The 144,179-nt window shown below is 37.4% G+C and overlaps 5 protein-coding genes, 1 long non-coding RNA gene, 1 other non-coding gene and 1 pseudogene across 16 annotated transcripts; 4 read left to right on the top strand and 4 right to left on the bottom strand.

Moving 5' to 3' along the window:
* The first annotated feature begins 7,699 nt into the window (after nt 1-7,699).
* On the top strand, nt 7,700-7,789 carry LOC125202893 (small nucleolar RNA Z247; annotated as a pseudogene).
* A 31,383-nt stretch (nt 7,790-39,172) lies between these two features.
* Nucleotides 39,173-39,279, bottom strand: LOC148932508 (small nucleolar RNA R71). The gene has a single exon (XR_016136082.1). It is a non-coding gene; the product is annotated as a small nucleolar RNA R71 (small nucleolar RNA).
* Nucleotides 39,280-57,395: 18,116 nt separating this feature from the next.
* On the top strand, nt 57,396-58,605 carry LOC125196124 (uncharacterized). The gene is made up of 3 exons (XM_048094506.1): nt 57,396-58,010; nt 58,092-58,209; nt 58,475-58,605. Exons 1-3 carry the CDS (start codon nt 57,396-57,398, stop codon nt 58,603-58,605), a joined length of 864 nt encoding a protein of 287 aa, XP_047950463.1.
* A 3,695-nt stretch (nt 58,606-62,300) lies between these two features.
* On the top strand, nt 62,301-67,211 carry LOC125201071 (sugar transporter ERD6-like 6). The gene is made up of 18 exons (XM_048098968.2): nt 62,301-62,780; nt 63,398-63,460; nt 63,543-63,632; nt 63,704-63,763; nt 63,850-63,915; nt 64,007-64,072; nt 64,151-64,226; nt 64,465-64,529; nt 64,626-64,718; nt 64,844-64,924; nt 65,032-65,116; nt 65,433-65,479; nt 65,548-65,610; nt 65,681-65,740; nt 65,847-65,912; nt 66,004-66,063; nt 66,278-66,392; nt 66,845-67,211. The coding sequence occupies exons 1-18, from the start codon at nt 62,586-62,588 to the stop codon at nt 66,955-66,957; spliced, it is 1,464 nt and encodes a 487-aa protein (XP_047954925.1). The 5' UTR covers nt 62,301-62,585; the 3' UTR covers nt 66,958-67,211.
* Nucleotides 67,212-74,802: 7,591 nt separating this feature from the next.
* Nucleotides 74,803-78,170, top strand: LOC125201796 (putative LRR receptor-like serine/threonine-protein kinase At2g16250). Its single transcript, XM_048100051.2, has 3 exons — nt 74,803-76,812; nt 76,881-77,011; nt 77,406-78,170. Exons 1-3 carry the CDS (start codon nt 75,083-75,085, stop codon nt 77,999-78,001), a joined length of 2,457 nt encoding a protein of 818 aa, XP_047956008.1. The 5' UTR covers nt 74,803-75,082; the 3' UTR covers nt 78,002-78,170.
* A 643-nt stretch (nt 78,171-78,813) lies between these two features.
* On the bottom strand, nt 78,814-91,570 carry LOC125201797 (HAD-superfamily hydrolase, subfamily IG, 5'-nucleotidase). 5 transcript variants are annotated; one of them, XM_048100053.2, is made up of 17 exons: nt 91,105-91,569; nt 89,210-89,514; nt 88,837-88,914; nt 88,492-88,706; nt 87,150-87,242; nt 84,391-84,474; nt 83,724-83,840; nt 83,219-83,324; nt 83,068-83,127; nt 82,885-82,938; nt 82,287-82,344; nt 81,700-81,776; nt 80,601-80,671; nt 80,037-80,097; nt 79,457-79,516; nt 79,309-79,389; nt 78,814-79,233 (listed from the first exon to the last, which is right to left on the bottom strand). In XM_048100053.2, the coding sequence occupies exons 1-17, from the start codon at nt 91,253-91,255 to the stop codon at nt 79,111-79,113; spliced, it is 1,794 nt and encodes a 597-aa protein (XP_047956010.1). In that variant the 5' UTR covers nt 91,256-91,569; the 3' UTR covers nt 78,814-79,110. The 5 variants fall into 5 exon arrangements, 3 of the variants coding, with proteins under 3 accessions (XP_047956010.1, XP_047956012.1, XP_047956013.1); XM_048100055.2 differs by having other exon boundaries at nt 79,309-79,371; nt 91,105-91,567; XM_048100056.2 differs by having other exon boundaries at nt 91,081-91,222.
* A 3,320-nt stretch (nt 91,571-94,890) lies between these two features.
* On the bottom strand, nt 94,891-101,364 carry LOC148932507 (uncharacterized). Of its 5 annotated transcripts, none has more exons than XR_016135950.1 (8): nt 100,849-101,364; nt 100,119-100,180; nt 99,498-99,577; nt 99,313-99,380; nt 99,118-99,186; nt 98,940-99,027; nt 95,629-95,811; nt 94,891-95,135 (listed from the first exon to the last, which is right to left on the bottom strand). It is a non-coding gene; the product is annotated as an uncharacterized LOC148932507 (long non-coding RNA). The 5 variants fall into 5 exon arrangements; XR_016135951.1 differs by having other exon boundaries at nt 99,313-99,375; XR_016135947.1 differs by lacking the exon at nt 100,119-100,180 and having other exon boundaries at nt 100,849-101,363.
* A 25,749-nt stretch (nt 101,365-127,113) lies between these two features.
* LOC125201416 (S-adenosyl-L-methionine-dependent methyltransferases superfamily protein) lies at nt 127,114-133,867 on the bottom strand. Of its 2 annotated transcripts, XM_048099509.2 has the most exons (9): nt 132,896-133,867; nt 132,668-132,817; nt 132,081-132,351; nt 131,885-131,980; nt 131,364-131,538; nt 129,377-129,619; nt 128,952-129,146; nt 127,511-127,745; nt 127,114-127,410 (listed from the first exon to the last, which is right to left on the bottom strand). In XM_048099509.2, the coding sequence occupies exons 1-8, from the start codon at nt 133,718-133,720 to the stop codon at nt 127,547-127,549; spliced, it is 2,154 nt and encodes a 717-aa protein (XP_047955466.1). In that variant the 5' UTR covers nt 133,721-133,867; the 3' UTR covers nt 127,114-127,410; nt 127,511-127,546. The 2 variants fall into 2 exon arrangements, with proteins under 2 accessions (XP_047955466.1, XP_047955465.1); XM_048099508.2 differs by having other exon boundaries at nt 127,114-127,745.
* Between the last annotated feature and the right edge of the window lie 10,312 nt (nt 133,868-144,179).

Genomic DNA, 144,179 nt, shown 5'->3' with positions numbered 1-144,179 from the left:
AAAAGCAAAGAGAGCCATGCAACTTATTAAATAAGTACAACTATTCTTACAACGAGGATTGTAAGGAAAGACGATTTCCAGCAAGAAGGATCCCTTGTCTCTCCTCCTCCTCCTCAACAACCGCCCGATCCTTGGTTCTCTCCCTCACTCTCTGTTCATACACTCTCTCTCCAAACACCGTAGACTTGCATCCATCTTCACCAAATATCACCCTCACAACTTCCTTCAACTCATCCCTTTCAAAAGCATATCTCGCCGCCCATCGCATTACCTTCCCCGACGTCGTCTTCGGAACACTCCGGCTCCTCGCAAGAACCACCACGCCCACTTCCACCCTCTCCTCTTCCCAAACCGTACTCCGAATCCCTTCACACACACTCACCAAAGCATTATTTTCTAGCTCGGGCTTGAGCACCTCAGCCACGAGCATCACCACTCCCTGATGCTCGAACGCTGCGAGGCACCCCGGCCTCAGCAGCCTCGGGCAACTACCGTACGCAGCCTTCTCCACGTAATGGGGATGCACCGCGCCCTTGATCACGTCGGAGCACCTCCCCATGACGTAGAGATACCTCTCCTTTCCGGCGACTACTCCCCTGTCGCTGGTCCGGACGTAGCAGCCGGCTACTCTGTCCCGTAGCCGGCTGTTAAAGACCTCCCGCGTCAGCGACGGGTGGTCGAGGTACCCGAGGGCGGTTCCCGGGGAAGAAATCCATATCTCGCCTTCCACGCCGTCGTCGACGGGCTCGTGAGTTTCCTCATCCACCACCATGATTTCGATGTCTTCCTCTAGCACTTCTTCTCTTGAAGTAGGCAGCTTCGCGCTAGGCAGCAGATTCTTGTGAATTGGGAAACCGCCGCTGCCGCCGCTCCTCCACGCCGTCGAAACAAAGGTGCAATTCTCCGCCAAGCCATAAGATGGAGATATGCACGATGGATTGAGCCCCAATGGCAAGAAAACTCGGACGAATTCGTCGATGGAAGGCTTGATTATTGGCTCGTTGATAATGATTAGGTTTTTGAGGGTTTCAAGGTGGAGGCCGGAGGTCCCACCGCCGCGCCGGACGACGAGAGGCAGCGCGAAGGAGGGGACGGGGGTGCAAGTGGCCTTATACTCGGTGATCATCTCCAGCCACATCCTAGGGCGGGTGACGAACGCGCTGGGTGATGTCAGCACGCACGTCGCCCCGGATACAATAGTCAACAGAAGAAACATTAACCCGCAGTCATGGTACTGAGGCAGCCACGACGCGATCATGCTATTCGGGTGAAGGTCGTATGACCGCCTCGCCGCCCGGACGTTGTGGGCGGCCGCGCCTGCCGTCACGAGGACGGGTTTTGGGATGCCAGTGGCTCCCGAGGTGTACTGAATTAAGTACACCTCGTTCACTCTGCATCCCTCATATCCCGACGTCTCGTGATGCTCACTTTGTTCCGTCAAATCCTCAGTCGCGATCCATCTGAGTTGTTCCAGAAGCTTCGACAGGCGGGTACTGGCGCATGAAGAGTATTCTCCTGTATTGACAGAGACGGACACAGAAAATAATTAATAAAGGGAGTACTTAAAAATATATTCTATGTTATTTATAGGAGCTCTTGCATAATAAGTTACGCAAAATTGAATAAATTTAAAGATTTTATAAAATTTAAAAAAAACAAAAAAAAAACAAAGGTGGTATGGGGCTAAAGCCCCCTTACCTGCAGCGCGGATATAACTGCGCGTGGCTAAGGCGGCGCAAGGCTTCGTTTGGGAGAGAACCCTCACAAGGAGGTGGTGGTTGTGATTGTTTGCTAATGAGAGGTGGGGAGGGGTGACAGGGACCGCGATAAGCCCGGCTCGTTGGCAAGCGAAGATGATCTCCACCAGCTCGAGGCCCGGCTCGCAGAGTATGACCACAGTATCGCCCTTGTGCAAAGATTGTGATAACGACGATGAAATGGAATGCACAGCAGAGTTGAGCTGCGCGTAGGTTAAGAAGGAGGGGCCCTGCGCCCCGTCTTCGGCCCAAATGAAGGCGGGCTTGTGGCGGAAGGCGGGGAGGCGGGCCCATATTTGGAGGTACATATCCACCACGGGCTGGTCCGGGAAACTGGGATCATAATTTTCATAACTCATGATTTTTTGATCTTGTGTGTGTGATTTAGTAGATAATATTGTGGATATAAATATGATAAACCACGTGAGCAGGATTGGGACTGTATCGGTATCCTACACGTAGATGGATACAAAAATTGTGAGTGTGACTAAAAAATATTCCATGGATATCCCAAATTTTGAGATTAAAAACATAGAACAGCTGGTGTTAATACATGGATTATGCTTCGTTATTTACTATGTTGATGAAAGGGTCCAATCCTCGCGAATATCCCACGTACATTTCTAAACTCAAACCCACAATGAAGATCATAATCGCATATTTATGTCTCAATTTAATTTTTATCTTTCGACGACTGGCTACGATATAATAATCGCATATTTATGTGTCAATTTAATTTTAAACATCAAAATAAGTTGTTTATGTATGGAGTATCAAATATAAAAATTTTCGTTCCCAACTTGTGAGTGATAACAAAGTATAGAATAAATGTAACTAAAAATTTATCACTTATTTTTACTTTTTTCTTTCTCTAAAAATTTATCATTTTTCACTTTTACTATATTTGCAGTGGACTCCACATTTCATTAACTCATTCTCACTCATATTTTATTGTAAAATTAATATATAAAAATAGAAACACATTCCACTAACTTTTTCAACACACTTTCTATTACTTTTTCCGTTCCCTTATAGTTGAGTTGAGTCATTTTTTCATTTTGGAAAAGTTCCCTAATATTCTCTCGTACTTTATTATTTCTATTTTATTCTGTCTGCTTTATTAACTTTTTACTTTATTCTCTCTACTTTTTTCCCTTTCTTAGTTTTTTATCTATTTATTTAACACGATCAACATCTCTTTCTTAACCTCTGTGCCGAAAAGTTTCGCTTTAATTATGAAGGAACGGATGGAATAAATTTCTTAAAATTTTTGCCAGATTAAATGGTACTAACAAATTACTATTTGGGACAAAGGATGTGTTATATTAGAAAGTTAAAATGCGTGGATGTGGAGTTCCGAATAGAAGCTTAACAAAATTAAAATAAGTCGCATACGAGTATGAACAGAAATTTGTGAGTCAAATGTATTATTCCCTCCGTCCCACAAAAGATGTCACACTTGTGAAACGGCACGGGATTTTAAGAGGTTTTGTTTTGTGTATTAAATGGAGAGAGAAAATATAAATTTTATATTCATGTGAGAGAGAACTTTTTCCAAAAAGGGAAATGTGACATATTTTGTGGTGGGACAAACTAAAAAGGAAAGTGTGACATCTTTTGTGGGACAGAGAGAGTATAAAATATATCTCAGTAATTATACAAGCTTTTTTTTTTTAAAGCTTTTTAAGCCACAAAAACTTCGGATGTTCACCATTACCAAATCATACATGCTTTTTTAGCCCAAAAAATTATCGGCCCAAAGGACTGTTTTTGAGCGGGCTTTTTTTGTTCCATTTTTCTCGGGCCTTTATTTTCCAGACCCAATAACGGATCTGAGAAATATAACTCATTAATGGGTTGGAACTACCCGACATGGATTAACAATGGCTGAAATAATTCTATTGATCTCAAATTAGGTTAGAACTAGATCAAGGGTTTCTCATATACACGCGTTGCGGAAACAGAAAAAAATATCAAAAGAGGCTGTGATTTCTAAACTTTATTCCAAAGCAATATTTTTGGGTATTATAGTTTGCTTCTAAGGACTTTTATACAATAATTTACATTAAACTTAGATTAATTTCAAAAATTATCGAAGCAAAATGTTTAAAAAATATTTTTATTGAGAGCTTTAGCCTCACCCTAATTCTACATGGGTCCGCCCTTGCTTGAAACAACTTTTATTATACAAACCTCTACAAACCTCAGCATGATCTCCAATGAAATAAAATCCTAATCCAAGTGTGTCAAAAGATAGACAAAGCATAAATTATTGGACAATTATTTCTAAGTCAGTGTAGGCATATTTATAGTGTGGAGAAGGCTAAGAAATAGTAGGAATCGAGCATATCTTTAATATGGAAAATATTGGGCTTCAAAAGGAAAAATTTTCACAAAGATCCCTCAAATTCCTACAACTTTTTAATTCACTTTCTATTATATTTTTTAAAATTCATGGCGTATCAAAGTTAGACACATATTGAAGTTGCAGGAGTATTAGGTAAGTTTTTTCAATTTTTAGTTGTTCTTGAAAAATAGTCATTAGGTAAGTTTTTTAATTTAATGAGGTGGTCTCATTTTCTACTATATCATTTTTTATTATCTCTCTTTTACTTTTGTATATTTTACTCCCTCCATCCTTTATAATTTGTCATCATTTATCTTGACACGGGTTTTAAAAAATATAAAAAAAGGTGAGTTGAAATAGTGGCATATGAGTCCTATTTTTATATACTCCCTCCGTTCCATAAAAAATAACTCACTTTCCTTCTTAGTATGTCCCAATCAAAATGACTCATTAATAAAAATGGAAACACCTTTTATCTCTACTTTATTTTCTCTCTCTTACTTTACGTTCTCCACTTACCACAAAAAATAAAGTTGCATAAAATCTCATGTTACTCAAGGAATGGGTCATCTTTCTTGAAACGGAGGAAATATTAGTTTTATAATAAAATGTGAGTGAAAATAAATCACTACTCCCTCCGTTCCATAGTAATGGAGATATTTCTTTTCAGCACGGAGATTACGAAAAATTGTGTTAGGTGAGTTAAGTAAAGGGAGAATAAAGTGGAAAATAAAAAAGGTAGAGAGATGAAGAGAGGAAAAAGTAAGAGAGAGTAAAGTAGGTGTGGAAAAATGTGTTGACTTTTACTAAAAAGGGAAATGTCTCTATTACTATGGAACGTACCAAAATGGCAAAATGACTCTATTACTATAGAACAGAGGGGGTATAAAATTAAAAACGTGAAAAGAGAAATTTTTAGGAACGGATAAAAATGAAAATAAATGACAAATTTTCGTGGACGAATGGAGTATTAAAACTCGTGTATCCACTATCAAGTATTTTTGTGAGCGGTTTGTTGGCGAAGTATTATATTTGTCGTGGACAAAAATATCGTCCTTTTGTTAAATACTCCCTCCGTTGCAAGGAAGATGACTCTTTGACATGAGATTTTATGCATTTTAATTTTAAAGTGTTTAAGTAAGAGAGATAAAAGATTGTGGGTGTTTCAAAGTATGAGAGATTCAAAAAGTAAGAGAGAAAAGATTGTTGGATGTTTAAAAGTAGGAGAGACGAATAAAGTAAGAAATGAAAAGTATAATTGAGTATTTTAAATAGTACCTAAAATAAAAAATAGTTACCTTAGTGGGGATGGATGAAAAATGAAGATTGAGTCATCTTCAGTGAAACGAAGGGAATACAATAAACACAAAAATATCGTCCTTTTATCGAATACAACAAAGTCACTGGCCTCATATATTACTATTTAAAACCTTGCTTGACTTGGTTTCCGAATTTTGCTATCATGTCCCCAATCGGTCGGAGAGAAGAAGGTTAATTTGTTGATTTTGGGTTTAGATATATTGTTCACTACAATCAATATTAGGTTAAGGTTGCTGATTACAACTATGGAATACAAATGGACAATTCCTCTTCAACCTTCAAGGACCTATTTAAATAAATAAACAAAGCCTAGACTCCTACTCCCTCCGTTTCATTAAACATGCAACATTTAAAAATCGACACAAATTTTTATATAGTGTTATTTTATGAGTTAGTGAAGGGAGAATAAAGTACGAGAGATAATAAATAAAGATAAAGATATTTCTATTTTAGAAAAAATTTCATTTTTAATATGACAACCTAAAAGAAAAAATATTTCATTTTTAATCGAATAGATGGAGTACCATGGCAAAATGAATATACATAAAAGCTAGTAGTATTAAATAAAGGAGGGATAGCGAAAAGACATATACGAATAAATTAAATAGAAAACAAACTAATATAATTTACTTAAGTCTTTGGATCAGCTTGATGATCGATATCATATGTGCACTTCATTTCATTTTCTAAGCATCTTCCAATATCTAAAATCAATTAATGCCGAACTTGGATGATTATTTATAGATGAAACGGATGGTCCAAATTCTATTTTTAAGTACCTTTCAACATTTACTTCACAAATAGTCCTTTGTCTGTTCCAAGAAATTAATTTAAAGTAATAATCAGTTAAAGACTAAAGAGTGAATTCAATCTAATGCAAACAAGAACTAAAAAACATAAATAGACGAAATTGGATTTATCGTTTTCTCTTTTATATTGTAGGAATTCCTAAAACAAGCTTTTATTTTTTTGGTTAGGCAAAACTCAATTCTACCTATGGGGAAACACATGGGAGTCACAGGGATTTACTCCTTTCAAGTTAAAGAATTCTCCCACTTATACTAATGTTATTGAATATTTATAATTATGTCTAAATTATTGTCCAAAATAGTTATCGGAACAAATTAAAGAAAAAAAACATACTCAAATATGAAATAAACAATAGAGCCGGGAAAAAAATATTGAACTATAGTAATAATCCTTTTCACTTATTTATCATTAATGTACAATTACGAGTGATAAACTAGGACAGCATAAAAACTTGATAATTGAGGACTACAAATAGAATATTTTCATTTAGTTAATCATTACGGTAATGAATTTTATGTGGATAAAACATCAAATTGCTGATTACTCTTTCCTCCATTCTATCATTAAATGACTTATTTTGAATTGAAATAAATTTTTAAAAATTGATTAGATTTTATGAAAAAGTGGATAAAGAAACTACGCATTGTTAGCATTCCATGCTTAAGCATTCAAAAGGAGTTGAGGATAACAAAGAGTCTCCCAAGGATAATGAAGTGTCCAACATTTAATTTGTAACTCTTTAGAAGTTAAATGTTTTATGACTCTTCAATTGAATGCATCTAATGTTCCTAGGCCTATATATTTGGATGCTCAGTTGTACAAATTCGATCGAGTTAAATGAATAGATTGCACCTTCTGTTTTTCAATATAGTTTCTTTTATGGTATCAAGAGCCATAAAATAACCTTTTCCTTTTTTATCTTCTGCTTTCTTTTTCCTGCATCTCTTGAAATGTCAGACAGTGAAATTTCTAACAATGTACCACCACACACAACACCTCGACAGAATGCAGTGGTGTCGGTTCACCGTCACAATCATCCCATCTCTTTCAAACTTTCTGATTCAAACTATCTCATCTGGAGGCAGCAAATTATGACCACCATTCGTGGTTATGGCCCTGAGTCCTCCTTATCGGAGATCAACAGATCCCGGAGCAACATATCACAGTAGAAGGTTCAACTGAGACAACTGTCAACCCGGAATTCCTTCTCTGGACTCACCAGGACCAGCTGTTATCGGCGTGGATCCAGTCATCTCTTACTGAGAGCACCATGGTGCAGATTGTGGGTCTGACTTCAAGTAAAGAAATATGGCAAACCATCGAAGCCAACTTTGGAAGTCAATCCAAAGCGAAAGTGTTACAGTACAAGTTGCAGCTTCAAACTCTAAAAAAGGACACTCTCTCTATGCGTGATTATCTCGACAAAGTCAAGATGTGTTGTGATCTTCTAGGATCAGCTGGATGCAGAGTCTTAGATGAAGATCAAATCCTCCATATTCTTGCAGGTCTAGGCAAAGAATATGATCCAATTGTTGTGACCATTACCTCAAAGGCCGACTCATGGAGTGTGCAGGACATGAGTACGCTCCTTCTCTCCTTCGAGTCCAGGCTCGAATCAACAAACAACTCCTCTATCAATCTTGATGGATCTCAACCATCGGCAAATATTGCTCAGGCCCCTAGTCAAAGGCGCGGGAATTTTTCTAACCACCATCGAGGTGGATTTGCAGGATATAGAAGAATTGAAGGTGGAAGAGGGACTGGTTACCGTGGTGGAAGAGGGGGCCGAGGAAGGAGCTGGGGATTGGTGCCCCTTGCACAGTGGAAGACATGCATAAACAAATAAATCATGCATCCAGATCTATTTGATTGATTATGGGATAAATTAACCACATGTTAAACAATCAACTGCATACAAGAACGCACATAAATCATGCTTAAGGAATTAAAACCCTAATTCATGATATTCTACGGTTTAGGATTACCGAACAGATTTTCCCAAGAATCGACAATTGCTTGCGCCTTCTCCACACGAAGATCGTCGTACTCAACCAGAAATCTTCTAATCTGTATCGCGAACTCAGAATCTGACATTTGGGTGGGCAAAACTTGTCAGAATCGAAAAGGGTTTCACTAAATAGAAGACAGAATTCCCAACAGAAGGGAAAGGAAAATTCCGTCTGCTCTGGAGAGAGGGAGCACGAAATTAATTATGAAAATTCATTAAATTAGTCTTCTATTTAGTCTCCTTTATATAGAGTTATGATGGGCCAGATTAGGGATCTATGGAGGTTGGATTTTGGCCAAACCTGTTGGACTTTTACTAATTAAATTGAGTCACAATTTAATACAAGTCCAAATAGAATATTATTATCATCCACTATAGTATAATAATATTGACTGCCCATCTAATCCCAAATTACGAGTAATCCAAACTTTACCTCTTTAATTTATTATTTCTCGTGTTTAAGATATAAATATCCATTAATTAATTTAAGTCTGCTATTTGACTTTAATTAATTAATATCTTTTTTCCAAGAGTTTTATAGTTCAAAATCTTTATTTATTATTCTGGAATAAATTCCAACCGGCCGGATTTCTAAAAAATAAAACCTTTTTCGAACACCTCTTGAGGATATTATCAAACTGGACTCACCCAGCACACGATTCATTGCAATAACAATACTAGCACCTCTAGACATTGATCACCACTACCCAAGATATCAGGATTCTTGGATTGCAAAAATCCGCACCATTTGATAAATCAAAGTAGTGCATAATCAATATCGTATGCTTAATGTTATATCAACAATGATTAAGAAATAACAATCACCAAGACCTCGTCTTTCGGTAAATAGCAAGAAAGACTTATCTCAACTGTTAGATCCTTCAGTGCTATACACACCAGTGTCGTTTATTTCCTAAGGTAAGGAAACATGCGGATTGACACTGCAACCTTTCACGATAAGTAGCCAAAGCCTATCTAGGTTGTGAAATTTTATTTCTCTTCTACAAAGGACCGATTGCGTCACCTTCTGTGAACATCGTTCACGACCAGTCTACTATTGAGAAGAATCAGACTTATTTGCTTCTTATACATTTAAATGTTTGAGAAACATCTTATAAATGTACAAGCAAACATCAATGCGATAAAATTACTTCTTCTCGCCTTGGGTTAAAAGTGGATTGTAGAATATATTGAATACAAGCAATTCTATCCGTGCAACATGCTCGAAATATGCTTTTCAGTATATCAATCCTAACAATCTCCGCTTATACTCAAAATCATGCTTTCGAGTATACCCATTGTCAAAACTCTTCCACTTATACTCTACGCAGGTCTCGGACCATGATATATCGAACTACCGTACTTTTCACCCCATCTGTAAAACATGTTGCCATATAGGCATTTTGTGAATAATTCTGCCAGGTTGTTCTCTGATGATATCTTGGTAACCATAATGTCTCGCTGCGCACTTAAATCCTTAATTAATTTCATACTTCCTCTCTATGTGATTGCGTAGCCTTATCAAATCGTGTTTCCCTTGAGTTAGACACATGACTAGAGTAACCATAATAAAATATAATACTCATAGGCATACTCGGAATCACGGTCAAAGCTATTAGGAAGGTACTGAGATGAACAACTACCTTAGTAGTTTCCAATGAAACCACGCTTGTAATTTTCATGATAGAGTCTATGATTTGATCACACTCCTTCATATCTCAGTTCAACTCCTAAAGTAAACACATAGTCAGAGGATGACTCGATCACCGATCAATATAAAATCGAGTCGATGTAACCTAATGGACATAACATGGATGTATGGTAAACTAGATCATACCGTTTAGTCTTCTTCAAGTACTATAGTATATTCTTTACCAATCCAATGTCCTTGGACATGGTTAATATGTATCAAGCTTCTATGCCAACGACAAAGCTAATATCTAACTTAATACACCTCATAGCATACATGAAACTTCCAATCACGGAACTTGTCTCATTTTTCTTGATCTCATTCAGTGTCGAAAAACACTTGACTAGAGACAAGATAATTCCATCTAGGGAAGTAAAAACTTTTCTTGGAATTTTCAATGCTAAAGGGTCTAAGTATGATGTAGATGTAGGATTCTTTAAGAAAACTTAACATTCTTTTTCTAGCAATCTAATAACTTAGATGCTAAGAATTAAATCCATCCTCATTAAACTGGGTAGACGACCAGTTTCCTACGCTAGATAACCCTCTGAGTTGTTTATCAACTTTTATAGATGTCATCATCGTAGAGTACCAAGAATACCAAATATAGTGCACTTTCAACTTTCTTGTACTTGTAGCACATAACCATTAAGATGCTCCATGTAGATGATCTCCTCAAGAATTCTACTTAAAGAAAATTGTCTTGACAATCATAATACATACATCCTAATATATGTAAGCTACAATAGACAATATGATACAGATCGACTTAGGCAGAATTGCAGGCGAGAATATGATTCTCTCTAGGTGTAACCCTTTAGCCATTATTCTAGCCTTTTAAGATCCATGCTTACACTTGCAGATCCACAAGCTCCCACTGGCTAAAATAGTCTATGGGTAGTATCGCAAGTCTTGCAAACATTCTTGCCTATCTTAGATTATTATTCAGAATCTATCATCTTATCAAGAATGATTATCTGAATGAGTCAATGCATCCTTGTAGTTACATGGATTAGATTCAAGTCGATCTAAAACTGAGTCTAAAGACTCTTAGATCCATGAACTTGTTATGTTCGCAAGGAACGCTCCTACTACGACATGACTCTTATAATCTTAGGTACAAATGTTGATTTTCTAAGTGCATAAGTATCTAATGGTATGACTTCTTGGTTAAGATGGAAAATAGATATTTTCATTATCTTGAGAATTATCATGATTGTTAGGCTTGTAGTTCTTCTCATAATCTTCATCAAATAATCTAGTATTCGTGTAAACAAACACCTATCTTGCCGTGAAGATTATAGAACCTGTACCTTTTCTATCAATTGGGACAATCTTAAAACATACCTTAGTACACAACTCCAATTAATTGGATACCTTTTCCAAAACATGTGTTGGAATAACTCCACACCTTGAGATGTGCTGGACTAGACTTACCTCTAGTCCATAACTCGTGTGTTGTAGAAGGTACTGATGTTATGGTAGTTTCTTTAAGATATAACTCGTTGTTTCCAGCGTATATCCCATCAATAATAAGGTGTTATTGAGTGAAAATGTTTCCATATCGAACTTGTCTTAGAGAGACTTCGATATCTTCTTATATGACCATCACATTCTTTAGCAGAACGCTTGGAGTAATCCACTAGAACTCCCACTACTGATCTTAACTCATCGCTCGTCTCCTATGGTGTAGACCATTGAGACTTGCTAGTCTTTCTATGTTGCATATTTATAAGTATTCTGAATCCCTTGAACCACCAAAGGATCCTTACTTATAGTGCATCAACCAGACTTACTTGACTTTCGAGCTATTTAACAAGCAAGTTGTTAAAATCTCGATAGTCACTTGAGTTAGAAAAAATCAGTTTGAACAATTACTAAGTACTTTCTTGGCCTTATGTCTAAGTGCCATAAATACTTTATCATTCATTGTATAAGAAGTTGAACTATTGTTCGAAACTCAATCTTGTTGCATTTATATTGTTTAGATACTATGATGTATAATTTGTTTTTCTATGGTACTATGATAGATATTTGAATCACATTTCTTAATAATGCACGCATTATAAAATGACATCGAACATCGCTTAATCGTAAACAAGTTTAGAAACTGAAACCGAATTCTTTCTAAACTAAACTGTACCAATAAAACAAAACTCAAACATCAAAACAAAACAATTAAGTGGGCATAAATATATAGCTCCCACTACAACAACTGCCCAACTGGATTAAGATCTCTCCTTTAGAAGTTGCATTGTTATCCAAATTTTGTGAAGCTGATTTTCTAATATTATCGCCACCTACAAAGTAGGGACAATAATCCTACGAAAACAGTAAGTTCATAAGGGCGGACTTCTCACATAATAAATAGAATGAACTAGAAAGTGGTTCCCAATATTATTGCCACCTGCAAAGTGGGGACAATAATCCTAAGGAACTGCGAGTTTCAGGGTTCAATCAGAATTTATGAGATAGCTTGGTTTTGTTATCAGCACATGAACATTGTTATGGGAGTGTGTTGTAGAAATAAAATTCTGTAATGCTAAATCTGATGGTCGTGCTTAGGCAGCATTAGGCGTGTTGACCTCCAAAGGAGGAAGATATTGATGCGTCGGTGTTGTGACCAGTAAAATTGTCAAAGTTTTAATGCGTATTAACCTCCTGTAATACCCGCTCATTTTCTTTTGAGTTAAGTTGTAAAGGTTCACCAACTTGAAAATTTTCGTCACTCTCTTCTTATGATGAAATAAATAAGAACTCGTTAATTTGTGTTACTTAAGTGCCGATTAGATGCAAAATAAAAATATGTTCGATACACATCTAACGAAGAAGAATGTGAAGAATTTACTTTCTAGCTAAGAAAGTGCAACTACTTTCCAAATTACACTTTAGCTTACTTAATTAAATACATGTGGGTTTAAGAAAAAGGAAATTTGAATGCTAAGTACAAATTATACAAGTATGGGCCTAGAGCTTGGAAGAGGGATTTTTTTTTTAGTGCAGCTTCCCTTTCTCGGCCCTTCTGATTTTAACACGAGCCATCACCTCTGCGAACACCTGTAACATGAAAACCAAGAGCAATCAAAGAAAAAAATTTATAAACCTGCAAGTATGGAGACTAACTATCTCCTAAGTAGAGAAAAGTGAGCAACAACCTTTCAAATATAGACTCAACACTTGCCAAAAGAGGCAAGAACAGCTGCAACTTTTGACACCTCAACAAACCCCTGCAAAAAGGAGAAGAAAGACAACAAATGGCATGAATGCATAGTCCTTATGTCCTTAGAATACCACCAATTCTCAGTTAAAGAGTGCTGCATAAGAATCACTAAAGGTGAGATTTTCTGCCAGATAACAACAAATGATACAGCAGCCATTTAAGGCTCAAGAGTACACCAAAGCTCGGCCTATAAAGGCCCCTCCACACCACACACCAACTCCTTTCACCCACACTTCAAAATTTAGCAAAAACAGAGAGTTAGAGGGTAGAGCAAGTAGTGAGCAGCAGCAAGTCAGCCACTCCTTCAACTTTCAGAGGTAATACATCTCCACCCTTTCCTCCCAACCATTTTTCATGCCATCATATAGAGTCACCACAACTTAGGAATCACAATCAATATAAAACAAGCACGATAGGCTGCCCTTATGCTATAGTTTTGTGGCAAGTTCTTTTAAGGGTTAAGCTCTTTCCAGTGAACAAACAAATAAATCCCAACAAGTTCAAGAAATCCCCATTTATCACAATATAGAGCTTCTGCCACAAACTCAATTAATGGACTCAATAATCAAACTCCCACAAGATCAAAGCTTGAACATCACCAATAGTCAAGAATCGATTTTTACATAGGTTGCTAAATAAACCCCGACTTGAGCTAAGCAAAGGAAGACAGCAAAACTTAGCTTATAGAGAAGAACCGGAGGAAGGGAAAGGCGACGCCTTCTCCCTAACCGGGACAGTAACGGCTGTTCCACCGCGTCGGGAAGCGGCGAGGCCTCAACCGTGCGGCGACGGCGGAACTGACTGGCGCGACGGGGATGCCGAGAACTCCTCCGCGATTTCAACGGAGAGCGGCGGAGGAGCACAGGCGACAACCCCGCCTTACGGAGTGTCTGACTGCGACGGCGGTGCTGCCTCGCTGAGCTCACGTATGCAACGACACCGGCTGTCACTGGTCCAGGGCCGGCTTCGGGCGGCGGTGCTGTGTGGCAGCTGAGAGATCGAGCTCATAATCCGGCGAGAGGCGTCGACGGTGACGGTGAGAATGAGGCGATACCGCCGAGAGAGAGAGGAGGGAGAATGGATTAGGGTTGTGTGTGTTGAATTGGGGATTTTGTGTTTTGTTGAGAGAGAGACACCGATGGTTTAGGGAAGGGAGTAATTGGGCTTCATTTTTTTGTTGTTGGGCCTCTTGTTTTATTTTTTGTGTTTGGGCTGGTGATAAGTAATAAGTTGGGCCACCAATTAATTAAAGTATGGACTAAGAGTTTAATTAAATCATGGGCTCTCCTACGTTATGAATTTAATAATTAATAGTCCGTAAATTAATTCCACGAGGAAAAGTCTAATTTTTCCGGAATATAGTATAAGTGCTCTGATGTTTAAAATTTAAGAAAAATACGATACGCTAACGATGAAAAGACCTCGAGCTTATTTTAGTGTGCTCAAATAATGGCATAGGAGGTAACACCCTCTAGTTAAGCAATTGTCTAATTTAATTAAATCTACTGATTTAATTAATATTCAAGAATTCTAGAACTCTTCTAGAAATTTTTTTTTAGAGGAAGAATAAAATGATCACGCACTTAGGATGCATTCATGTCTAAGCTTAACGGATATCTCAAAACCTAATTAAGTATCATTTTTTTTAGGGACGTCTTCGAACGTCATCTAAGACCAAGTTAAGGAATTTTAGGAAGGAGCTTTAGCTTTTGAGGTGGGCATTCTTTTAAAATGTGATTTCAGTCTGAAAATGTGATTCTTTGCTCAAGTATGTTGTCATGCCATGTTTTGTTTTATGATTACCTATCTGCTTGGCTATGCCAATTTATGTTAAATCGAATTCGGGTCCCAGTAGGGCCGCAAACCCTACTCGGACTAGTGTACACATAAGGGGACCGTGAGCTAACAAAAGGGGTTGGCCGGTCCAGTGACCGTCGTGGAATGTGGCCACATTCCCGGTTCACACAAGGTTCAGATATGGTATATCTATGTTACGAGATTGCGCAATCAAATCTTTACTAAAGGAAAAGTATTTTAGTGACCCGGGTCTTTTAAGTAAAACCCCGTGATCACTCAACGGTGGCATTGACAATTAAAGATAGAACCATTTTTGGCAATGTGCCCACTGAGTATATCAAATACTCAGCCCTGCATGTTATTTTCAAATGTGCAGGTTGAACGTGGACGAGCAGGCGAAGGTGTTGGGACAAGTATATTAAATAAGTAGTTAGGTAACCCAAAGTAGCATGTCTTCATACGTGCTATTTTGTCTTGGACTCTTCCGCTGCAAAACCTAGAATATTGTACTAGCAAGCTTTGAACTTAGTCTTGTTACTCTGATCACGTTTTGACTATGTACCCATATGCCTTTGATACTTTTGATTTGAGTGATTTCATCCTTTTTATGTTGTCCCTTGATGTTTGAGATTTGTTTAGTCACGAAATAGCTACGCTCACTAGCACTAGGGAGTTGTGGTCGTGACAGAGTGGTATCAGAGCAACTTTCTTTCGCTCTGGACCCAAGAACCTTCTTTTCAAGCCTTAGTCGAGAATGATAGTACTAGACTAGGATAGTACTAAAATGGAAAGCTTAAAAGGACCCAACACCTCGACTCGTCACGTTCAACTGCAGCAATGAGGTAAGAAAGAAGTTTTTACCAGAAAAATTTCCAGTTATTCATGAAAGAACTTGAAAAAAGAAAAAAGAAAAATGATTTCTTTTTGAAGATATTGTGAAAATATCCAGGGTTTTCAAGGAAAAGCATGTAAATTCCATTTTTCCTATGAACCATGGAATTTCAAGTTTAAATTGTTAAGCATAAGGATGTCTTTGAGACAAATGCTAAAGTATTATCAGTTACACATGCTCGATTATGTGAAGTATGATGATAGATTAAGGAACTTTTTAGGAAGTTACGGAATGACTAACGCATGCGAACATAGAATGCCTAAGAAGTACGTTAGACTAAACGCTCTTGAACAGAGTTGTAAGTTGATGACTTCCTTACCGCTTTTCTAAGCGATAAAATGAACGAGTATATGCAAGTTAGGGCAAACCCCTAATTTTGTTTTAAGAATGAGGAAATATAGATGAATGTGTCTAAAAGTGGACCCCACACCTTTTCCTCTACCCTATCTCTTGACGAGACCACGATCCATGATGTTGTAATTGGAACAATTCCAAATGTACAAGAATGAACCTAACAATTTATAAATAACCCATCTATTCTTAGATGGTAGCGATCAGACGAGATACGAGAAACTACCTATGGCACATGGGCGTCTGTTGAACGTTTTAAATGATGGGAACAACATGAAGTTCCCTTTGTCTTCATGAACTCAATCATAATCAAAATGAGCGTACCCTTGATCCAGTAAAGGAGGTGTATCCTTACACGAAAAGATATCGTACTTACGATCAAATTAAGTGATCCAGTCTTGCATAGCAAGTCAAGGAGGCTACGTGATCTAGAAACAATGCTTATAGCACGCTGTGAAGCACGATGGAGAGTGCAATGTTTTACTAGAATGAACGTCCTGACTTATCGAGATCATTATGAAAATATGACCTTCAACGACAGCTATTAGTTGTAACACCAGGAATCCTAGCTTGGAATCTATGGTTTCCTAGAACGCTCTGATCATGTTCAAGCTCCGAAAGAACAAACAAGAAAGTGTCACATAAGTGGAACAGATGATTATGATCAACAGTACTTACTTGGATTCCCATCGATTTCTTTCTATGAACCTCCTCAATGAAAATGCCCTCGTCTACTTTAGACCTTAGATTGACTTGGATTTATGCAACTAATGCCTCATTTTTTTTTTCCTACGAAAGTTGTGACTCTCTTTCAATTTGTTGGCTATAGTAGTTGAGCTCATTGTTCAGAAAATGTAAGGTGTTGACTTCATAAGCTCCGGTCATAAACCTTCGACTCTAAAGTTGCTTACGGCCATGCCCTCCAGAATAATCTCATTTTGAACATCCTGAACAAGGGTGTCCTGCCGTCTTTTTAAGACTTTTGATTGACTCACGTTTTTGCAAGTAATAAGTCACTATCATTTTATTTATTTATTTATTTTAACGAAAATGGTGACTTACATTCAAATCTTAAATTCGAAAGACTTATATGTTCTCAAGCATCTTTGTTGTTTGTTGTCCCCCGTATGACCCACCATTGATAAAATCGATATCCCAGATTCTTTAACTCTCACGGTATAACTTCACCCTTAAGTTGCTGATTTTTCAGACATTTCTTCTCAGAGAATGGCACAATAAGTGGAACTTTTGTTCACCTCCTTATTTGGCAACCATATTGTGACTATTTCGTTCTTATATGAGTGAATTTTTCTTGTCCAGTTCCACTACATGCATTGTTTCTAGCTCAAGATTTCTTTCTGAAACACTAAGTTAAGGCTAATGTATTGCATTTTTCCTTGATGGTAGTTGACTTTTCCAAAAATATTTCTTTCACTTTGGTCGCTACCTGTGAATCCATTGATGTATTTCCATGATTTCCACATTATAATGTTGGTGAACCATGATCAACGTTAATCCATGGAAATTGTTTACATTTCTAAACCCTCTTGCGACTAATCATCTGAGGTCTTGACATGTTGAAATCATCATCCTTGATGTCCGGATCTAGTCAATTTGAACGGACAATTTAACCATCTTATTTGACAAGCCTACTATGGAAATTGAGAGTTCATACAGTATCATCTTATTCTCATGACCTACCTCATGTTTTTTCAAGTTCCCATAAGAATTGAATTCACAAATTCGATGGGTTTAAGTATTTGAAACCATTTGAACCTTGAAGTTCTTTGAATGGATACGATAAGTTCAATTGAACTTAGTACTTGCCTTCAAAATCAATTGTCACGATTTGAGGTCGAAAATTCACAACAGTCGAGCAAGAGATGTTATTCTTATCCCTTTGGATATTCTATAGTCCTTTCAATAAAAGAAATTTGCAGTCATGCTTCTTCTAGGTGACATCAGTACCTATCCAAGTTAAGACTGTTTGATTAATCATCGAGTTCTTAGTACAAGGCAATCACGAAGGGCATAGTTGTTTGGACTTTTCGCACTTGTGTGACGCCGGTCACGAGCTGCTATGGGATGGATCGTTACGCTATATACATAGAATGTAGGCCAAAAAAAGAGAAATGTAAAGGAATCTTATATACGTACAGACCTAATGACTTTTCGTTGCACAAGACTTATTTATCTATGTGATTAATCGTTTGGGGCACAAATAACAAAGTGAACTAGGAGAGCCACGAGGAAATGGAGATCAAGATCATCGTTAGGTAACGAAATCTAGTGAAAATATGAACACTCTCACAGATTACGTTTTAATGAACGGATGTCTTCGACAGGAGGAAAATCGTCTGAGATATGGCGCAATAAAACCAACGAATGAAGGAACGATCGGGAAAACGAAAACATACTTCAAATGAGAATAAGAAGCAACAACTTGCCCCAAAACCATCGCAGAATGGCGGTAGAGAAGCCGATCTCAATAAGAAGGTTGAGTACCGACCTAAGGCCCATCCCCGCGCTAAGTGGTCAAGAAACCACCGTGGAAAGTGCATAGTTAGGACACATAGGTGCCTTAATTGTGGCAGATGCGGACATTTCTCCAGGGAATGCTGTACAAGAATACTAGGACAGGAGGGAGGCAGGACTATTAAGGGCAGCGTCCGTAGTTGCGGGCACTTCAAGCTGAGCCAAGAAGAAAGACAGTCCTAATCACTATATCACCAGCGGCAGCTACGCCAGAGGTTTTCCACTCAGACTATAGTTACTGCACCGAGGCAGAAGCAGCCTAAGATTGAGCAGGGAACCAAGAGCAAGACAATTTAGCAAGTATGGGAACTCTCCTCAACATACCTATTGTCATTCTTTCATGTCAGCACCTTGCGTGGATACTTTAGAATTGCCTACTGATGAAATCGAACATAAGATGAGGGTGTTCTCACCCATAGAAGGCCTTAAAGATACCTCACGAACTTGCTCGAACGTAGAATTCACTATGGGAAACCTTAAGTTAGTGGCTCACAATTTACATGTAATGTTGATGTGGAACGTCGACATCATATTGGGAATGGATTAGTTAGCCGAGAACTACGCTACCATTCTTTGTAAGGAAAGGCAGATCTCTGTGCAATACCCAGAGAAAGAACCCACAATCTTTCACGGAATATCCGTGAGGCGACGAAAGTCCATAGTTTCTGCGCTACAAGCGGCCACTATGATAAGGAAAGGATGCTCTGCATACCTCGTTTATCTGAATGGAGAAGAGAAAGAGGACCGTAAGATTGAGGATGTAGAAGTGGTACGAGAATTCTCAGATGTCTTTTCGGACGCACTACCAGGATTGCCGCCAGACAGGCAATTAGAATTCACAATCGATCTCGAACCAGGATCGGCCTCGGTATCGAAGGCACCATACAGAATGACGCCTAAAGAGTTAGAAGAACTCAAGATACAGCTACAGGAATTAATAGACCTGGGTTTCATCCGACCCAGTGTGTCACCATGGGGCGCACCAGTGCTCTTCGTGAAGAAGAAGGACGGAACATTGAGAATGTGTATCGACTACCGAGAGTTGAACAAACTGACACTCAAGAACAAGTACCCTCTACCGAGGATTGACGACCTGTTTGACCAACTTCGAGGGGCTGGTGTATTCTCGAAAATGGATTTGAGATCAAGTTATCACCAACTGAAAGTCCGACATGACGATGTACCCAAGACAGCTTTCCGCACCAGATACGGCCATTACGAATTCACTGTGATGCCTTTTGGGCTCACAAATGCCCCGGCAGTGTTCATGGACTTAATGAACCGCGTGTTCCACCCATACTTGGACAAGTTCGTCCTAGTCTTTATAGATGATGTACTCATCTACTCGAAGAACGAGAAGGAACACGAGGAACATCTGAGAACCACTTTAGAGACGTTGAGAGCCGAAAAGCTCTATGCTAAGTTTAGCAAGTGTGAGTTCTGGCTCAACGAGGTGAATTTCCTCGGACACATAGTAACGGCAGATGGGATCCGAGTGGACCCTGCAAAGGTGGAGGCAGTACAACGTTGGCAGTCACCGACAACACCGAGTGAAATTCGAAGTTTCTTAGGTTTGGCTGGATATTATCGGAGGTTCATTGAAGGATTTTCTAAAATAGCCAGACCATTGACTCAGCAGCTCAAGAAAGGAGTTAAGGTCAACTGGACGCCGGAGTGCGAAGCAAGCTTCCAATTATTAAAAGAAAAATTGACCACCGCACCAGTCTTAGCCGTGCCAGCACCAGGAGCAGGCTATGTAGTGTACACCGATGCTTCAAAGGTCGGACTTGGATGCGTATTGATGCAAGATGGCAAGGTGATTGCATACGCATCACGCCAACTTAGGCCACACGAGCTGAATTACCCCACTCATGATCTGGAACTAGCAGCAGTGGTACATGCCTTGAAGATTTGGAGACATCACCTCTACGGAGTTCGATGTGAGATTTTCACGGACCACAAGAGCCTTAAGTACTTCTTTGAGCAGAAAGATTTGAACATGCGACAACGCAGATGGCTCGAATTAGTCAAGGATTATGACTGCGATATAAATTACCACCCAGGCAAGGCTAATGTAGTGGCAGATGCCTTGAGCAGGAAGACCATTCCCCAAGTGGCCACTTTCCTCACACAGAATGAAGAACTTATACGAGAATTTTCCAAGATGCGGCTAGAAATAGTAGGCGCACCAGAGACGGTAGAAAGTAGGATCGCCACTCTAAAGGTTGAGCCAGACTTAAGAGCCAGAATCGTTGAGGCTCAAAGGAGTGATGAAGCATTAGAGAAAATTCGACTTAAGGTGAGGACGGGAAAAGAGGTGAGTTACCGCGAAGAAGCGGATAACGCCCTCACTTTTGAAGGGAGATTATGCGTGCCCAATGATGAGGCTCTCAGGAATGAGATCATGAGCGAAGCTCACGAAACACCCTATACTGCCCACCCAGGAGGTACGAAAATGTATCAAGATATGAAGAAACAGTTTTGGTGGGATGGCATGAAGAGGAGCATAGCGTCGTTTGTAGAAAGGTGCTTAGCATGCCAACAAGTGAAGGCTCTACATCAACGACCCTATGGGAAATTGCAACCCCTAGAAATTCCCGAGTGGAAATGGGAACACATTGCAATGGATTTCGTGACAGGATTGCCAAAGTCACAACGAGGGAATACTGCTATTTGGGTGATTATAGATCGCCTCACCAAAAGCGCCCACTTTGTACCAGTTCGTATCACTTACGGATCGGACAAGTTAGCACAGATCTATGTGCAAGAGATCATACGATTACATGGAATACCAGTGACGATCACATCAGACCGTGATCCGAAATTTACTTCTAGATTTTGGATAAGCCTGCAGCAAGAGCTAGGCACCAGGTTGAATTTCAGTACGGCATTCCATCCACAGACTGATGGGCAGTCTGAGAGGACAATCCAAACCTTAGAAGATATGTTGAGGGCCGTAGTGCTCGACCGCGGAGGAAAATGGGAGCCAGTACTGCCACTTATAGAGTTTGCTTACAACAACAGTTATCAGGCAACTATAAACATGGCCCCATATGAAGCACTGTATGGGAGGAAATGTAGATCACCACTTTACTGGGATGAAGTCGGTGAGAGAAAGTCGCTCGGACCGGACTCTGTAGAGGAAATGATAGAGATCGTCCGCCAGATCCGGGAGAGAATCAAGGAAGCTCAAGATAGACAGAAGTCTTACGCGGATGCGCGCCGAACCGATCTGCAGTTCAAGGCGGGAGACAAAGTTTTTCTGAAAGTATCCCCGTCTACAGGGATTACAAGATTCGGCATCAGGGGCAAGCTAAGACCACGTTTCATCGGACCCTACGAAATTCTAGAAGAAGTGGGTCCTGTGGCGTACAGATTGGCACTCCCACCGAGTTTCGGGAACGTGCACAATGTTTTTCACGTGTCTCAATTGAGGAAATATGTGTTCGACCCAAAACACATAGTCCACCAGGAGGAAATGGTTTTGGAGCCGGACTTGAGCTATGAAGAGAAGCCAGAGGCAATCTTGGAAAGGAAGGTCAAGGAATTGAGAAACAAATCTATTGTAACGGTGAAAGTTCTATGGAAGCATCATAGTCACGAGAAGCTACGTGGGAATTGGAAGACAAGATGAAAGAAAAGTACCCAGAACTGTTTGAGTAACATAAGCAAAATTTCGGGACGAAATTTTTGTTAAGGAGGGTGGAATGTAATACCCGCTCGTTTTCTTTTGAGTTAAGTTGTAAAGGTTCACCAACTTGAAAATTTTCGTCACTCGCTTCTTATGATGAAATAAATAAGAACTCGTTAATTTGTGTTACTTAAGTGCCGATTAGATGCAAAATAAAAATATGTTCGATACACATCTAACGAAGAAGAATGTGAAGAATTTACTTTCTAGCTAAGAAAGTGCGACTACTTTCCAAATTACACTTTAGCTTACTTAATTAAATACATGTGGGTTTAAGAAAAAGGAAATTTGAATGCTAAGTACAAATTATACAAGTATGGGCCTAGAGCTTGGAAGAGGGATTTTTTTTTTAGTGCAGCTTCCCTTTCTCGGCCCTTCTGATTTTAACACGAGCCATCACCTCTGCGAACACCTGTAACATGAAAACCAAGAGCAATCAAAGAAAAAAATTTATAAACCTGCAAGTATGGAGACTAACTATCTCCTAAGTAGAGAAAAGTGAGCAACAACCTTTCAAATATAGACTCAACACTTGCCAAAAGAGGCAAGAACAGCTGCAACTTTTGACACCTCAACAAACCCCTGCAAAAAGGAGAAGAAAGACAACAAATGGCATGAATGCATAGTCCTTATGTCCTTAGAATACCACCAATTCTCAGTTAAAGAGTGCTGCATAAGAATCACTAAAGGTGAGATTTTCTGCCAGATAACAACAAATGATACAGCAGCCATTTAAGGCTCAAGAGTACACCAAAGCTCGGCCTATAAAGGCCCCTCCACACCACACACCAACTCCTTTCACCCACACTTCAAAATTTAGCAAAAACAGAGAGTTAGAGGGTAGAGCAAGTAGTGAGCAGCAGCAAGTCAGCCACTCCTTCAACTTTCAGAGGTAATACATCTCCACCCTTTCCTCCCAACCATTTTTCATGCCATCATATAGAGTCACCACAACTTAGGAATCACAATCAATATAAAACAAGCACGATAGGCTGCCCTTATGCTATAGTTTTGTGGCAAGTTCTTTTAAGGGTTAAGCTCTTTCCAGTGAACAAACAAATAAATCCCAACAAGTTCAAGAAATCCCCATTTATCACAATATAGAGCTTCTGCCACAAACTCAATTAATGGACTCAATAATCAAACTCCCACAAGATCAAAGCTTGAACATCACCAATAGTCAAGAATCGATTTTTACATAGGTTGCTAAATAAACCCCGACTTGAGCTAAGCAAAGGAAGACAGCAAAACTTAGCTTATAGAGAAGAACCGGAGGAAGGGAAAGGCGACGCCTTCTCCCTAACCGGGACAGTAACGGCTGTTCCACCGCGTCGGGAAGCGGCGAGGCCTCAACCGTGCGGCGACGGCGGAACTGACTGGCGCGACGGGGATGCCGAGAACTCCTCCGCGATTTCAACGGAGAGCGGCGGAGGAGCACAGACGACAACCCCGCCTTACGGAGTGTCTGACTGCGACGGCGGTGCTGCCTCGCTGAGCTCACGTATGCAACGACACCGGCTGTCACTGGTCCAGGGCCGGCTTCGGGCGGCGGTGCTGTGTGGCAGCTGAGAGATCGAGCTCATAATCCGGCGAGAGGCGTCGACGGTGACGGTGAGAATGAGGCGATACCGCCGAGAGAGAGAGGAGGGAGAATGGATTAGGGTTGTGTGTGTTGAATTGGGGATTTTGTGTTTTGTTGAGAGAGAGACACCGATGGTTTAGGGAAGGGAGTAATTGGGCTTCATTTTTTTGTTGTTGGGCCTCTTGTTTTATTTTTTGTGTTTGGGCTGGTGATAAGTAATAAGTTGGGCCACCAATTAATTAAAGTATGGACTAAGAGTTTAATTAAATCATGGGCTCTCCTACGTTATGAATTTAATAATTAATAGTCCGTAAATTAATTCCACGAGGAAAAGTCTAATTTTTCCGGAATATAGTATAAGTGCTCTGATGTTTAAAATTTAAGAAAAATACGATACGCTAACGATGAAAAGACCTCGAGCTTATTTTAGTGTGCTCAAATAAATGGCATAGGAGGTAACACCCTCTAGTTAAGCAATTGTCTAATTTAATTAAATCTACTGATTTAATTAATATTCAAGAATTCTAGAACTCTTCTAGAAATTTTTTTTTAGAGGAAGAATAAAATGATCACGCACTTAGGATGCATTCATGTCTAAGCTTAACGGATATCTCAAAACCTAATTAAGTATCATTTTTTTTAGGGACGTCTTCGAACGTCATCTAAGACCAAGTTAAGGAATTTTCGGAAGGAGCTTTAGCTTTTGAGGTGGGCATTCTTTTAAAATGTGATTTCAGTCTGAAAATGTGATTCTTTGCTCAAGTATGTTGTCATGCCATGTTTTGTTTTATGATTACCTATCTGCTTGGCTATGCCAATTTATGTTAAATCGAATTCGGGTCCCAGTAGGGCCGCAAACCCTACTCGGACTAGTGTACACATAAGGGGACCGTGAGCTAACAAAAGGGGTTGGCCGGTCCAGTGACCGTCGTGGAATGTGGCCACATTCCCGGTTCACACAAGGTTCAGATATGGTATATCTATGTTACGAGATTGCGCAATCAAATCTTTACTAAAGGAAAAGTATTTTAGTGACCCGGGTCTTTTAAGTAAAACCCCGTGATCACTCAACGGTGGCATTGACAATTAAAGATAGAACCATTTTTGGCAATGTGCCCACTGAGTATATCAAATACTCAGCCCTGCATGTTATTTTCAAATGTGCAGGTTGAACGTGGACGAGCAGGCGAAGGTGTTGGGACAAGTATATTAAATAAGTAGTTAGGTAACCCAAAGTAGCATGTCTTCATACGTGCTATTTTGTCTTGGACTCTTCCGCTGCAAAACCTAGAATATTGTACTAGCAAGCTTTGAACTTAGTCTTGTTACTCTGATCACGTTTTGACTATGTACCCATATGCCTTTGATACTTTTGATTTGAGTGATTTCATCCTTTTTATGTTGTCCCTTGATGTTTGAGATTTGTTTAGTCACGAAATAGCTACGCTCACTAGCACTAGGGAGTTGTGGTCGTGACACCTCCAAAGGAGGATACAATTTATTAATTTTGCTGTTGTAAGATACATAATTGTTTTGTGGTTATTTGTGATTATGTATTGAGCATGAGAATGTGATAATAAGTTTATTTGCCAAATCTTCATTATGTCATTTAATATTTGTCTGCGATCTTAAAGAAAGAAAACTCGAATGCCTAAATTATGTAGACCGGAAACGAAGATGGATAAGTTTCTCATCACTGAAAACTTTGAGTTTATACTCAATGATTCATGTCCTCCATTTCCTCGACAAAATTCCACGAGTGGAAGAATGTTCGAGAATGCATTATGCATGTACTTGACAAGCTCTTTGAGGAATAAGGTCAAGTTATTTTCCTTTAAGTAGCTCGACAAGTCTTGGTTCATGACGATGAAAGAGGATATCAATAGAATCTGTCAAGATGATTCGATTGGAATATCCTAGAGTGACAGATTGTTTTGAGGAACTTTTGATCACTCAAATAATTTCTGACACAAGTCATCGCCTAAAGTAACAAGAAATGACTACAAGAAGGTTTAACTGAAAAGTAGAAAATCTTCAGAATAATAGTCGTTGCTGGGGATTGGTGCCCCTTGCACAGCGGAAGACATGCATACACAAATAAATCATGCATCCAGATCTATTTGACCGATTATGGGATCAATTAACCACATGTTAAAAAAGCAAATTGCATACAAGAACACAAATAAATCATGCTTTAAGGAATTAAACCCTAATTCATGATATTCTACGGATTAGGGTTACCGATCTGATTCTCCAAAGAATCGACGATTGCTTGCTCCTTCTCCACGAGATGATCTTCGAACTAAACCATAAATGTTCTAATCTATATCCCGAACTCAGATTATGACCTTTGGGTGGGCAAAGCTTGTCAGAATCGAAAAGGGCTTGATTAGAAAGAAGACAGAATATCAGTTTTGTCAAAAAAATGATTTTTCGTCCACTCCCAGAGGGGAGCACGAAAATTAATGATTAAATTTTTTAATTAAGTCTCCTTTCTAATCTCCGTTTATATTGAGTTAAGGTGGGCCAGATTATGGATCCATGGAGGTTGGACTTGGGCCAAACCTGTTGGACTTTTACTAATTAAATTAAGCCCCAATTTAATATAAGTCCAAACAGAATATTATTATCATCCACTATAGTATAATAATATTGACTGCCCGTCCAATCCCAAATTACGAGTAATCCGGGCTTTTACCTCTTTAATTTATTATTTCTCGTGTTTAAGATATAAATATCCATTAATTGATTTAAGTATGCTATTTGACTTTAATTAATTAATATCTTTTTCCAAGAGTTGTCTAGTTCAAAATCTTTACTTATTATTCTAGAATAAATTCCAACCGGCCGGGTTTCTGAATAATAAAACCTTTTTCGAACACCTCTTGAGGATATTATCAAACTGGACTCACCCAGCACACGATTCATTGCAATAACAATACTAGCACCTCTAGACATTGATCACCACTACCCAAGATATCAGGATTCTTGGATTGCGAAAAATCCGCACCATTTGATAAATCAAAGTAGTGCATAATCAATATCGTATGCTCAATGTTATGTCAACAATGATTAAGAAATAACAATCACCAAGACTTCTTCTTTCGGTAAATAGCAAGAAAGACTTATCTCAACCGTTAGATCCTTCAGTGCTATACCACACCAGTGTCGTTTATTTCCTAAGGTAAGGAAATATGCGGACTGACATTGCAACCTTTCACGATAGGTAGCCAAAGCCTATCTAGGTTGTGAAATTCTATTTCTCTTCTACAAAGAACCGACTGCGTCACCTTCTGTGAACGTCATTCACGACCAGTCTACTATATAGAAGAATTAGACTTATTTGCTTCTTATACATTTAAATGTTTGAGAAACATCTTATAAATGCACAAGCAAACATCAATGCGATAAAATTACTTCTTCTCGCTTTGGGTTAAAAGTGGATAGTAAAATTTATTGTATACAAGCAATTCTATCCGTGCAACATGCTCGAAATATGCTTTTTAGTATACCAATCCTAACAATCTCCCACTTATACTCAAAATCATGCTTTCGAGTATACCCACTGCCAAAACTCTCCCACTTATACTCTAAGCAGGTCTCGGATCATGATACATCAAACTACCATACTTTTCACCTCATGTGTAAAACATGTTGCCATATAGGCATTTTGTGAATAATTCTGCCAGGCTGTTCTCTGATGATATCTTGGTAACCTTAATGTCACGCTGCGCACTTTTTCCTTAATTAATTTCATACTTCCGCTCTATGTGATTCCTTAGCTTTATCAGATCGTGTCTCCCTCGAGTTAGACACATGTCTAGAGTAACCATAATAAAATATAATACTCATAGGCATACTCGGAATCACGGTCAAAGCTATTAGAAAGTTACTGAGATGAACAACTACCTTAGTAGTTTCATATGAAACCACACTTGTAATTATCATGATAGAGCCTGTGATGTAATCACACTCCTTCAAGACTCAGTTTTCAATTCCTAACGTGAACACATAGTCAGAGGATAACTCGATCACCGATCAATAATAAAATCGAGTCGATGTAACCTAAAGGACATAACATAGATGTCTGGTAAACTAGAGCATACCGTTTAGCCTTCTTCAAGTACTATAGTATATTCTTTACCAATCCAATGTCCTTGGCCATGGTTAATATGATATCAAGCTTCTATGCCAACGGCAAAGCTAATATCTAACTTAATTCACACCATAGCATACATGAGACTTCCAATTACAGAACTTGTCTCATTCTTCTTGATCTCATTCAGTGTCGAAAAACACTTGACTAGAGACAAGATAATTCCATCCAGGGAAGTAAAAACTTTTCTTGGAATTTTCAATGCTAAAGTGTCTAAGTATGATGTAGATGTAGGATTCTTTAAGAAAACTTAACATTCTTTTTCTAGCAATCTAATGACTGAGATGCTTAGAATGTAATTAGTTTATCTTAAATCCATCATCCTTAAACTGGGTAGACGACCAGTTTTCTACGCTAGATAACCCTTTGAGTTGTTTATCAACTTTTATAGATGTCATCATCGTAGAGTACCAAGAATACCATATATAGTGCACTTTCAACTTTCTTGTACTTGTAGCACATAACCATTAAGATGCTCCATGTAGATGATCTCCTCAAGAATTCTACTTAAAGAAAATTGTCTTGACAATCATAATACATACATCCTAATATATGTAAGCTACAATAGACAATATGATACAGATCGACTTAGGCAGAATTGCACCCGAGAATATGATTCTCTCTAGGTGTAACCCTTTAGCCATTATTCTAGCCTTTTAAGATCCATGTTTACACTTGCAGATCCACAAGCTCCCACTGGCTAAAATAGTCTATGGGTAGTATCGCAAGTCTTGCAAACATTCTTGTCTATCTTAGATTATTATTCAGAATCTATCATCTTATCAAGAATGATTATCTGAATGAGTCAATGCATCCTTGTAGTTACATGGATTAGATTCAAGTCGATCTAAAACTGAGTCTAAAGACTCTTAGATCCATGAACTTGTTATGTTCGCAAGGAACGCTCCTACTACGACATGACTCTTATAATCTTAGGTACAAATGTTGATTTTCTAAGTGCATAAGCATCTAATGGTATGACTTCTAGGTTAAGATGGAAAATAGATATTCTCATTATCTTGAGAATTATCATGCTTGTTAGGCTTGTTTTCTTCTCATAATCTTCATCAAAGAATCTAGTATTGATGTAAACAAACACTTATCTTGCCGTGAAGATTATAGAACCCGTACCTTTTCTATCAATTGGGACAATCTTAAAACATACCTCAGTACACAACTCCAATTACTTGGATACCTTTTCCAAAACATGTGTTGGAATAACTCCACACCTTGAGATGTGCTGGACTAGACTTACCTCTAGTCCACAACTCGTGTTTTGTAGAGGGTATTGATGTTATGGTAGTTTCTTTAAGATATAACTCGTTGTTTCCAACGTAAATCCCATCAATGATATGGTATCATTGAGTGAAACTGTTCCCATATCGAACTTGTCTTAGAGAGACTTCGATATTTTCTTATATGACTATCCCATTCTTTAGAAGAATGCTTGGAGTAGTCAACTAGGATTTAACTCCCACTACTGATCTTAACTCATTGCTCGTCTCCCATGGTGTAGACCATTGAGACTTGCTAGTCTTTCTATGTTGCATCTCTATAAGTATTCTGAATCCCTTGAACCACAAAGGATCCTTACTTATAGTGCATCAACCAGACTTACTTGACTTTCGAGCTATTTAACAAGCAAGTTGTTAAAATCTCGATAGTCACTTGAGTTAGAAAAAATCAGTTTGAACAATTACTAAGTACTTTCTTGGCCTTATGTCTAAGTGCCATAAATACTTTATCATTCATTGTATAAGAAGTTGAACTATTGTTCGAAACTCAATCTTGTTGCATTTATATTGTTTAGATACTATGATGTATAATTTGTTTTTCTATGGTACTATGATAGATATTTGAATCACATTTCTTAATAATGCACGCATTATAAAATGACATCGAACATCGCTTAATCGTAAACAAGTTTAGAAACTGAAACTGAATTCTTTCTAAACTAAATTGTACCAATAAAACAAAACTCTAACATCAAAACAAAACAATTAAGTGAGCATAAATAAATAGCTCTCACTGCAACAACTGCCCAACTGGATTGAGATCTCTCCTTTAGAAGTTACATTGTTATCTAAGTCATTGTCCTTCTTTAGAAGAGGTCAATCCGACTTACAATGCATCTTTACTTTACCTTTTCACCTAATTTATCTTGCCTTTCTTGCTTTCAGCAGGCATTGATGACAATTCAGCTCTTCCCTCTTTCCATTGCTAGTCTTTTGTTCGATTGAACTAAGACATAGGAAAGATGCAACTTTAACGAATTTGTTATCTATCATGTTATCTTCCTCTATTATTAATAAAGTGAATATCATGTAGAAGGTTTCCAACTTTTAAGTAACAACCTTCATACTATCACTTCCTATTACATTTTATGAAGAATTGAGTGTAGAAACAATTTGAGTAACTGAATCAGAAGATTCCTCAAAATATTCTATCTCTCGTGGATATTCCAATAGAATCTGGACATTGTCCTTATTGGATATTCTTCTTTCATCAATATAAACCAAGACGTGTCTTACTACTTAAAAGAAAGTAGTTTGACCTTCTATCTCAAAGAACTTGTCAAGTACATGCATAAAATGCATTCTTGAATTTTCTTTATAGAATTTTGTCAAGGAAATAGAGGACATGAATTGGTGAATACAAACTTTAAGTTTTCAGCAGTGAGAATCTTATCCATTTATATTTCCAGTCTACATAATTTTGGCCTTCGAGTTTGATTTCTTTAAGGTTCGCAGACATTATTAAGAATTTGGCTGAGAAGAAATAAAACTATTTATCACATACAATGCTTGATACATAATCGCAAACAACCACAAAACAATTTATGTATCTCGCAACTGCCAAAACCAAAATAAGTACGCCTCTAGGGAGGTCATACAAATTCGGATTCCAACAATTTCCTGGTCACAATACCGACGAATAGTCCAGAGACCACTAAGGTGGCATGGCCGCCAAATATTGCCTAAGCTTTTACCATAAATATTTGCATCTAGGAATTCATTTCTGTTTTGACACTCCTTCTAGGGAAGGTCGTACGCCACTAACAAAATTCCATAGCTATCTCATAAATATGTTTAAACATACGAACTTGCAATTTCACAGGATTATGGCTCCCACTAGGGTGGGCCGCGATAATATTAGAAACATGCTTCTAGTTTAAACAATATACCGTTAAGAAGTCTAATCTAATGAACTTGCTATTTCGTAGGATTATTGCTCCCACTAAGGTGGGTTGCGATAATATTAGAAACTGCTTCATATATAGACCAATTTATGGAGACCATATACAATGCACTATTGTAATTATCGCTTAGTCATTTTGAACATGGTTTTTGCATAATTATCACATAAGCAGATAAGGCAGATTAATCCACTTATAATAGATAATCACCAAATAAATAGACAAATCCATTTACTTCATGGTAATTAATCACACTGGATGATTATTGAAATTATTTAATAAATCTAGGCAGATTTTCTTAAATAATTAATTAATTTCTTATCTTATCCGAAATAGGAATTTCAGATTTGATAAGTTTATCTTGGATAATGGTTATCCAAATTAATTTAGGATTTACCTAGATAGAATTTAATCTATCTAAATCCTCTTAGGATTATCCTAGATTTTACATGGATAAAATCAAATCCTAAAACTCAAGATAAGACTGACCTTGGATTATCATTATCTAAATCATACCAGGATATTTTAGGATAGAAACAAATCTTTCCAAATCCATAAGATGAAGATAAAATCCAATCATTCTAAGATTTTTTTTTAAAAAAATCTTAGATTATTTAGAATAAGAAACTAGGATATATCAACTCTATTTGGATTTATACTAGATAAAACTAATTTTATCAAAATCCAATTAGATAAGGATTATCTTATATTATCTTTATCCTAATTTATCTAGGATATTTTCAAAATAGAATAAATCTATTTATATCCATAAAATTAGGATAAACTAGAATTAATATTAATTAATTCAACTAGGATTTAACTGGATAGAACTAAATCTATCTTAAACCCAAAAGATAATTACAATACTGGATTAATAATTATATAAATCTTCTTAGATATATTCTAGATAGATGTAAATCTATCAATATCTACAAGATACAGAACAATTTTATTATCTAAATCTACTAGGATATTTTCTAAATAGAATTAATTCTATAAATATCCACAAGATAAAAAGATAAATATGGATTTTAATTATCCAAATCTACTAAGATATATTCTAGATAGATTTAAATCTATCAATATCTATAAGACATGGATAAACATAATTAAAATTTATCTTAGTCTATCTAGGATTTATTCACATAGAATTAAATCTATATAAATCCATAAGACAATAAAATTAATTATTATCCAAATTTATCTAGGATTTGTCTAGATATCATTAAATATATCTAAATCCATAAAAATAAGGATAAAATCCAAACTTAATTAATTATTTATCTAGTCTATCTAGGATTTATTTACATAGAATTAATCTATATAAATCCATAAGACAAAATAAAAAATTAATTATTATCATCCAAATTTATCTAGGATTTATCTAGATAGAATTTAATCTATCCAAATCCATAAAATAAGGATAAATTCCAACTAATCCAAGATTTAAGATATGTCAAATCTTATTCTAAATTATATCTTGAAAAATATTCAAAATTAATTCCTAGGGCCAGGGAAACCCTAACTAATTTTGAATGATTCTCCAAATTTAGTTCCTAGGGTTTAGGAAACCCTAACTAATTTTGAATTTTCTCCATATTAGTTCCTAGGATTTAGGAAACCCTAACAAAATTTGGAAATCTGCGCCGCCACACGAGCCCGGGAAACGCCACCAACGGGCTCCCACTCGAACCGCAACCGCTGCTGGATGCCTCTGGTAACCCTCCTGGGAAGTTCGTGTGGGCTGCCCAGCTCGCTAGGTAACCCAGTCTGAAGCGCCTCCGATCCCAGACTGCCGCTGCAGCTGTTGCCCGTCAAAGTGCCAACAACGCTGCTATCATTGCTAGTGCTCCCATATCGCGATCGATATTACAATTGTAATTCAATTCACCACAATCACGTACAAAAAATACGAATTGAGAATTAAATCACGTCCATGTAATTACATATGATTTCATGTAATCATTACAATTTCAGAATGAAACATTCACATACAAAAACGATGCAGATACATGTTTTAGGGAAAAAGTCAATCAAACTTAATTCCATGTAATGATTACCAACAAAACAAATTTGTTAATCAAAACATTAATTCAAGTAAGTAGAGAATTGATTTTCCCAAACAGCGGCGCTCAATTCTTCTCCCGACGCTATCGTCGTTCTTTGTGTTCTTAGGGTTTTCGAACCATGCAAATTATAAAACAAATAACAAGAAACGAAAACGCACAGAATCATGCATTTCACATAACATGAAATTAATCCACATAATCAGAGCCAAAAATTGGCTCTGATACCAATTGCTGGGGATTGGTGCCCCTTGCACAGCGGAAGACATGCATACACAAATAAATCATGCATCCAGATCTATTTGACCGATTATGGGATCAATTAACCACATGTTAAAAAAGCAAATTGCATACAAGAACACAAATAAATCATGCTTTAAGGAATTAAACCCTAATTCATGATATTCTACGGATTAGGGCTACCGATCTGATTCTCCAAAGAATCGACGATTGCTTGCTCCTTCTCCACGAGATGATCTTCGAACTCAACCATAAATCTTCTAATTTTTATCCCGAACTCAGATTATGACCTTTGGGTGGGCAAAGCTTGTCAGAATCGAAAAGGGCTTGATTAGAAAGAAGACAGAATATCAGTTTTGTCAAAAAACCGATTTTTCGTCCACTCCCAGATGGGAGCACGAAAATTAATGATTAAAATTTTTAATTAAGTCTCCTTTCTAATCTCCTTTTATATTGAGTTAAGGTGGACTAGATTATGGATCCATGGAGGTTGGACTTGGGCCAAACCTGTTGGACTTTGATAAGGCTCGTTTCATGCACCGGTTTAGGGTTAAAATTTTGTGCATTTGGGGCGCTAATGTGCGTTGTTGAGTTCAGGTGCGTAGTAAATCTGTCGGACCCAGGAGTTGTTGTTACCTGACCTGGCAGATGCAAAAGAAATGAAATTGAAGCAAAAGTCAGGAGTCGTCGTTCAGACCTGGGAGAATCAAAAGTTGGCGACAGGAGCAGAATGGAGCGAGAGCAAATTATCTTAAAGAGTCTTACTCAAGGGCAAGGGCGTAAAATCACCGGAGGGATACCCTAGGGATCAGAGCCTCACATATATAAAGAGCTCAACCTTGAAGAACAAGAGAATCCGGGAAAACAGCCACTTCTGCACTTTCTTAGCTCTAGCTTTCGTTCCATGCTTTAGTTCCACACTTCAAGTTTCTCATTTCGACTGCTGCGCACTTGGACATGGAGGATTCTGGCCATCGTGGTTCTCGTCATCGTTGTTATTTTGCTGCTGTGTAACACCGCCTTGTGGAGGCGAAGAAACAATTTTATTTGCTTTCGTCTAGTACCTTGTTGGTTTTTAAGTTTCGCAACTCTAGTTTCCTGCTTTGATCTGCTGGATTCAGACTTATTTACAGTTATTATGGAAGTTTATGTTTGCTTTTGGTTGGATATCTCTGAGTTTATGTTAATCTCTTGTTTTTAGCTTTCGTTCTTTGTTTGTTGTTGAATGTTTGGAGCTGAGATCTGTGTTTGTTGTTGGAGGTTGGGAATTTGCATATGAAGATGTTTGGATTTGTTGAATCGTGGTGTTTTGGAGTTGAAGTTTCGCATATTTGGTGCTTGATGTTTACGTTATGCATGATTATGTCTATTTACTTTCTGTTTCTGTATCCTTTAGGTCCAGTAGCGTAGATCTGTTAGTTTAGGCTTTAATTTCTCGTTCTAAGTCTTGTTTTAAGTTTAGATTTAAGGTTGCTCTGTTTTCATGGTGTTTAATACCCTGTTTTCTCTGCTATTCTCGTTTGGTTCCCGAAGAAGATGAAGTTGGTGGTAGTTAGAACCAGATCTGCTTTATGTCAGTACTTTTCTGCATGTACTTTACTTTTTCTGCATATCTGCTAGACCTGTCAGTACGATCTACTTTGTCTCTTTTACTTTTCTGCATGCTTTTCCAGACCCTGGTAGTTTAAGGAATTTGTCTTGCTTTTTCACTTTATGCTTGTCTGTCCAAATTAGGAAAGTCTGTCTAGTTAAGTTTACCCCAGCTGTCTTAGAACTTAAAAATATCTCGCTTTCTCTGAGTCATGTATGTTCCGTACGCTTTCGTTTCTTAGGCCCAGTAGGTAGAGTAAAGTTCTCCTAATCTATTAGACCCAGTAGGTAGAGTAAAGTTCTCCTGATCTATTAGACCCAATAGATAGAGTAAAGTTTCGCTTATCTCTCATACCCAGTAGTTTTAAGTTCTCGACCCACAAAAAATTGCGTGGCAGCAGCCAACTCTTTTCCAAAACATCCTCAAATACAGTTCCGTAACACCTGCTTCCTCGTGGGATCGATCCTTTACTTCCCTGTGCTAAGTTATAGTATAGTGGGTTGAGGTTTTTTTGAAGGGACAGAGTGCACCCAACGACCCCTTTCTAGCAAGTTTCATGATCTTCTAGCCCCTGAAGTCTAGTCGAATCCTCTGGACCTGTTAGATCGTGTGACTCATATCACAGTACAAATCTGCACTGCACTCTCTGGACCTGTCAGACTTTTACTAATTAAATTGAGCCCCAATTTAATATAAGTCCAAACAGAATTATTATCATCCACTATAGTATAATAATATTGACTGCCCGTCCAATCCCAAATTACGAGTAATCCGGGCTTTTACCTCTTTAATTTATTATTTCTCGTGTTTAAGATATAAATATCCATTAATTAATTTAAGTATGCTATTTGACTTTAATTAATTAATATCTTTTTCCAAGAGTTGTCTAGTTCAAAATCTTTATTTATTATTCTGGAATAAATTCCAACCGGCCGGGTTTCTGAATAATAAAACCTTTTTCAAACACCTCTTGAGGATATTATCAAACTGGACTCACCCAGCACACGATTCATTGCAATAACAATACTATCACCTCTAGACATTGATCACCACTACCCAAGATATCAGGATTCTTGGATTGCGAAAAATCCGCACCATTTGATAAATCAAAGTAGTGCATAATCAATATCGTATGCTCAATGTTATGTCAACAATGATTAATAAATAACAATCACCGAGACTTCGTCTTTCGGTAAATAGCAAGAAAGACTTATCTCAACCGTTAGATCCTTCAGTGCTATACCACACCAGTGTCGTTTATTTCCTAAGGTAAGGAAATATGCGGACTGACACTGCAACCTTTCACGAATAGAATCACTATTATTATCACATTGTGCTTGCTTGTGCATTTATAAGATGTTTTACAAACATTTAAATGCATAAGAAGTAAACAAAGTCTAAGTCTTTTGCTTAGTAGACCGGTTGTGGGCGTCGTCCACTTTAAGGTAACACGGTCAGATCTATGCAATGCTTTGCAAAAGAAAAAGAAGAATTTCACAACCTAGATAGGCTTTGACTACCTATCGTGAAAGGTTGCAATGTCAGTCCGCATATTTCTAAGCCTTACTGAAATAAGATGACATTGGTATGGTATTGCACTGAACGGATCTAACAGCAAGACGTGTCTTTATGCTATCTACTGAAAGACTAGGTCTTAATAAAATACTATTTCTTAGTCTACATATGTTAGCATTGAGCATACGGTATTGATTATGCACTACTTTGACTTATCAAATGGTGCGGGTTTTTCGCAACCCAATAATCCTGATATATTGGGTAGTGGTGATTAATATCTAGCGGTGCTAGGTGATACGCCCGGATTTTGCACTGTTTTAAGGCCATTATTTGGTCCGTTTTTGTTATCAAAATCACTCTACATGTCCATTATTTGCATATTCTATACATTTTGTTATTTTGACGTGTTTTGTGAGAAATGTGCATATTTGAGCCGAAAAGGGGAGTAAAAACGCATAGTCTGGAAATCTGGAGTCAGACGGCGACCAGCGACCGCCGCGAGTTGTACGGCGACCGCCGGCGCCCGGCGGGCAGAGCTATGTGGCGGCCCGCCTCGGAAATTTACGCTAGGAGAAGAGTCTCGCCCGGTGACCGCCGGAGGATATGTGGCGGTCCGCCACCGAAGGGTCAGAGTCTCTGGACTCCAACGCGGCGACCGCCGGCCAAGGTGCGGCGGCCCGCCGGAGAAAGGCGGCGAATCCGACCAGCCCTAGATTTGCTCCAAGATTTACCAAATTTTGCAGATCTTTTCCTTCTATGATGAGGAATAATCTTCCCCTATAAATAGGACCTCAAGCTTCATCAAAAGAGAGTTTTTTTTCAGACAACAAGAACACATTCATAGAGATCAAAAGCTAGAGTACTTCAATTGTGCAAGGAGTTGAAGAAGGATTTCAAGAACATCAAGAACGACAAGGATTCAACCTACGGGTTTTATTTGCTTTAGTTTTATGTTCAGATTGCTTTCCCTTCAATCTATGTTTTTAGTTTATTCAGTCATGTGTAACTAAACTCATAGGATTCTAGGGATGTGTTAGTAGCAACTTTGGTTATACAATTCCGTTTTCTATTTAATATCCGTTTTGTTTTTACTTTGTTTCTTCCCTAAGTTAATCATGATGCTTCATAATTGAGTGACACAATTATGTATGATTCAATACAACTTGCTTCATAACTATGACAGAGTTCTAGCGAGTTAGATCCACTTAGTAGACACTACAGTTAGCTTCCTTTAAAACGGCAATGTTAATTGAGAGTGAGGACTTTTCAAGGGTCTTAGGAGCTTTTTGGAGTTACGTGTTAGGATTGACAACCCTAATGTTAGTAATCAACGTTTGTATCGCATGAGCATAAGCTAGGTGACTCGTCCTTTCAAAGTATTAACTGTGCTAGGGTATTGTAGTTTGGAATTTGTATAACCATAAAAGCGAAAGCACATCCCTGGAATTCCCCTTATCTCTATACTTTTCTCTCCGTGATTTGCTTGCATTTCGTTGTTTACTGTTTTTAATATTTACTGTTTTCAAAAAGTTACAAAAAATTCTTGTTTCTCCAGATAGTAATTGAGTTCTAGTAGAAGATAGACACTTTGTGTACATCTTCCCCGTGTTCGATACCCGGTACTAACCTTTTGCTATACTATACCTACTCTGTATACTTGCAGGTATTTATAGTGCAAATAAAAAGTGCATCAAGTTTTTGGCGCCGTTGCCGGGGAAGACAATTCACTTTGGAGTGATATCTTCAAACGGATAATCTTACTACTTTGGATTTTTATTGCTTTCTGTTTTAATTTTTTTTTAGTTTAATTTGTTTTTGTTTTCAAGTCTTGCAGGTTTTGTATGCGAACGCGTTCTGGGAAGTACATCTTAGAGCCGCTTGATTTAGAACTTGAAAGAACTCGTAGAATAATAAGAAGTGAAAAAGGATCAGGAAAAATGGGTGACCGAACAGATATTGAGAAGCTGCAGGAGATGGTGAAGTTGCTGATGGATGAGAGAGATGCGGAGAGAGCAGCCCGAGAAGCCATGGAAAAGAAGAACAGAGAAACATTACCTGTGATGAACATGTTCAATCATGGGAATATGATCACTTTTCCTAACGGCCCTCGTATTGATGCTAACAATTTTGAGTTACGCATGCCCCTTATCCAAAGGGTCGAGCAAACTCCTTTTGCAGGTAGGGCGACTGAAGATGCTAACCGCCATCTCTCCAAATTCGTGGAAATCGCAAACACTCTGAAATTAAATGGTGTCGACGAAGATGCCATACGGGTAAGACTTTTTCCATTCTCATTGATTGATTCTGCTAAAGAGTGGTTTGAGTGTATGCCACCAGAAAAGGTCTCCACATGGAAGGACATCGTAGCTACCTTCCTCGACAAATACTACCCGCCAGGCACTATTTTGAAGCTCAAAAGTGAGATCTTTCAGTTCACACAAGGCCATGACGAGCCCCTCTATGAGGCATTTGCTCGTTTCAAAGCTCTTCTTCGAAAGTGCCCAAACCATGGTTTTTCCATAGACCATTAGTTAGGAATCCTCTATAATGGATTTAACGAGAAAATATGTGCTATGCTTGATTCAGGGGCAAATGGAGGATTTCTAAGAAAGACAGGAGAGGATGCCATGGCGGTGATCGAGGAGTTCGCCACCAACAGTCGGGGGTGGTCTAAGGAAAGGCATGCCACGAGAAGAGTAGCAGCCATAGAAGAGGCCGAAGAAATTTCTTTTGCTAAGGAGTTAGCAGAACTTAGAGTCAGGATTGATCAAATGGACATCTCGAGGAAGGAAGATCCAATTCCGGCAACTTCCATAGTGGCGGTCAATGCACCCGAAACTGCCATATCAACTGTGGAAGAAATCAACTACGTGCAAGGAGGCGGTCCCAGAAACTACAATAACAATTATCGCCCTAATCAGGGGGGCGGTAATTTCAATAATTATAATGGGAACCGTCCGCACCCAAATCTTTCTTATTCTAACAATAATTACTTGCAACCCCCTGCAGGATTCAATGTTAACAAAGGAGGAGTGGTTGAGCCGATGAAGAAGGAAGACAAGTATGAACAAGGAATCACGAAGATCTTGGAAGTAATTACGCAAGATAGGAAGATTAATGACACCAAGATCGGAGTGGTCGAAGCAAGGATAAACAACCTCGAGCAAGGAATGAACACAATCTCGGCAGCTGTAACCAATATTACCACTCAAATGGAGCAAATTCAGAAGAAGTTAGATGAGGATAGAGCAAAGGCAGCAGCAAGAGTGGATGATATTAACAAGAAGTGGGTGGCAAAGCAGAAATCTGGGGACTGCCCAGTCGCCGGCGGACCGCCGCAGACCCCGCAGCGGCCCGCCACTGAGACGGCAGAGTCAACCACGCAGGACTGCCCAGTCGCCGGCGGACCGCCGCACACCCTGCGGCGGCCCGCCACTGACAAGGCAGAATCGTCCACTAAGCAGGAGCTTGTGCGGCACAACGAGATTGTACTCCCTTTTCAGCCAAAGAGGAAGTTCAAGCTTGAAGAGCAGTTCAAGCAATTCCTTAACATGTTTTGCAAAGTCCATACTAACATTCCACTTGTTGAATCGTTGCAGGAGATACCAAAGTATGCAAAGCTACTAAGGGAGGCGGTAATGAGGAAAAAAAAGCTGACTAAAGCCGACCTTAAGCTACCGCATCATTGCAGCGAGATCATCCAAAAGGAACGGGCAGTGAAGCAAAGAGATCCGGGCCAGTTCATCATTAGGTGCCGAATTGGAGAAGGGAAGGTTGACAAAGCACTGTGCGACTTAGGATCGTCCATCAATCTCATGCCACTGAAGTACTACGAAAAGCTCAACATCGGGCCACTCAAATCTTCAGATGTAACACTCAGGTTGGCCGATAACTCGTCCATCAAGACTGTAGGTATGATTGAGGATGTCTTAGTTAAAGTTGATGATTTTATTTTTCCTGCCGACTTTATTGTGCTTGACATGAAAGTAGACAAGAACGTCCCTCTAATCTTAGGGAGAGATTTTCTTGCCACTTGCAAAGCTTTGATTGATGTAGGTCGTGGCGAAATCACAATCAGTGATAATCATGGTCAATCAACCTATAAGATCGAGAGCGAAATGCTAAAGTTTGAGGAGGCAAAGCGGGCAAAAATGGAACAACAGTGCAGAGCAGTCATGGCTACCGACTTGACCAAGTCCAAAGATCCCTTTGAAGCGGAGGATCCTTCAACCTCCACTATCTATATTGTCAAAGAGGTAAGACACTCTTCTAAAAAGGGTGATGCTAATTCTTCTACATCTGCTCCACAGAAGAAGAAACAGAAGAGAAAGAAAACACCCAAAGAGGACCCCGAGATATACGTCATCAAAACGAAAGAGGGGAAGTACAAGTGGTGGAAGAAGCTAGGGACCAAATTGCTCCCTATGCCAATTTTCAACACTCGAGTTATTGATCCGCCCAACTAGTGGGCCACTTCAAGTCGAGCTAACGACTTTAACAAAAGCGCTTATTGGGAGGCAACCCAATTTTCTTTTATTTTTTTTTATTTTCTCGTTTTTTTTATGTTCTGTTAAAAATAAAAATAAAAAAAATTTGGTGGCGGTCGCCGCACTTAAAGCACGGCGGTCGCCACACGTGTGTTAACATGTGCAGGAAGGATCGGGCTTAGGGCGAGCCAGAGTAACTGCTGCACGGGCCGCGGTGGCCCGCCAGGATTGCTGTTTACGAAGGCCCGTGTGGCGGCCCGCCACGAGAGACGCGGCGGTCGCCACATGCAGTCCAGAGACGGGATTTCCACCATAAAAGGTATGTTTTCCATTCCTTTTCACATTCCTTCTCAAATTCCTTCCTTGCACACAACCCCCACCTATATAAATCACCAAATTCACACACCCACACTATCATTCTCTCAATTCTCTCAAAGTCTAGAACTCTTCTTCTACAAATTCTCTCCACAAAAAGGTATGAATCCTAACTCAATTTCTGGGTTTTTCTTTACTTCTTCCATGGATTGTGCTTTATTTTGGGTGAATTGTTCGGTAGAATCTCTTAATTCATGATGGGGGATGATTATGTGTATGAATTTTTGAATTCTATGGTTTAAAATTTGCTTGATTGGTGATTATTAAGTTGTGAATGATGATTCTCTCTTGGTTTATAGTGTTTAAAAGTTGCAATCATGTTCATAGCATTGTGAGGCTATTATTACTTCCATGAATTGCAATATTTGTGATTTTGTAGAGATTGTTGGATTTTATGAATATTTGGTTGATACGTCTCTGCATGGGAGATGAATTCACGTTGGGGGATGATTTTTTGTGTCCTAATTTGGTTGTTTTTGCTTAAAATGTTATTATGCTAAAAATTAGGATGCTATTTTACCCAAGCTTGCATATAAGTTCTTATCTCTTGATTTTTTTTTACTTGGTTGAATGCAAGTTTGGGGGAACTTTTGATCTCCCACTTGTTGATGCTCTTTTAAGAGTGTAATTTCTTTTGTAGGATAATGGGATCAAAAGGGAAACCGGAGAATGCGAAGAACTATGGCATTAGCCTTGCCACGGAAGAGCAAAAGGCTATGTGGAAGAAAGTGTCGGCCCGAGAAACGGCACCTTCTAGATATCCCCACGATTTTCCTCTCCAAACTTTGGGGATCATGGAGGATTTTTGGAAGTTGTGCGATGTGGGTGATGGGAATGGCCTCGTCTACATGTTCCAAAGGAAGTGGCCATCGTTTCGAAAGTATACTCTCGAGTTCCTAAGCTCGCTAAAGGTCACTAAGGATCGCCGCCAAAATTTTCCACTTAGCATTGATTTCCGCCTAGGGAACCGTTGGCACTCGCTCACCATGGAAGAGCTTAGTGGGATCTTCCATTGCTTCGACCCCAATCCCAAAGAGGACAATGAATATGAATTTTCAGAGGTTTGGGGGGCGATGACAAATGAGCAAGAGCATGCAGCGGGCTATGCCAAGTCTTCATCAATTCGCAACCCCGTCTTGAGGTACCTCCATCGTGCTATGACTCAGCTTATGTTTGCTCGTATCGATGGGGGAAGTGTCTCCCAAACGGAGCTCAACGTGATGTGGTGCCTACTCAACAAGAAGGGAATCGATTATGGGACCCTCTTTACTTACTATGTGGATAGGATCACGAAGAAAGACGGGGGCGTCATTTGTTGTGGGGGATTGATTACGGCAATTGGCGAACATTTGGGGGTCTCTTTTGCCGGTATGACGGAGGATGGTGGAGAAAAGTTTATCACTTATGAGGTGCTATTTTCGGTGGGGCTTTTGAAGACCGATCATGGGGGTCAAGGGTATTTTATGCAAGTAGCGGGGGATCACTTTCCCGTTCCACTCCCGCAATTGACCAAGGTCGATGTTTGGGCAAACCAAGCCAATTGGAAGCTCGACACACCCGCCCACCGGAGAGCTATCGAGGCTAACCCCGTCAATGGGGAATTTAGAAAGAGGAACATTCCCTCTCGCATTCCTCAATTTGAGCCCGATGAGGATTCCGCATTTGATGCCATTGATAACTATGAAGAAGGCGCGGAGCATTCACAAGCTCAAAGGAGTGCAGCACCGCCACCACCGCAATCCCAACCACAACGAGAAGAGGAAGAAGAAGAAGAGGAAGTGGAAGGACATCGCCGCCGGACAAGAGCGAACCGCCGCCGCGGGAGGCCAAATCCGGAAGAGGAGTTTCAAGTCAACACCTCCGCCCAATTAGGAGAAATTTTCTCCTATATGCAAAACATGTCCAGTGCTTGGGACAATCGATGGGCGGAGCAACAAGCGGAGAATGCCTACAACCGCCAAGGGTGGACGGCTCAAGGCGATTGGCGCACGGCGGAGCAAGGATTTTGGGAGCAACAACGTTTGGAAGACGTTCATCGGCGTCAACAATATGAAGAGCTCCGAAGGATGGCCGCCGAAGCTAGAGAGGAACGAGAGACAATGAGGAGTGATATCACGTACCTCGTTGGAGCTTTCGAGGATCTTAGCGCCCGTTTCCCTCCACCTCCTCAAGATTGAAGAAGTCAAGCTCGATGACTTTAAATGAGCATTTGTACCATGTTTTTGGATGTTTTTAAGACGATTTATTTCCTTGATTTAACAATTTTTGCTTTAATTTTAAGTATTTTTGGTTTTGGTTTAATTTTGTGCTTTGCAAAAATTTTCGCAGGTTCTGACCTCTCCGTGGCGACCACCGCAAGCTCTGCGGCGGTCCGCCATCTGAACGCTGGAAAGCATCTTTGACGTGCGGCGACCGCCGAACAGCTGTGGCGGACCGCCACCTGGGCACAATTTTCCAGCGCGATTTTTTTGAAATTCTTCGAATTTTCGCCCCGCTCAACCTCTACGCGAAATTTTTCAGGGTACGTTTTTGTTTTCAGTAGTATACTCACGTCCCTACCAACTCTACAAACTTATTTTACACTTTGTTGTAAATAAGTTTGGGGGGATGAAGTGGTGGACCGTGAGTTTAGGGTTTTCTTTTTGTTTGTTTTTGCTTTAATTTTCCAAAATCCCGTAGGAGATTTTTGTGTTCTAAAAATGTTTTCTTGAATCCATGTCATGAACATAACATGAAGAACTTAGAAACACGCATGCTTAGGGACACATTAGACCGAGTTGCCAATGATATTATATTCCATCTATGTTTAAGTGTGGCTTAACGTTTTGATATGATGGTTGGGTGAAAAGGTGCATAATTAGTGAATTGCTTGTTCGCCTTGAATCGTGCTTTTACCTTGTGAGATTTGAGCCTTAAATTCTTTCTTGTGTGATTTATCTGTATGCATGTATATGTTTCTAGAACTTGCTCCTAGTCTGCCTAAGTTTACATAGTGTTTAAGTTGATTTAGGAGGATGTTAGGCCGTCTTTTCTTAGCTACTTTTATATCCAAAATTTTCGACCCTCTCAAATTTATCCTTTGGAGCCAATTTTGAGCCTTTGAGCCTTTTCTTTGGAAGCCAAAATAAATGGGGGGACAATTCCTTGGGTTAGTATAGTTTTTGTTATCTTCTTTTGTAAAGGAATTGGAGAGATAAGGAGGAAAGTATAAAAAGTAGTGTGCTTAATATTAAGAAAGTACAAGTTGTGAAATTGAGAAAAATTCCAAATATGTGCTTGATCTTAGAAAAAAAAAAAAAAAAGGATGTGTAAAAAAAAAAAAAGAAAAAAAGAAAAATGTGTGAAAGGTTGTGAAAAGAAAATAAAATCAAAGGATTGAAAGTAAATTGAAGGAGAAAAATAAAGTGTTAGAAGTGCCTTAAGTTTTAGAAAAGTGGAGTCATCCTAACTCTACTTGGGATATTTTTATATTTGAGTCACTTTTTAGTCAAATATTCCTTACCTACCAAAGAGCCTACGTTACAACCGAAAAGAAAGACCTTTCGGACTTTTGATGCTTAATCACATTGAGTAGAGGAGGGATTAGACTTTGAGCAAGCCTATGGTAAACTTTGCATGATGCATGATTTGAGTGATTTACACTTTACCTTTATACACTTTGAGAGTGAGAGAAAGAACACTTCCCATCTTTGGAAGTTTGCCACATGTGAGTGCTTGAATTCAAGGTGTTCCACGAGTTTGTAATGAAAGTGCACTATTAAGCCTTGCTTGATTTGATTGTGTTAATCCATGCTTAATCTATTCTTTCATCTTTTGAGGCAATTATGACGTCTAGTCCTTGTGCATTCCGTGCGTCTATTCTTGTGTCTTTAGTGTTTTGTTCGAGGACAAACAAAAATGTAAGTTTGGGGGAGTTGATACGTCCGGATTTTGCACTGTTTTAAGGCCATTATTTGGTCCGTTTTTGTTATCAAAATCACTCTACATGTCCATTATTTGCATATTCTATACATTTTGGTATTTTGACGTGTTTTGTGAGAAATGTGCATATTTGAGCCGAAAAGGGGAGTAAAAACGCATAGTCTGGAAATCTGGAGTCAGACGGCGACCAGCGACCGCCGCGAGTTGTACGGCGACCGCCGGCGCCCGGCGGGCAGAGCTATGTGGCGGCCCGCCTCGGAAATTTACGCTAGGAGAAGAGTCTCGCCCGGCGACCGCCGGAGGATATGTGGCGGTCCGCCACCGAAGGGTCAGAGTCTCTGGACTCCAACGCGGCGACCGCCGGCCAAGGTGCGGCGGCCCGCCGGAGAAAGGCGGCGAATCCGACCAGCCCTAGATTTGCTCCAAGATTTACCAAATTTTGCAGATCTTTTCCTTCTATGATGAGGAATAATCTTCCCCTATAAATAGGACCTCAAGCTTCATCAAAAGAGAGTTTTTTTTCAGACAACAAGAACACATTCATAGAGATCAAAAGCTAGAGTACTTCAATTGTGCAAGGAGTTGAAGAAGGATTTCAAGAACATCAAGAACGACAAGGATTCAACCTACGGGTTTTATTTGCTTTAGTTTTATGTTCAGATTGCTTTCCCTTCAATCTATGTTTTTAGTTTATTCAGTCATGTGTAACTAAACTCATAGGATTCTAGGGATGTGTTAGTAGCAACTTTGGTTATACAATTCCGTTTTCTATTTAATATCCGTTTTGTTTTTACTTTGTTTCTTCCCTAAGTTAATCATGATGCTTCATAATTGAGTGACACAATTATGTATGATTCAATACAACTTGCTTCATAACTGTGACAGAGTTCTAGCGAGTTAGATCCACTTAGTAGACACTACAGTTAGCTTCCTTTAAAACGGCACTGTTAATTGAGAGTGAGGACTTTTCAAGGGTCTTAGGAGCTTTTTGGAGTTACGTGTTAGGATTGACAACCCTAATGTTAGTAATCAACGTTTGTATCGCATGAGCATAAGCTAGGTGACTCGTCCTTTCAAAGTATTAACTGTGCTAGGGTATTGTAGTTTGGAATTTGTATAACCATAAAAGCGAAAGCACATCCCTGGAATTCCCCTTATCTCTATACTTTTCTCTCCGTGATTTGCTTGCATTTCGTTGTTTACTGTTTTTAATATTTACTGTTTTCAAAAAGTTACAAAAAATTCTTGTTTCTCCAGATAGTAATTGAGTTCTAGTAGAAGATAGACACTTTGTGTACATCTTCCCCGTGTTCGATACCCGGTACTAACCTTTTGCTATACTATACCTACTCTGTATACTTGCAGGTATTTATAGTGCAAATAAAAAGTGCATCACTAGGATTGCTATTATGTTGAAACGTGCGCGAGGTGAGTCTCGTTTTATAATGTCCTCAAGAGGAGCTCGAACAAGGTTTTATTATTCGGAAAACTGGTCAGTTGGAGTTTTATTACTCTATGAATAATAAATAAATGTTTCTTGCTAAGTCCACTCTTGGAATTAATAAGATATTAATTAATTAAGTCCATAGCAGATATAAATTAATTAATGGACATTTATATCTTAAGCGCGGGAAATAAATAATAAACAAAGTGGAAACTCGGATTACTTGTAATTTCAGATTTGGATGGGGAGAGTTCAATATTACTTCTATAGTGGCTGCTCGTAATATTCCAATATAAGCTTGTATTAAATTGTGGGTTCAATTTAATTAGTAAAAAGCTAATTGGGGAAGCCCATATCCAAAACCTTCCATAGATCCCTGTCTGGGCCCAAAAGGAACTTATTATAAATAGGAGAATAAAGGAGACAGAAAGATCACAATTTTACTTCTTGTAATTTTCGAAATTTTCAAAAATCTCCAGCTGAGGAGAATTTCGAATTCTACTCCCTTTTCTAAAAGGATTTCTTCTGTCTTCTTTATTCGAGTCCTAGTATTTTGATAAGATCAGCTCACCCTGATATCGAGATACAGTTCGGGAACCAGAGAGAAGATCTGTGGTCTAGTATTGAAGATCATCATGGAGAAGGCGCGAGCAATCGGCGATTCTTTGGAGAATCAAATCGGTAACTCTAAACCACAGAAATCATGTTTTAGGATTTACTTTCTTTAAGCATGAATTATTTGCGTTGTAGCATGCAATTATCTGTTTAACATGTGAATTGATTAATCGCATAATCGGTCAAATAGATCCGTGTCTGATTTATTTGTTTCGTACAAGTCTTCCGCTGTGCAAGGGGCTCCAAACCCCAGCAATTGGTATCAGAGCCAGGTTTTGGCTCTGATTATGTGGATTAATTTCATGTGAATTGTATGAATGCAATATGTCTTTTATATATGCGATGGTTTTATCAAATTGCGTATATTATTTTGGGATCCGCAAGAATCAATCTGTTCTTTTTTCCAATTAGCGTGAATTTGTATGAACTTATATGTAATGATGACATGTATGATTTATTATTAATGTATGCAAAGTTTACATGGTGATTAATAAATCATGAATCAATTCGTACATTTTTGTGCGTGATTTGATTCAAATCGCTGCGTGCGACAGAGAGAACAAACCAGTGGGATGCCGGCAGCGATGGCGGTCTGAGTGGGAGCCCTTCGTGGGCGATTCCCAGGCTCAAAAGACAGCGCCCTTCGTAAGCAGCCGGGGTCGGAGCAAGCTGGCAGTCCTCGTCCACGGGCAGTAGCAAGGCGGTGGTGAAGTCGACGTCGCAGCAGCGACGACGACTCAACAGCAGCGCCGGAGATGCAGCATCGAAGATCTGCCAGCGAGACAGCAGTTTTTCCGGCGGCGACAGCTTTTCGAGCAGGAGCCCTTCTTGGGCAATTTCCGGGCTCGGAGGAAGCTATTGTCGCAGCCGCTGCGAAGGCGACGCCACAGCAGCAGTGCCGGAAAAGCAGCAGCGGCAAACGGGCAGCGACGGTGCGACAACGCTGCGACAGCAGCGACGGCATCTCGCAGTGCAGCGCCGGAGCTGCGATATCGACGCAGCAACGTCGGAGATGTCCAGCAGCAGCCGCTGTGCGTGGAGTTCCGGGCAGCAGTAGCTGTGCTCGACGGCGGTGAGCGCACAGCAGCGCGATGCCTACAGAGGACGAGCATCAACGGCTGTGATTCGAGTGGGAGTCCTTCGCGGGCAGTTTCTCGGATTCGAGTTCTATGTCGCTTGGCCTCGATCCGTGACTTCGCTTTCCAAATTTGATTAGGGTTTCCTAACCCTTGCAATTAATTTTGGAAAGTATTCAAGATTAATTTGGAAATAAGATTTGAATATATTTTTTGTGGATTTTATATATTATATAAGATTTTATTTTGTATTAAATCATAGATTAATTATAGATTTTATCCTTATTTTATGGATTTGTAGGGATTTTAATCCTAGATGAATCCTAGTTAAATTTGGATAATGACAATCTAATTTTATTTTTATCCTATGGATTAATGTGGATTCATCCCTTGACAAATCCTAGTTGGATTTAAATAATTATAATATTATTTTAATTCTTATCCTATTAGTTTATATGAATTTATTCATGGATAAATTCTAGATGGATTTGGATAGAGATAATATAATATTTTATTCTCATCTTATAGATTTATATGGATTTATTCCTAGATAAATCTTGGATAGATTTGAATAATGATAATATAATATTATCTAATTCTATGGATTTATGTGGATTTACTCCAAGATTAAATCCTAGATGGATTAGGAATAATATTAATATAATTTATTTTTATCCTATGGATTTGAATAGATTTAATTCTATTAAGACAAATCCTAGATGGATTAAAAATAAATATTAATCCAAGTTATCCTTATCTTTTGGATTTATATCCTAGATAGATTAGGATATTGATAATATATAAGAAAATCCTTATTTAATTGGATTTAGATATATTTATTTATCTAAGAAATCCTAAGTAATGTGTGATATATTCTAGATGTCTATTCTAAATACAATTAAGATTTGTACAAATCTTTATTGATTGGATTTTATTTTTATCTTATGGATTATGATGGAAGTGTTTCTATCTAGTAATATCCTAGTACGATTTAAATAATGATAATCCTAGATCAACGTTATCTTGAATCGTAGGATTTGATTTTATCGAAATAAAATCTTGAATAATCCTAAATGGATTTAGATAGTTAACTCTATCTTGATAAATCCTAAATAAATTTGGATAATTGTTATCCAATATAAAACTTAATTATTTAATTGATTCTCCCTTGACTAGATTAAATAATTGTCGTTAATTATCCTGTGTGTTTAAATGCCATGCATTAAATAGACTTATCTGTTTATTTGGTGTTTATCTATTTTAAGTGTATTATCTGCTTTATCTGCTTTATCTGCTTATATGATAATTATGCAAAAACCATACAAAATATCTAAGTGATGATTACAACAAGTGCGTTGTATCCGGTCTCCATCAGTTGGGCTGCCAAATTTTGTGAAGCTGATTTTCTAATATTATCGCCACCTACAAAGTAGGGACAATAATCCTACGAAAACAGTAAGTTCATAAGGGCGGACTTCTCACATAATAAATAGAATGAACTAGAAAGTGGTTCCCAATATTATTGCCACCTGCAAAGTGGGGACAATAATCCTAAGAAACTGCGAGTTTCAGGGTTCAATCAGAATTTATGAGATAGCTTGGTTTTGTTATCAGCACATGAACATTGTTATGGGAGTGTGTTGTAGAAATAAAATTCTGTAATGCTAAATCTGATGGTCGTGCTTAGGCAGCATTAGGCGTGTTGACCTCCAAAGGAGGATGATATTGATGCGTCGGTGTTGTGACCAGTAAAATTGTCAAAGTTTTAATGCGTATTAACCTCCAAAGGAGGATACAATTTATTAATTTTGCTGTTGTAAGATACACAATTGTTTTGTGGTTATTTGTGATTATGTATTGAGCATGAGAATGTGATAATAAGTTTATTTGCCAAATCTTCATTATGTCATTTAATATTTTTCTGCGATCCTTAAAGAAAGAAAACTCGAATGCCTAAATTATGTAGACCGGAAACGAAGATGGATAAGTTTCTCATCGCTGAAAACTTTGAGTTTATACTCAATGATTCATGTCCTCCATTTCCTCGAAAAAATTCCACGAGTGGAAGAATGTTCGAGAATGCATTATGCATGTACTTGACAAGCTCTTTGAGGAATAAGGTCAAGCTATTTTCCTTTAAGTAGCTCGACAAGTCTTGGTTAATGACGATGAAAGATGGATATCAATAGAGTCTGTCAAGATGATTCGATTGGAATATCCTAGTGTGACAGAATGTTTTGAGGATCTTTTGATCACTCAAATAGTTTCTGACACAAGTCATCGCCTAAAGTAACAAGAAATGACTACAAGAAGGTTTAACTGAAAAGTAGAAAATCTTCAGAATAATAGTCGTTATGTTACTGTTAGAGCAAAGTAACATGATAGATGACAAATTCATAAAGGCTGCATTTTTCTTAAGTCCTAGTTCATTTGAACAAAAGACTAGATGTGGAAATGGGAGAGCCTGGATTGTCATCGAAGTTTGTTTAAAGCGAGAAAAGATGCTTTGTGAGTTGGATTGACCTATTTTATAAAAGGACAATGACTTACATGACAATGCAACTTCTAAGTAAGAGATCTTGATCCAGTTAGGTTTTTGTTGCAGTGGGAGCTATTAATGCTCAACTATTGTTTTATAGTTGATGCTTAAGGCATCATAGTATTAAAATAATATAAGTATGACAAGGTTGAGTATTCAACAACACATCAACTTCTTAATCATTGAATGATAAAGTATTTATGGCTCTTAGCTTTAAGGCCAAGAAAATACTTAGAAATTGTTCGAACTGATCTAGACTATCAAGATTTTAATATTTCGTTAAATAGCTTGAGAGTTGAGAAAGTCTATTTGATGCACTATGAGCTAGAATCATTTGATTTTTCAAGAGATTCAGAATACTTATAGAAGTGCAACATAGAAAGACTAGCAAGTCTTAATGGTTTACACCATAAGGAGACAAGCAAAGGGTTATGATCAGTAGCGGGAGTCTAATCTCCATTGACGAATCCAAGCATTCATCTAATGAATGGGATAGTTATGTAAGAAGGAATCGAAGTCTTTCTAAGACAAGTTTGATTATGTGATGAGTTGTACTCATTAAAATCTTATCATTGATGGGATAAACATTAAAGAAACTACCAACATCAGTACCTTCTACAAAACACGAGTTGTGGACTAGAGCGTCACTAGTCTAGCACATCTCAAGGTGTAATGTTGTTCCAACACGTGTTGGAAAAGTGTCCAAGAAATTGGAGTTGAGTACTGAGGCATGTTTTAATGTTTTTCCCAAATGGTGTAAGGTTATAAGTTCTGTAATCTTCAAAGATATAATTCTTGTATGAAGATCTAGAGATGAACTACAAGCCTAACAGCGCGATAACTCTCAAAATAAAGAGAGAGATATCGGATTTTCCACATTACCAAGAAGTCATACCATTAGAAACTTTGCACTAATAAAATCAACTTCAGTACCTAAGATTGTAAGAATCATATAGTAGTGGGAGCGTTCCACTGGAACACAACAATTTCATGGGTCTAAGAGTGTCGTAAGACTCAGTCTTAGATCAACTTGAACATAATCCCTTTAACTACAATGTAGTATTGGTTCATTTGGATATTCATCTTTGAAAAGGTGATAGATTTCAAACTACAATCTAAGATAGACAACATGTTTTACAAGACTTGCAAAACTACCTATAGGTTGTGTCAGTCAGTGGGAGCTAGTGTATTTGCAAGTGTAAATATGGATCTCAAAAGGCTAGCCAATGACAATGGGTTATGCCCAAAGAGAATTATCTTCTCGCTATCGTTGTGCCAGGATTTATTTGATCCTATTGTCTATTAAAACTTACATAAATTAGAATGTATGTATTATGATTGTCAAGACAGCCTTCTATAAATAGAAGTCTTGAGGAAATCGGCAAGAAACGCATGATTGGAAACTTATAAAGACCTTCGTGGTCTTAGGCAAGCATCTAAATCAGAGTATATGTGTTTTATCAAAATTGTCAAATGTCTGGAATTTGACTTTTGCCCATTGCAGTGCTGTAAGCACCAGGAAGTTGAAAGTGCATTAAATGTGGTATTATTGGTACTCTACGATGATGAAATCTACAAAAGTTGCAAACAACTAAGATTGGCATCTAGCGTAGGAAACTGGTTGTCTAACCAGTTTAAGATAAATGATTTAAGAGAAACCAATTACATTCTTAGCATCTAAGTCCTTTTAAGATTGCTAGAAAGAATGTTGCGATTCTCTTAGGAATCCTATATCTACACATTGCTTGGAACATTTAAGCATTAGAAATTCCATGAAAAGGTTTATACCTCTCAAGATGGAATTGTCTTGTCTCTAGTCAAGTGTCGTTTGACGCTTAGTGAGATCAAGAATTATGAGACTAGTTTCGAAGATAGTTGTCTCATGTATGCTATAATGTGTACTAAGTTTGATATTAGTTGTGCGTATGCATAGCAAGTATATATCATATTAACCATGGCCAAGGATTTTGATTGAGGTAATGAATATACCCTAGTGCTTGCGAAAGACTAGTAACTATATTCTAGTTTACCAGTCATTCATGTAATGTCCTTGGGGTTACACTGTCTTAGTTTTATGACTAATCAGTGATCGAGTAAGTCGTCCTCTGAATATGTGTTTACCTTAGGAATATCTTCCTAATAGCTTTAATCGTAAGTTTGAGTACGCCTATGAGTATTATTTTTTTATTACTCTAGTAAAAGCTAACTCAAGGGACACACGAGTTTATTAAGCTAAGCAATCACATATGGGGATGAAATTAATTAAAGATCAAGTACGCAGCAAAGACATTATGGTGAAAAAGATATAATCAGAGAACAACCAAGCAGATTCTTCTTTCACCTTGTGAAATGAATGGTAGTTCGATATATCTAGCATCAATACCTGCTTTGTGTATAAGTGGGAGAGTTTTTGGTAGTGGGTATACTCGAAAGCATGTTTTGAGTATAAGTGGGAGATTGTTAGGTTTGGTATACTGAAAAGCATGTTTCGAGCAAGTTTCGCGCGAATAGAATCTTGCTTGTATACGTAAAACTCTACAATCCACTTTTAACCCGATTCAGTATTATTCGAGCAGTCTCGCACGAATAGAATCACTATTATTATCACATTGTGCATGCTTGTGCATTTATAAGATGTTTTACAAACATTTAAATGCGTAAGAAGTAAACAAAGTCTAAGTCTTTTGCTTAGTAGACCGGTTGTGGGCGTCGTCCACTTTAAGGTAACACGGTCAGATCTATGCAATGCTTTGCAAAAGAAAAAGAAGAATTTCACAACCTAGATAGGCTTTGGCTACCTATCGTGAAAGGTTGCAATGTCAGTCCGCATATTTCTAAGCCTTACTGAAATAAGATGACATTGGTGTGGTATAGCACTGAACGGATCTAACAGCAAGACGTGTCTTTATGCTATCTATTGAAAGACTAGGTCTTGATAAAATACTATTTCTTAATCTACATATGTTAGCATTGAGCATACGGTATTGATTATGCACTACTTTGACTTATCAAATGGTTCGGGTTTTTCGCAACCCAATAATCCTGATATATTGGGTAGTGGTGATTAATATCTAGCGGTGCTAGGATTGCTATTATGTTGAAACGTGCGCGAGGTGAGTCTCGTTTGATAATGTCCTCAAGAGGAGCTCGAACAAGGTTTTATTATTCGGAAAACTGGCCAGTTGGAGTTTTATTACTCTATGAATAATAAATAAATGTTTCTTGCTAAGTCCACTCTTGGAATTAATAAGATATTAATTAATTAAGTCCATAGCAGACATTAATTAATTAATGGACATTTATATCTTAAGCGCGGGAAATAAATAATAAACAAAGTGGAAACCCGGATTACTTGTAATTTCAGATTTGGATGGGGAGAGTTCAATATTACTTCTGTAGTGGCTGCTCGTAATATTCCAATATAAGCTTGTATTAAATTGTGGGTTCAATTTAATTAGTAAAAAACTAATTGGGGGAGCCCATATCCAAAACCTTCCATAGATCCCTGTCTGGGTCAAAAAGGAACTTAATATAAATAGGAGAATAAAGGAGACAGAAAGATCACAATTTTACTTCTTGTAATTTTCGAAATTTTCGAAAATCTCCAGCTGAGGAGAATTTCGAATTCTACTCCCTTTTCTAAAAGGATTTCGTCTGTCTTCTTTATTCGAGTCCTAGTATTTTGATAAGATCAGTCCACCCTGATATCGAGATACAGTTCGGGAACCAGAGAGAAGATCCGTGGTCTAGTATTGAAGATCATCGTGGAGAAGGCGCGAGCAATCGACGATTCTTTGGAGAATCAAATCGGTAACTCTAAACCGTAGAAATCATGTTTTAGGATTTACTTTTTTGAGCATGAATTATTTGCGTTCTAGCATGCAATTATTAAACATGTGAATTGATTAATCGCATAATCGGTCAAATAGATCCGTGTCTGATTTATTTATTTTGTACAAGTCTTCCGCTGTGCAAGGGGCTCCAAACCCCAGCAGCGACGTGCCGGAGCTGGCTGCTGAAGGCGATGGCTTGGTGAATCTCGCACATAGAATGAAAGAATCCACTCTGAGGTGCTTAGCAGCTCTTTGTTCAAGGAAGAGAAAGATCTAATGCCATTATTATTCTTACAGAATTCGGGAGGGGAGGAAGGAGGTGTGATGAGAGGTGGAGAGATATTGGGTTTCAGAATTTAGAGAAGGAAGGGGGAGCGGCGGAGATTCACCACAGAAAACAAAGTCAATCTTTAAGGTTTTATTTACTATATTTAAATAATACTAGTATACCTATATAATATATATTAATATTAAAATAAAATTCAGTTTTTTGGATTTTTTTTCGTTCGAACCGAAAAACCGAAATTTTCAAAATTCTAAAACCGAACCGAAAAACCGAACAAACCGAACCGAATTTTAAATTTTGGTTTGGATCGGTTCGGATATTCGGTTTTCGGGTTTTTTTCTCACCCCTAATCCAGTCTCATAATAGGAGTCATATTTGATTTGGGCACGACTTTTAAGAAATATAAAGAAAGTGAGTTGTATAAGTTAGTGTAACATGAGTCTTACTTATACATATTAGGTTTATAGTAAAATACGAGTGAAATAAGTTGGGTGGAATGTGAGACCTACTTGTCATTTATAGGACCACATAAATGATAAATATAGATACTTCATCCGTCCCTTAAAATTTAACACCATTTAACCCGACACGAGTTTTAAGAAATGTAATAAAAAGTGAGTTGAAAAAGTTAGTGGCTTGTCGGTCCTACTTTTATATATTAGTTTTATAGTAATAAAATGTGAGTGGGAATGAGTTGATGGAATATGGGGTCCACTACCAAAAATGGTAAAAGTTAAAATTGACAAATTTTTAGGTATGGACGAAAATAGAATAAGTGACAAATTTTTAGGGACGAAGGGAACATCTTATTATGGGATAGAGGAAGTAATAGAATATGCATATCAGTTTTTATATACTATTACTCTCTCCATCCCATAAAAATATGGACAATGGATATGACACGAGAACTAAGACAAAATTGGTCTAGTAAAAGAGAGGAGGAGAATGGTGGATAAAGTAGTATTAGTGGATTGTGGGACCTATATTATTAAATTGTCATAACATTCTAAAAATGAAATGCACATATTTTTGTGGGACGGACGGAAATAGAAAATGCATATATTTTTATAGGACAGATAAAGTATAATTTAAATAATAGAATTGAAGAATAATAAATTATTAATATAAATTCACTTAGTATAAATTAAACAGAGGTAGTAAATAGGTTATTACTTAGTAGGAGTAGTATTCAATTGTCCAAAATTCTAAAATGACGAAATGGATTACTCCCTCCGTCGCAATAGTAGTCCAGTTCCTTTTTTGCACTTATTTTGTAAAAATAATACTCCCTCCATCCCTGATTAGGAGTTACAGTTTAATCGGGCACGGGTTTTAGGAAGTGTTTGAATGTGTAATAAATGGAGTTAGGTAGTGAAATTTGGGACCTCTTTAACTTTTGTGTGTAATAAATTTGTTAGAATTATTCAATGTGCAAATAAATTTTTGATCAAGAGAGAATGGTGTTGTGATTAAATAAATTTGAGTACATTTGAGTAACTAAACTTGTTAGCAAAATTGAATGGAAAAAAAAAACAAACTACACTGCCATTGAATTGAAGAACAAAGCTGCCATTCAAATTCCAAAAAATAAGGAGGGAAGGCCTCCATCCAATTCCACAGAGGGAATTTGTACAAACAAGGAGGGAAAATTTACAATGGATTTCAAACTCCAGCTACTCCTATAAATACATTCATTTCTACTCCATTCACTTCCACCAACCAAAACAAAAAAGGGAAACCTATTTAATGTGAAATACCCTCAGAAAATCTTCATCACTGGGCAATGGAGCAGGAGGTGGTCTGAGAGTTGGACCATGAGCAGGAGTAGCAGGTGCAGCAGGAGCAGGGGCAGGGTGGAAGAAACAGCGGGTCTCATTAGCATTGAACAGCCAAGAAAAAAACCTCATTGCACCGTTTCTTCTACAGCAAAGTAATGCTGGAGTGCTGCCAAGAGGTTCATTTACAGAGGCAGCCAAAAGATTCAACATCAATAGAAGGACAGCAATGAGAATTTGAAAGATCAGCAAGCAGCAAATAGACAGTGGGGAACCTGTAATGATGAAATGCAAAGCAATAGGTTATCAACACAAAGATAAACTCATGCTAGATGAAGAAAAGTTTAGAAACCTATCCATGCTTGAGAGATCAACAATAAGGAAGGTTGCTTCTAAGATGGAAGTAAGCAAGACAACAATTGGTAGATTTATTAAGAATAATCAGCTGAAACCTCATACAAATGTTGTCAAGCCTACATTGATTGAAGCCAACAAAATTGCAAGGATGAAATGGTGTCTTGCTCATATTCAGCCAACATTGGCTGAAGGTAAACTTCTTTACCATTCATTGCACAACATTGTTCATATTGATGAGAAATGGTTTTACATGACCAAGACATCAGACAGATACTACCTTTTTCCGGATGAAGATGAGCCTTATAGGTCCTGTAAGTCCAAGAGATTCATCACTAAAGTGATGTTCATGGTTGCAGTGTATAGGCCACTTATTGGCAGTGATGGGAAAATCATATTTGATGGTGAAATAGGACTATTCCCGTTCACAGAGAAAGTACTAGCCAAAAGAAGTTCAAAGAACAGGCCAAAAGAGACAATAGAGACAAAGCTTATTCAATCAGTGAATAAGGAAGTCATGACAGCATGTCTCCTAAACCAGGTATGCCTATTTATTTTTGTCATTAAAGCCATCAGACATTTTTAATGTCATCACTTAGTCATATACACACATCATTCATAGATTGTACCAACAATAAAGGCCAAATGGCTAGCCAATGCAAGCAAGAAGATTTACATCCAGCAAGATAATGCCAAACCTCACCTAAGAGTTGTTGACCAACAGTTTGAGGAGATTGCTAGTTCTGATGGGTTTAAATTCCATCTAATTAGCCAACCACCCAACTCCCCAGACACAAATGTATTAGACCTTGGGTATTTTAGGGCAATACAATCACTTCAAGATGACAAAATAGCCACCAATTTAGATGACTTGCTGAGGAATGTGTTTACCTTATTTGAATCACCACAAACTCTTAATAGAGTCTTCATCACATTGCAAAGCTGTTTCACAGCAATATTAGAAGTGCATGGGAGCAATAACTACAAGATCCCTCACTTAAACAGGGGGGCTGCCTCTTCAACTTTATGTTGAAGAGGGTTTGGTGAGAGAGAGTTTGGAGTACCTACAGCTGCCTGAGAACAATGCTGGAGACGCATATGACATAGGGCCTCTTAACCATGCTTTAGAGTACTAGACATCATATTAGGGGATGGAATTTACAGTATAAGCACCAACATATGTTTGTGTTTAAGATGTAAACTCTTTTTTTTGTACATAGGCTGCATTTTTTGTTATTGCCATCAAAAAAGCCTCATCACATGGCATCAGCCTCCAAACCCTTCATAGGGGGTGGCTTACTAAGCTAAATAGGCTAGATTTTGTATAAACATCATCACTGTACATCCTATTTTGTAGTCAGTGAATATCTTTTGTATTATCACATGAAATCAGCCTCCAAACCCTTCATGGGGGTGGCTTTTTTTTTGCATTTCCCACAAAAAATCTTCATCACATGGCATATGGACAACAACACAATGCATAGGGACCACAAAATACACATCCTCCAAACCATACACAGGGGTGGCAAGGAAACATGATAAATAGCATTGCTTTTTCATCGTCGATGTAATCCCTCTTTGGCTCCACCTCCACCGCCAGCGGCATTGCAATGCCAATTCCTTCATCGAGGTCATCCAAAACAATGGAAGGTGGTTCACTTTCCCACCAATTAACAGGATGTGAAGGCGGCTTGGCATCTGACCAGTCAAACGACGGCGACGGAGGCTGAGTTTAAGATTCGTCAAACACCACAGCCGGAGGTAAAGTTTCAGATCCGTCGAGTAATGGGGATGGCGGTAGAGTTTCAGAACCGTCAATTAATGGGACGGGGGTAGAGTTTCAGAACCGTAGAAGCCCTCGGACGGATCTTCAGGTGATCTGTCGAAACCCGTAGACGGAGCTTCATTTTTAGATCAGTCGAAAGCCTTAGACGGGGCTTCAGTTTCAGATCTGTTGAAACCTTGGACGGAGCTTCAGTGTCAGATCTGTAAAAGAACCAGTCGGGCGGTGTCGGACCTTCAGTCTTCAACCACGAACCGACGAGGTATTTCGTCGTCGTCTACCCAATCTGGCGGTCAGGGACAACAATGTCCATCGATTCGGAGGGAGGCGGAGTGGATGAGGCGGAGGGGGGAGGCGGAGTAGATGAGGCAGAGGAATTGAGAGTGAGTGAATGAGACTGAATGAGAGAGAGAAATAAGAGTTGACCAATGCCATTCTAGGCATCAATTTCTTCTTTTTTTTTTAATTGGAAATAATGGAATTTTGTGTAAATTCAGCCAAAAATAATGGGTATTTTTGATGTCCAAATATAGTAAGCAGGAAGTGTGACTCTTAATCGGGGACGGAGGGAGTAATAAATAATTAAAGTGGAGAGAAAATAAAGTGAAAGAGAATAATGTAGAGAATAGTCTTACCTATAATATTCTCTCTTATTTTATTTTATCTCAACTTTACTTATTTATTAATGTTGTTGCAAAACAAGTAAAAAAAAGGAAGTGAGACAAACTACATGGGACACAGAGGAGGAGTGCTTAATAGCAAAGTCGGGAAATAAGCCCAAAAAACATACTCTCTCCGTTCCATAGTAAGAGCATCCACAATGGTCGGCGAGCGACCGGCTAGCCAATCCACGGCGCTGGTCGGTCCGCTCGCCGAACCATTGGAAGCGGCGAGCATGGAATCGGCGAGAATTTCGGCGAGCGCTCGTCGATTCTCGGGCGCTGGCCGATGCGCTCGCCAATGCGCTCGCCGCCATTGTAGGCTGGCGATCGGCCAGCGCAATTTTTTTTTAATTAAATTTTCACGTCATTTTCATTCGCACCACTTGTTTTAACGAGTTTTCTCTCTCTCTTAATTTTTGTACAAGAGCAACAACGCAAAATGGATAACAACAACGAGTCTACTTTAGCGGCGAGCGAAACTCAAACTCCCACGGTACCCGCGGGAGCGGGATGGGGCCGATGGGCGGCGGGTACTACAACATGTACCCTTGGCAGTAGATGATGCCGCAGGGCGGGGGGCAGGGGGGTACCAGGCATGCAACCCGGTTGGGGAGCCGGGATGCAGATGATGCCACAGATGATGTCGAGGTGGCAGGCGGGGGTGCAGCCCGTGATGCAAGGGACGTGGGGGGGGGGGACAATATCTATCGCCCAACTCTTGATTTTTTGACTGCGTCTTCCCACACATCAATCCCAGTGGACTCAATTCACTGGAGATGACACTTTCTCCATAGAACAGTTGTTGGAACAAGTCGATCGATACGATGACACTCCCAGGGATATAGGGAGAGTCAGTTAGGGGCGGGGGCAGGGTCGGGGCGCACCGAAGAAGAAGAAGAAGAAGAAGAAGGCCAAAAAGTGGGTAGGCGAGTCATTGCAGCCGGCTGATGACGACCGTGCACGGAGGAAGTGGACGGATGATGAGAACGTCGCGCTGTCCAAGGCTTGGGTGTCTGTTTGTGATGATCCCCTCGTTTCAAACAGTCAGAGGATCGTCAACATGTGGGCTAAAATTGCAGCAGCCTACAAGAGGAATTGCCCGCATGGGAAGGCATACACCGGGGAGGAGTGCCGGAAGGGGTGGGAGCGAATCAGGGCTGCGGTCTCCCGATTTACGGGCTTGTACACCAACGCCCTACGCGTGAAGACCAGTGGCCAGACTGACGAGGATTGCAGGAGGATAGCAGAGATAGTCTTCCCCATGCCGGGGCTGTATAAGGAATTCACCTACTGGAACTGCTATCTGGTGTTGATGGATTCCGAGAAGTTCCGGACGGGTGTCGATGCTTGCTGGCCGAAGAAGCAGCGGTTGAACTATGCCGGTGATTACAGCGGCAGCAGTGGCGGTTCCCACGACCTTCCCAAGGATGTTTAGGAGTTCCCGTCCCCTCCATCCTTCGCTTGCCACACTCGCCCGATTGGTTAGAGGAGGCCGCAACGAGCAGCGAAGGGAGTCGCCCAGGGGTCCAGGAGTTCCAGTCGGCATCCCCCCCTGCTGGCAAGTCGGCAGCCGAGCTCGCCTTCTACGCGCGTCAACAAATGGGCAAACAGATGCACAAAATCCTAGCTGAATGGAGGGAGGCAACTGACCCCGTGGAGAAGAGGTTTCTTCACTCAATGCTCGAGAGTATGCGGGTCGATTTGGATGTCGCCGCGGCACAGTTGGGGGGATCAGACGCGGGCTCAGATGCCGCAGATATGGGGTCCCGGGTGGCGGCGAGGACGGCGACGGGGAGTAGAGTGGGATGGAGGCTCGTGTGTGGAAGCCCAATTTTTTTTAAAGATGTAATTTTTTTTAGTTAATGTACTTTTTTCTTATTTAAATAAAATTAATGAATTTTCCCATATATGTGTCGTAAATTTAATTCCGTAAAATTTTAGTTGTTTTTTTTAATTTTGTTTGACGTGGCTAGCCTTTAGCTAGTCTATTACTTGTCCAGTTGCTTGTCCTGATGATGTGACGAGATGAATTTTAGTGCTGATGATGTGGCAGGAGGAGTTTGTGACTGGCCTATGGCTGGCCTATAGCCATTGTGGATGCTCTAATAGAGTCATTTCTATTTTTAGTAAAAAATTATACATTTTTCCACATCTAATTTATTCTCTCTTACTTTATTCTCTTTTCATTTCTTTACCTTTTTTCATTTTTCAGTTACTCTTTTTATTTAACTCACCTAACATCATTTTTCTTAATCTCCGTACAAAAAAGAAGCAAACGAAGAGAGTAAATTGGAAGAAGCAGCATAAGTCCGAGGAATAACTTTGTTGTTGAGTGTTTGGGTGTATCTTGCTTATCCGAATTGCACAAAAATCGTGATGAAACCAAAATAACAAAACAGAATTGGCTCTTCCAACAGTTGAGTAGCTGCATAAATATAGTAAAACACAGAGGCTGACACGACTCCTTCTGACACGCTGTCGTCCCCAAATCAACCCTCTCTTGATTGAGAACATTCCCGAACTAACTTTGTTCAACTGGGTTTCCGCTTCCTTCAATTAAAGCTGTTTTCTTGGTTTGTAATTTGCTACTCCAATTGAAATTCTTGACTGAGAGCTTTAAAGACTTGATTTTTCTGAAGTGGGCTTCCATTTTCGAGAGAGAGAGAGAGGGATGAGTTTCCGGGAAGAAGTGGAAGATGGGAGGGGCGATCTGCGGAAGCCGTTTCTGCACACGGGGAGTTGGTATCGAATGGGGTCGAGGCAGTCTAGTTTGATGGGGTCTTCTCAAGTGATAAGGGATAGCTCTATCTCAGTCTTGGCTTGTGTCTTCATCGTTGCCTTGGGTCCTATCCAGTTTGGTTTCACTGTACTACACTGCTTCCCTTTCACTTTTCCTTTTCATTCTTTGCTCTATGATTGAAAGCGGTTGATATTATGAAAATCCTAAGTTGTTGTGATGTTTAACTACAATTCTACTTTATAGTATAGTTTGATTGATTTCAATTTGTGCTCAATTTGATTGATTCAAACTGTTTCACTGCAGCTCAAATTGTTGAAACATTTACATTTATCATATACACTGTGATGTATATTCCCTTACTATTTAAGTTAGTACTCCCTTCGTCCTTTATTAATAGAGGCATTTCTTTTAGGCACTGAGATTAATAATAATGAGTTAAGTGGATGGTGAATAAAGTAAGAGATGAAGAAATAATAAAGTAAAAGAGAGTGCCAAAAATATAAATTACGCAATTATCTTGGAACTTCTTAAAATAGAAAAACGACTTAATTAACAAGGGAGGGGGGGGGGGGTGGTATTGCATAGATTGTTTGAGTCAGAGCCGTTTAACTGTTCTATCAGTAGTTTTTGGAACCAATTTTGCTGTGGTGTGCGTTGCTATCTTCTTTGAGTATTCGTTTTTCTATGCAAATATGAAGCTACTGACACAGGAGCTAAACCAGTTCCAATTTTTGGCTATGTAGTGTGGTTATTCCTCACCAACACAAAATGATATTACCAGGGATCTTAACCTTACCGTCTCACAGGTTGGTTCTGGTCTATTTACGGAGTCTTATAATTGTGTCAGTGTTTCTTGATTTCATAGAGTGATTGAACTAATTGCAACAGTTCTCCTTATTTGGTTCTTTATCGAATGTGGGAGCTATGGTTGGAGCGATAGCTAGTGGTCAGATTGCTGAGTACATTGGAAGAAAGGGGGTATGAGTTTTGCAGTGTTATTTATGGACTTGAGTATGAGTGTTAAACTTTTTTGTTCCAATAACGTGCAGTCTTTGATGATCGCTGCCATTCCTAATATCATAGGCTGGCTAGCAATATCATTTGCCAAGGTGAGACAGTCCTATCCTGTTGTGCCGATTTTTTCTCCTTTCCCTGAATGCTTTATTTCTTATCAGCCTCTCTTCAATTACATTAGGACTTCTCTTTTCTCTACATGGGAAGACTTTTGGAAGGATTTGGTGTGGGTATAATCTCTTACACGGTATGATAACACTGTCATATACTAGCATTTATTTTAGCAGTAGATAAAATGATAGTATGCTTCATTTTATTCGTTTTCTATTTTCTCTTAGGTGCCTGTATACATAGCAGAGATAGCACCTCAAAATCTTAGAGGAGGATTAGGTTCAGTGAACCAGGTTTACCAAGCTTACAATTTCATCTTTCCTGTGAACTTATTGTACTGCGACGCAACTTAACCTAATTTCATATTGTAGCTCTCTGTGACAATTGGGATCTTGCTATCGTATCTTTTGGGACTATTTGTGAATTGGAGAGTGCTTGCAGTTCTAGGTGATTTTTCATGGAACTTTGGAATTTATACAGTTGGTTTTGTTAAACTCAGATTATATTTTTTATGCCATGGTCATCATCCTTATTCATGTAATTTGTCTGGCAGTAAATTATTGATATTTAGCTTGAGCAAAACATTCGTTCATATTGTTAAAGATTCATTTTTGAGAACGTTTGTGGATCAAATGTTTAAGCCAAGGCTTTTCGGGGTCTAACTAATCTTTATTTTCTTTCACAGGAATTTTACCCTGTCTCATATTGATACCTGGCCTGTTTTTCATCCCAGAATCTCCTCGGTGGTTGGTGAGATCACAAAGCTTTCCTTATTTCCCACCCTAAGTTTTAAAACACACATGAATGACTAACATACAGACGTACTTCTTTAAATGCAAAACTTAGGCAAAAATGGGCATGACTGATGACTTTGAAGCTTCTCTGCAAGTACTTCGTGGTTTTGACACTGATATTTCAGTCGAAGTAAATGAAATCAAGGTCTGTCTTCTTCAACTAGTCTGTAATTCCCTAAGAACGGCATGAAGATGTTTTACAGACATAATTCTGGCTGGTTTTTTAACGGTGCACATGTTATATATCATACCACATCATTTTGGCTGCAGAGGTCCGTGGCTTCAACAAGCAGAAGAACAGCTATCCGGTTTGCAGATCTCAAAGTGAGACGATATTGGCTACCTCTGATGGTGTGTAACCCTCCGCAAAGCATCTAATATTCCTTTGTATGTTGCCCCTTTTACTATTAACATGTAAAACCTATAGTGATATTCTTTTGTGTCATTTTCTCCTTCAGATAGGAATTGGATTACTTGTCCTCCAACAGCTATCTGGAACTAATGGTGTTATCTTCTACTCCACTACTATATTCGAGTCTGCTGGTAATGTCCTTTTTCCATAGCAATAAATTGAAAATAATGTTGTTTATCTATTGAATTCAAGGTTGTAATACATCAGACTTTTGGGCTGTAATGTCTCAACGTTTATCTGGTCAGTTAATGATAGTAACACTGCCGATATAAGTGCTGTCAGTGTCTATTGTATGCATTTCAATATCTAAATTGTTAGCAAGTGGAGTGCTCGTTACACTGAAAACTTCCAGTATCATGATTTTTCCAGACTATATCTAGTTTAGTATAGTTTTTCGTCTTTAGTTTCAATTAAGGAATATTGATAAGTTTACCTTGTATAAACCAGGAATCTCATCGAGCAATGCTGCCACAGTAGGAGTCGGCATTATTCAGGTTAACTTCCTACTCGTTGTTTTCAAGCAACAATCTTTTTGAAAATCTAAACCAACACCTATATTTAGGTCATTGCAACTGCAGTTTCAACATGGCTGGTAGACAAGACAGGACGCAGGATTCTTTTACTTGTAAGTTCAATGAATATTGTATTTTTGGTCTACTTGTTGGATCACTTAAAGAATGTCCTATTTGTTTCAGATATCCTCTTCTGGAATGGCTCTGAGTCTTCTAGTTGTTGCTGTCGCATTCTTTCTTAAGGTATAAATGATATTTAAACATTTTATGTGTAGTTACGAAACTTTTTTTACAAATATTCTTATGATATACTGATTTTTGGTGCTTTTGCAATCAATACTTATTCAAGGGTGCCGTAGCACCGGATTCAACATTATATGGCTTATTGGGGATCCTCTCAGTTGTCGGTGTTGTGGTGAGCCTTCTTCTGGATACACAAGTTACCTATAATTCACTGAATCTTCATTTTTGCAAATTTTAAGTTTCAATTTGTTCAACTGATGTAGTGCATGATTATCGCCTTTTCTCTTGGAATGGGGCCCATCCCTTGGCTTATAATGTCCGAGGTACCATCTTATTTTCTCCCGTTCTCCGTGTTATAAGATAGTGTTACTATAAGCAATAAAATTTCCTGCGAATTCAATTTGCTTTTTATTTTTTGGTCCCAGAATTGATAGTTGAATGCTCTATAAATAAAGAGGCTTGATTTCTGAATTTGACATTCATGCAATCATGCATAAACTTGAGAAACAATTAACTCCCCTATATTTGGTGTCTCAGATTCTTCCACCTAAAATCAAGGGCCTCGCTGGAAGTGTGGCGACTTTGTTAAACTGGTTCATTTCGTGGGTTATTACCATGACAGCGCCATTGCTACTAGATTGGAGCAGCGGAGGTTCGTGCAACACAACTAGTTTAATTTTTAATTCGAGAATTTATATTCATACAATTTCTAGTACTACCATATTTTTTCATATATGAGCAATTAGAATGGCTAACTATATAAACTTCACCACTGAACGAAGAGATTGAGGAACCGTCTCGTTGAGTTTATTGCTGAAATTTAAAGTTTGAATGTGTCCTTGGAGTCTCAAGCTAGTATCCTTAACGATGAAACGGATTAGCATGCAGTTTTAAAACTATGACTTAGTTGGCTAAAGAAAAAACAGTGTCCTCTATTCTGATGTTTTTAAGATAGCAAGTATTTGGAAAACTAAGCAGCATTTAGGAGAATATCTGACGTAGCAGAAAATTTAAGTCGTAGCGTTATGAGATTATAGTGGTTCTTCTTACCTTTGATCCACGCGACTCCCTTTTGATCTGAGAAATTTGTGGTGATCTTTACAGGTACTTTTACATTTTACACGACCATGTGTGTCGTGACAGTGACATTTGTGGCGATTTGGGTGCCGGAAACAAAGGGAAAAACGTTAGAGGAAATCCAGCACTCATTCAGATGAAGATTCCGCTCCATTCATGTACGTTGTATTTCAGTATCAGAGCCCTTTTTGTGCTACCTACGATGTTTATTCTGCCAGATGCAATTTGTAATAAATCTGTGTTGAAGTGTATATGGGGAAATATTTTTAGTTCTTCAATTAAAAACATTATTAAGAGGTGCATTTGTAATAATAGCTGAAAACTTGGGTGTCGACATTTATTAACAGTATAAATAACATTAAATATAAAGTTAAGTATTAATTTTATGCATTAATTACGCGTATGCACGACCAATCCTTTGTAACATGTTTTTAAGGTATATAGCGCTCACAATCCAGCCCCCTTTGGAGTGGCCGCCTGACAGGAGGGTCTGCAATGTACACCCTCAATTCCAATCGGCCGCCTGGCTGTCTGCCTTCAACGTGGCTGCCAGTTACCCAACTGCTCTTAGAGTGTCCACTATAGTTGGCTGGGTCAAGCCACAAAACATGGCCAAGCCATAAAATCATGGCCGGGCCACCAACGCCCATGTTTTACACTATAGTGGACATGCCCAAGCTACCAAATAATTTATTTTTTTCATTTTGTGTATATTTTAATTAAAAATAGGTATATTTATAGAATTTTTGTAGGAATGAGGTAAAAAATGTGTATACTTATAGAAATTAAAAATAAAAAAATAAAAAAATCAGAAAATAGAGAGAGCCACGGCTCCCGCCCAAGAGCTGCGGTCGGGCCACGATCGTGGCGCTCCCGTGGGCACCCCCCCCCCCCCCCCCCGCGCCGCGGCCGCCTATCCCCGTCACTATAGGGAGCCGCGGCTCCACTATAGTGGATGCTCTTACGGCTACATTGATGCAATGGCCGCGCTATTTTTTTGTTAATTTTTATTATTTTCTTTATTATTTAGTACCCCGCTTTCACCAATAAATAAATACCCCCTCCTTCCCTCCAATTTTCATGAGAATTGGGCTCATTCACGAGCTTCCACCCGACAAGCTTCCATTCACGTGAGTCGGGATAATAACTGTTAATGTGTGGATGCTTAATGAATATTCGAAGAGATCATGTTAGCGGCGGTTGAGCCGAGTTTTAAACGTTGAGCTGCAACAGATTGTGAGCTCACTACCGATTCGATTCATTGTGAGTAATATACACTATCTTCGTGAGGAATTCAAGATCAAAAGTGTACAGTTAGTTCACGAGAGGGTGAGCCAAATTCCTGAGTGTATTTTTCTCTCTGGGAGGTGAGATCTTGTGTGCGATTGTAATCTCAGTTTGTGGAATAAAAGCTCATCGTGATTCTCCCGTGGACGTAGGTTCTCAGAAACCGAACCACGTAATGCCATATGTTCAATCTGTTCTTCAATTATAGTTGTGTTCTTGTTGTGTGATCGCTTTGTGCGCGCTAGTTCTTCAATTTGTCGATCCCAATTTATAACAAATTGACGCCGCATGTGGGAATCAATGATATCGATCGAGATGACGACCGCGAAGTTCGATATGGAAAAATTCACAGGAAATAACGATTTTGGGCTGTGGAGGCTAAGATGAAAGTCGTGATGATGCAGCAAGGTTTGACAAGATAACTCGACAACACAATCATGGCTGAACATTTTGCATGTAGTTTCGGTTTTGACCAGGAACTATGATTAACGACTAATGTCTCTATTTTTGATTTTGTGATCTTAACTAATATTCCATCCATTCTAATAAATATGAAACATTTGTTTTTCAGCACGAGATTTATTTTGTGTTGTGTTATTAGTTAATGAAGATAGAATAAAATAAGAGAGGTGAAAAAATAGAGAGAGTGTTGTTTCAAAATAAAATAAAAATAACTTAGTAATTTTTAATGGGACAAATGGTTTATATAAAACAAAAAACAAATTTAGTTGCATAATTTATCAGCTTCCTGTAAACGATAAATGCACAAATTTAATTCGATATGGGCCAAGCGCAAATCGTTTATCAGAGTAAAAATAATTAAATCAATTTTATAGCCCAAGCTAGAAAAATAAATTAAAACCACTTGATCTGTTTGTACAATTATTGTGAAACGGCCTAAAACAGTTGTATTATTGTGGGAGAGCTGTATTCATAAAACAAAAACATTATAAAGTGGAAATTCATGTATTAGTAAAACGTTCGTTATGTTCTTACACCTTAACTCTCTTTTATATCAAAAGTTCAAAAGTAATGTTCATATATCGATTGCCAAAATTAAATTATTGTTAATTATTTAGCCATAACAATACCATGTTTCTCAATAAACAATACTCATTTTTCAGTCTTAGACATAATATAACGTAGTTTGAATTTGGTTAGATTTGTATTAGAAATGAGCCACTTACATCTTAAAAGGTCTTATAAGAGGGAGGGTTAATCATACTTATATAGAGAAGTCAGGATCATCACCAGGTTGATGTGGAGAGTTATTCATACTTATATAGAGGAGTCAGGATCATCATCAGGTCGATGTAGAGAGTTATCCATACTTATATAGAGGAGTCAGAATCATCACCAAGTCGATGTGGGATAAGATTTAAGAGTTTTAACACGCCCCCTCACGTGTGGATTGGAATGACACATCGGACTTCCATCACGTGGGTAGGGAAGAGAAGAGATAAAGAGATAAAATTCATCCTCGACTTAGGCCTACTCTGATACCATATTAGAAATGGGTCATTCACCCCTTAAAAGACCTTATAAGAGGGAGGGTTATCTACACTTATATAGAAGAGTCAGGATTATCACCAAGTCGATGTGGGACACCATTTCTAATATGATATCAGGGCAGGCTCAAGCCGATGATGGATTATATCTCTTTATCTCTTCTCCTGTCTGCTCATTTCTAATCATTTGTCATAATATTACTTTTTAATTTGAAATATTTTTGTAAATAACTAAGTTAAAAGATTAAAATTTGAGTTATTTTAGAAGATCCAAATTAATTTGTTAAGTTTGTTAGGAAATTGATTACACATGAATTGTGTATGCATGTCATTAAGTTATAAGTTGTCATACTACTTATCAGATAGGGATTAGTAAGAAATTATAATTCAATACATATAAAAAAAAATTTAAAAGCAAAAAATGATACCCTTCTGGTACATAACTGGAATTATAACTACATCAACGGCCGTTAATCCATTTCAAGGATTCCTAATGGTTTTAGGTAACTGAGCTAGAAGTGTAATGACAAAAAAAATTCTTGGGTCATAAATGAACATTTTAGATTGATAGGGCATAAAATACTCATTTAATGATAAAATCAGGCCATAATTGATAATTAACCCTAGAAACAATATCATCCAATTAGAATTCTACAAACATAAGCAACAATTAGACCCTAATCAACTCATTCTTTCAATAGCCACCAACTAGAAAAAAGTAAAGGCAATCACTCATCTATGATCTCTACTACCGTGACAAGATTGTGAATATTAATTATTGTCTCTATTATTTAACAAATCCTTTTTTTTTTATCACAGGTGTACTGAACCAGCCTTTCGCAAAATCTGACTAATCTTGTTCGATCGGGTTTGCGGATTAAGGTCGAAAGTCTCTCAGCAGGTGATGGGGTTTGAACACGTGACCTCAAAGGTCACCACAATTCCACGCTGCCAACTGCGCTACAATTAGTTGGTTTATTTAACAAATCCTTAGTACGTGCGAGTAGGGTCGGCCCACTAGCCCATACCCAACTTGAACCTCGCATATGCGCGCGAGTTGGGTCAGCCCATACTCAACCTGGACCCCGCAAAAATGACTTATACTCAGGCCTAAAACACAAGAGTGAGTACTAACATTTTTCAAATAAAATAAAAATACCATGGAATTATCATGAAGTTGAGAAAAGGTATATAAATAATGTGATATGGAAAAGGGAAGTTGCAATATGAAAAGCTATTCTTTTATATTGTGAAAATGTGAATCAAAGATGTGATCTGTCTATAAAATGGTGCCATCAAAATTTGCAATAATTGATGGTAGAGGTAGAAGACCCAGTCAACCACTAAAATCTTTCTACAATGTCCCATCACACAAGAAAGTTTAAAATTACCGGGGCCTTTTTGTTATGTCGATTTGTGCATGTGTTTGGTTCGATATTATTGAAAAGTTGAAGATTCAATAGTTATGTCGTTTTCTTTTTCATGTCGACTTTTCTATGTGTATACAAATACGATCCAATGTTAGCTTTAGTACACGGGTAGACTATAGTTTTTATTGGATTACTTTTCTTAAAATGCTGTTTATGCTTTATCGCATAATAGATTTTTTTAATGAAATGAATATGAAATATGTGGAGTTTGTACATGTGTATTTGATGGATTGTTATATACTAGGATCTTATCTCTATATCATTAAATATGGAATTGTGTGAAATAATAATAATAATAATAATAATTATTATTATTATTATTATTATTATTATTATTATTATTATTATTATTATTATTATTATTATTATAATAATGACTCTCCTGATTAAACTCAAGAAATTTCTAAAGAAATTATTTAACTATACTCCCCTGTTAATGAAAAATAGTTTCATTTTGTCATTTTGGGATGTCCACAAAAAATTAGTCTCGTTTCTGAAAATGGAAAGTTTCTCTCTCATATTTTACCTACTTTTTCTCCTTTTCTCTCTTATTTTACCAATTTCTTATTAAAACTCGTCTCGTCCACAAATGAGACTATTTTTTTCGTCATTTTCTTAGACAAATTCTGAAGTTCTCGTGCATTAATCAAATAAGAGGATTTAATTAATCACGTTCATTAACTCAGTAAATTAATTACTTCAAATTAATCTTAGTAAGTGCGGTTGTAACAAAACTTGAGAAATTGTGTACGAAGAGTAGAACAAAAATATTATAGCAAACAAATTGGTAAAAGCTCACATATGCGTGGATCAAGTCGACCCCAATAAAAACTACTCCGAATTTGGTCCAATCTAGACCCGATCAAAATGCTTATGTGATCGTCATATTTGGATGTGCTGGTCATGACGAACACTCCGAGTTAATTCTCAAATGTTGTTGTAGACTACGATTAGCTCCCTACACCAACGTTATGTGGGTTACCACTCCGTGAACCACTATTAAGAGTCATTCGATCTCCCCTACAACACCAATGTCCAATGATACCAAATTAGAAAACTCATTTTAAAATAAAAGAGAATCCATTTAATTTTAAAATCTCACATTTATTATTTTATACAACCAACTTCCTTACATTAGAGTCCATGACTGCCACTAGACCTAATTTTGTTCAAAAATAGAAATTTCAAATTCATACACGAGTCCACATCTGATGGATGATTGCAAGAGCTCTCATTTGTGCAAGTGGCTGCAAAAGTCTGACTATAGTATTTGTCGACCTATTATATTTACTCGTGAAATGAAAACATGATCGACAGATATGTATGGTTCATTCATTGTACTTATAGATAAGGCAAAATTAGCATATTAAAAAGACACCGATCACATAATTCTAAAATATAATATGAGTTTCTTGTCCTAATAAACGAAACCCTAACATCTCAAAATCAATATCCATCCAAGTTGAATGGTTATCAAATTTTTTTTGTTAAATCACACCACTGGGTGTATATACAAGTAATAAAACTGCTTAATCAAAATCTTTAAATATAAAGACGAACTTTAAGAAGAAGTACAAGACGTCAATGATTATGGTTAATTATTAGGACTACAAAGAAAATAATCGAGAGTAATGTATGTATCAGAATCAGATAGTTCAACAATACCAATTTTCATTTAATAGGTCAAGAATCAAGAACAATTTCACATGATCATATCATAAAATATAAAATTACTATTAATTACTAATATCTACTAACAAATTTTGGACCGTAAAAACAGTTTGCACCAAATTTTGTGAACTACGAAATTGGATAATTATATTTCTGATTAAAAACTTCTGCACGGGAAAATAAATAATACTCTCAATTACTTAAAAAACTAAATAAGCTATATTTTGTCTAAATACTTTTGCACGTGAAAATACGTAATAAAGCTCAATTACTTATATTTTGATAATCTTTGTTGGATTTTCAAAATATAGGGAATGGACCACCATCGTTTAAATAGTAGTGTCCATTTTACGATTGAATTCATCCACTAAAATTATTTTTTATTTCTATTTATGAAAATTTTCTAACCATTTTTTGTCCTCTCATAGAACTATATTTATTATTTCTCATTTTTCGTCTCTATGCATCCCCGATAGTGGACTAGCCGGCGCCCTAGCCGCCGGCATGCGACTAGGCGCTCGGCTAGTCCACTATTGCAACCGGCTAGCTGAGAGGACGAAAAAAAAATGCCCGAAAGGACGCTCATGGACGAGTAATATAGATGAATATTAATAGTACTCCCTCCGTCCCATAAAAGTTGAGTCGTATTCCTTTTTAGTCCGTCCCAACAAAGTTGAGTCATTTCCTTTTTTAACTAAAGACAAAACATCTAATCACTTTTATTTTATTCCATCATTTACTTTACTCTCTCTTATCTTTCCTACTTTTTTCATCTCTACTATTTATTTAATATAAATTCTTAATCTCCGTGCCCAAAAGTTTTGTCTCAACTTTTATGGGACGGAGGGAGTAGGTTTTAAATGGCCTAACTTCGGCAAAATCTTGGTTTTACATGACTTTCAAATCTTAATTTCAAATTTTACAAGGCTAGTCACATTTGGAAAAAATGTTGTTTGTCTACGCTGACAAGTAAGTTGACAACAAATCTAAAAGTCGTTCCCAAAATTAAAATCAGACCAAATTTTGTGGAATTTAATATTCAAACGAATTAATCCTATATATAATAGAGAAGGTCTCCATGCACGCGTATGAGGAGGATCAGTATCCCAAATCCAAGGCACGATGAAACACACCCCAAAGTGGGTGCATACAAGTTTTTGTCTATGCAATATTGTCTAATTTGAACATACTAAAAGACACATGTATTTCACCTTTTGTGTCTCATTTAACACATTATTATTTGTTATTCTCCATGTCCGCAAAAACTCCGATTGAGTAGGGCATAAATATTAAAAAAAAATGGATAGAAAAAAATAATTGGACGTGAGTCTCATTTATATATAGTAATTTTATAATAAAAATAAGTAAAATAAATTAGTTGAACATAGAGCTTACTTATCATTTATAGTAAAAATGAACCGGAACTTTTAATCGCACACAGAGGGAGTATTCATACTCCCTCCACCCATAAACAATTGTCTTATTTTTTTTCATTTTAGTCTATTCCATAAAATTAGTAGGAGTACTATAAATTCTTGTTGTCAAGTTTTTTCTCTTACGAGATGAGTCTCATTATCCATCAACAATACTGTAATTACTCTTTATTTCTATCCTTCTTTGTACCTTATAAATTTTGTAGTATTAAAATTCATGACATCTCAGTCCCCCTATTATCTATTAAAGGTTAGAAATTTTAAAGGGACATATGTATTAAAGGTTAGAAATTTTAAACATTATCTATCCACTTTCACAGGTGTATATAGCGATAATGTTTGGATTAATAAAATAAATATTGCTCCGTTCGAAAAAAAAAATAAATTTCATTTGTGGATGTCACGAATTTTAATGAAAAATTAGTAAAGTAAAAGGAGTAGAAAGAAAAAATGGATAAAATATAACAGAGAAACATTCCATTTTTAGAAATGAAACTAATTTTTATGAACATTAAAAAATGACAAAATAAGACTATTTTCATGAACGAACGGAATACAAATTTGAAATTTCTAAAACCAGATGACTTTTGGCATCAGAACTAATCATTCTATTACTATCCCTACAAAACACATGCACTACTAGTATGAAGTATAGGTACGGCATAATAATTTCCACACAATACTTATTTATAGTCGCCTTTGAAGCTAACTGATAAACAAAATCTGGTTAAGCAGGAAGGTGCTCAACGCTATTCATCAACACCCCTTTCCGCCATTAATGCCTTCTTCACTTCACTCACCAACGCACACCAACCACTTCCAAAATTAGGCATTTTAACCACATCTCGTGATCCTCTTCCCCCTCTTTTTTTCGCACCCAATCACTCCACCATAACCATATGATACTACTTGATTATTGAGTTTCATTTCATTTTCATGGCTCTCCACCTCTTATTATTCCTCTCGCTGCTCACCTCCGCCCTCAGTTTCCCCGCCGAGCGCCGCGCATTGCTCGATCTCCGCTCCTCTCTCGGAATCTCTGCTAAAAGCTGGCACAAAAAGGCCGATCCCTGCCTCAATTGGACCGGAATTCGCTGCCGAACCGGCCACGTCACTTCGATTACGCTATCAGGTTTGAGGAGAAGTCTCCAAGGGAGGCGAAATCCGCATTTCGCAGTTGATTCGTTGCAGAATTTTCCTCTTTTATCCACCTTTAATTCATCTGGTTTTGTGCTATCCGGCGAGATTCCGGATTGGTTCGGCACGAAGATGAACAATCTCCGAGTTCTCGATCTTAGCTCGAGTTCCGTTTCTGGCTCAATCCCCTTGTCTCTCGGGAGTTTGAGCAATCTTACGTTTTTGAATTTGTCTAACAATTCCATCACCGGAAGCATGCCAATCGCATTGGAGAAGCTGCACTCGTTGTCAGTCCTCGATCTCTCTCAGAATTCACTGACGGGACAGATTCCTGAAGAGATTTCATCTCTTCGGAATCTCAACACTCTCGACCTCTCGTTGAACTATTTATCCGGTGCGATCCCCATCGGTTTTGCTCTGTTTTCGAGTCTTAAGCAGTTGAATTTGAGCAGAAACAGCTTGAGCTCCTCGATTCCCTCTCAGATTGCAAATCTTTCCAAAATGGAGGAGCTTGACCTCGGATTGAATTCGCTGAGCGGGGAGCTACCTCCGGAGCTGGGACAGTTGAGGAGATTGAAGTATCTAGATGTTTCTAGAAACAACTTCACCGGCCTCTTACCTCCCTTTTTCAATGCCACTGCTGCAGTCTTCAACTTCTCCGGCAATCTCTTCTATGGAAATGTCAGCTCCGGGTTTGTATATGCTGGTGTAGTTGATCTATCAAGCAACTTTTTAGGAGGGGAAGCGCCTAATGGAAGCCTCTTTCGTCTCTCAAACAATTGCTTTTTGAAGGGAGAAAGGCAGAGGGAATTTGAGAAATGTTCCAAGTTTTACAGGGATGTTGGTATACCCTATGGCAGTGATAGTACCCAGCAACCAACGCCACCACCGCCTCGATTGGAAGAACCAACGAAGAGGGGGCGAAGTAAACTGCTTTATGTTCTGATTGGAGTTTTTGGTGGGATTGGTTTAGTCTTCATACTTGTAACAGCATTCCTGTTGCTTCTGAGATCACATAGAGCTGGGAGAAGTAATCAGCAAGCGCAGAGTAGAGATGTCGAGCAGCCTCCCACGCTCGTTGCTGACTTGTCTAGCTTGGGAGAGCCGTTCACATTTGAGCAGCTGGTTGTGGCAACGAGCAATTTCAGTAACGAGAACTTGATAAAGCAGGGGCACTCGGGTTGCCTGTTTCGTGCGAGGCTGGAGGACGGGGAGCTTGTAGTTGTGAAGAAAGTGGATCTGCAGTTGGTGAGAGCAGAGCTGTTTGTGGCGGAGTTGGAGTTTCTTGGGAAGGCGAGGCACCAGAGGCTGGTGCCACTTGTAGGGCACTGCTTGGACGATGATAATGTGAAGTTTCTGGTCTATAAATACATGCCGAATGGGGATTTGTCGAATGCGTTGTACAGGATGACGAGTTCAGAAGAAGGGCTGCAGTCATTGGATTGGATCACGAGGCTGAAGATTGCGATTGGAGCTGCAGAGGCCTTGTCCTACTTGCACAATGAGTGCAATCCTCCTCTTGTCCATAGGTACTATCAAATGTGAAGTTTTGTGCATATTTAGCAAAGCACTGAACTTGGTTTCTTGTTTTATGCAGAGATGTTCAAGCGAGTAGCATCCTTCTTGACGACAAATACGAGGTTCGGCTTGGGAGTTTCAGTGAAGCTTGTGCTACGGGTTCCAATAATCATCAGGGCATGGTAGCGAGGCTGACTTCTAGTAGACGGGGTAAGAGTTATGCAATGAAATGAACTCCGGTTTTCAGATTTTGATTGCTATATGAACTAGGATAATGTGAAGTGTTTTGTTAGTATGCCTTGAATCTGTATAGTTTGCCGCTAGTCAAACGGGGTCTCGCTATGCTATGTTTCTGGTTTATGCCCTAATTGTTATATTGGGCCTAGCCCGTCTTCTGTGTGCCTATTTATATAGAAGTAGGACACACAACTCTGTAATCCGAAAAACAAACTGAATACAATTTGTTTTCCTTTCCTGCCCGTGGACGTAGCCAACACAGCGTTAGTGAACCACGTAAATATATGTCTCTTTACGTTTCTGTTTGACTTGATTACACAATTATTCTATCCTGTCACGACAGTTTGATGGTTGTAAAAATTGGCAGGATCATCGTCTGGTACGTGTGCTTACGACGTGTACTGTTTGGGGAAAGTATTGCTTGAGCTGGTGACGGGGAAGGTTGGGATATGCACGACGAGTGATGCTGATTCACAGCAATGGTTGGACAGCAACTTACCATTCATCAGTATCTACGAGAAGGAACTGGTGAATAAGATTGTGGACCAATCTCTTATAGTAGACGAGGATCTTCTTGAAGAGGTATGGGCTGTTGCGGTGGTGGCTAAGTCTTGCCTGAATCCCAAGGCCTCGCGGCGCCCTTCAATGAGGCATGTGGTGAAAGCACTGGAGAATCCATTCAAGGTGGTGAGGGACGAGAATTTCAGCTCAGGGAACCTGAGAAGAGGCTCGTCTAGGCAGTCGTGGACAGCTGCATTGTTCGGTAGCTGGCATCATAGCTCCTCTGGCAGCTCCAACATGTCGAGCCAAACGAACAAGGAGATCATTGGGGGGCTGAGACAGGCCGAGAGAGTCGGGTCTCGTGGTAGTGGGACGAACGACCATTCGTCTTCGCATAAAAGATCGTCGAGCGAAGTCTTCCCACATCCACTAGATATGCAAGACGCAGAGAGTGGAAACTGAGGATGTGTAGTGTGTGTATTCCTCAATGAGTGTGTGAGAGAGATTTGTTAGTCTAGGATAGGAGCTCTTATAGTTTTGCTCTATTTGTACATAAACCAATTTATTAGTCTTTGGGTGGTTCTGATCTGAGAAAGAAAACTTTTCAATAAATGGAGAGGAAATTTGATAAGGAATTGTTCGTGAAATGAAAGAAAAATTTACTATAAATGAATATAAATTTTTTTGGTGGACAGAACAAAACTAAATTTACTATAAATGAATATAAATTTTTTTGGTGGACAGAACAAAACTATTTTTATGATGTAAAAAAGAAATACATATGCGATTCAGATCTTAAACCACAATTTTAAAATTGTTTAATACTACTCAGTAGAGGCTTTTACAAACTGGGCCGATCCCTACATTTCAGAGGACTTCGATATAAAAAAAAAATGGGCCCCTAAACGTTCGAAGCTTTAAAAGTCATGTTCACAGCCACCCAATTCAAATGGTGGTTAAATTAACGATAAAGCGTAAAATTCGTCTTCAATATTTATTGAAATATTTTTTAGTCATATACTATATGATAGTTTTTAGTCTTAAATACTCTCTCACTTTCTATTTTAATCTTCCCATAAAAAAATGAGCATTTATATTTATGAAAAATTATCTCAAACTTATCACCTCTATACATATACCATACCACCATTAAAACACTAATAATAATTGAAGTCCCACTATATTAGTTACAAAACCAAAAGACGAGGATCAAATGAGGATTTCTAGCATCTTGATAAGCAAAATCACCTAGATGATGTTTTCAATTCATAAAATTGCTAACCAATTTACCTTTTCTTAAAGCATAATACTGTTTTATGTACAAGAGAATAGATTGTAAATAGAGTAGTTATATTTCGTTGCAGTCAACGAATCTTGCCTTGAGCCAACACTCTATTACATTCCTCTGTCGATACTGTAGTCCAGCGTCGCAGTTTAAACTTTTTCTTATTGACACAAAAGAGAAGAGTTTATGAAATTGGGGACTAAGAAAATGATTCACAACTTCTATGGGGTGAATAGTCTAAACGGTCGCTACCTTCACATAAGTCGATTCCTTGTTGCTCGTATCTTCAGAGGGAGAGGATATCGAACTCATGAGGCATGAAATCTTCACTTGGTCTATAGTACTTGTCCGGTGAATAGAGGCTCAAATTACTAACTTGGCCGGTATACAGGCAAGCGAATCTCTCCACCTGAACAAGCGTTACCAAGTGAATACCAACAATCGTTTGTAATCTAGGCATAGTTTTAACGGATGTTAGACTCACCTGATGAGCAAAGCGAGAATTTTGATATCCGGTCTTCATCAGCTGTCCCCATACCTTGTGGAACTGAGAAATGTCGATCAACTGATTAAGGACTTTAGTGGTGGTTTGCTATGATTCCTATTTATGCTTCTTGGTTATCACTTATTACCTTCTGATGACATTCTCGTTGCGCTTCTTGATGACTCAGCCGTGCTCCCTCCTGCTCACACTGATAAAACCAATTGTTCATAAGAGATAGTATTTGAAGTTGATTGAGCATACAAAACACTTCCAATTAACTCTTCAACATTTTATAGAAGATGATATAGCTTTTACAAAACTGTAATGCCTGAATAATTGGCGAGGTTGGCAGAGAATAAGTGAAAGTGTAATCAGCAAGCTATTGCCTTTCAGTTGTTTATCACACACTGTCAGTTTAGAAGCATAGGATCTCTCCACATAACTAATATACTCCCTCCGTCCCTTAAAAATAGTCCGCATTTGTCATTTTGGGATGTCCCTTAAAAATAAACCAATTCTATGTAAGGAAACTTTTTTTCTATCTAAGAATGTGGGTCTCATTCTCCACTAACAATACTCCAATCACTTTTTTCTTTTTATCTCTCTCTTACTTTACCAATTGTGCATTAAAACACGTGTCGTTTCACATGTTGGCTAATTTTTAGGGACAGAGGGAGTCCTTGTCTGAGTATACAGATTGTAAAATAAATTGTCTCAGCAGTACTAACCTCCAACTTATCTAGTTCAGAAAGTAGCTCTTCATTATTGACAGAGTTCTTGCCATCAAACCTGATCAAAGAGTATGGGAAAAAGGTTCTTAATATAAGTTCGAAATGCTGTGCACGCTTATTTGATTTTATAACTGAAAACATAAGAATGGACAACAAGCTTTTTAACTTGATTAACATTTTGAATAGGATGGGTAGAATGGCACTGCAGTACGGAGTCCTATTGCTAGCGACATGCAGAACGGGGATTATCAACACTGGGGTAAATTTAGGTGGCACACGCAACAGTTTGAGTCCCTATTTAGTTAAACCTATACAATCCAACTTAGTGTTACTGTCCAGAGCCCATAAGAAAGAGTTAATATACGCAACGAATTTTCATTTTTTAAGGGCAGGAGATTATATTTTGTAGAAACAGTTTATCAGCTGGGCAGGAAGAATTCTAGTAAGACTGATCCTGGATTCTTTTCTATCACCAGCTGAGCAGAATGTACGCTTCAACGAAAATTCCAGACACATAATATCAGTGGCTTGAAAATGAGAGCGGACAGAGCCGAGAAGTACCTGAGAGACCACTTCAGATGATGAATTTGGTCCTCTATATGGTCACGCTTATACCTCAACAACTGAAGTTCCTAAAGAGAATTAACAAGAAGGTATAAATGTACGGAATCAAGGACCAAGTTAATATTCTATGATCACAGACACAACAAAGGTAGAAAGAAACATCAAAATAGTCAGCGGTCAGTTTCTCATAGCATTTGAAGCTTAGAGAAATGAAGCAAATGAAGAATAATGCCATCACCATCATCAGTTTCTCACTAATTGTTCTTCAATAAATGAACATTGAGCATTACCCCACCAAATGAGAAATGAAACAAAAACCTTTATCTGGCAGTTATATAAGACCTTTATCTGGACTACTAACAAAATGGATTGTTCCTCACACTTTAAAACTGAAACTTGGACTATATGATCCTAATAATACCTGAAAAACTGGTTTTCAGTTCAGGTCGTTTCTTCAATAAATGAACATTGAGCATTACCCCACCAAATGAGAAATGAAATAAAAACCTTTATCTGGCAGTTATATAAGATTTGGATTACTAAAAGATGGTCTCCGAAATGTGAGACATTATTTGTAACTTTAAGGGTCTACTGACTGAGAGAGAATATTGAGCATTACCCCACCAATCTTTCATTTATAAAGATGGAATCTCACAAGATAGGCAAGACATTTATAAATTTTTCTACTTTGGAAGATCTATGTGAATAAGGTTCCCAAAATGAGAACCTATTTTTATCCCAATTCTGTCTGAAGACTCTGAACAGATCACACACACACTATCTTGAAGGTTTTGACGTGAATTGAGGTATGTCTGGTCTTGGTATTAAATTATTCTCAATTTTTGTTAAATGTTACATGCATCGTAGGCGTTTCTCAAACGCGGCGTTTTTAAAAACGCACTCATGTGAGCGGTTTTTTCTTGATTTTGTAAATAAAAAAAAATTCCCCATTTGGGAACACCTTTTTGTAGATCTTCCCCAAAGTAGAAAAAATCCCAGCATTTATACCCATCCACAGCACATAGTGGTTAGCAAATCCTTTAACAAATTGCGGAAGCTACAAGATATGCCAAAACCTGTAGATTAATATAAATACCTTGCGAGTTTCTCTTAATGTCCAAAGAAGTTCTACTTCCTTCTCAAGCTCTGGAACAACTAGCATTGTTCTCCATCCTACAAAAGATTAACATTCCTGAATCAAACATCAGAAAATAACTTAATACACCAGCATCTTTAACTTATGTGCTTCTTATTTAAACAAAAACAAACTCATCTGAGGTTAATGAAGCTAAATGGTGGAAAAATATACTACTTATCACAATACTCTTATTACAATTTAGATCTGAACACATGAATTTATTTTTTCCCTTCAGGATAATATAACCAATCATAGGCTAGCACTTTCTTGAGGAGAAAATGAAGTAGTCTTAACTAGAATTTTTGGTGAAAAATATCTCACAAAAATATTCTCAAGATTCACCTCTAGAACAACTCTTCACATCACAAAAAAATAGATAGCATTACTTGCACAATTCAAGCATAATGCTGTTAGTCAAGCATAAATCAATTATAATGTTATTCCTTCCGAATGAACCAAGAATTCAAGATTAAGCAAATGAATTGCAGTCAATGAATACAAACCCCCACTTATCATGAAAATGAAGGAGATGATAGATGATATACCAAGAACTTTTTTACTCCGCAGAATGTCTCCATATATGTGATCTCCAACATAAAGTACCTAAAATATAAGATGTAAGTTGTTGAAATATTCAAACAAATCAAAACCACAGAAAACCTGAGCACCACAATGGAAAAAATGATCTTTCCTCCGCACACAGTATCAGTGGGCGAAGAAGACTACTAACAAAGGTACCATTCCTCATACAGTATCAATGAGAAAGGACTACTAACAAAATGGATTGTTCCTCATCACACGTAGTATCAGTTTTAAAGTGTGAGGAACAAATGGAGAATGAAAAACTACTAGCAACTTTCAGAATGTACTCATTTGTCTAATAAAGAAACGACCTGAACTGAAAACCAGTTTTTCAGGTATTATTAGGATCATATAGTCCAAGTTTCTATCTCATATTAGGAACAGTTGGCATATTTTTGTAAGCCACAATTTCCGAAAAAGTGGCACTAACTAATGGTCCATGCATATCTCAAGCATAGTATGCCCACTGGTGATTTCTCAATGGAGCTTGACTCTGTTGACCTATAAAGAGATTAAAATTGACATCACCTAAGATGTGGACATCCATACTGAATGGAGTACCTGGGAGCTTGACTCTATAGACAGCAATTTATGCAGGTGGCCAACATTTCCTCCCTGAAAGTGTAACTCCGGAAAATTAGTGAGCAGAGTTGAAGGATATCAATATAGATATAAACGGCTGTTGATTCTTTTCTTCTTTCACAAGAGGGAAAATGTTAGCAGTAGCTTACTGAATAGGGTTACCTGGAAAACTTGACAGCTTTTATCCAGGATCTTTAGTGGCAACCTTAGAGAAGAATCTACCTGGTTAGTCAATAAAAGAAAAGTCAATCAGCCTTGTGCAGGAGTCGCACACAATGATCTGTTTAATAAGATTATAAAAATGTACACTAACCTGAGGCATAGGAGTTCCATTATCTGTATTAAGAAGCATACCCGACTCTGGGTCCACTTCAAAAAGACTCGCACGGTTTTCATCATGGAAAAAACCTGGTTTCGCACTGTTGGAAATAAGTAATAACATGTAACGTCAGACGTTATCACAAGATAGCCAAGAGAACTTTCAGCTCATTTATCCATCATCAGAGGCTTTTAAGCCATGGACTATGACCAATAACACATATAATGTGCACTCTAATTAACTATAATTCTCTGGTTAAAAGCAACTCAGTGTGATGACAGAATACAGACTTCAAGAAAGACATAGAAGTTAGCTCAACATATCCTATCCACACCAAACACCGACTAATGACACCTTAAATAACAAAATCAACTCATCTAAAAAGTCATCTAAAGATGGTTAAAAGTGTAAATATGAAATTTCAGCACATGTTACTGAAAGTTGGTGATGCAGTAGTGCTAATATTAGAACTTTCTAATAATAAAGGAAAGCTTCCAACCTCCCAGTAATAACAACATCAAAATACTGAAGCCAGTCAAAATTCAGAACGGAGCAATCTTCCGCTGATCTTGGTCCACAGAGGAAGTTCATCACAATATTTGTATAATCCCATAAGCTGCAGAATAAAAGAAATGTTTTTAGTCAGACATCACCATGATAGAAATTCATATGTCAGAATCAGTCTCAACACACATTTGTTATGGATGACAGAGAATGGATCCCAGTATTTCACAATCTGTACAAGATTAAAAAGGCAGTACTTATTTGAGCAGAAATTCCAATTATTTGACATAAAAAGACGTAACCCATCAATACTATCACATATCGTTATAATTTATTGTAATTACTATAAGAAGAACCCTCTCATCCTACATCTGTAAACTTTCCCATTAAGCATCATGGAGGCTTAAGGAGATCCTTGAGATAGACCTAAATGACATACATTGACATAAATGACCTGTATGATGAATATAGAATATGTTTGTATAAAATAATAGTACCTGATATACTGCATATATATGTTATAGTATAAGTAATAAGGCATTTTAGTCAAGCAGTAAGTCTGGTGAACCATTTCCATCCACTGGAGCATTATAACATATATTTTTCATAAGACATTCACCATTAGGTTCCTTATCATATTCTAAACCACAGGATTCATTTACCTGTTTGTCACCAGAAAGGTAGCACGGCCAGAATCTCTAAGCATCTTTAGCATGGGAACAATTGAGGAGTCTTCGTTGATATATCTGAGTAGATAAGCATGATTTCAAAGTTAAGATTTAAAGAATCTGGGCTGACAATTTGGCACCAGTAATGAAAAACAAATAAGGAAATATTGCAAAGGTGAGAATAACTAACTAATGTTAGACTGCAAAATAAGAGAACAGCAGTGATGTAAAATATGAACCTTTGCATGATCACACAAATGTAATGTAACCTCACACAAGCATCAACTGGGTAACTTGAGACGAACTTATGAGATAGTTTGTCAATGTGAATTTACAAAAACCCTAACAAGGTAAACTGAAAAGAGCTGATAAAATAGCTGTCAAACTATGACTATCTAACCAAAATGATACGTGCTAACAGTTAGTGTTCAGTTACTTATGATGAAGATTGAATTCTAGCATTTGAAGACAATATATACTCCCTCCATACTCATCAAAATCCCTATTCTCTTTTCACACAGATAAACAATGACTGTATTTGGAAAAGTAAATTAAATGCATTTGGTCATCTGAAATAGAAAAGTTGTAAAATTCAAAGATCATGAATAGGAGTATGTTATGACAAAGAATAGTTAATATACCTCGAAAGAAAAGGACTATGTTCTTTGGATGGACTAAATATGAATCCGTGAAAAGTTTTGTTGATGAAAGGGCATAAATTTTAACCTAATGACAGCTCAAAGTTTCCTGTTGGATTCACAATATAAATGCTCAATTATCTTGACCTTGTTCATAACTCGGCCTTCTTGTAAGATTCAATATAGACCAAGTTCATGATATTCGGGTTTATTTCAGTTTGTATTACAAAGCATTTACTGCTCTTTCATCAGAAGTGACCAAAGATGTTTATTTTCAATAATCATGACATCATTCATGGTAATTGACATTCCTAAGACCCATTATAGATCAAGACATCTAAATTTATTACACTCAGCATTTACAAATAATTACTAGCCTTATGTCAGTTAAAATAGGCATTGAAAAGAGAATCTAACATATAGCCGCCATCACCCTGCATTAAAATCCCCACCTACAAAGGAACAACATCTACATTGCATATGTATATCATGCAGTAATGAAGTTTAAATAATTAAAAACTCATGAATCAAGAAAAATTAACTTTTCTGTTGTTGCAAGACGTAAAGAAAAATACATCCTAAAACAACTGAAGATGCAACTAAGGAATTATAAATGATTTTTTGCTCAAATATTTATGAACCAAGGCATTCAACAACAAAATGCTTTGTAAGTTCTTATATATCAACCAGATCCATATAATGCTATCTGACCCTGAACCTAATTTGAGAAATGCTTTTTAGTTATCAATTAATTATCAGGGTTTGGATATTACATTTCGGAATTATTATTTTACACTCCCCTCGCCCCCTATAAATAGAGAATTTGGGGATGACATGAGTTTTAATGCGAAATTGGTAAAGTAGGAAGAAGAGAAAAAGTAGTTAAAGTAGTATTAGTAGATAGTGGGGCCCACATCATTAGTAGTGTAATGTGTTGTGAAAATTTTGCAAAAATAGAATTGGACTAATTTTGGTGGACTGACCAAAATGGCAAAAGGGGGCTATTATTTGGGGATGGTACTTCCTTTTTCATAGGAATTCAATGATATTGAAATTTATATGGTACAAAGGGATCTGTCTATATGATGGTGATATCACAGTGGCAGTTATTATACCAAAGAAATTCTATGGGAGGTGCCAGAGAGAGATTCTTCAGAGTAATTTCTACAAAGAAACTGACAAAAGTTAACACCAATTTGAGAAATATAGAGAATGAGATGGATTATGCTATATATTATGCTTAATTGAGATGGATTATGCTATATATATATTTTGGAGAATAGTTTTATAGTTTGTCTACAATACATTAATTATGATTTGAAAAACTCGGGGAGAACTTTGTCCTTTTCATGATGAGTATATAAGGCAAACCAAGAATCAAGATAAACGAAGTATGCGCAAATGAGGTGGATAATTCTATATAATCACAACTTGCTCTATTGGAGAAAAGTTATATAATAGTTTGTCTACAATAAAAAAAAATGACAGTTTGTAACTCGGGAATAATTTTGTGCTTTTCTAGATGAGTATAAGGCACACCAAGAATCAAGATAGACGAAAGTCAAACCTCTAGACAAAAATAAAAAAGATAACAATATAATGAAAATTAAAAAAGATAATAGTGGTTTTAGTTACGACAAATCCATTTGCACGAGAAAGGAGAAACAAAAAGATCGACAGCTGCAACATCACAGTAGATACAGATATGAATGCGCTGCTAAAAAATGATAAGGAATAAATTAAATTAGCAGGTAGTCAAAAACAGGGCTGTTGGCGCCTGAGCATGACTTTGCACTACTTTAACACTAAATAGAAGACCTCACGAGAGGCTCACTGCATTTAATGTTTTCAATGAATATATAATATTTCTGCCCTCAATGCTACTAGAGGTTAAGCAGGTAATATTACCAGTTCCGTGCGTGCATTTATTGTCAAACGTTTTTAGATGATAAAATAATAGAAGAAATACATGAAAGGATGTGTGTGAAAGAGGAAACCTAGGGACTCGTAAGAAATATTTAGTTCGACATTCTTTCCCATGCATATAGTTCAACAGAAAAACAAAACAATTGCTACTCTGCACTTGTAAAGCAAAATGGAGGACCTTGTAATTACCTTTGGGGATCTTTTGCAACCATCTTTTTCAATGTCCCATCACGATGGCACAGATCAACTGCAGCTCGAACATCTTTGTACATACGAGAGTAGCTGCAAGTCGTGACATGGCAATGATGTTAATACAACGAGTACAAGTTAAATCTCTAACTATATGAAAGCAGCAAACATTGTTGTTATATGTAGTAAATAGCTTAACTAGTGAGTTTCTAGCATCTAATGATATTTCTCTTCATGGTGTTAGCGTTGTATTTCAAAACTAAAAAAGTAGAGGAATGTAGAGCATTCTAAGTAGGTTTCACAGAAAATATCCACGAGTCAGAAAGATCAAAGTAATATTTTGAATATCAACAGCAATTCTTTTGACACCAAAGTTGGACCATTTCAAAGCATTTCAAACAAAAGTATTATTAATATTCAATAGTATTACTGGATCTTATTTCCCATCTCACGACTCACATAAGGTTTTTTTGTGTAAAATCAAATTGTGCCAGATCTTTTATAGAATGGTGTCCAATTCCAATATGGACGTATTCTACATATATATAAACCACTTCTGACAGATCTAAACTCATTTTTCTCCATTATTTTTTTCTATACAATTATATAAATTGCTAAAGTTACAAATAAGTATTCTCCAAGAAATTATAGAAAGTCTTTTACATGTCTTCTCAACATATATAATAGCCAGCTGATACAGCTATGGCAGTTTTAACAACAATTATTTACTGATTATTAACTTCAATCTTCATGATGAGAACTCGCAAAAACAAACTTGAGCAGATATTTAACAATTTCTTCCAGGGAAAACAATGTTCCACAAAATAATTCATTAAACACAACTACAGGTTGACAAATGTAAATAAACGCAATATGAGAACTAAAAGAATAATCTTACTATTTTGAATATATAGATGAAAACAGGTCTAGCATAAAAGTCGCCCTCATCGTATTACTGCTAATCTAAAGCCAATTTCAGACTGCTTATCACCAAGCAATCCTGAATAGTAACACTATTTCTGAGGTATATAAGCTATTAAGACTACGTTGATAGCTTCAAGCAGGGAAAGATAGTTTTATATAATCCAACTGTGCACAAAAGATCAAATATCACTTGTGAAAGTTAATTTCACTGTTCATTCAAAACTGAAGAATGCTATTAGGATGCCCAAATTCATCGAAAAAGTACATGTATTGTGAATAATGTGACTTCTTCAAAAGTTGGAGGAACTTCACAGCATTGCTCAAATTTGTTACAGCATCATATGGTCGAAAAGTAAGGGGGACTGACTAACTGCAGTAGATAATGGATTAAAACAGAAGTGTGTTGTAGGTCTCTTACTCTGAGGGGATTTTTCCCAAGTTGTTGTCTTTATAGTCAACAAGTTGTGCAAATAAGTAAGCTTCAGCCAGGGAGAAAAGGGTATCAATTAAAGCATATTCAGGCTCATCAAATGCATCACGGATTAGTGTACTTCCATATGTAGCAACTTTCTCTTCCTTTGACAGCTCTCTAAATCCGTGATAAGCTACTTTGACATACTTATGCCTGTCCATCTATCGGAGAACGAGACAAACAATTTCATAAATACATAAAAACAAGAATCAAATTGAATAAAGTTTACTATAGAAGAATTTCAGTACCACCTTTGGAAACTTATGAAATGTGAGACTAAGAAACACATACCTTCAGTATATTGCCTCTCTTTTTATCTAGGACAAGCCCTCTGACCATGTAAGTCCAATCAAATGACCAACCAAGCAACTACACAAGCAAATTGAGTTAAAATGCTAAAGATTCTTAAGTCCAAAATATAAATAGAAATAACATTATTCTCATACATACTAAGTCTTTCATATATACTATTAACTATTTATATTACTCTGTAAGTTTGGATTCTGGAGACTGAAACTGGAGGACTGGAAAATAAATCACAATTTTAGCAAGATAGGCTTACATTTTATACTGAAAATAGCATTACTCAAATCAATTACTTTCCATTTTCCAACTACTTGCTATAAGCTAAGTGCAAGCTCAGTTACAGTAGGTAAATACTAACCTCAGCTGGGTATCCCAAATCATGAACTAGCTTTTTGACTGTGCCCTCATAGGCAAGTGATTCGAATGTCTCTGGTTTATACTGCGCCAACGTATAATCCATATCAAATCCGACAGCAACTATATTACGCATGTTTAGAGATCTATTGCAAAAGATCTGCTTTCCTATGTCAATCATTTGTCCTCCTTCAGGAGAAGACCACACACAAGGGTGTTTATCATCCACATTGCTGTTATTCCTCTCAAACTGCATTATTTTGCTGTCCATGGTATTACTTTTATAAAGCTGGTTATCACTTGACTCCTCTGTGCAAGAAAAGACAAGTATACTATAATTATAGGTATTCAAACAGAGATTTATCATCCATACCACTTTATATGCACTCTGGAAATAAAATTTGGACAAAGCAGGCCGGCTCTATAAATTCAGTTAAATGCCCTATAATAGTATATGTTGCTATGTTACTTCATATGTTTCCAATTGCTGTTATTGACATATATGCTCAGGATAATGTCATAATGACGCGGCATTGCCAACAATAAACTGATTTACATAGTGTTTTATATGATAGAACAATCAACCAAGAATTTCACATTGGACAAATGTACCGCTATATGTTCAATATAGAAATTTTCCATTATTGGCTAGACTTTCAACGTGGGATATCATATCAGTTAAACATAAAACTTTACAATAACCAAGAAATGGAAGTGACTACTCTTTTGAGGATAGGAAGTGACTACTTTGATTTTATGGTCGACAAGTAAAACACCCACAGACGGCTATATGTTAGGTTAGCAATAGAATCAAACTTTCAATTTAATTAGTGCGACGACAAAACTTATACTATATAAAACAAATGACATGAAATGCAATATGAAATAATCTAGAGACGATTTCATGCCTAAGGGGTATCTCAAAGTGTTATAAGCTAAAACCTAAATTAAAAACAACTCACAACTCCATGCAGTTATCAACTGTTATGCTATCAATTATATCAGCTCACATAATGTGATAAGACCCTTCAAGTTACTTACCAAAACCCACCCCCTAACCAGTGCCCAAAGGCCCCAAACTCATCATAATTAAACCCAGCAGATGAGCTTTCCAAACATCAAGATCAGGGATCAATGCTTGGCTGCTTGCATTTATTACACAAAATTCATCAGTCCATCCAAATACCATCGCCATACATACTCATTTCCCACCCTACATGCATGAATTTCAGGAGCCAGCACTTAATACCATTTTCCTTTTGCAAATGACATTACATGGATGACTTCCACCAAGCCTAGTTTTCCAAAATTATCCTATTCAAAATGATACATATTCCTCATCCAAGGTCTTCCCTAACCTTATGTTTAAGGAGGAGTCACCCCAGGCTTCCCTATGCCCAAACTTCTAGAAAACATCATGTCCTTAATGCATTTAGACTAATAGGAACCACCATTTCAATATGTCCTATGAGAAACAAGATTATTCTGTTGGAAAGTAAAGACATCAAAAATTTCATGAAAATAAAGTGTGGCGACACACTGACTCGGTTCAAAAGAGCAATGAATTTCACAATTTTCTCGAATTCTTTTCTTCCTATTTTACTTCAGTATAAATCCTTCAACATCAATCAATTGAGGTGTGGCGGGAAAGAAGAAACGAAGTAATGTACCAATTAATCAATGATTTCTCTAAAGAATGAAGCATGCACGTCGAAATTAAAAGAGTAGGTAGCTTGCAAAGCAGAATTTGATCCATAAACCAGAAAAACAATAAAAAATAAGAAGAATGTTTTTTCACTTGAATGAGTTACAGTCCTGCTTAAACACATACTCCAATAAAAAGTAGTAAGAAGAAAAAGAGGAACGCTCACGTACACAATCAATGGAGCTAGCACAAACCTCTGCTGCGAAAGACCTTCCTTCTACTCGGAAACCGATCGGAGATCGAAGAAGAAAACCTAGGCGAACGAAAATGCAAAATCCCGGGGGAGGAAGGAGTAGAAAATAAAGAGACGCAAAATGAAAATGAGCGTCCTCGAGCGATACGCATCTTGGCATTAAATAGCCATCTCTTCGCCTCAACGATTAAAAATAGCAGCACCGAATTCCCGAACACGATTCGAATTCGATGCGCCTCGTTGCCGCTCGAACTAAATGACGCATTAAAAAGCAATCAACAATGCGGTTCGAATTCGGATTCTCCGGCCACGTGGCGGCGGAGCAAGGCGGAGCTGTCGTGAGCTGTGGTGGCGGTAGTTGGCGGAAATTTGGGATTCTTCTATCGAATTTTTTGGTTGGGGAATTTTGGCGAACGTGTTGTGTGTGTTTTGGAGAAGTAACGGAAAAACTGACAGCCTTTAGATTCCTTAAGAGGAGTAATGAGGAAGACGCCTTGTTGCTAAAGTGATGGCGACATCAGGCTTATTTTCTGCCTGGAAAAATATGGTTTTTATTTTCTACGGAAATTAACGGATAATGATAGTATAAATTACTCTTATTCCTTTTTTATTCTCGAATTTATTCCCTCCAAATCCCATTAAATTAGCTTCTCATCAGTAATTTAAAAATAAAATGGGGGAGGGTTTGCTATTTTACAACTTGCGTTAGAATAAAAATCATGGGCAGTTAAAAAAAAAGTTACTTTTCTTTTTCTCTTTAGTTCATTCAAAAAAACTATAAAACTAGTCCTTTTTTACTAGTAATAAATCAAATCAATCTCTATATTTTATTTTACTATAACAATTTTGCATATTTTATAATCCTTCGGTCTCTACTAATTTGAATTGTATTCACTTTTGAAATGTCCTAATTAAATTGAGTCATTTTATTTATGATAAAAAAAATATCCAATCATTCTTACTTTATTTCATCATATATTTTATTCATCTTTGATACTTATTATTCTTTCTAACTTTTGAATACAGTTTCTTAATTATTTTTACCTAAAAGTTTTAACTCAGTTAGATTAGAACGGAAGAGGTACACTATTAAGATTATTTTAGTAAAGCAGTATAAAAGTTGTGGAAAAAATAACACTGCATAATGTGTGAAGAAGCAAACAAAAGTTATAGAGGTTTCAATCATTTTGCAAGTCTACAATAAAGTAGGAGAAAAGTCACGGTAAAAGTTTATTTTGTTTTTTTTACCACTGTTGTGGCTTCGGTCGATGGAAGCTGACGTGTAGATTAATGTATTTTCTATGTGCCCACGATTTCCGCAAAGATACGAATATCAGAAACAGTTGTAATTTCAACATAACTTTTCTCTTTAAATATTAGACAAAAGAATTTACTCCTCTAATCCCATTCAATATCTCATATTTGAGTAGTTCAGATTTTAAAAAATTATTTGACTTAGTTAATAAAAGTGAGTATAAAAAGTTAATGGAATGTGGAATCTACTTTTATATAGTGTATCCGTCCATAAAAAATAGTCTCATTTTGCTATTTCGGAATGTCTACAAAAATACTCTCATTTCTAAAAATAAAAAATTTATCTCTCATCCTTTACCATCTTTTTCTCTTCTGTTTCATACTTTATTCATTTTTTTCTTCATATTTCTCTTGTTTTATCTATTTTTTTCTCTTTCTCTCTTACTTTACTAATTTCTCAATAAAATATGTGTCAACACACAAATAAAACTATTTTCAGTGGAAAGAGGTTTTATGTGAGTGAGAATAAGTTAGTATCTTACTTTACTAATTATGCATTAAAAATTATATCAATCCTAAAAGATCTATTTGTATGAAACGAAGGGACTATGAAAACTTTAATGACTAGAGAGAGTAATGTTTTCCAACTAAGACCACAATTTGCGGTTGATAAAATTTTGTTGGTACGGAGAAGTAGCAGTGTAGGGGATGTACTCAAAGTTACTACTCCATTTGTCCGTCACTAGGAGTCTCATTTCTTGATAGCACAAGTTTTAAGAAATGTTAAGAAAAATGGGTGAAAAAAAGTTAGTGGAATAAGGGTCCCACTTATATATATTATAACCTCCGTTCCCCAAATTTTGACACACTTTTAAAGTATTGGTTTTATAATAAAATGTGAGTAGGAATGAGTTAGTGGAATATGAGCTCCACTACCAAAAATAGTAAAAAGTGAAGTGTGTCAAATTTTCAGGGACGGACCGAAATAGTCAAAATTTGGGGAACGAAGGTAGTAATTTTTAAATGAAATATGAGTGGAATGAGTTAGTGGAAGGTGAGACCCTATTACCATTTATGGTAAAAATGAACCGGGATTCCTATTCAAAATGAAAAAACGGAACTCCTATTCACGGACGGAGGGAGTAGTATATTTCATTACTTTATTACTTAAATATAAGTAGGATGTTACTATTGAAGAATATCAAATTCATTTTTACTTTGTTTACAATTCATTACTCCCGCCGTCCCTGATTAAGAGTCACACGTTGACTGGACATGAGTTTTAAGAAATGTAAAGAAAAGTTAGTTGAAAAAGTTAGTGAAATGTGAGACCTATTTTTTTATATCGGTTTTATAATAAAATGTGAGTGAATTGAGTTAGTGGAATATGTGAGACCTACTTACTATTTATGGTAAAAATGAAGTGTGACTCTTAATTGGGGACGGACCGAAATGAAAAAATGTGATCTTAATCGGGGACGGAGGGAGTATAAAATATTCAGATTTAAAATAAATTAAGTGATATTAAAAAAGTGACCTAAATTATTTTTACTTCGTTTATAATGATCATTTTAAATATTACATAATTCAAATTCCTTTTTTAATTTAATTCATATCCCGCATTTAAATATCTAAATTATTTTTACTTCGTTTATAATGATCATTTTAAAGATTACATAATTTAAATTCCTTTTTTAATTTAATTCATTTCCCACATTTAAATATCTAATATCCATTGATTAATTAAGTTTTTTCGCTATCTTTATATAATTAGTAGTACTACTACTAATTTTTTCCAAAGAGTGATCGGGTTTTGACTACCCTTGTGTATTGTACAGTACTTCCTCCATCTATTCAAAGTATGAATTGATTTAGTCTGTTTTTAAAAGTATGAACTTTCTGATTTTGAAATTTTTTTTGTCTTTAATGAAGTGAGACTCATTCTCCACTAGTTATATTTTAATTATTATTTTTTTTCATCTTTTTTATTTTACCAATTATATATTAAAACTCATGTTAAACCAAATATTCATATTTTTCAGGAACGAAAAAAATATTTATTTCTCTTAGAAAAATATTAACTCCAGCATAGCAAAATACCCGCTAACCAATACGTGACATGATATTTGGTTGCCAAAAACTCACATATTGACAATTAAAGCATATGACTGAAAAAAGTATTAATGCTCAAAATCAATTACGTAAAGAAATAAATAATTATTTAGACCTTGTATTTGGTTTAATAAAAATAAGTGTTTATTTTACCGTGATACATTTAGTGTTATATCATCTTCTAATGTCATTAGTTATCCAAAGAGGAACATTCTATATTTTTTCTATTTTATTCAATATTTTTGCTTTTTTATTTTTTAATTTGACATGTTCTATTTCTTGCAAAATATTCTTTCATGGTGTAATTAGGTACAAAATTCTATTTTTAAATACATATTATATGAAGGAATCTATCAATATATAAAGTGGCATTTTTTTGGACTGCAACCTGTCAACGTTTTTGGCAGGTAAGTGTCATATGTTTTCTATTTTTTTAAAAATAATTTTTGTAGGCTTTAAAAATTCATTTTTTGAGTTGCAGGCTTCTCTTTGCACACAATAGATCCAGTCTACTATGCGTTGCAGCCTTGTAGGTGTGTATAGGTTGTAGTATTCTATTACTACTATCTATTACAAAATCTATTTATTCTATTACAAAAACTATTTTTGAAATGAGAGAGGAAGTTGTCAGTGATCCATTGGTCTCTTTCCAATGAGATGTTGTCCCTGATAATAAATACAAAAGCAATGTTAGGAATCATAAAAATATATTGTTTGGAGTATATAATTTCGAAATAATATGTGTAATAGTATAATTTTTGTATGCAAAAAGTGCATAATAGTATAAATTTTTGTATGCAAAAAGTGCAGACTTATTGAATACAACTATATGAATATTCCCCCACTTTTTTTTCTTGGAACAAAAAGGAAACCCAATTAAATTCAATATTTTTCCATGGAAACAATTTAGTCATATCTGACAGTTAAAATATAAAATAGAAATATATCTAATCTGAAAAATAGTATAATAATATTCAAGATCTTTAATTTAATTCCGAAATACTAACAATTTAACTCTAGGTGAATATGGTCTGAAAAAGCAGAATTGGGTGATTTAATTTTATCATGTATAATAATCTATATGCATCTGTTAAGGTGATATACAACAACTACATCTCTGAGCCAATTTGGATTCATATCTAAAGAGAGAATTTGATACCTTTTCCATTTTGTGTTGATGACTAGAGTAGCGTTTAGGCACCCACGCCTGCCACATTATCCGTGCTCTCTTTGTGGATTGTGGCGTTCCAGTTCTCTAGGACTCTCTCTCTCCTTATTCTGCAGAGTGAGAGGCGGCTCCTTTATTTAAGGGTTTGTATTGTGTCACAGCTGAATGAGTCACCTATATACACAAGAGTAAGTTAGTAATATAATAGATGAAATGGGCTTTATATGAAGTTATATGATTCTGAACTTTATGAAATTAAATGGGCCGAGCTATACCAAATTTTTCCAGTAATTTAAATGACCTATATCAATGTATGTTTATAAAATTATAATTATAATTTTAACTTTTTTGCATATTATTCTTAAAGGCCTTTTAGTGAATGTTATTAACTGATCCAATATTTATATTTATTATATGGCAGGTTCTTTGATGATTGTGCTTTTCTTGGGAACCTACACTTTTTAACCGATTCGTCGCGCTGGCCGATCGGCTAGCCGAACCATTGGAGTCGGCGAGGGCGAAATCGGCCAGCGCTTCAGCGTGGGTTGGCCGATCGCTCGGCGCTGGCCGAAGCGCTAGCCGATCGGCTAGCCGCCATTGTGGCGGCCCGATCGGCCAACGCCAATTTTTTTTTTTTTTTAAAACCTATATAAACGCGATTTTCGTTTCATTTTCATTTGCACCACTTGTTTTAATGAGTTTTCTCTCTCTCTAACTTTCTGTACAAGAGCATCATCGAGCGATGGATCACAACAACGAGTCCAGTCCAGCGACGAGTGGATCTCAGACTCCCATAGTACCTGTGGAATAAGGATGGGGGCAGATGGGCCCGGGGTTTAACATCCCTTGGAATCAGATGATGGGAATGATGGCCGGTGCACCGGGAGGGGGGGCGATGGGGGAGAACCAGGTGGGTATGCCGTGGGGGATGTCGGGCGGCGGGCAATCAGCACCCGGGTGGGGGGTATGCCCCAGATGCAGCAGCAGATGATGCTGCAGCAGATGATGGGGATGATGTGACAGGACGGGATGCATCACGGTATGCATCCCGGGATGCAGAGGGGGTGCAGGGGTCCCGGGAGGGGACACGGTATATCGGCCCTCGCTTGATTTTTTGATGGCTTCGTCTCACACGTCGACCCTAGTGGAGACGCAGTTCTCTGGCGATGATCTTCTGTCATTGCATGATATCGGGATCGATCTCGGGGAAAATGATACTCCCGTTCCAGCGAGGCGGGCCGCGCCGAAGAAGAAGACGAGGGGGAAGGCCAAGGCGGTCGGGGAGTCATCGCAGCCCGCTGTTGACGACACCCCTGGCCGGAGGAAATGGACGGATGATGAGTACGCCGGGGTGGCCAGAGGGTGGTTGGAGGTGTGCAACGATCCGCTGGTTGCGAACAACCAGCGGATCGTCAACATGTAGGCGAAGATCAGAGCTGCCTAGAGGAGGCACTGCCCGCACGGGAAGGACTTCAGCCCGGAGAAGGTCCGGAAAGGGTGGGAGCGCACCAGGGCCGCTGTGGGCCGTTTTGCGAATTTGTACGCCAACGCCCTCCATCAGCTCGGTAGTGGGCAGAATGAGGACGACGCCCGGAGGATCGCCGTGAGTCAGTTCTCCTTGGCGGGGAAGTAGGGATCGCCGGAGGATCGCCTGGGAGTGCTTCTTGTTGCTGAAGGACTCCGAGAAGTTCCGGGCGGGGTGCGACGCTGGGTGGCCGAAGAAGCAACGACTGAACTATAGCGGTGACTACAGCGGCAGCAGCGGCGGATCCCACGACCTTCCCCCGGATGCTGAGGAATTTCCATCCCCTCCTTCATTTACTGGTCGCCCCCGCCCGATTGGACAGACGCGGGCACAGCGGGCTGTGAGGGGCGGATCCCCCTTATCGCCCCGCGAGGTCCAGTCCTCCGCCCTCCCACCCGCCCCACTCGAGTACACTCTCCATTCGCGTATCTATACGCGGTATCAGATGTACAAGGTCTTCCAAGAGTGGAGGGCCGCCACTGACCCCATGGAGAAGATGTTTCTTCACGAGATGCTCGAGAGCATGCGGGTTGATTTGGAAATCACGAGGGCACGGCTAGCGGGTTCCGACGTGGGCTCAGATACCACTGGCGGCGGCGGCAGCGGCGGCGGCGACGGCGATGAGGAGTAGAGAGTGGCGGGGCTCGTGTGTTGAAGCCCTTTTTTTTTTATAAAAATCATGTACTTCTTTTTTTTTTAATCTTTGTACTTTTTTTTAATGGAATGGATTATTTTTCCCGTATATGTCTCGTAAATTTAATTCCGTATTTTAATCGTAATTTTAATTCCGTAAATGTAGTATATTTTGAATTATTTTTATTGCGGCCGGCCTATGGCTGGCCTAAATCTGATGTGGCAGGTGGATTTTTAGTGTTGTTGACGTGGCAGGGGAGAGAATGGCTGGCCTAAGAACCATTGGAGATGCTCTAACAATTGAAAATCACTTATCAAGCTCTCTCTACCTAAATCACTCAACAAGCTCTCTCCACCTAAATCACTCAAACATTATCAGCCAAAAAGAATACATCGGTTTCTTTGAACATTCTTCCCTCCATTCTTCTCCATTTACAGTTCTTCATGCATTTCTTTCTTATTCTGTCTTTTACTATTTCTAAATGTTCATTAGCTCCTATATAAAGTCATTTACCACCATTAGATAATACTACCTCTGTCCCTGAAAATTTGATACATATTACCATTTCGGTCCGTCCCTAAAAATTTGATACACTTCACTTTTACCATTTTTGGTAGTGGACCCCATATTCCACTAACTCATTCCTACTCACATTTTATTATAAAACTAATACTTTAAAAGTAGGACCCACATCCCACCAACTTTTTCAACTCATTTTCCATTACATTTCTTAAAACCCGTGTTGGGTCAAAGTGTAGCAAATTTTGGGGGATGGAGGTAGTATTTGCAGGAGGATGACCTATTTTTAAATGTTATTTGCCTTTGAATGATATTTGCAGGAAGATGATCTGTATCTCTTATCAAGCTCTCTCAACCTAATTAAATCACTCTTAACATTATCAGCTAAAAAGATTACTTCGGTTTCTTTGAACATTCTTCCCTCCATTCTTCTTCATTTATGTTCTTGCATTTCGTTGTTTTTCTGTCTTTTACTATATTTAAATGTTCATTAGCTCTAATATAAAGTCATTTACCTTCTTTAAATGATATTTGCAGGAGGATCATCTGTCTCTCATATGTTTATACTAACATGTTTATATAGAATTCATTTTTTAATGCTCCAATTTCAGAAAAAGTTCATACCTTTAATCTGCCATAGCATCCACTGCTATCTTATTTTTCTTCCTGTCGTGGCCCCTTCATGATGTCTGTTCTTTTTTATCATCTCCTGCTAATAGAATATAAATTGCATTTTTTTCATTTACTATTCTTTGTGCATTTCAGAAAAAAGTTTGTACCATTAATCTGTAATATTATTTACCTCATCCAGTATCAGGATTTAATTTGGCTTGAATGTATGATGCTTTTTGTTATTGTTGGAGATCATTTCCTGCATAAACCATGGATATTATGGTTTATCTTGATAGAGAAAGATCTTCATGTGCTGTTGGTTATTGCTGTAATTCCAATGATTTTTAAATAGGTTTGAATTCAGTTTAATTAGATTATTGATTACCTCATGAATATTTGTCTTAACTTTGCTTTCATTATCTGCCACCGCTATTTTTGAGATCAGTCCCTGCACTAAGTAATTAGATTAAGTTTCTGTCTCAGATTTTCTTCAAGAACTCCTGTTTTAAAATGCATAAACTTCATAATGATTAAACCCAGCCAAGGAAGAACCATAGAGAAAATGCTTACCTCAAATCCAAGAGAGCTTTTATCCCTATCTATGACCATATACTGCAGAGTTCTTCCTTCTCCATCGTCGACAGTAGTCACTGTAAATCATAGTTAAAGTACATTTAGCAACCAACCAAAGCTAAATCACACATACACAATTAAATACAATCATGTAATACACAAACTCACACCTTTGAAGAAACAAATGTTGAATATGGATTCCATTGTTGACACTTAATATATCACCTAATTTCTAACCCTTTTTATTTATTGATGTGCAGTTAGTTAGCATCTTCGAGACCCTTGGGAGAACAGGTTTTATCATAGTTATAAGCCCAGCTAAGATACCTAAACTCAGTATATGCCCTCTTATGAACTTTTATTGAAAAGTCATCTCAGTATAAACTGAAAGGTCATCTTGGTTAATGTGATTTTCAAAAGAGTAAAATTTGAAGTTTTCCCATAATGAAGTAGTCCTCAGTGGTTTCTTAAATTTACTACTATTCTTTATACATTATCTTCTTTCAGTTACTTGATTCACATATTCCTCCTGAAGCAATGAAGAAGTTAGAAATCTTAAATACTTAAGAGTTATGCATCTCAACTGTTAACAGTTTGAAATTCAGGTAAATAATATACCTTGCAACGGTCTTACTATTGTCCTCATTTTTCTTCAAAACTTTAGTTATACCTTTTTTTTCCTGGCACTTGATAATCACCATCAGACTAAAACCTTAAATATATATACACTATGCAATGATTTTTACAGATTAAGCTTGACAAGGTATTTAACTTATTTTATTATATCCTTAACATGAATTCTTTGATCCTCTTTTTCAATTTTAAAGCCCTCTCCAATTCTTTGAACAGTTGCACTCTGCTTTGTTCTTCAGCACAACCAAAAGATTTTTCTTTGTTGACCAATTTTTAGCATCTTCAGAAGCCAGCTAAATATAAGCAAATTAGTATGATGTATATGCATTTAGAACAATAAAAGTAGAGAACTAGATAAGCCTGTTAGAAATTTTATAAGCTTTTCACTCCAAATTTCTCTTGAATAAGTTATCAATCTTTCTTTGTTAATTTTACTGCCAAAGCCTTCACCTTGGAATGATAAGGCAACATGCAACATGCAAAAATATTTGGAGCAAATTTATAAAGGCAAACTAATCAAAGCGAAAGAAAACAGCCGAACCAAAGAGTTTAAAAATATAATTTGCATCTCTAGGGCTGAACTTAAATGAAAAAAAACACCATCATTCACTAATCTGCAGAAATCACTACCCATCAACGAAATTTGAACGCAAAAAATCAGTGTGGGATTAACGGGCCAAGATATGGATTAACACAGAGATAGAGCATCCATTACCTGATTCTTGCTGGCCAGTGGCGGCAAAGAGTTTTTAACTTTATCTTATTGCTGTTGGAGACGGTGTAAGGAGGAGCTATGCAGTGGGTTCGGTGAGGGTTTTGAATTAGCCGATTCGGAATTTTAAAAGCTGAAGTGGCGAATCAGCAGGAGACGACGGATTCACGGTTCCGGGGGGCTATGTAATTTTTACCGATTTTGCGTAGGGTTTGTAGAAATCGAATAGGTGCGTCTGTTGTAGTCGTGGATTGGAATCAAGGTTATGTTATCCGGGTGGTAGTGTTATCGCCGTTTTGGAATGGGATGGAGTCGTCGGCCAGCCGTTATTGTTTCGGTGTGGGATGGAGCTAGGGTTTGATCAAATCGAAACGGTTTGCCTCGCCGACTCATCCACCGTGTCCCAGATCGCATCGTCGGCGACTGAAAGTGGGGAGGAGTCGTCGCGTCGTCGTTTCGAGCATTTGGTGAAGGCAGAGAGATTAGGGTTTTGTCGGTGGGCGGCGCACTAAGCGAAAGAATTTGGTATTTATATGGTCTATTTATGTTCAATTATTTCTAATGTAAGTTAATTAGATTTATTTTAGATAAACAGTCTAGGTTATAACTTAAGTCAGATTTCTTTAAATTGTTGTAGTACTATTAATTTCTATTACATTTATTTGTTTTGGGTCGTTTTAATGGATCAAGGAAATTTGGCAGGCTTGTATTAATATGTGTATACAATGGGCCACACTTTCATTTTATTTGCAGCCCAATATTGTTATTTCTGAAAAATCATTTTCTTTGGTGTTGTAATTTTATATAATATAATTGCTTTGTAAATTTCTTAATTATTCCCTATATTTGATTTGTTTTTATAATTTAAATATAATTAATTTAATCATTTGTAATTTACTTCTATTTTATTAATATTAAGTTTTATTTTTTGTAATTGATGTGGGTGGATATGTTGATCCCTTACTTATAAATGGACACATGGTTAATTAGCGTAGTTCGTCTAATTTGAGTGAAACTAATTTGGATTTGTCGAATTTGATTCAAGGTGAAGGTATTTTTGCACTTTTTTTCTTTTTTATTTCAATATTTAACTTTATTTAATTTTATATTTTCAACGGCGTCAATTTTCTTTGGCTGTGTTATATGCAATGATGTTTAATAAAATTCTTTTTGTGTACATTTTATGTTTGTTTATAATATTTTGAATACTCTTTATAATTAGTTTATTTTTTATTTTCATTCTACATTCTTTATTTTAATATATTTTGCTCTGGAATATTTTAATCTACTTCGCCGTTAACTAAATAAACTACTACTCCCCGTGTACCCATTTTATTTATGAGTTTTATATTTTCAGTCGGTTCCTAATTAAATCTTTCACTTTGTTTTTACTACTTTTAGTGATGGACATATATTCAACTAATTCAATTCGTGTACATAATAGTATAAAACTAATATGAAAAAATTATAATTCATACGCCACTAATTTTTATAACACACTTTTTTTTATATTATTCAAAACCTGTATCAGGTCAAAATAAAGCACTAATAAACTTTTATTTCTTATTGAGAAAATATCCTTAATAAAAAAGGAGTAAGCTGTTGACTTTTAAGCTTTGAGCCTCTTCATTCATTCATTCAGAATTAAAAGTAGTTTGGCCCTCTCAGTTATAAATTCGAAAATCCATTAATTATTTAACTATATACCTTGAACTATCTTATTATATTTATTATATAAAAGTTATTTTCTTCTTCATTTTATCATACTACTAAATAAATAAATTGAATGTAAGTATGAATCACATTCTATTTCATCGTTGCATTTTATTTGTCATTTTAAATTTACCTTCTTCTTTGAGTGTTTATTATTTTTTAAAATGTATAGTTATCTTATTTTAGAAGGTAAATAAGAAATATATTTTTCAATTTATCTTTCCTTTTTAAGGGGGTGATGCCATGATGTTGTTATATTTAGTTCTCAATTCTATCTTCTTATTATTCGTTTTTTAAAAATATTTGGGCCGTAGTTTGAAGATTTTAGTTTGTGGGGATGAGAATGATAGTAGAAGTGATTCTACTTTTAATGTTGTTTACAAAGAAGTCTTTCAAAATGTATGAATTACTGGTGTCAGATAGATGTTTGTAACGATTTTGTTGAAAAGATGTTTGAATTCAATGTTTTGTTTATAGTGAACTATTTATTTTTTAAATAATTTTATTTATTTACTTTGGTATTTAGTATTACTCAATCTTTTGTTTGTATATCCTAACTTCTATTTCTTTCCCTCATTGTTACAGTGGATTGATAGATGTAGAAGGAGAAGCATGTTTTTTAAATCTTTATAATCTTATGAATACAAAAGTGAAATAGTTTCTATTCTTGATTTGTAATATGTTTTTACATTTTTTTTATATATTTTTTATTTTGATTTAATTCATTTTAAATATTTTTTTATTTTTTGAAAATCACTTGGCCCGTGCATAGCACGGGTGGTAAAACTAGTAATATATTGTACTTGACTTATCTAGTAAAAGTTGTCTCTGTTTTTCAATTTTATATTTCTGTTTTTTACAAAATATTTCTTTTTAGTAGTAGTATTATAATGTACTACAAAATTATATATTATAGATTTGTATTATATAATGAAATAAAATTGCTACATATTGACTTATTTAGTAAAAATTGAAAATGTTTATTATTTTGAAAAATAAATACTATCTATGTAACGCCCCGCTTTTTCGAACCCTAATTTTTGTGACGTGGAAATTTTGCATTAAATGCTTTTAATGCTATGATATGTGGAATTAATTGATGCGTGAATTAATTGCAATATTCTATGTGACCTAATTGCGATTTTGAGTTGAGATTGAGTTGAATGGTCAACTTGTTGAATATGTGACGTGGCTATTGAATAGTCAACATTGTGGAAAATATGACGTGACCGTGGAATGGTCAAAGTCGTTTGAAAATGTGAAGTGGAGATGATTTTCGAAAAATGTGGATATTTTGATGTGGGAGGAAATAATATTTGTGGTGAATTATTATCCTAAGGGATGAGTGAGAATTTAATAGGAGCATTTTATTTAAGTATGTGGAATTTTCGACCCTCCTATTTATTGGAAAGAAATCCTATTTTTCTTGGATTTAATTATTGCTTGGGATAATTATCCAAATTAAATCTAAAGTCCGATTATTCCTTTTATTTGATGAAAATTTCGAAATCTATGTTATTCCTAGAGGGATTTTCGAAATTCCCTTATTATGGGAGAAGGGATTATTTTATTATATTATTTGATCCCTTATTGATTCTCTTCCATAATTTAAATTCAAATATCCTAACATATCTTGCCAAATCTAAGAAGATCTTACCATATCCTAATTTAATTAGGATTTTTAATTAAATCCCTTTGAAAGGCTCAAATCACACGCCACTTTCCTATTAAATTGGGGAGACTTTTTATTATTATTCTTGCTCCGTGATATTTTATTCTACTCCGTGAAATATTCAAATTTAAATCAAAAGCTATTAAAATAGCTTGAAATTCGAAAACCCCCTATTTCTCAACTATAATAACGCCACTTCCCCAACAAATCTCTCCCAAATCTTTATTATTTAATTATTGGAGTATATCTTGCACTCTATAAATAAGAGGAGAGAAATCAAAACCCTAGCACTACAGAAACCGTCCCCCACTCTCCCAACTTTCGGTCTCTCTCTTTCTCCCACTCTCTCAAATTTTTCTTATACTTTCTCCATTAATTCTTCATCTTTTGGAGAAGAATTGAAGCTGCAATTCAAGAATTCATTGAAGAATCAAGATTCTACTTGTTTCTACCGTTTGTTTTTGCAAGAAAAGGTACTTCTATTATTAATCTTCTCTTCTTCTACCGATTAATCGGTGTTTCTGAGTCCACATGCATTTAGAACGAGTGAAGGGGAAATTAATCGGTGAATTTGGATGCATGGATGTGAGTGTGTGTGTGTGGCCGAGTGTGTGTGTGTGTGTGTGCATGCCTCGGTAGGCGTGCACATGTGTGTGGTGTGTGTGCGTGTGTTGTGTGGAGAAAAGCACTCATGCGTGACACGAATCGATGTTAAATCTGGAGTTGTTGTGTGATAAAAACGATATGATAATCGTACTTTGAGTTTGATTGTTGATTTTGAAAATAATCGAAGGGAAAAGGGAAACGAGAGATCATGCATAATTTTAATCTATGATTTGAGACTTATTTGAAAAAAATATGAACTAAAGGTGATAGTTCGCGTTCCCGGTGGGATATCAAGAAGAAGTGCATTTTTGTTGAACTCGAAAGAAATCGAGGTGGGCTTTATTCTAAACTCTCTTCTATATGCAAATATATGATGTTGGAGAAATAAGGGTGGATTAAACTGTTATGCCATGCCTATGAATTATTTTGGATATTGTGTGTGCCTGATGCCTAGATTGTGAGTACGCTCCATTAGGCTACAATGGCTATGATTAAACGCATTCGAGTCTGAGTATGGGCCGCAAACCTACCAGGCTGTGTACACGGTGGGATCGGGAGCCGTCCTTGCTAGTCGGCCGGTCTCGTGGGCGAAAGATGTGGCCACACTTTCGTCGCACTATGAAATGATGATTGATGAGAAAATGGGAGATATTATTTGACTGGCCAGTCCATGAAATATTTTGTGATACTCGATGCTTATCTTTATATAAATGTAAAACCTCGAGTTCACTATGGTAAGGGTGGCATAACTATAAAATGTTTTGGCATGAGTCCACTGAGTATGTTTAAAATACTCAGTCCTGCATGTGTTTTCCCTATGTGCAGGTTGAGCGGCGATGGGCGGTCGGTGGTGTTGAGAAGATTGAATCGAATAAAATGGATGTTTGGAACTATAAGTGTAGTCGTGTCTTCATACATGGCTCCGCTTTCTCTTGATATGCTTCCGCTGAATATTTTTGAACTTGTTATCTTTGGTTATGGTGAACTTAATTCTTTGTTTTGGATTGAGGGGAATTATTGCGTTTGTTGGATTTATGCTAAACCTTTGACTTTTGAGCCTAATCTATTAAGTCTTGATTCTCGTAAGTTAGCCGTTGACTTATTGCCTTGATCTTCATTAATTGCTAGGGTAAATCTCTTTAATTGAAACCCTAGTCTCTGTTCTTGTTGTTTTTAAGTTCGCCTAAGTAGCAGTCGCTGCATTTATTATACCCTAGAAATGTCGGGCTGTTACAATCTATATAATTCCGGACTTCGATAAGATTAAATGGGTAAATATATAATATACTCCCCCTGTCCATTAAAAATAGACATAGTTATGTATGATATGGGTTTTAATGTGAAATTAGTAAAAAGAGAGAATTAGTTTTAGTAAATTATTAGTTCTACCGTCATTGTACTCCATCCGTCCCAACTTAATTATCACTCTTGGAGTGGGCACGTTTCCATATTTAGAAATTAGTCTAATTTTTGTGGACGTCCCAAAATGATAAAACTTATCTATTTTTTGTGGACTGAGGAAGTATGTAAATTTATTTTAAAACTATTCTTTTTATTCTTATAAAATATTAGTAGTATTTGATAAATTTGTTTTATCATTTAACACACCCTCTGCTCTTTCTTTCCCCTTACATTTCTATATTTCTTGAAACTCCTTATAGCCTATTCTGTAACATTTTCCAGCGAAACGAACACGGATTCTGAAAATTTAAAGATGACAGAGAAATGAATAATAAAGTAGGAAAGGAAGAAGATAGAGAGATGAAGAGAGAATATTTAAGTAAGAGAGAATGAAGGTTGTTGCTTTTTTCCAAAATAGGACTTAGCTATAGTGGGACAATCCAAAAAGAAATACGACTCGACTACGAAGGGACAGAGAGAGTACTTAACAATTTGAATTAAACCGATGAAAGAAGATATGATAACTTTGAGTCAGTTCCCTTCTCTTCTCAACATATATATGTATTCCCTCTGTCTCTAAATAGTTCAAACATTTTTTTTACATAAAATTTATAACTTGATGAGTTAAAGATTAAATGAGAGAATAAAATTAGAGAAAAAAAAAATGAGAGGATTTAGTTTTTGCCACAGAAAAGAAAATGAGTCAACTCCTTGGAATGCAAGAAGTACTATTTGTTTTAAAACCTCAATACATGTTGTGAACGTATATGCAAAATTCGGTCTAATTGCACAACCCAAAATCAAAACACAGAGGTAATTTTTATAAAACACAGAAGTCGTTTTTATTTCGTATCTTATTCATTTAAAAAAAATGAATTTTAAAAGTATGGAAAAAATCAAAATCCACATTTTCTAAAATAAACTAAAAATGACGTTTCAACATAATGCATTAAATCTTGATCACAATCTTATAATATAGCTGAATTCATAATATGATAATAGTATAATTCGAAATGAAAAACTCTGATTTGATCAAACAAGAAGAAAAACATGTCTAGAAAAGCATATTAATGATGTTGTGAACATTGCTCATACCACTTCATTTAAAAGGATCAAACTGGTCTCCTCCTCCACCGCCGCCACCGCCGCCGCGATACAGCCCCACAAAGTAATCCCTCATCTGCGATATCTCCAAATAGTTGGCAACGTCAACAGCAGGCGGCGAGGGCACATAGCCATCCCCCGCGGGCAAGCGAGCCATTTGAGGAGGCGGCGGCTGCGGCTGGTGCGTGGCCGGGCGTGGCGGGGGGCAGCAGTCTTGTTGGGCGCGGTGTTTGTTTATGAAGACAGTGAGGGGCTCGACGTAGTTGCTGAGGCCGAGTCCCTCCATGGCTGCAACGACGTCGTTTGGGGTGACCGTGCGGCGGTACTCGCGGTGGCATCGCTCGTTGGCTTCGTTGGTGATGAAGGAGATGAACTCCGAGACGCATTCTTGGATCGTCTCCTTGGCGTCGTCCGCGACCTTTGCATGGTCAGGGAGGACGCGACGCATGATGCGCGTCAGGGTCGCGATCGGCATGTATTGATCGGGATCACGCTTCATATCTGCATCTGCATAAAAAAAGGATTGTTATATTTTTGTGTATTTGAAGTTATATAGAAAATAACAAAATTAGTTTTGATATTAGTAATTTGTATGATGTTAGCAATAGATTTTAAAGTATCCGAATCAATACAAAAATACACTACTCTCTCCGTCCCGCTCTAAGTGACGATATCTTTCTTTTTGGATATCTCATCCTAAATGACATATTTTTAAATATAGAAACATCACTCTCTCTTACTTTATTTTTCTACTTTACTCACAAAACAACACTATATAAAATATCGTGTCGAATTAGAAATGTTCTACTTAGAATGAGACCGGAGTAAAACATAACCAATAATGTTAATGTGGAGAAGACAAAATGATGCTTACATAACATATATGTACGTTTTGAAAGGTCTCGCACTATAATAAAACTAATTTCCATTCAAGAACTTAGAACTTTTAATAATGTATACTCCCTTCGTCTTTCAATACGTGTCACTTTAACCCGATGCGGGTTTAAGAAATTTAATAGAAAGTGGGTTGCAAAAGTTAGTAGAATGCAGGTCGCACTTTTATAATAAAATGTGAGTGAGAATGAGTTGATACATTGTGAAGTCCACTATCAAAAGTGGTAAAAATGAAGTGGGACGACTAATATGGGACGGACCAAAATGAAAAACTAGGACACATAATGAGGATGGATGGAGTATTAAAATTATTAACACAAAGACATAACTTTATCAATACATGTAAATTTAAATATCAACACAAAGACATAAGTATATCAACAGTCTTATTTATGTTGATGTCCTTATATCTTTGTGTTGATAATTTTTACATACAAAATTAAAAAAAAAAATATAGTTTATGGATTAGAAATTAGTTAACATTTGATAATAACCCTGTAAATAATAATCCCTAATATAAATAATTATAATTATAAACTAACAAAGTGAAATAGTCAATAAAACAAAGAAAATCCTAATTTGATAGTCAATCCAAAAGGTTGCAAAATATCCTTCCACATCCAAGTTTATGTCTTTTTTATAAAGTAAGAGAGAATGAGAAAATGTCTCTCCAAATGTAATTAGACTATATTTCTAAGAAACGGATAAAAAAGAAAATTCAGTTATTTCTATAAGACGGGGGAAGTATTCAATAATAGCATGTAAGTTATTGACGACGCTAATGATACCCTTATAACTTTTATTCAAAATTGGTATGTAAGTTATTGTATAGAACACAACGTGCGAATATAATAACTTTTCTATTCCATAATGGCATATAAGTTATTGTACCTCGCTTGCTCCGACTATTTTCTCATTAAAGGTAGAAACACTCTTACAACACCCCTCAAGTTGACCTAGTAATGTTTGTAGTAACAAATTTATGATTGCAAGGTAGAGATTTTGAATTTACAATATGAATTAGTTTCCACAGTTCTAAAGATTCACAATTTCGAGTTAAGTACATGTAGGCAATTTAATTTGTTTCTCTCTCTATTTCGAGAATGCAATTTCATGTACTCATTTATGGCTAAATTACAGTTTATACAATTCGGCTCAAGATGATTTTATTCATATTTATAAAATTTGTCGGTATATGTTAACCCAAAAATAACAACTTGACCCATATAACACAAATCAAAATACAAAGGCATAGTTTAAAGGAAATCAGTTGAAAGACACACATAATAAATTTATTGAATAGTTTTCATAACGTTTTGAAAATATAAAACCATAATGTGGTTCGTTTTGTGTTATAGAGAATCTATATTATATTTGCATATAACGTAAATCTATTGCTGTTTGAAGAAAATAGAAATGCAAACGTGATATTCCATAAGCGTACTTTTTTCTCATTTGTTCGATTAAGGAGTTTATCTACTGAACAAAATAATGTTATGAATTTCATGTATTCTAATTCCTAACACCACTTAAATAACATTTAAACAAATGAAATAATAAAATTCCAAAGAATTTACAATAAAACAAAAACCCAATACATTAAAAATAAAAAGGAATGCAGAACATATTTCGTCACAAGATGGATTACTGAAAGGATAAATCCTAAAATGTAATCATGAAAATTTGAGCTTATAACACATTTGTCCAAATATTAGGGCAGAGAAAGAAAAGTTAAGCACTATTACGTACCAGAGAGTGAATTAGAGCTTCCACCTCTCTCCATCTTCGATTGTAGTTCTTGATTGTATGTTCTTCTTTCTTTCTACTTATCTGCCTCCTACTTTTGAAACAATTGAGGGAAAACGAGGATTAGTGGTGTTTATATGTGTGGTGATATAAAGGGACAATGGAGACAAATTAATTATTACTCCTATATCAATTTTGTCAGAAGAAAATGTGTGTATGGTGATATTTATTACTCATTCTATCCGCGATCAAGAGTCTTGGAATTTTTAAAATTCTAAATGAAAGTGAGGTGAAAAAAGATAATATGAGATGTTTGAGTCCTATTTTTATATAATTTTCCTTCTACTCTTAGTGAAACATTTCTCATTTGACACAAGATTTTATATAGTTTTGTTTTATGAGTTAAGTGAGGAGAATAAAATAACAGAGAAAATAAGTAAGAGAATGACATTTCAATTTAAACGAATGTGTCATTTATAGTGGAACATCCCAAAAAGTAAAATGTGTCACTTAGAGGGAGACAACTGGTATATTAGTTTTATAATAAGATGTTAAGTAGAATGAATAAGTGGAATGTATGACTTATTTACCATTTATAGTAAAACTGAATCATGATTCATAATCGCTGACAGACTAAAGTGAAAAATCGAGACTCCTAATCCTAGACGAAGGAATCAAAATTAGGCATGAGCGCAAATTTATTTTTCGTATTAATGATATTAGTTGTCATATTTATGACATTATTGTCGTGTTTTAGTATTAAATAATATAATAATTTTTCTCAAATTCAAAAGGCGATTTCCACGCTCCTAGGGTCCCACGCCCCGGTCAGATATAGTAGTGAGAGCGCAAATTTATTTTCGTATTAATGATAGTAATTGTGATATTTATGACATTATTATTGTGTTTAAGTATTAAATGCTACTCCTCTGTCTCAATGATGATGATTCATGTTAGGATTGGTATACTAAAAAACATATGTTGCTCGGATATAATTGCTTGTATACAATAAACACTGCACTCTATTTTTAACCTAAGGCGAGAAGAAGTAATTTTATTGCATTGGTGTTTGTTTATGCATTTATAAAATATTTTCTCAAACATTTAAATGTTTAAGTAAACAAGTCTAATTATTCTGCATAGTAGACTAGTCGTGAACGACGTTCATGATGGGGTTGGTAGCGGAAGAACAAATAAATCAAACAAATTCTATCAGCGTAATTATCACATGTATCATGCTCAAAACTAGAACTAAAACGTGCTTTTGATTAATTGAAACCTAAACATGCTTTTCTACGGAGAGGATTTAATATCTTCTCGATTCTCCAAAGAATCGTAGATTGCTCGCTACTTCTCCACGTGATAATCTTCAAAGAAATCGGCGCCTCCTAGAGAGGGACGAAAATTATGAGTATTAGTGTGTTCTATCTCTCCTTTATTCTCCTATTTATACTAAGTTACATATTGGGCCCAGTCAGAATTTATGAAGGTTTGGATGCAGGCCACCTCCATATGACTTTTATCTAATTAAATTGAACCTACAATTTAATTAAAGCTCTAATTGGAACATTATTATCAGTCACTACAGTAATAATGTTGTATCACCTATCCAAATTCGAATTACAATAATAAAAGTTATTTCTCGCGCTAAAAAAAGTAAATGTGCATTAATTAATCAATGTCTGCTATAAACTTAATTAATTAATATCTTGTTAACTCCAAAAGTGGAATCAACAAGAAATGTTTATTTATTATTCATGGAATAATTAAATTCCAACTAGCTAGGTTCCGAATAATAAAACATTGTTTCGAGCTCCCCTTGAGGACATTATCAAACAAGACTTACCAGACGTGCGTTAACAATCCTAGCACCGCTAGATATTAATCACCACTACCCAAGATATCAGAGTTATTTGGTTATGAAAAACTCGTATCATACCATTTGATAAGTCAAAGTAATGCATAATCAGTACCATATGGTCAATGCTAAATATATTGATTAAGAAATGATTGTTTATCAAGACCTCGTCTTTAAGTAACTGTAGATCCATTCAGTGTTATATCACACCAATGTCATCTTATTTCAGTAAGACTTAGAATTATAGCAACATTTCAAGACAGGTGGTCAAAGCCTATCTGGGTAGTGAAATTCAAGGGAAATTAATCCTCTGATGTGGTGGGTTCACAGCAGGGGCTCCTGTGCCGTGAACGTCACCGTTTTATCCCATTTTTTCAATCCAAACTTCCAACTATCGCTGCAGTAACCAATCCACATTATTGCAGCCCAAATATCAATGATTTAAATTAATTACTCTACTCTATTGTCACACGCCCCTGCTGATGAAATCATATTTATTTAATATTTTGTTGAATAGTGTTTTAGTTAATATGATAATTTGTTGAATATTACTCTAATTTTTAGCACTCCTTCCGTTTCATAATAGTGGAGTCATTTTATCATTTTGATACGTTCTATAGTATTGGAGTCATTTTTCTTTTTAATAAAAAAGTTAACATATTTCTTCTCTCTTACTTTATTCTCTTTCCATCTCTCTATTTTTTACTTTTCCTACTTATCCTTCCTTTTTCTTAACGTTTTTTTCTTAAATTGCATGCTAAAAAAAATGCATCCACTGCTATTAAATGGAGAGAGTACTACGTTATCATTTAAAACTATTTAACTAGTAGTAGAATTATTTAAATCATAATTAGAGCATATTGATTGCAACATGGGTTTATCAATTACAATTCTAATTTGTTTTTGACTAAAAATTAATCAAATTTGAAAATTCATTTAATATTTAAATTTAGGGATAATTGTTAATAAATCATAATTTTAGTTAAATTTTGGCCAATTCCCTCCTAAAATCTCATGCAGACTAAGAAATGTGTCACTTAGCCGGAACGAAGGGAGCACTAAAAATTAGAGTAATATTAAAAAAAAACTATTATTATTATTATTATTAAAAATACTATTCAACAAAATATTAAATAAATATATGATTTCATCAGCAGCAGTGTGGACAATAGAGTAGAGTAATTAACTTAAATCATTTATATTTGTTGCCACTACAGATAATAACTTAACTGAAAATGCTTAGTTGAAAAGTCAAGGGGCTGCAATAATGTGGATTGGTTAATGCAGCGAGAGTTGGAAGTTTGGATTGTAAAAAATGGGATGAAATGGTGACGTTTCGCGGCATAGCAGCCCCTCCTATGATCCACTGCAGCAGACGATCCATCCCAAGTGAAATTATGTTATTCCTTTGTTTCAGAACTGACTGTATTATCTTAAAGTGGACGACACCCACAACAGGTCTATTAAAACAAAGACTTAAACTTATTATGTTTCTTATACATTTAAACATATAAAGCAACCATTAAATGTAAAACTTAACACCATCATGACAAAATAATACTCCCTCTGTCTCAAGTTACTTGAGTCGCTTCTTTTTTGCATTCGTTTTGAAAAAATTACGATAAATAGTTAAAATGGAGAGAGAGTAAGTAAGTGAGAGAATATGAATGAGAAGACTCTTTTCTACATTATTCACTCTCTTACTTAACTATCTCTCCACTTTAATTATTTATTATTATTTCCTCAAAACGAGTGCAAAAAAGAAATGGCTCAAGTAACTTGACGGAGGAAGTACGTTTTATTTCTTGAAAAATAAAATAAGAGTTTTTACAATATCCAATCACTTGAAAGGTAATTTCTAGTATACAAAAGGTGATGCAGTCGGTTCTTTATAAAAGAGAAATAGAATATAATTTCACAACCTAGATTTTGGCTACCTATCGTGAAAGGTTGCGGTGTTAGTTCGCATGTTTCCTTACCTTAGGAAATAAACGATACTGAAGTGGTGTAGCATTGATGGATCTAACAGTTGAGATAAGTCTTTCGTGCTATTTACTTATAGAAGAGGTCTTAGTGATTGTTATTTCCTAATCATTGTTGACATAACATTATGCACTACTTTGATTTATCAAATGGTGCAGATTTTTTGCAATCCAATTGTTGGCGAGGATAATGGAATTGATTGAGCAACAAGTGGAAATCAAGAACAACACTCTATCAATGGAAGAGGAATATTTCTGTGTATTGAACTACTCTCGAAATCGATTACAGATGTTGAAGAAGAAATGAATTAACATTTTGGGGATATAAACCCTCAGCTACTTAACTAGCAAAGTCAGCTCAAGTAAAAGGAATGGCCGAGATTTAATCCATCTTACAAGATATGATCTAACGGCTAACAACTAACTTCAACACTTAAGCTATAAAACGCATTCTAAGTAATGCGACTTCTTCCTGCCTCAAGTCAGCTGCTCAAACCAGCAACCAAAGAGTTCACAAATCTCCACCTTGGCTGCCTGGCTTTGAGCTCAGTAACCTCTCTTCCTCATGCCGATTAACTCTCTGCACAACTCAAACTTTTCTCTGTTCAGTGGCTTAGTTAGCATGTCGGCCGTATTATCTTCTGTGTTCACCTTGAACACAAGTATGTTCCCCTTCTCAATCTCTTCCCTCACAAAATGATAACGCACGTCTATGTGCTTACTGCGTTCATGAAAAACTTGATGCTTCGACAAACTTATAGCACCACTATTATCACAGCCGATTGGAATTGTCCTCTGCACCACCCCAAACTCTCCAGCAATCCCCCTCAACCAGAAACTTTCTCTCACCGCAGCTGTAAAGGCCATGTACTCGGCCTCAGTGGTGGACAAGGCCACAACACTCTGCAATGTTGATTTCCAACTGATAGCTCCACCAAACAAAGTGAAGACATAACCTGTTTGTGACTTCCTGTTGTCAATGTTGCCAGCAAAGTCACTATCACAGTACCCCACCAAGGCTTCCCCCTTCAACTCCTCACTTCCCCTGTACAAAATACCATACTCATTTGTACCTTTTAGATACCTCAGGGTCCACTTGAGTGCCAACTAGTGTTGCTTTCCATGATCTGCCATGAATCGGCTTGTGACACTGATGGCTTGAGCCACATCAGGCCTAGTGCTAATCATAGCATACATGATACTACCCACAATGTTAGCATAGGGTATCACCTGCATCTCTTGTCTTTCCTCATCACTTTCTGGTGTCTGCTGTTTTGACAGCCTGAAGTGCAATGCCAAAGGAGTTCCAACCCCTTTAATTTCTTCCATCTTAAACTTCTCAATCACCCTATCGACATAATCACTCTGATTTAGCCATATCTCCTTCTTGCTTCTATCTCTTACAATGTCCATGCCAAGTATTATGCTTGCACTACCAAGATCTTTCATGTCAAAGGCCTTACTGAGATCATCTTTTACCCTCTGGATTTCTTTCTTGCATTCACCTGCAACTAGCATATCATCTACATACAGTAGCAAGTATGCAACCACAACTCCACCTCTCTTCTTAATATAGACACATTCATCATATCTTGACCTTTTGAAACCATTGCTCAGAACATGTTCATCAAACTTCTTATGCCACTGTCTACTAGCCTGTTTGAGCCCATAAATGCTTCTCTTAAGCAAACAAACTTTGTTCTCTTCCCCTGGCTTCACAAAACCTGGAGGCTGCTGCATATAGATGGTCTCATCTAAGTCCCCATGCAGTCTTGACATCCAATTGCTTGAGTTCCCAATCCTTCTTTGCTACAACTGCAAGAAGAATCCTGATTGAGGTGTGTTTCACTACAGGAGAGAAGACCTCATTATAATCAACTCCTTCCTCTTGTGTGAACCCCCTTGCCACCAATCTTGCTTTGAATCTTATCTTGTCATTCTCTGTAGACTCCAGTTTCTTCTTGAAAATCCACTTACAACTTATCACTTTTCTGCCCTCAACTTTGTCTACAAGAACCCAAGTCTTATTCTTGATTAATGAGTCAATTTCCTCAATCATTGCTAGTAGCCATTTATCCCTTTCTGCACAGCTTATAGCAGCCTGATATGATTCAGGCTCTGAGAATACCACCTGCTCAGCCACACATAATGCAAAGAACAATATCTCTGAGTCCACATATCTAGCTGGAGGTCTAATATTAGTTCTCCTGACCCTGTCTCTGGCCAATTGGTAGTTCCTCAAGTCTGGTTGAATATTTGGAGACTGATCATATGCCTGAGTGTCTACCCCGAGTATCTGCCTCATCTTCATCAATGGTGATCTTAGTGACTTCAGACTCCTCTCCACCAAATTCTGGTTGATTCTCCACCTCAACTCCAGAACTATTAGAAGCCAGCAATTTCTCCCCACTGCTTTGAGTCTGACTTACAGCCTTGAAATGCATCTCTGATTCAGAAAACACTACATCTCTGCTGATGATGATCTTATGATTCCCAGGTTCCACACACCACAGCCTATAGCCCTTCACACCTGGCTGATATCCCAACATAACACACCTTAGTGCTCTTGCATCAAGCTTAGACTGCTTCAGATGTGCACAGGCCTTACATCCAAAAGTTCTGAGATGAGAATAATCCCCATAATCCCCATACCATCTGAAATTTGGAGTATCACCTCCTATACTGGAAGAAGGACACATGTTCATAAGTTTCACAGCTGTGGTAGCAGCTTCTGCCCAAAACCTCTTCTCCATTCCAGAGGCAAGAAGCATGGACCTAACTCGTTCCAAAATTGTCCTATTTGCTCTCTCTGCAACTCCATTCTGTTGAGGATTCAAGGGCACAGTCCTATGCCTCTTAATCCCCTTCTCCAGGCAGAAATTCTCAAATTCCTTAGATAGAAACTCCAACCCGTTGTCTGTCCTCAGGCATTTCAAACAACCCTTCTTCTCAGTTTCCATCAATCTGCACCAATCTCTGAATTTTCCAAAGGCCTCACTCTTCTCCTTCAACACATACAACCAAATCTTTCTAGAATAGTCATCTATAATGCTCATATAGTACCTCCCCCCACCCACAGAATTTACAGGAGCAGGACCCCAAAGGTCACTATGAGCATAATCTAGAGGGGCTGAAGAAGTATGCTTACCTTTGGGATAGGATAGTTTCTTAGACTTTGCCAAAATGCACTCCTCACATGTCTGATCATTCTTCTTGCCATCACTAGTGATTACCTGCTTCTTTATCAGTTGATCAATGCTTCCAAAAGCAGGGTGGCCGAGCCTCTGATGCCATAATTTCACTGACTCGGCCTTTATTGAATTCAGCTCACCATGCTTGATCACACTGGCATCCAAATAATACAAACTACCTCTTCTTTCAGCTTGCAGTGTCATCTCTCCACCCAATCCAACAATCATCACACCTTTGGAAGAACAGAAAGAATACCCTTTCTTTTCAAGAGCACCAAGAGAGATCAGATTTCTTTTAACCTCTGGGATATATCTCACTTCAGTGAGAATCTTGATTGATCTATCAGCAAGCCTCAGTTTAATACTCCCAACCCCATCAATTCTACACACTTGGTTGTTTCCTAGAACAACTGAGCCCTCTGCTTTAGAAATAGAATCGAACCAATGTAGCTTTGAACATATGTGAAAGCTGCAACCTGAGTCAAGAATCCAAGAGCTCTCCTCCACCTCCTCCATGATGTTGAGAGCATGAGCATTCTCAATCTCTTGCACACAGTCAGAAGTCTGCTTGTTGCCAGCAGCTTCTTCAACCTGCGTCTTCTTCCAGGCGAAACAGTCCCTTTTCAAGTGCCCTGGTTTCTTACACCAGTGGCAGGATCTAGTTTCCTTTTGGTCCTTGGAGTTTGGCTTAATGGCTTCCTTCTTCTCCCCTTTCTTGCCCTTGAATTTCTTGATATTCAGGCTTTCTGGAATTTGAGAGTCTTGAGGCTTCAAATCTTGATGTCTGCCCATACCTTTCTGCAATTCTTTTGCCATCAAAGCCGAATGAACTTCAGCCACGGTTATAGGCTTATCTCTTCCATACAATATAGCATCCCTCAGTTGGTCATACGATTTCGGCAAAGCATTCAGCACAAGAATCGCCTTGTCTTCATCACTCAATTTCACATCCACGGCTTCTAAATCATCTACCGATTTTGTGAAATCATCATATTGCTCCATTATCGACTTCTCTTCCACAAAACAATAGGAATAGAGTCTTCTTTTTAGGTAAAGCCTATTAGCCAGAGACTTACCTAGATATAGCTCATCCAGTTTCTTGAGGATTCCAGCCGCAGTGGTTTGATCTTGTACTTCCCGCAGCACCTTATCGCCAAGACAGAGGATCACCGCACTATGCGCCTTCATCGACATCTCTTCTTGCTGTAGAAGCGCTTTCTCGTCGAGCGGTTCGTTCCCCTTCCCCTCCGAATCTTTGGTCTGCAGCGCACTCATTAACCTAACCCTTGCTGGATCAAGAGAGCCTTCATCTTCATCTTCCATAGCCCGTTGTCGTTCTTTCCATTGAATTTCTCTGCTGCCTCAAATCGCGAAGCCATCTCGATCAATTTTCCAAAAGACTCCCCCAATCAAGACGATTCCCACAGACGGCGCCACTTGCTGGCGAGGATAATGTAATTGATTGAGCAACAAGTGGAAATCAAGAACAACACTCTATCAATGGAAGAGGAATATTTCTGTGTATTGAACTACTCTCGAAATCGATTACAGATGTTGAAGAAGAAATGAATTAACATTTTGGGGATATAATCCCTCAGCTACTTAACTAGCAAAGTCAGCTCAAGTAAAAGGAATGGCCGAGATTTAATCCATCTTACAAGATATGATCTAACGGCTAACAACTAACTTCAACACTTAAGCTATAAAACGCATTCTAAGTAATGCGACTTTTTCCTGCCTCAAGTCAGCTGCTCAAACCAGCAACCAAAGAGTTCACACCAATAATTCTGATATCTTGCGTACTGGTGATCAATGTCTAGAGGTGTTCGAAAAAGGTTTTATTATTCAGAAACCCGGTCAGTTAAAATTTATTCCAAAATAATAAATAAAATTTTTGAACTAGAAAATTCTTGGTAAAAGATATTAATTAATTAATATCAAATAACAGATTTAAATTAATTAATAGATATTTAAATCTTAAACACGAGAAATAATATATTAAAGAGGTAATTTGGATATTTATGTCTTAAAACCCCGAGTACCCGTAATTTGGGATTGAACGGATAGTCAATATTATTTTACTGTAGTAGCTAATAATAATATTCTTTTGGACTTATATTAAATTGGGGCTCAGTTTAATTAGTAAAGACCAACAGGTTTGGCCCAAGTCCAACCTCCATGGATCCCTAATCTGAACCATTACCACTCTGTATAAAAGAGACTAAATAGAAGACAAAAGAATTAATTTTATCATTAAAATTAACTCAAAATTTCGTGCTCCCCTTCTAGGAGTGCAATTTTTCAACTCTTTCCAGAACTGAAATTCTTCATTCTTTTCTAGTCAAGTCCTTTTGATTCAAACAAACTTTGTCCACTCAAAGGTCATTATCCGAGTCCGGGATACAAATTAGAAGGTTCGTGGTTGAGTACGAAGAACATTACATGGAGAAGACGCAAGCAATCGACGATTATTTGGAGAATCAAATCGGTAATTCCAAACTGTATGAAATTCATGAATCAAGGTTTTGATTCCTTGTTTGTGAATTATATGTGTTCTAGGATGCAATTGATTGTTTAACATGTGAGTAATTGATCACATAATCTGTCAAATGGATATGTGTGCATGACTTCCGCTGTGCAAGGGTAGCAAACCCCAGATGCCTTGGTGGCACGGAATTTTATGTAGTTTTATTTTACTATATGTATTAAGTGGAAGAATAAAGTAGAGAGAGTAAGGTAGAGATAAAAGTGTTTTTATTTTTTGTAATGGATTATCTTTGTTAACAAATAAAAAAGAAACACGGGTCATCTTTTGTGCGGCAGAGTGAGTATAATAATATTTCTGAAACACAAAAGGAAATTTCATCGCTCACAAGGTCTCACACCCGCGGTGTGATATAGTAGTGAGGGGTATATCACGGTGATGCACTTTTTATTAGCACTAAAAATACCTGCAAGTATACATGGTAGATCTAGTATAGCTAAAGGTCAGTACCGGGATATCGAACAAGGGGAATATAATTGCAACTGGCTATTATGTACTAAGCGTCAAATACTATCTAGAGAAACAAGAGAAGTTTTGGGTTTTTCAAAGTAAAACAATTAAAAGCAATCAAACAACTAAATGCAATTAAATCACAAAGATAAAATATGAGAGATAAGAGAATTCCATGGATGAGCGTTCACAGTTATAGTTATACAAATTCCAACTACAATACCCTAGCACAATTTATACTTTGCAAGGACGAGTCACCTAGCTTATGCTCATGCGATGCAAACGTTGATTACAAGGTTAGGGTTGTCAATCCTAACACGTAACTCCATAAAGCTCCTAAGACCCTTGAAAAGTCTTCACTCTCAATTAACAGTGCCGTTTTAAGGGAAGCTAACTGTAGCGTCTACTAAGTGGATCTAACTCGCTAGAACTCTCTCACAATTATGAAGCAAGCTATATTAAATCATACAATATTGTGTCACTCAATCATGCAGCATCAAAACTACTTAGGGAAGAAACAAAGTAAAAACAAAACGGATATTAAATAGAAAATGGAATTGTATAACCAAAGTCGTTACTAACACATCCCTAGAATCCTATGAGTTTAGTTACACATAATGGAATAAGCTAAACACATAGATTGAAGGGAAGACAATTTGAACATAAAACTAAAGCAAATAAAACCCGTAGGTTGAATCCTTGTCGTTCTTGATGTTCTTGAAATCCTTCTCCAACCCCTTGCCAAAAAGAACTCTCAAATTTATGCTATGGAAGTAATTGCCAAAAAGATGATGAAGAATTAAGGTTCGAGGAGGAGCTATGAAAGCTCCCCTTTTTGGGGGCTATGGAAGGGTTGAATTCTATGAATGAGGTTATGGGGTATATATAACCTTGAGAAGGATTTAAATTTGGTAATAAGTTTCCACCAAGCATTAGGAAAGATGTAATTTTCGTTCTCCATAGTAGAAGGAAAAGATTTGGCTTCACAAGGTAATATCTTCTTTCCTTCAAATTTCAGCATAGACTGCAGCTGACAGATTTGCGCGACTTTGGTAGAATGGTCATAACTCTCTCCACTGAGCTCCGATTGAAGTGATTCTTGTACCATCTTGAAGCTCGTTTCAATACGAGGAGAATGGTGTGTAGAAAGCCCCAATCGGACTTCTGGATCTCCGGAAAATTGAGTTTGAAGACCGCTATCGCGCGCCGCATTTTTGTGGCGGGCCGCCACGCACTTCCTGGCGGTCGCCGGGCGTGTCTTTGTCACCGCTGAGCGCCGGCGGTCGCTGGAAGTGTTGCGGCGGTCGCCGGAGACCACCTGAAGCTCTCCAGATTTCCTACTTCGTGTTTTAACTCCCTTTTTAGGCTCAAATATGCACATTTCCCATAAAACATGTCAAAATACCAAAATAGATAAAATATGCAAATAATGGACATGTAATGCAACTTTGACATTAAAAACGGACCACAAAATGGCCTTAAAATAGTGCAAAATGCAGCGTATCACACGGTAAATCTCAATTTATTCCATAAGGAAAGGTCCATGTACCTGGTGCACACAAGGAGCCACCGCAATGGATGAAACTCTCATACTGTCGCTGCCGACATTTGAACTTAAGACCTTAAATTCAATTAGCTGCTTGAAAACCAGATGAGCTACACTTAGGGGCAGAATAATAATATTACCTTTTAAAACAATAATAATTTTTTTGTTTACCATCATCATTTATTATTGTGCAAGCACAATAATATTTTTTTTTGTTTATAATTAAATAAATAAAACAATTTAAAGTAGAGAATAATTTGATTTTGGAAAACATATGAAACAAGGGAATTTCAGGGATAAGATTTCACTACTTCATTTTATTCAAAGCACAATTATGATATCTAAATTGACAAGATGTAAAGCATTATAGAACATAATTGAACGAAGTAAATATAAGTTTTGGATATCAAAAAAAGAATCAAATAAACATGAAGAGTTACTTTCCGATCCCCAAAATTCAACAGATTAGTTACTCATGAATGAAGTAACAAAATCCATAATAAAGAAAGAAAGCATAAAAATTATCTATGATAAAAAACCAAAGTTAGAATCTTGATGGATCTAGTCTCCTTTTTATTCTCTTGCTCCAATCTCCAAGTGCAGAATGATACTCCTTCCGTCCCATAAAAATATGTGCACTTTCCATTTTCGTCCATCCTACAAAAATATGTGCATTCCATTTTGGGAAAGTTATATCAATTTAATAATATAGGTCTCACTATCCACTAACACTACTTTAACTATCATTCTCTTCATCTTACTTTACCATACCATTATCCTCATCTCTCTTACTTTACCAATCTTATTTTACCAATTTTATCTTAATTTTCGTGCTATATCCATTGCCCATATTTTTACGGGACAGAGGGAGTATTTGATTTCTTAATGAAAAATCTTTTGGAAAGTAATTCTTAGTTGAAAACAGTCTCTTCTTCAATGATGAAGTATGGGGAGTATTTATAGACTTCTGGGCATTTTTCTTCATATGGTAGTAGTTTTGGCTAAGAAAGGTAAGACTTGGAGATGAATAGGGCAACCTACTTCCGCCGTGTACTTTCAGCGAGCCGCTGACTTCATCTCGTGTTCTGGACTCTTCGGACATTCCTCAGCCGCTGACTCGTGCTCGGCGGTCGCTGGTCGTAACTCCGTTGGAGGTACAAATTCAAGACGGACCGCTTGTTGTTCATCGCTTACTGAACTCCTTGGTGACCGTTCAATTATGCTCATTGAACCGCTGATATGATCCTTCTCTAGTCTTCGTTTTTGTCCTTTTTCTGCCCTTTTCTATGTCTATTTTGCACACTTCTTACAAAACACGTCAAAATACAAAAATGTAAATGCAATTAAATGACATAATTTGCATGATTGACATTTAAAACTGACCAAATATAGGCCCTAAAAACATACAAAATCCATCTCTATCAGTGGCAGCAAGCCAAAACCCTTCCAAAATATCTTTGCACACATTTTACAGCCATTCATCTTCATGGCATCGATTCTTACTTCCCTATGCTAGGTAATAGCTAGTGGGTTATGGATTTGATAAACTAGAGTTGAGTGCTTAGCAACACGGCTAGATCTAATGAGTCTCGCTTGGCTAAGTTAACCTCATATGCACAAAAACACATTTGACAACATATCTAGTTGTAACAACCCAAAACTTTGAAAGGATTTTACAACATTAAATAAAAGAACGATACAACGAATATTAGATATTTCAAAGCGGCACTAAAATATAAAAGAATCTTACATTGAGTTACGAAAATATAGACGAGACATCTAATAAACTTTTGTGCTATTTAGCAATTATTTTCATTGACTATCCAAAGAATAAATTCAAAGAAAATTTGTAATATCCGATACATGACTCAAGTCCAATATTACAAAATAATCAAAGCCTAGCCTATTACAATCGGAAGCGAAAGACGTGCAAGTCTCGGGCAGCCCATTTGGCGACACTGCTCACGTCCCAACAAAGTCCAACACGTCACCGACATCCGCAAATGAATGTTCCTCCGTAAAATGGGAAAAATTAGTAGAAATCATATAAGATCTTGGACTTAATGCCAAGATCAAAATATACAGTAGCAATATGGATTTGAAGATTTTCTCAAAGATTTACCTAGGCATTCATTTATGAAGATTCACGTATTATATCGAATAAAATATGATGAGATATAAGTAGGAATTTGCAAGTGGGTTGTGTGCCTTTAATGCATATAATCTTTGAAGATTTCATCACAAGATTTTACGGAGTAGATTATGCCATGTAAACAAATAAGATATCAAATCCAATAGTAGACTGAGTAGAATTGATCGACGGAGGATATTTATCCCAAATCCAAACACAATCTTTGAAAAGATTTTTGGCAGTAAAACTCCCCAAGTAAAATTTCCCCCATGTTAAAACCTTCCCCAAGTTTAAGCTCCCCCACTTGCCTAGCAACTGGCAAGGGATCGAGAAGTATATAAACCACCCCAAGCCTTTCCACTTTAGGAAAGCATCACTATCAAGCATACCAAACTTCTCTTCACACGCACACACATAAATCGAATGGGAGATCAGGAGCAAGAGAAGGGATATTGCAGATAATTATAGAGTCCAACCCAACAATCCATCAACACTTTATTCCCAAGGGAGAATCGAGAGAAAAGTAATACTGTGGCGCGAGGAATTGTTTTCAAAAATATTGGAAAGCATACGAGGTGAACTTTTCTATCCTACATACTAATGTGGATAAAAATGCAAATTATTTTTGAAGCGATATTTATGAAAAACTCGAACATATGTTCGTTGTTTATTTTAAATGATGTTGTCTTACCAAAATATTTTGTGTATGATGCCTATCTGTTTTTGCGTGAGGCCAAGTGAGTTATGAATGATGATATGTGAATCGAATTCGGATCCAAGTGAGGGTGGTGTCCCTACTCGGACTAGTGTACACAGGAGACCTATGGCCAGATGGCAGGTCTGGTGACCGAGGAAGGTGGCCACCTTCCCAGCACAAGAATGTTGATGTGACCGTGAGAGAACACCATCTCTACGGCACAAGATTGTTAATGTGACCGCAAGAGAACACCATCTCTACGGCCCATGATGATCAGATATGGCAAAATACAGAAAGAAAATGGATTGCAGTCAAAAAATGATTTTTAGTAAGCTCGGGTCTTTCTAATAAAACTCCTGAGTATTACTATGATAATGGCTAGACAATATTTTCAAACGTATATTTGTATTTTTCGGCAATGTGTTCACTGAGTACTTTTGTACTCAGTCCTTCATATATTTCTAAGGTTGAGCAGCGAAGTGGTGGAGGAAGTGCTATTGAGACAATACATTTAATTCAGTCAGATTAGGACTCTCGGAGGTTCATGTCTCCATACATGGAACCGCGTTCTTTTCCTTCCGTTATGCATCTTAAAAGACTCAAGTCTATTTTGTTCAAAACTCTGGTATTTTGAAAACTTTTACAAACAATTACTCGAGTTTTCATAAGCGAGTATCTTTTCCTCTATGTATCAGCACTTGATTAGTCATGTCTCCAACCAATGTTTGATTTTATTTTCCCCTATTTCTTTCCCCGCTTCTTATACCCCCGCCCCTAGTCACGGTTTCCCGACTGTACTATCCTTAGTAAGTGCGGTCGTGACACTAGTAGTAATAACTATCAGTGGGTGTTGCAGAGCTAATAAAGATTTATGTTAGTTTAATATTCCATGTCTTGAACGCTTCGGCTAAGATACTATTTCTTTTAAGTTTATGTACCGAGAATGATACTCTTATTTTGTCAAGCTATTCTTATTATTCTGAGATCAAGTGTGTGATGTTTCTCATTTCTGTCCAGATTCTTTAATCCTTCCCTGTCACAATAAATCAAACTTGTTATCCTCAGTAAATGCGATCCTGAGTAGGTTTTAATTAATTTGGTCAAATGACTCTAATTTAAATAGAATAAACGCTTTGGTTCATTAACTCATTACTATTTTAATGTTAATAAATGAGTTTTGTTATTGAGATTTGTTTATCTATTTGAATTTAATAATTGTATCACTTACTTAAATGGCTTTATTTAATTAATATGCTATGGTTTCACATAATAAAATACATGCAATTAAGATTTAGTTATAATACATTTATGATTAAATGATGAGAATATTTTAATTGGAAATAATAATTATGACTAAATATCACATAATTATTCATTTTAAGATTAAATGGTGAGATTCAATCTTATAAATAAGATTAAATTGTGAAATTTAATCTAACAAACTAAACATATTTCATATTTTATCATAACAGTAATACTTTTTGTAAACCGCATATCTCCTTCTGAACATAGATTGTACACGCCATTTAAAGTCTAAACAAGCTATATCTATATTCATGATCTCCTCCTAATCATAGACTATAGACTCCCCTCTTCTAAACAAGTTATATCTATATTCATTTATTTATTTATTTAATGCCACTATTGTTTGTTTAACCGTAGTTAGAGAAAACACCTGCTCATAACACTCTTTGACCGCATTTTCTCTCCGTCCCTATCTTTTTCAACGATAACATCAACAAATATTGGTATGGATAAGGCAATATATAGCCTGCTTTCTCAGTCGTACAATCCTGTACTCCATATAAATATATAATTGTGCTACTTCTATAGCTTGTAAGTAATTATTAAGGTGAAGAGAATATTTGATTACATATTTTGACGTTTAAATAAAGCCTTAGGTGTTTTGTTTGAGTGGCTATAGAAAGCTAAGCTGGGACTTGAATATCCTATTTCCTCAAGTTTTCCATAATGATCTAAAAAAGTGAGAGATGGGAAAGAAGAGAAAGAGTGTGAAGGAGATAGAAAAATCTGCATCAATAGAGCCTCAGCCACACAGACTCCAAGAAAAATATTCACAGAGGAAAAAGATAACTCCAACAAGGAAAGAATTATAGGTATAGACGAACAGGAGATAAAAGTAGAAGAAATAGAACAAGTGGTGATATTGAAGCAAGAGGAGGAAGAAATGAGAGAAGATATAGTGAAGCATGAAGAGGGTCCAAGGAGAAGCAGGAGAAAAAACAAGCCTCCTAGAAAGAGCAGCTAATTTTTTTTTTTTTTTTTTTTTATGTTCTAATTTGATTTTATTGCTGCAACTCCATTTTTATATGTGCCTATCCTTCTAAAGTTTGGTTCCATATCTTTGGTGTTGGTCTCACTCGTATTTCATTATTAAATTATTTGTTTATATATAATTACAGTTTGTAAAAAGAACTATAACTAACGATTATAATAAAAAACTAAATTTTTTCTATACATTATTCCCTCTGTTCCTAAAGGCTAAAAGTATGAATATAAGAGTTTTGATTCTTAAATACATGTAGAAATTTAAGATAATCTCCATTGTTTTGAATATAAGAGTTTTGATTCTTTAATACATAGTATATTTTTTAATGTAAGAGTTTTGATTTTGAATAGTGAATTACAGAATTAGCATGTGGACATTTAAGATAATACAATAAAAAGAAATGCAAAGGCACCTGACCATTTTTCTTTTTTCTTAAGCAAAATAAACCTAAAAAGATTTATTCAAAATAATCACTCTTGATGACATTATCTGTATTCACTTTGCATAGTCACAAACAATCCATCTAATTCCACAAAATATTACCTCAGTAGTGAGCACTTACATGAACTGCAAATAATCAGGTAACAACAACAAAGAATGAACCAAGCTGTCTGCATTCATGAATGAAATAGATACACAAATCCTGCTGTACAAAATTCATCTCACCTCTCAGTAAAGTGGTCGTCGCTCTGGGCTTGGTATCCAATCTCAGAAGAGGGGTTCTCCGTCTGCTTAAAATCTAAACAAGAAATACAATGACGAGGAAAGACTCACAGTTCCGCCTGGCTCAAAATTGTTGGGCACGGTAAAGCTCAAATGCTCTTCAACAAGAAAGGAACCTGTGAAGGACTCTATGATGTACAATGTGCATGATATCAAGGCCGCCACGTGGTCTTCTGGGCAGTCAGGATGCCCTCCCGGTCTTGTGCAAAAGTCATCCGGATCTCCCAGTGCAGGCCTCTTAGAATTTCTTCGAGAGGGTTGAGAATTTCTACTTTGTCACGGATGATTACCCAACCACCTGGCCTTAGAAGCCGGTCCATCTCAACAATAATCACTACGGCCTGCTTGCATCTGAAGATAAATAAATAAGAGTGAGGCTAAATAAGTATAGCTCTAGTTATAACCTATTAAAGGAAACTAGGAATGGTTACGATAGACCTAAACTCACATGTTTAATAGTGAAGAGAAAACTCAAAGTTAGATTATGTAAGGGGAGTTTACTTTGGCAGATATATCGGCGATATACATAAGATTGAGTGTTTGAACTTGATACACAGCGTGCAAGTATAATTTAGTGCAACAATTACATAAAATAATATATATTGCATTAATGATGGAGCAGTGGGAGTTATTACAAGAAGAGGTTACAAGATGGTGGAGGTTGTGGAGTGGAGTTACTAATAATGGTATTATGATCATTATTGTCATATTTATTTCCTTAGTCTTTTCATTTGTTTTTGAGAGTCCTATATATAGGTTGGTCCATGTTTGAGGGAAGGGGAAGTCTGGAGTTTAGTACCTCGTGAGAGGAGTGGCCTCGCAAGAGGATTATCTTTTGTTTCGTTCCAATTATTAAATCAATATATTTTCTGTTCTTATTGTTCGTTTTCAGCCCTTCTCGCCTCTTTTCTCTAACAGAACTTTGAAGGATTACATGATGAACGAGCTGCAAATTCCGTGATCCATCTAAGTATGTGGTGGATCGACTTAACATTATAGTATCTATCAATCTAAGCTAGTAAAGTGAAAAGACAACTAAAAGAAATTGCAACAACCAAGTCCTCCTATACCAAGTCTGAAGTTGCTAGTATAATTTATTCTAGTGATAAAACGTCGAAAGATCTAGTAGTATTATTTCATGTACTATCCCTTAAGTTCACCTTTTCTAATGAACATACCCTTACATTAAATTACTAATACACTACAAATACCTATTTAAGGTTGAGGTACACTCCGGCACATCCAGATGCACGGTGCATCGGCCTTAAATAAATCGTAATCATGATTAATTGGGTATTAATAAGCCATAGTTAGCAATTGATGAACCCAAATTTGATTTAATTAGGGTGGAATTTTTTACTTTTGATGTTTGTACTTGTTGAATATTGCATTGCACCTATCATCTGATCATATCAGCCCAGAGAAGATGAGGAAACCTTAATAGCGATATATGGCATACATTCAGGAACAGACATTTCCTATAGTAGCACATGACCAACAAAGATGCTGAAGTAGCTCAGAAATAGGAAGACATGGGAAAAAGGATTTGCAGCGGACCTGTTCTTAAGCCTTGAGAAGAGATGATCCGCATGCAGGAGGTCATAAGATCGAGGATAAGAACCAAAAGATTCACACCAGTCGTGGTACACACCAAGAAGCCCACGCTCAAAAATGATGGGAAGTGTATCTGGTGCATGTACAGGAACCACATTCATAACCCACACATTCTGGTCCGAAAGTGCAGCTGCAAATCTGTATGAAAGTATAGTAAAAACCACAAGTGTATGAATCTGGACAATTAATTATTATCGAGTGTACACCAATGACCGTATGATTTCCTCTCTTTTAATTTAAAATCGTCTTGATATTAACTCCTCTTTTTCTTAATTCAAAATTTCCTTCACAGGTTTTTCGGGTAGGGAGAGTGCTGAGCTCTAAGAAAAATAGAGTTTCAGAACTATGTAATTACTCTAGCAGCTTACCCTCCACTTATGGCTTTCATGTCCAATATGTTTCTGATGGTTGACCAATCGATATCCATTCCAACTAGATATGATTTGTTCACTATAGATTTCCAGTGCTCGCTGTCAGCAGCTAACTTCTCTCTGTTGTTCATCCATTCAGGAAATGTATGAAGCCTCTTTGGCCATTCCGCGGGCCACTCAGCCCCATGTTGTTCAATGGCTTCAGGAACGGTGTGGAGGCAAGTTTTTAATGGAGCATACCTGTATTAATATCGAAAGCACCCAGATTAACATCGTCTGCAGTAATGTATGATGCTGGAACACAGGATCTTTCAACTCAAAGCAACACTTCACGTACAGGTAACAAGTTTAAAGAATGTTTAAAGAATGCATTCCTTCAAACAAAAAGTACAGCATGTGCATGTCAGCCATAGTTTCATCTACAAATATGGCATTATCAGGGACTAAAAACCAATGAAATGGTAAAAGAGCGAGGTTTATTTCTTATCTGCTTAGTCATACTAAACAAGCTTAGGCCAGGTTCCCATATAAACTCACACTTGCATCTCAAAATTAGACATGGCACTGCACTCCCTAAGATGTGAGATCACTGGTCCTATTAGATTCTTTAGTACTCCCTCTGTCCCAAGGTAGTTGGGGCATTTCTTTTGAGCACGAGATTTAAGAAATTGATGTCTTAAAGGTTAAAGTGGACAGAGTAAAGTACGTAAAGTTTTTGCCAAAAAAGAAAATGACTCAAGTACCTTGGGACAACCCAAAAAGGAATACGACTCAACTACCTTGGGTGGAGGGAGTACTTGTTATAGAATAAGTATTCTACATCGGTTATGTGTCCTAGTTAGGCTTAACATCTTGTACTATATAACTGTGTTTTGTAAAGTAATGAAAGACATCTAATACCTAGTACTCCCTCAGTTCCATGTTAACTGAGTCATTTCTATTTTTGACAAAAAGTAACCATCTATTTTACTTTATTCTCTCTTCATCACTCTTACTTGATTCCCTCTCTTTATTCACTATCCACTTAACACACTATTCTTAAACTCCATGGCAAAAAGAAACGCTTCTATTAACAAGGAACGGAGGGAGTACTATTTTTCTCTACTATGTCTCTATACTATTCCACATATCTCTATATCTTATTGTACTAGGTACCAATATGTGTATAGAGTTATTTATATCATTGTACGATTAGTTTTATTCATCTCTTTCCTCAATGCTTTACTATAGTCACAAGACTCATAACCAATGCCACGCCTCCCAGAGGCAGATAGAATGTCAGAAAAATGCTTTGCACGCGGCTTCATCAGTACAGAATCTTTAAAGCCCTAAAGTTGTCATCAGCAGCAATGAACAGAACTACAACAATGTTTAGGTAGAAGTTTTATATCATGGAAAGTGAAACCATCCAACTCTGAAGCAGCAGAGATAGAATTGAACACAACTTCTAGAAGCTGATATAGGATTAGCTAGCATATTTCCACTCGGTGAAGATCACAGAACAGGGAATAAACTAGATTAGACCAAGGCCATGGCCTTCTTAGCTGTGTTAGTGCCATAAAAAGTATGGCGTGCCTGAATGTACATAATTTATCTTGCACATGCGGAAGGTACAAGTATGATCATTCCATATGTTCCTAGATGTGGTATCTGCCATTTACTAGGGAAGATAGATAAGACAACACACATTTTAGGTCATTTTAGGTTAGATAACTCAAAGATAGAGGAGTTAGCTAGCCTACCAAACTGCCCCTTATTTTCTTGCAGTTGCACAATTCTTTCTTCACTTCTTGTTTTCTTTTAATCCTCAAGTGACTTATATCCACTAATCCTTCAGGTTTTGTGTTTTAAATCACAAATGCTGATCTTAACTCTTATCACATAGAAAGTGACATGAGTTGCTCAATCAACCACTGGACAACGCTGATTTCTGCTGAAACATGAATAATGCATAAACTTAACTAAAGGAAGATCATATTCTTACCATGCAAAATCTGGGTTCTCGTTTTCCTTGCATAGAGGTGGAACTTTCTTTCGTCTCAATTCATAAATATTATTTTCTTCTGGCTTTTGATATATTTTCATGCCTATGTCACTGAGTTCATCAGTTTTATCAGCCAGGATGTTCCAACAAATTGATGACGTCAATGTGGACAAAGCTGGAAAAAGGGATGAAATTAGAAAACGCCACATGCTTTGGTCAGAGAGAAGCATAGACGAACTTGCAGGGATCAATAAACTGATATAGAATCATGTTAAATTGAAAAATGGAACTAATTACTCCATATACACAGGATATTCCCCAGTTATATGAATTACAAATAAAAATGAACGAATTCCCACATAAAATTGAAGGGGAGTTACAACAGTAATATTACAGAAAGTTAACGAGCATATTCAGCTAATGCAACCACAATATAAGAAAACTCATTTAAAATCTGAGGGCATTTCACAAATTTGACATGAAATGATGGAGCTTGTGAGAAGTGGGAACTAAGAGCAAACCTTCTTCAGCTTCGATACTGCCATGCTTAGTTGACAAAATGAAATACCCTCCAGGCCTTAATATCCTATTCATCTCCAAGATAATCTTGGTCGCACCTGAAATTAGATCATATGAATGTCTACCTGATTCTATGCATAAAATGATAGAAAACGAAAAATTTAAGATGAATTGGGAGCTGAGATTGGCATCACTGACCATTTGAATGCCAAGAGATACTGCATTCGCCACAATGAATTGCATCAAAGACTCCACTAGGAAATGGAAGTCTTCGATTTTCAAGAGGGCTAACAACAGCGGGGAAACCACGCTCGAGAGCAACTTGTGCTAGGTCCACTAAGTCATCTTTCAAGCCAAGTGTAAGAGCCAAAACACCCTTCTCAAGTAGAGAAGCCGTAAAGCTCGAATCTTTACATCCCATATCTAGCACAATGCGAATGTTTTTCCCCAATTCAATGTCTGGCACCATCTAAATCCACCAAATTCCGGAAACCAAAGATGCAAGTATCCATGTTTAAAGGACAAAGATATAGGCAGAGTCCAACTCTCATATCAAAGATTCATATATAAATGCAGGAACTTGATTAAGACTATCCTTACACATGTATGAGAACTTAGATTAGTTAAAAGTTCTTTTGCATCAATTTTCGCCACTCACTAGAATAATCAAGACAAACTGTAAGAGGTTTACCCTAGACACATACTATCCAGACAAATATCAAGCTATACAACTTTTTCAGATGAAAAAAGTTATCATATTACATGAAACAGTAAGAACACCTCACCTCTTCTATCGAATCTAGATAATGCTGAACTCCACCCTTGAATACAGACTGGTTCTGCGGGAAAGTGAGATAATCTCCAGATTCTACCAACCAATCGTGTGTCTTAATATATGCAGCTAATTTTGGATGTTCCACGTTTTTATACAATATCTGCGAGAAACATACAGTTAGCAAGCGTACGCTTTCTACACAAAGCAATCAGAGATTAAAAACTTTACAAGTATATACCTTCCCTTTGCTCTCAGGCCACCTCACCGGAGTCCTATAGCCATCACGAGGGAGGGGGACGAGACACATTACAGCTGATCTCGGACAACTCCTCTCACGATGCCTATAACTCTGCAACCTCCCCGTGGCACTTTCAATGTCGATACAAGGAATGTAGTTATGCTTGCTCCTCGTGTTGCATAACTTCCATGTGTACCGTTTCTTAGGATCAAACACAGGACCTGATGCCTTCCTATTCACCCTCCGCGAACCTCCATTTTCCTCCTCACGGGCTTCCTGATCCAAGTCCTCTGCATTGATGAAATTAGCATCTTCCTCCACAGAATCATTGGCATTGGCATTGGCATCACCCTCCCCATCACTACCTTCGTTACCACCCTTCTCCCCAATCACCTCCTCCTCCTCCTCCACCTCAGATCCTTCACCTTCTCGGGTCTTGTTTTCATCATCCTTTTCCGACAGCTTCGCATCCCCACCACCACCACCATTTTCCGGCTTCTTCACCAGGTTCAACGGGACGGACCCATTACTGATTTTCTTGTCTTTATCACCCAAAACCAATCCAGACTTAAATCTCTGCTCCCCACTTTCTTTTTTTTCCATTTTGGGTACTATTTTATCAGAGTGAAGTTGGGAATTACTTGCAGAAACCGGCTCAGCAATATCATCAAAAGTCTCCCTTTGAGAAGTGACGGAATAATTGGAAAACAAAGACCATACAATTACAAAGCAGAGACCCAATACCACAGTTGCAGACAGCTTCACAAAGAAACCATATGACTGATAAGAGCGCTTCACTTGGGGCCCTAATCTTCCTATTGCCATTTCACTCCCTCTCTCTCCAAACCCACAAAAATTCCTTCCAAGATTTCAACTCCAATTTGGTGAAGTTACTTTAAAGTTTTGGCTAATGATGGGAGAGAGGTGGAATGATTACAATATGAACTCTAAAATGAGTAGAAGTGAAGGAAGATCCAGAAACCCATTTTTTTAACAAAGTTTTAATGCTAAAAAATAAGATCTTTACTGAGGGGCTTCGCATGTTGCACTCCCTCCGTCCCCATTAAGAGTCACACTTTTTCATTTTGGTCCGTCCTAAATTAAGAGTCACACTTCTTCATTTCGGTCCGTCCCCAATTAAGAGTCACACTTCATTTTTACCATAAATAATAATAGTAATGTAACACCCCGACTTTTTTTTTTTTACGCTAAGACTTAGAAAAATCGATATATATATATATATATATAAGTTTCGCGTCTAATTTTTTTTTATTATTACTTCTTGTTATGATTAATCGTTGTGAAATATATTTTGAGTAGTGAACAAAAATAGTAATATTTCAATATAAAGTTTGCTCTAATAAAAGTCCGTTTGTGAAGACCGAGTTTCAAATAAAAAGCCCGTACACGAATTCAACGTTTAAGTAAAGATTTACTAAAAATAAAATACTCTCCATGCCCTTCGGATCTTGCTCAATAGTCACGCCTTGAATCCCGATACCTACACGAATGGATAAGAAGCGTGTTAAATCAAGACGAGACGATCGACGAAATCAAATCACATCAAACACGCAAATCAAACGGCGGCTCACGTTTTCCAAACGATGGCTCGCGTCTTTTTAAGTGACGAGACATAATATTCTTTCCTTTTTAGGTAAAAGGAATGGTTGATTAGCCAACTTGCCTCTTATGGCAAAAAGTCCATAACCTTTGGACATTTCACTTCCACATATGAATCAAGTGTTTAACCATGGATTTCATTGCTCCTAATTCCTCTATAAATACCATCCTCACTCCATTAGTAATTCCTTTGTTTCACCACATAAAATATCTATCATCATAGTTCTCCTTCGATTGAGGATATCGAATCTTTCAAGCAAGGAAATAAAGTCTAATTACCTCCTTCACTTCTTCAAGGTATCTATCTTTGAACCATTTTGATTTCCTAGTTTTAAATCACATTTTTGCTTGCATTATGGTAGTAGTTCTTTCAAACATTTTTTTTATGCCAACATCAATACGCAAAACATACTCATTCTTTTCATGCGCATAGTAGAATTTTGAATGTAGAACTACAAATCCTAATCTTATATCCATGAACACAACTTAGCCTAGCCTAGCTTAAGTAAGCTTTGCAAAATTTTAATAGACGTACAACCGTAAGAATCAAGAGTAGTAAAGGACTTACCTTTTCGCGGAGAGGGCCTCTGCCGGACAGCCGCCGCTGCTGTCTCTTCCGGGCAGCCGTCGCTGCTGTGTTCGGAAGCCACACACGCCGCCGCTGCTGCCTCTCGCAGCTGCTGCCCGGCGACACCGCCGTGGCCCAGAGCTCGCTGACCGGTCACCGCTGCGTCGTCCCGAGCAGCCTAACGCTGCCCCCCCCCCCCTCTCTGCCCGGACAAACTCGCTGTACTCTCCCCCGCTCACTCGGCGAGCTCGGTGACTGATATTGAACCGTAAAGAGAAATGTGAGCGTGTTCCTAGGTGTGTATGAGTGTGTGTGTGTGTGTGTGATGAAAAGAAAAGGGGAAGAGGATGTACCTGGAGTCAGAGAGGTGGCGACGGCGATGTGCTACCCACCGGCGGTCAAGATCCGTAGCCAAGAGAGAGTGGCCGCCTCCGGGCAGAAGAGAGAAAGAGAGACCGAGGTAGAGAGGGAAAGATAGAAGAAAGAGAGCCGCGACCGGCGGCTGGCGTCGCCCGCGCCATGGCCGGCGCGGGGAGTGGCAAGAGAGATGAGAGAGTAGCGTGAGGTTAGGGGGGGAGAAAGGAGGCGCCCCCTTCCATTTTTTTTTTCTTTATAATATTTTGTATAAAGAGGTAGAGTTTACTAATTATTTAGGATTCGGGCCTCCCTATGGGCCAATTAATTTCTTGTGGTATGGTCTATTATTTCTTTTAGTTTGGGCCGAAAATCTTAGAAGAAAAAGGGAATTTTGGGCCTTGGAGCCTAAGTGAAGAAATGGACTTTTATTTACTAAATTGTTGGGTTTGATGTTCTAGTTGGGTTGTTGATTTGTTTCGAGTTGTTGAGGTGTTTAAGTAATTAATCTTGTGATTAATTATTTTTTTTCTTTTAGTTGAATCTCTAGATTTGATTAAACTTTAATCTTCTTAATTAATTTCTTAAAGATAGGAATGTATGTGCTTAATGAGTTCTCTCCCAAATAATTGCCAATTACTTTGAAGTCTCTTTTGAAGTTATCTTGATCGAACCTCGAGCATAGGATGCATTTCCATGTAGGACCATTGCATATCATGCACCTTATGTATGTATTCAAGACTAATTGAATGAATATCCTCTTTCAAGAAGGGTGCGTACAAGGAGTTTGCTTGCAAAGCCGAGCTTGTGTAGAGAAATAGTACTTTATTGGGAAGCATCGAGGTGGGCTTTATATCCAACACATTAAGTGTGGATAAAATTATCAAATATATGAAATGATTTTTGTTTGATAAAATCGCACTTACTTTTTTTCAAATGTTATCGTGCCATAAATTATTTGTTTTATGATGCCTATCTGCTTGGCGATGCCAAATGAATGAATGAATGAAACGAATTCGGCTCCAATAGGACCAAGATCCTATTCGAGTTAGTGTACACAAAGGAATGGACCGTGAGTCATCGTAAGGGTTGGCCGGTCAATGTGATCGTGGAAGGTGGCCACCTTCCCGACACACAATGAACTATCAGATATGGCGGATTGATGGAATGAACTTAGCTTGATCAAGCGAACTTTATGAAAATGAACTTAGTAAGCTCGGGCCTTTAAGAAAAACCCCCGCGTGTTACTGTGATGGCATGATAATAACTTTTTCTTATATGTGTATCTTTCGGCAATGTGTTCACTGAGTACCCCGTACTCAGCCCTGCATATATTTCTAAATGTGCAGGTTGAGCAAGTGATGAACTGGTGGCTGAGTGGAGTTGGTGGTCGTCTCATCTCTTTTGTAGGATTTTCGTGGCATGTGTCTTCATACACATGACCATATGGTTACAACTCCTTCCGTTGTGCTTATGTTGTAGTATTTTGTACTAATGGGTCATAGGAAAAATGATCAGTAATGAGTGACCTATGTTAAACACTCTTTTAAATCCTCATGATCTTTCGTTGTCTTGTGAACCTCTTTTATCTTATGAAGAGTACTTGCATGTTTTATTGTAAATTCTTTCGTCCCCTTTCTATCCCCTCTTCTTAATTCCCTCCCCTGGTCATGATTTACCGAGCAATGCTATCCTTAGCAAAGCGCGGTCGTGATAGAGTGGTATCAGAGCCTAGGTTTTCTTTCCGCTCTGAACCCATGAGTTTTCCTTCTTAAATGGTCTGGACTTGTTTCACTAAACTATGTATCGATTCGACCAAAGCTCAGCACCAATTCATCACACTCAACGAAAAAGGTAAATTTCGTCTTTTTTTGAAACAAAAGTTTAAAGTGTGAGTTTTTATGTGAAAAGTTTAAGAGGTTGAAGGGAAGGAATAACTCTTTAAGTTGCCCTTTAGGATTTTATCATCAAAGAACATAGAATGCTTTAAAAGAACTGTCCCTTGGGAACTTAGTTCGAATTTAGAATGATATGTATGATTTTATCATTGCTTTCCTAAGCAACGGAAACAAAGTGAATGATGTAACAAGGATTCTTTTAGTACACAGAAGAAACGAACGAGATTAAAGAAGAATGTTGTTATTACTTAATAGCATGGACTGATCTTATCTCTCAGTTGTTCTAAACCTTGAGAACATTTGAGTCGACTAATGTCTTAATTCTCGAGAGTGAGTGAAACCAACTGATACCCATTATCTGTTAAACTTCTTTCCCAATGCTAGACCGTGACATAAGTTCACTAGAAATATCATCATAAAACCAGCCTCGACGAGGTGCCAACACTGGGCTAAAGTTGTTCTAGATCTAAGTCCTCTTAGAATCCAAATTATATGTACAATGTCATGAGAAACCAAATGTCGAACGATGACGGACAAGAACGAGTTTGAGGCAGGTCTATCGCGCCCACGAGCCTAAGAGTGATGTCGGAAGTCGTTTTAAACAAATAATAATAATAAAATCTCCAGCAGGAACGTCATCGGAATGAGGTGAGTCTATATACTCAGTAAAGATAGACCGACGAGAAGAAGCTATACGAAACTCCTTGGAATTTGTGATAATAGCATCGCGCTATCCCAAAGATCTTTTCTACGTTCCGGCTTCCAATTTTTTTTCACGGAAATGACTGTTGTGGCCTACCAAAACTACTACGAATATGTGATCATCAACCAAAGTTACCAGATCTCAATTTGGAGCCTAAGATTTACCCAGATTCATCCCACTCATGAGTAGACGAATGAGGAGTACCGTCTTATGGATCATGATGATGATTTTAACCACCAGTACTTACTTGGAGCCCCAATGTTTTTCCTCTTTCTGACAAAGAATTTGATTGACTCGTATTTCGAGAGTATTGTACCATTTTGTTCATTTCTGTATGCACCAAGTGGTGGTTCATCTTTTAGTAAGCATAAGTTTGAGTCTTGCCCTCATCTTTTCAAACACCATTGATTGATGTCAATATTCTTTGACTCGTTCCTTGTAAGAGTAGTGACTTTCATGAGTTCTACCAACAAATATCATCTCTGAAACAATTATGCTTCTCAGGCAATTAACTTTCAAAAATAACTTATTACCCTTGAATATCTCTTGATCGTACTATTTCTCAATATATGATTTCTAAATACTTTTCTTACAAATTTAAGACATACTTTTTCCACAGGACTCTTACACGTATCGTCTCATGTTCAAATTTTTTGTGCAACTCCAAGTTTAAATTTTGAATTTTACTTTCTCCCTAAGAGGGTTGCTTTGATTACCTATGAAAGACTTGGAAAGCCTTCAAATTTATTTTCATTATTCCATATTATGATGTGAAGAATCAATAGTCGATACAACTTCACAACAATTGTCTTTTTTTTCAAATTCTTCCATTAATTGGGTATGTCGGGGCTTACTCTGATAGATACATCCTCCAATGTTCTCTCAACTCTTTCAAACCTGTTTGGTCAACTGAATTGACAGTTAACTTTGAGAAGTCCTTCATAACTTATTTCATCTACCAATCTTCCAGAAGAATTTTCTACTAAGCTCTACGGATATAGCTTAGACCTTGTGAAAGTATTTGTCTTTGCTGAATGGATGTGATGAGCCCAATTGAACCTAGTTTTTGCTCTGTTATTGAAAATCAGTAGTTGCAAGCTACATGTAAGAGGTTGTTACGAAAACCCATGATCGCTTGATCAGACTAGTGACAATCATTTTATTCTTCTAAATAACCTTGAAATTATTTCAAAATTCCAATCCCCTTTCAGTATCAATTCACTTTATCCAAGTTAAGACTGGTAAGTCCCTGAGTTTCCTACATGAGGAATGCACGAAGAACAATGCTTTAAATCTTTTAAGATTCATAAAAGAAGGAAGTTCCCTTAGGCAGACATGCACAAATGTGATGCACCGACCAGAAGGATCGACATAAGTAGGACATCAAGTTTTATATATATTCCAATTCATGGCCTATTAGAAGTAAAAGGCACTCTGGTGGGATCTTCACGGACAGAAAATTGATTTAGTCCATTTGATAATGATCGAGTTGTTTCGTCGGCCCGAACCGAGGAATCCCTTAGATATGATGCAAAACGGATCTTGTTCTATCCTTAATCTAAGATTCCTTTATGAAAATTTTGAATCAGAGTTTGAAGAAGAGGAGAGGCAAGGAGCCCTTGACCTGCAATAGATAGATGAAGATTTATAATTAAGTACCACTTTCGATGACCCTCTAGAAGAGCGAAAGCACGTTATAGTACGCTTTCAAAAAAAAAATGTAAAAGTCCTCATAGATCCTTACATCTCGTAGATCCCATGCATAAGTAGTTAATTTATCGATATGTGGATGTAAATCATGTCAAAATAAAGTTTAAATGGAAGAAATCGACAAGGTCGAAACAACCGACACAATGCTCACAACCACAAGTAATGGAGATGCAACCTTAGCAGCCTCCCCCACAACTACCTTAACTGTCGCAGCAACAACAACCCCGATGACCGATACTACCCTTAAAGGCTCACGCACATGGTATGAGAACAAAAGAAGCCAAAATGGGCCAATGGAAGCAAGAATGACCATACTCCTCGATGTATCCATTATTCTCTTATTTGTACGGGTGCATTCCACTTTTTCGTATCAGCACCCTGCATAGAGACTTTAAACATCCAAATGAAGCAAGCTAAACATAAAATTTGAATGTCGTTGCCAATAAGAGGAATTGTAGAAATTAAACGTGTTTGCCCGAGTGTAGAAGTCTTATGGGAGAGCTTTAGATCACGACCAACAACATGAGTGTCATGTGAATGTGGAGCACCGACATGATCCTGTGCATGATTTGACTAACCGAGTACTACGCTGCTATACTATGCAACCACGACCAATTTCTTTCCAAATCCCAGGAAAAGAACCAGCACGCTCCCATGGAATCACCAGGGATAAGCAAATATCCCTAATAACCGCGACAGTCGTGCGGATAAGTTCACTTGGGCTACCCTGTTTACCTAAACACAAAAAAAAAAAAAACGTAAGGTAAATAAGTGGAGTGTATGTTTCCAGATGTGTTTCCCGCCAATCTACTTGGCTTAGCCCTAGATTAGTCTTTGGAGTTCGCCATCGATCTTGATCCCGGATCTGCGCCAGTGTCGAAAGCTCCATATCGAATGGCTCCGAAGGAATTGGAGGAATTGAAGATGCAACTTCAAGAGCTGATGGACCTGGGTTTCATCAGACCAAGTGTCTCGCCGTGGGGAGCGCCAGTACTTTTTGTGAAGAAGAAAGATGGGACGCTAAGAATGTGCATTGACTACCGAGAGTTGAACAAACTAACTTTGAAGGACAAATATCTGTTGCCAAGAATTGATGACTTGTTCGACCAGCTCCGAGGAGCTAGTGTCTTCTCAAAGATGGATTTAAAGTCAGGCTACCACCAACTGAAGATTCGACAAGATGACATTCCAAAGACGGCTTTTCGAACGCGGTATGGCCACTACGAGTTGTGGTGATGCCCTTCGGCTTGACAAATGCACCTGCGATTTTCATGGATCTCATGAATCGAGTCTTCCACCCCTATCTTGACAAGTCCGTGTTGGTATTTATAGACGACGTGCTCATCTACTCAAAGGACAAGAAGGAACACGAGGAACACTTGCGGATCACTCTGGAAACGCTAAGGGCCGAGAAGCTATACGCCAAATTCAGCAAGTGTGAATTTTGGCTCAACAAGGTGAATTTCCTCGGTCATGTGGTGACTGCCGAAGGAATTCAAGTAGATCCAGCAAAGGTGGAGGCCGTGCAAAATTGGAAACCTCCTGGAACACCCAACGAGATACGAAGCTTCCTGGGATTGGCAGGTTATTATAGGAGATTCATCGAGGGCTTCTCAAAGATTGCAAGACCGATGACGCAACGACTCAAGAAGGGCACCAAAGTTTCGTGGACCCCAGAATGTGCAGAAAGTTTTGAGTTACTAAAGAAGAAATTGACCACCGCGCCAGTTCTGGCCGTCCCAGATCCAGCGGTAGACTATGTGGTTTACACTGACGCATCAAAAAGTGGATTGGGCTGCGTCCTCATGCAAAATGGCAGGGTGATAGCATATGCATCACGACAGCTCAGACCGCACGAGCTTAATTATCCTACCCATGATTTGGAGTTAGCCGCAGTAGTGCATGCACTAAAGATTTGGAGGCACCATCTCTACGGAGTTCGGTGTGAGATTTTCACGGACCATAAAAGCCTCAAGTATTTCTTCGAACAGAAGGACTTGAACATGAGACAGAGGAGATGGTTGGAGCTGGTGAAAGATTATGATTGCGGCATCAACTACCATCCCGGCAAGGCCAATGTGGTGGCCGATGCTCTAAGCCGAAAGACTCAGCACTTGACAGCCATGTTCACCCACGAGGAGAAACTACTACGAGAATTTGGCAAGCTCAACATGGAAATGATAAGTGCCCCAGAAACGGTAGAAGCAAGGATAGCTACTCTAGTGGTGGAGCCAGATTTGAGGGAGCGTATCATCGCTCCACAGAGACAGGACGAAGGTTTGGAAAAGATACGAGGAAAGGTGAGGACTGACGGACACGAGACCTATCACGAGGAGGCGGATAACGCCCTCACTTTCGGAGGGAGGTTGTGTGTGCCCCAGGATGAGAAACTGAGAGATGAGATCTTGAGCGAAGCTCATGACATACCCTATACCGCACACCCTGGAAGTACCAAGATGTATCAAGACTTGAAGCTGAAATTTTGGTGGGATGGCATGAAAAGAAGTGTAGCATCATTCGTGGAAAAAATGTTTGGCTTGCCAACAAGTCAAGGCTCTACATCAGCGACCGTACGGGAAATTGCAACCCTTAGAAATTCCTGAATGGAAGTGGGAACACATAACCATGGATTTTGTGACGGGCTTGCCAAAGACCAAGCGAGGAAACACTGCCATCTGGGTGATCGTGGATCGACTCACCAAGAGCGCTCATTTCTTGCCGATCCCAACCACTTACGGATCTGAAAAGTTGTCTCAACTTTATGTGCGAGAAATCGTACGCTTACATGGTATCCCAACCTCAATCACGTCAGATCGAGATGCAAAATTCACTTCAAATTTCTGGAGGAGCCTGCAAGCAGAACTTGGTACGAAATTAAATTTCAGTACCGCGTTCCACCCACAGTCTGATGGGCAATCGGAAAGAACGATTCAAACCCTGGAAGATATGCTCCGAGCCGTCATACTTGATAGAGGAGGAAGATGGGAGACAATCCTACCCCTGATAGAATTTGCCTACAACAACAGCTACCAGGCAACCATTAATATGACACCTTACGAGGCGCTATATGGGAGGAAGTGCAGATCGCCCCTATACTGGGATGAGGTCAGTGAAAGAAAGATGTTGGGCCCTGAAGTGGTCGATGAGATGGTCAAAATTGTGCTCCAGATCAAAGGTAGAATCAAGGAAGCACAAGACAGACAGAAGTCATATGCAGATACTCGTCGGACTGACCTGCAGTTCAAGGTAGGAGACAAAGTCTTCTTGAAGGTGTCCCCTTCTAAAGGGATAATACGTTTTGGGGTGAAAGGGAAGCTTATGCCTCGTTTCATTGGCCCCTACGAAATCCTGGAGGAAATTGGACCCGTCGCATATCGTTTGGCGCTGCCACCAAGTTTCGGAAACGTGCACAACGTCTTCCATGTTTCGCAGCTGCGGAAATATGTGTACGACCCGAAACATGTGATCCACCATGAAGAGATGATGTTAAACCCAGACTTGAGTTACGAGGAAAAGCCAGAAGCAATCTTAGACCGGAAGGTCCAACAACTAAGGACAAAATCTATCACTTCGGTGAAGATCTTGTGGAAGCATCATGGATACGAAGAAGCTACATGGGAGCTGGAAGACGAGATGAAAGAAAAATACCCGGAACTGTTTGAATAGACCCTTACAAATTTTGGGATGAAATTTTTGTAAGGGGGAAGGAATGTAACACCCCGACATTTTTTTTTACGCTAAGACTTAGAAAAATCGATCTATATATATATATATATAAGTTTCGCGTCTAATTTTTTTTTATTATTACTTCTTGTTATGATTAATCGTTGTGAAATATATTTTGAGTAGTGAACAAAAATAGTAATATTTCAATATAAAGTTTGCTCTAATAAAAGTCCGTTTGTGAAGACCGAGTTTCAAATAAAATGCCCGTACACGAATTCAACGTTTAAGTAAAGATTTACTAAAAATAAAATACTCTCCATGCCCTTCGGATCTTGCTCAATAGTCACGCCTTGAATCCCGATACCTACACGAATGGATAAGAAGCGTGTTAAATCAAGACGAGACGATCGACGAAATCAAATCACATCAAACACGCAAATCAAACGGCGGCTCACGTTTTCCAAACGATGGCTCGCGTCTTTTTAAGTGACGAGACATAATATTCTTTCCTTTTTAGGTAAAAGGAATGGTTGATTAGCCAACTTGCCTCTTATGGCAAAAAGTCCATAACCTTTGGACATTTCACTTCCACATATGAATCAAGTGTTTAACCATGGATTTCATTGCTCCTAATTCCTCTATAAATACCATCCTCACTCCATTAGTAATTCCTTTGTTTCACCACACAAAATATCTATCATCATAGTTCTCCTTCGATTGAGGATATCGAATCTTTCAAGCAAGGAAATAAAGTCTAATTACCTC

This window comes from Salvia hispanica, chromosome 2 (genome assembly GCF_029641045.1).
Source record: "Salvia hispanica isolate PSC_SH4W2 chromosome 2, Shi_PSC_v1, whole genome shotgun sequence".
Classification (NCBI taxonomy): Eukaryota; Viridiplantae; Streptophyta; class Magnoliopsida; order Lamiales; family Lamiaceae; genus Salvia; species Salvia hispanica.
The sequence above is the reverse complement of the archived record's forward strand: the minus strand, read 5'-3'. Positions and strand labels throughout refer to the sequence as shown.

Excerpts from the sequence above, each read along its gene's own strand:
- LOC125196124 (XM_048094506.1), top strand. The coding sequence starts at position 57,396 with ATGATGAAATGCAAAGCAATAGGTTATCAACACAAAGATAAACTCATG. Across the intron at positions 58,011-58,091 it reads CAGCATGTCTCCTAAACCAG|ATTGTACCAACAATAAAGGC; the intron begins GTATGCCTATTT and ends CATCATTCATAG. Across the intron at positions 58,210-58,474 it reads ACAGTTTGAGGAGATTGCTA|GGGGGCTGCCTCTTCAACTT; the intron begins GTTCTGATGGGT and ends TCACTTAAACAG.
- LOC125201071 (XM_048098968.2), top strand. The coding sequence starts at position 62,586 with ATGAGTTTCCGGGAAGAAGTGGAAGATGGGAGGGGCGATCTGCGGAAG. Across the intron at positions 63,461-63,542 it reads TTAACCTTACCGTCTCACAG|TTCTCCTTATTTGGTTCTTT; the intron begins GTTGGTTCTGGT and ends TAATTGCAACAG. Across the intron at positions 65,913-66,003 it reads TCTCAGTTGTCGGTGTTGTG|TGCATGATTATCGCCTTTTC; the intron begins GTGAGCCTTCTT and ends CAACTGATGTAG.
- LOC125201796 (XM_048100051.2), top strand. The coding sequence starts at position 75,083 with ATGGCTCTCCACCTCTTATTATTCCTCTCGCTGCTCACCTCCGCCCTC. Across the intron at positions 76,813-76,880 it reads AATCCTCCTCTTGTCCATAG|AGATGTTCAAGCGAGTAGCA; the intron begins GTACTATCAAAT and ends TGTTTTATGCAG. Across the intron at positions 77,012-77,405 it reads GCTGACTTCTAGTAGACGGG|GATCATCGTCTGGTACGTGT; the intron begins GTAAGAGTTATG and ends AAAAATTGGCAG.
- LOC125201797 (XM_048100053.2), bottom strand. The coding sequence starts at position 91,255 with ATGCGTATCGCTCGAGGACGCTCATTTTCATTTTGCGTCTCTTTATTT. Across the intron at positions 80,098-80,600 it reads CATCTGAAGTGGTCTCTCAG|GTTTGATGGCAAGAACTCTG; the intron begins GTACTTCTCGGC and ends CTCTTTGATCAG. Across the intron at positions 79,234-79,308 it reads ATTCTCGCTTTGCTCATCAG|GTGGAGAGATTCGCTTGCCT; the intron begins GTGAGTCTAACA and ends ACGCTTGTTCAG.
- LOC125201416 (XM_048099508.2), bottom strand. The coding sequence starts at position 133,720 with ATGGCAATAGGAAGATTAGGGCCCCAAGTGAAGCGCTCTTATCAGTCA. Across the intron at positions 132,818-132,895 it reads GGCCTGAGAGCAAAGGGAAG|ATATTGTATAAAAACGTGGA; the intron begins GTATATACTTGT and ends TGTTTCTCGCAG. Across the intron at positions 131,539-131,884 it reads CAGTATCGAAGCTGAAGAAG|CTTTGTCCACATTGACGTCA; the intron begins GTTTGCTCTTAG and ends CCCTTTTTCCAG.